The 140,660-nt window shown below is 34.8% G+C and overlaps 4 protein-coding genes and 1 long non-coding RNA gene across 11 annotated transcripts; 4 read left to right on the forward strand and 1 right to left on the reverse strand.

Moving 5' to 3' along the window:
• Positions 1-1,366: 1,366 nt before the first annotated feature.
• LOC128219057 (golgin subfamily A member 6-like protein 22) lies at positions 1,367-26,338 on the forward strand. Of its 2 annotated transcripts, XM_052926871.1 has the most exons (6): positions 1,367-1,454; positions 1,710-1,739; positions 8,015-8,207; positions 22,438-22,582; positions 23,601-23,716; positions 24,107-26,338. In XM_052926871.1, exons 3-6 carry the CDS (start codon positions 8,073-8,075, stop codon positions 25,418-25,420), a joined length of 1,710 nt encoding a protein of 569 aa, XP_052782831.1. In that variant the 5' UTR covers positions 1,367-1,454; positions 1,710-1,739; positions 8,015-8,072; the 3' UTR covers positions 25,421-26,338. The 2 variants fall into 2 exon arrangements, with proteins under 2 accessions (XP_052782831.1, XP_052782830.1); XM_052926870.1 differs by lacking the exon at positions 1,367-1,454 and having other exon boundaries at positions 1,598-1,739.
• Positions 26,339-29,312: 2,974 nt separating this feature from the next.
• LOC128220736 (uncharacterized) lies at positions 29,313-32,927 on the forward strand. Its single transcript, XM_052929240.1, has 4 exons — positions 29,313-29,600; positions 30,001-30,167; positions 31,404-31,519; positions 32,518-32,927. Exons 1-4 carry the CDS (start codon positions 29,385-29,387, stop codon positions 32,631-32,633), a joined length of 615 nt encoding a protein of 204 aa, XP_052785200.1. The 5' UTR covers positions 29,313-29,384; the 3' UTR covers positions 32,634-32,927.
• Positions 32,928-34,495: 1,568 nt separating this feature from the next.
• Positions 34,496-40,693, forward strand: LOC128220737 (uncharacterized). Of its 3 annotated transcripts, none has more exons than XR_008258841.1 (5): positions 34,496-34,553; positions 35,841-35,991; positions 36,742-36,870; positions 37,177-37,291; positions 38,580-40,693. It is a non-coding gene; the product is annotated as an uncharacterized LOC128220737 (long non-coding RNA). The 3 variants fall into 3 exon arrangements; XR_008258839.1 differs by having other exon boundaries at positions 38,597-40,693; XR_008258840.1 differs by lacking the exon at positions 34,496-34,553 and adding an exon at positions 35,080-35,173 and having other exon boundaries at positions 38,597-40,693.
• A 15,039-nt stretch (positions 40,694-55,732) lies between these two features.
• Positions 55,733-82,874, forward strand: LOC128219569 (uncharacterized). Of its 4 annotated transcripts, none has more exons than XR_008258583.1 (8): positions 55,734-57,371; positions 59,214-60,594; positions 64,560-65,003; positions 65,390-65,526; positions 71,886-71,994; positions 74,442-74,615; positions 75,652-75,768; positions 77,615-77,635. XR_008258583.1 is itself a non-coding variant. In XM_052927393.1 (8 exons), exons 1-8 carry the CDS (start codon positions 56,577-56,579, stop codon positions 80,178-80,180), a joined length of 3,492 nt encoding a protein of 1,163 aa, XP_052783353.1. In that variant the 5' UTR covers positions 55,737-56,576; the 3' UTR covers positions 80,181-82,874. The 4 variants fall into 4 exon arrangements, 3 of the variants coding, with proteins under 3 accessions (XP_052783354.1, XP_052783353.1, XP_052783352.1); XM_052927393.1 differs by lacking the exon at positions 74,442-74,615 and adding an exon at positions 79,966-82,874 and having other exon boundaries at positions 55,737-57,371; positions 59,214-60,588; positions 77,615-77,914; XM_052927392.1 differs by lacking the exon at positions 74,442-74,615 and adding an exon at positions 79,966-82,873 and having other exon boundaries at positions 55,738-57,371; positions 77,615-77,914.
• A 10,205-nt stretch (positions 82,875-93,079) lies between these two features.
• LOC128220148 (uncharacterized) lies at positions 93,080-97,767 on the reverse strand. Its single transcript, XM_052928425.1, has 5 exons — positions 97,623-97,767; positions 96,723-97,322; positions 95,917-95,959; positions 95,507-95,572; positions 93,080-95,027 (listed from the first exon to the last, which is right to left on the reverse strand). Exons 2-5 carry the CDS (start codon positions 96,927-96,929, stop codon positions 94,630-94,632), a joined length of 714 nt encoding a protein of 237 aa, XP_052784385.1. The 5' UTR covers positions 96,930-97,322; positions 97,623-97,767; the 3' UTR covers positions 93,080-94,629.
• Between the last annotated feature and the right edge of the window lie 42,893 nt (positions 97,768-140,660).

The raw sequence follows: 140,660 nt of genomic DNA on the forward strand, positions 1-140,660 counted from the left end.
CCTCTATAAAAATCCTGGATCCGCTCCTGAAACCCCCCTTCCAACACTTTACAATATTCGGTTCGAAAGAAGGGGCGCAAGTCAAAAGCTTACACTCCCAAAATACGCCCCCTTCTAACAAAAATCCTGGATCCGCCCCTGAATACCCCCCTCCCAAAACTTTACAATATTCGGTTCGAAAGAAGGGGCGCAAGTCAAAAGCTTACACTCCTAAAATACGCCCTCTCTAACAAAAATCCTGGATCCACCCCTGAATACCCCCCTCCCAAAACTTTACAATATTCGGTTCGAAAGAAGGGGCGCAAGTCAAAAGCTTACACTCCTAAAATACGCCCCTCTAACAAAAATCCTGGAACCGCCCCTGAATACCCCAAAACTTAACAATATTCGGTTCGAAAGAAGGGGCGCAATTCAAAATCATACATCCCTTAAATACGCCCCCTCTAACGTCAAAATCTGGATCCACCACTGTATTTGATTCGTGATATTAATTCAAATCAAACATATGTTAGACCGAGTCTTTGTCGAGACATTTCCGTTAACAAAATCTGCCAATTCAGTTTACTAATCCATTTAGAATTCTTCTGCTAAAAGCTCAGTAAAAACTACTTCTTTCGCGTATAACATGACTATTTTCTTAAACCATCCCTTTAAACTAATGTGCGGTTCTGATATGTATAAACAACCTTTTGAAGTCACTCAAAGATAATTGAGAATTGTAAACGTAAATATTTTTTCCATATATTTAGTCATACTAATGACGTTCTCAGCCATTCACAATATTTTGATTAGGCCAAACCAAATTTGTGTTGTTTTTTTTCCAATGACATTTCAAACAATAGGGTTAACATTAGACTTAACATATGTTGAAAAATGGTTTAATGTGATTATCATAAATATGATTCCTAAGTATAAGAACTCTTAACGAATGAATATAACGCAAATTATTGAAAAACAAAAATAGTGAGCTTAGCTTAATTCTGTTATAAGGGACTTAAGAAGTTTTGAGAAATTGGGGCCAGCTTGTTTCGGAAACAAACCGACCTATATCGCTATTGTAGAAAGTTTTAAATTTAAAATGCTCAACATTTAACCTGTTCACTCATAAATGAACAATTTCTTTAGGAAATTACGAAAACAAATCCACATTACGGCAAAAAAAATGGAAGCCGGGGGTTGGGAGGAAAACATAGGGTCGGTCGGGTTACTTGAAACAAACAATTATTTTTTAAAACCTTAGCCTTATAATGGGGCATTCGATTTCTTGCTCGGGAGTGAGCGATTCTTTTAAATCGAACCAAAGTTTTACGCCAGATCTATTAAAATATAAGGTTTCTGATATTCTGTTTTGACGTATTTGCTACTATAAACTTGTCAGTGCTTAAGAATGCCGATCAACGATTATTTCTCATAATGTTGTTAAACCTTAAGGCATTGAGTTCAAACGAAGACCGGTAAGTTTAGTTAATAATTGTTATCTGAAAATAGATTTAATACGCACGGTAAATATTCAATCGAACATTATAATTGGACAAACGTTAAAATTTAAGTCGATACTAAATTGTAGAGTAGCACATTAGAGCATATGTTACAGCTATCGATCATTTCGGTTTAGGAAACAATCATTAAATGGCTTAAGTTCTGATTGCATGTTATATTTAATTAAACGGATTAAATGGGAAATTTGAGATTTTACTTTGTTTTCGTAGTCTATACCCGGGAAGAATAATTTTTCAAAGGTAAGACGGATTTTGTATGTAAATTTCTATTTATCTGTGATTTTGCTTTGCTATTTTGTTAAATCAATTTTTTATTGCCTTTATTCATGTCTTCGCATATGTTTTAAAGATGCACTTTTACTCCCAAATAAGATTTACTACATTTAATAATATTGTTCTAATATTCAAAAGGGGATGAATAAACGTCGAAAACAATGGTTCTTTTGAACGATAGCGAGTTTAATTTGAAAGAAATGAGCATAAAACACCGTACTACTACCGTATTAGACTATAGTAGATCACAGTAAATCTTTTAGCATTCAGCAATCAGTTAATATCTTTGTACTCTCTGCTATTAAATACACGGTTACAATATTGTTATCAGTATTTAATATTTTTCATACATGTATTATTTAGTAAGTAGTTAAAGGTTTATCAGCCAAATTATTTTTTTAATGTTTGGTACCAAATTCGATGTTTGTTTAGAATAATGAAAAACAAGCTGTGGTTTCAAGAAAGTATTTTTACTAAGTGCAGCACGGGTCAGCTGTTTTTTAAAGGGACTCGTACAGGCTGTATAGGGTCGGGTATCGCCAAAAAAAATGAAATGTGAAATAAGAACAAATGCTTGTTGCAATAATAAAATTGTATTCTATTGTCAATAATTATTTAGAAATGTGATAGAAAATGATATTTTTTGCCGAAAAGCGATAGAAACACTATGGGCAATTGAAACAGTTTATTCATATTTTAGCTTACAAAATACTTCATATATAAAAGTGACACTCTTATTCAAAATCAATACATTCACATGTATAACAAACATACATTTTGAGTGATAAACCTTTAACTACTTACTAAATACTTCATTTATAAAAAATATTAATCACTTAAAACAAGATTGTAACCATGTATTATATCGCTGAAAACGCAAAACTATAAAATGATTGATGAATGCTAAAAGATTAACTGTGATTTACTAACATCTCGTAAGGTAGAAATATTATGTTTTCTTCACCTTTTTTGTCTCTTTTTTTCTTTCAAATTTAACTCGGTATCCTTCATAAGAACCATTGTTTTTGACATTTATTCATCCTTTTTGGTATATTAAAACAATTGTATTAATTTTGGTAAATCTTATTTCGGAGTAAGAGTGCATCTTTAAATAATATTGAGTACGTTTTTATTATGCATTTTTGTTTATAACGACACTAAACACTACTACCTTATATATAAGTAATTAACCCTCTGACAAAACAAAAGCAACTATTCAGATATTTCACAATACAGTAATTGAATATCTGTGTGATTACAACGTATACTAAGTGCAGAAGATACTAGTGTCTGGTGTAAAATGTTTTCATTTTAAAGTAAAAGCATGCTTACATTTTAACCAGTCTGTTAATTCAAAACATTAACACTCATCTCAACTCAAATGCAGGGACGGTATGCATAAAACATACTAAGTCATTTCCTAACTTATGTCATTTTCATATGTTAAGTACCTCATTTAGCATTCGATCTAATAACTTCATAATAATTCTTTATTATCAAAAATTTGATTCAATATATATGCGAAAACATGTATACTTTTCTTTAATTTTACTAAAAGACTATTTTATTAAAAATAAATAAATAGGAAATTGACTTAAGTTAAGAAATGACTTAAGGTGTTTTTTTTAATACCGGCCCTAGGATTGATCCGTATGTAATGGGTAAATTGACTATATTCTGAATGTTTTCAATGGGGTCTGGTGCCCTAATTTCTATACATAATATTGTGCCAGTTGGACTAAAAATAAGCAAAATATCAGGCTACCGGATTAATCCTGGGACGGTAATCATAAAGCATATTAAGTCGTTTCCTAACTTAAGTTCATTTCTTAAAATTTTCATAGTCGAATTACAAGAAATGCACAAGTGTTTTGCTTAATTACGTTTAATGCAAATAATGTATTTAGGAAAGTCTTTATGTTTTATTTCATATGACTAAGGAGATACTAAACTTAGGAAAGTGACATAAGTTAGGAAATGACTTTCATTTCCTATCTTAAGGCATTTCCTATCTTAAAGCATTTTCTATCTTAAGACATTTAATTTCCTATCTTAAGTCTTTTCCTATCTTAAGTCATAGCTTAAGTCGTTTTCTATCTTAAGTCATTTCCTATCTTAAGACATTACCTATCTTAAGTCATTTCCTATTTTAAGTCATTTCCTTTCTTAAGGCATTACCTATTTTAAGTTATTTTCTATCTTAAGTCATTTCCTATCTCGATGCATTACCTATTTTAAGTCATTTTCTATCTTAAGTCATTTCCTATCTTAAGGCATTACCTATCTTAAGGCATTACCTATCTTAAGTCATTTCCTATCTTAAGTCATTTCCTATCTCAAGGCATTACCTATCTTAAGTCATTTCCTATCTTAAGGCATTACCTATCTTAAGTCATTTCCTATCTTAAGGCATTACCTATCGTAAGTCATTTCCTATCTTAAGGCATTACCTATCTCAAGGCATTACCTATCTTAAGTCATTTTCTTTCTTAAGGCATTTGCTATCTTAATGCATTTCCTATCTTAAGGCATTACCTATCTTAAGGCATTTCCTATCTTAAGTCATTTTCTATCTTAAGGCATTTCCTATCTTAAGGCATTTCCTATCTTAAGTCATTTCCTATCTTAAGGCATTACCTATCTTCAGGTATTACCTATCGTAAGGCATTACCTATCTTAAGTCATTTTCTATCTTAAGGCATTTCCTATCTTAAGGCATTTCCTATCTTAAGTCATTTCCTATCTTAAGGCATTACCTATCTTAAGTCATTTCCTATCTTCAGGCATTTCCTATCTTAAGTCATTTCCTATCTTAAGGCATTACCTATCTTCAGGCATTTCCTATCTTCAGGCATTTCCTATCTTAAGGCATTACCTATCTTAAGTCATTTCCTATCTTCAGGCATTTCCTATCTTAAGTCATTTCCTATCTTAAGGCATTTCCTATCTTAAGTCATTTCCTATCTTAAGGCATTTCCTATCTTAAGTCATTTCCTATCTTAAGTCATTTCCTATCTTCAGGCATTTCCTATCTTAAGTCATTTCCTATCTTAAGGCATTACCTATCTTAAGTCATTTCCTATCTTAAGGCATTTCCTATCTTAAGTCATTTCCTATCTTAAGGCATTACCTTTCTTAAGGCATTACCTATCTTAAGTCATTTCCTATCTTAAGTCATTTCCTATCTTAAGGCATTACCTATCTTAAGTCATTTCCTATCTTAAGTCATTTCCTATCTTCAGGCATTTCCTATCTTAAGGCATTACCTATCTTAAGTCATTTCCTATCTTCAGGCATTTCCTATCTTAAGTCATTTCCTATCTTCAGGCATTTCTTATTTTAAGTCATTTCCTGTCTTAAGGCATTACCTATCTTAAGGCATTACCTATCTTAAGGCATTTCCTATCTTCAGGCATTTCCTATCTTAAGTCATTTCCAATCTTAAGGCATTACCTATCTTAAGGCATTTCCTATCTTAAGGCATTACCTATCTTCAGGCATTTCCTATCTTAAGGCATTTCCTATCTTCAGGCATTTCCTATCTTAAGGCATTTCCTATCTTAAGGCATTACCTATCTTAAGTCATTTCCTATCTTAAGGCATTACCTATCTTAAGTCATTTCCTATCTTAAGGCATTACCTATCTTAAGTCATTTCCTATCTTAAGGCATTACCTATCTTAAGTCATTTCCTATCTTCAGGCATTTCCTATCTTAAGGCATTACCTATCTTGAGGCATTTCCTATCTTCAGGCATTCTCTATCTTAAGTCATTTCCTATCTTAAGTCATTTCCTATCTTAAGGCATTACCTATCTTAAGTCATTTCCTATCTTAAGGCATTACCTATCTTAAGTCATTTCCTATCTTAAGGCATTACCTATCTTAAGTCATTTCCTATCTTCAGGCATTTCCTATCTTAAGGCATTTCCTATCTTAAGGCATTTCCTATCTTCAGGCATTCTCTATCTTAAGTCATTTCCTATCTTAAGTCATTTCCTATCTTAAGTCATTTCCTATCATAAGGCATTTCCTATCTTCAGCCATTTCCTATCCTAAGGCATTCTCTATCTTAAGTCATTTTCCTAAGTAAAACACTGATCATATGATGGAATAGTTTGATAATAACAGAAAAACTTAAGCATCAGTTAAGAATTGACTTAAAATGATTTATGAATTCCATCCATTATTTTATTGACTTACACCGGAATAGACTCACCTTGACCTCTCTAAGGGCCGTTTCGCTCCTGTGAGAGATTTTCTTAAGACGAGTGCAAAACTACTATTTAACATATCCCCCAGGCCAAAATATCACACAAATACTCAAGACAAATCTCACTCTCACTCTCAACTTAATTCACCACAAAGAGCGTAGTTTTATTCAAAATCATGCATGTTTTGATACGTTTTGAAAACTTATTTTCTCATAAGATGTGTTGTTAATATATGTGTCATTAGTTGAAAGAAAACAAATTCTAGACCAAATGATATACTCGAGTATTCCTTAAGAAATTGTACTCAAATACATTTTTTTCGCTGTGTAATATTTTACATTAGGAATCTTCACAAAAAGACGTTATTCAACTTATTCTTTGATATAATGCGCTTTTAAAACTTGTAAAACATATATATGATTTTAATAACTTTTCATTTTATGTGGTTAGATGAGATAAGCCTAAGATTAAGATTTGGTTTATATGCCTAGTTTAAACCTTCTATAAATTACCCCACACCCCGACCCACCCCCAATCTGTGTACAGTACACAACCTCTGTGTGTTGATCCTAATCTTATTGACCTCTTATCAGATCGCTGATCTGAGTATCCTGCTGTGCAGTTTTGGAGGTTTTATTATAGTAAAGGACCCTAAATGGCAAACGTTCCTTAAACTAGGCCTTTAAGTAGTTTCGTGATATTGGGTCAGGTATAAAATCGCTCATATTCTTCATGCAAAATGATTCGCTACATAACGCTAATGTAAACAGCATGGTTCATGCTTTTTACTGGAATTATTGGCAATTAATATCAGAAAATAATTCATTCTGTGTGATTTCTCTGATCCACGCACTTATTAAACTCAATTTGCACTGGAAATGTATCTAACAAATGGTTCAGATTGTTACTGAATATGTAATTCATTTATTATTGTTGCTGTATTGTTGTATTTTAAGGGAGGGGATCGTTTGTTATTTCAGAATAGATTTTCGTACTAAAGGTTGCCACTTAACATGAAACACTTTGGTATGGCCTGAAGCCTGTGTCTCAAGTCTCACAACTCATGATTCAATCTGATTGTTATGTCCCTTTGTGTACCGAACATGAGAGTTACCGTGCTCTTCTTATACTATCATGGTATTAAGAATGCTTTAACGTTAAATATAAACAGCTATCAAATCTCAAACCGAAATGAAAATAATTTACATGGCAATACCAGGGGAAGATCCAGGATTTAACGTGTGAGGGGCGTTACTTAGGGCCCAAAGCTTTTTACTTGCGCCCCCCACCTTTACAATCGAAATTTATCTGCTTTAAAATGTTGGCAGGGGGTGGGGGTAACCATTTATTGTCCAAAATGATTAATTTCGGGCGAATTTTATTCATATTCTTTTTCCTATATTGAAATAAAAAAGTAAATTGGGACGATTTTAAGGGTGGCACACGCTGGGTGCCCCCTCGCCCACTTTCTCTCCCCCACCCCTAGATCTGGTAGTGAATACTGTACCCACAAGAGAGTGCAAATTTCTCCACCATATGATTTTTCGTTTGCTCACAGCGTGAAAATTGCCTTAACATGTAAGGAAACACTTATCAATATAAAAGGTATGTTTTTTGAAGTATAGGTATAAAACGCTTGAAAATCACTTGAGAAATGAGTAGCTTATTTGACGTTCAAATAATATAGAAACCTTATCAGCAGATTTTGACTGAACCAAAGTTTTGACACTTAATGATAACTGGCGGGAGCTTCTATCAAAATACCTTTCATACTTGACAAATGTTTGTATATCTTTGTGTGAGATAAGTTGAGATATATTGGATATAAGTTTGCGAAACTTAAAGGGGAGAAGCAGTATGATTTACTATTAAACTTGTATTCACTTTTTTGTGCCTCATCAAAATGCCTAAAAAAGATAATATAAGTAAATAGTAATGGAAAAAAATATGTGGAAACATAACGTCGTATTTGTTCCTGCTAAATTATATACTTGAGTAAAGTGTATCTCTTTCCTTTGTTTATTTTCAAGACAAAAACACTATCAGCTAACTTGTACATAAACCGGAAGTTATCAAACCGGAAGTGAAATGAACGCGAGGCAGCGGGAGGTGCTTCAGCAGCACCGCGGATTTCTGTCGCGCAACCTGCCATGGACGGACGGTCTGGCGCGGCAGCTGGTCAAACATGGCGTCATCACGGACACCATTGTAAAGGACATACAGGTTAGAGTGGCTTTGTTTTGCTAATACCATTACAATCATCAGCAGTTTTAATTATTATTATTATTAGTTGTATTATTATTATTATTATTATTATTATTATTATTATTATTATTATTATTATTATTATTATTATCATTATTTTTATTTATTATTATTATTATTATTATTATTATTATTATTATTATTATTATTATTATTATTATTATGTTTATGTTTATTATTAATATTATTATTATTATCATTATTATTGTTTTTATTCATCATCATCATCATCATCATCATCATCATCATCATCATCATCATCATCATCATCATCATCATCATCATCAGTATCATCATTATAATCATCATCATCATCATTATAATCATCATCATCATCAACATCATCATCATTGAAGTAGTTGGTGCTCGTTTCATTTACAACATTCTCACATTGGTATGATAATATTGCAATTTCATTTTAGTAGATAATTGTTAGATAAGAGCGTTCAGAGATGGATATATGGTGAGCCTATAATTGCTTTTTAATATCCTTCTTCAAGGGACACTTTTGTAAAGATTTGTTTGTGAACAAACAGATTAGGCAATATAGTTTTAGAGCAGTTTTTCACAGGTATATTTTTATCATGACATATGTATATGAATCGGTGTTTAAAAAACAACGACACATAGTGATTTTCAACAGCCTCTTAGGTCTTGATCATTCTATGTCGCGTTTATATGACGAGTATTACCCCATTGGGTAAATTTACCCCAGGGGCTAGAACTCGCAAATAAACGCAAATACCAAAGGGGATCAACTTGCCCCCGGGTGCAAATTCACCCAACGGGAAAATGCATATTAGCGTATCGCAAGCTCTTGGCTTTTTATTAAAATACCAATGTTCTCAATATCCGTTTAAACGCGTTTAAAATACCACAGGGGCAAATTTCCTCGTTGGATAAATTTACCACAGGGGCAAATGTTGGTCATGTAAAAGATAATTTAAAGTGTTTTGGCTTTGAACAACATACAGAAAAGTAAAGTTCTAGATTCAAAAAAAGGTTGCAAAATTACCACAATGAATATTATGAAAAAGAGATCATTTTCATTTGATTAATTATGATTACAGACAAATGATTTAAAGACCTTGCTGTTTAAAATAACTAAACAAACTTAATGCAAGATTACGTCCTTAATAGGAGTAATCGCAACTTAACCGCTTAACCCATGGTCAAAAACTTAATACTATTAGGCGGGGTAGACGATCTGTCGGCTAAAAGATTATGATCAATTTATCTTTTTACATAAACTAATCTGATCACGCTAATGAAGTATGCTATGAATTTAAGTTCCTGTCGCTTTAAAACAAAACAAAACAAATTCACAGAATAATACACGTTTTTCTTCATTTCGTAATAATAAGTACATAATGCATTGTTGTCAAGTTATGCCGTGGTATCAAATGCTGTTTAATATGAAACCTTGCATGACCTCTTATTTACAGATATATTTGTGTTTTGCTATTGACGCCACCTCGGCTTAAGACATGTTTATGTTGTAAAAGGGCAACGATTATTCCAAGTCAATACAATACAGAACTATTCGATTCAATTCAATTCAATACTTTATTGCCTCTAATAATGAAGATAGGAAAAATAAAAATATATATTAGACAAAACACATACAAATGTATTTGGTGAAATAATATCCACATACAATAACATATGCATGCTATTGATTGAGATATAAGTCATATTTTCAGCGGTTAAGATACGCACATATAAGTAAATTAATTTAAATATCATTAAACTTTTAGTAAATGTGCGAGGATCTAGTGATTAAGGTGTCCGTGTCTCATCCAAGAGCCTCAGAGTCCAAGTCCAACCAAGGGTATGTTATCTTCGGCTCTTAACACCAAGGTCCCGTTTGAAGACAGGTCGTAATGCTTAAGATAGTAAATTTCCAGGCATGACCCTTTTTTGGGCGTAAATGGCGTTCCAATTAACAAATATCGTAGAGACATTAATACCATAGATTCTGCCCATAGTTTTATGGGTGTACCTGCGCACTCTTAAGCAGTTTGTTTACTACTAAGATATTTAATTGAAACATGGCCAAGTGCTGCACAGCGTTCAAGGGTATTTACGGCAGGTGTCATCTTGCAGTGTATACACTGTAATGGCAACATGGACACACGACAGAACAGCTAACCTGAGAGACGGTTAAAGGGACTAGCTCATGTTTTTGTAAAGGGTGTTAACGGCAGGCGTCACCTTGCAGTGTATACACTGCAATGACAACATGGACACACGACAGAACAGATAACCTGAGCGACCGTTAAAGGGACTAGCTCATGTTTTTGTAAAGGGTATTTACGGCAGGCGTCATCTTGCAGTGTATACACTGCAATGACAACATGGACACACGACAGAACAGATAACCTGAGCGACCGTTAAAGGGACTAGCTCATGTTTTTGTTAAGGGTATTTACGGCAGGCGTCATCTTGCAGTGTATACACTGCAATGGCAACATGGACACACGACAGAACAGATAACCTGAGCGACCGTTAAAGGGACTAGCTCGTGTTTTTGTAAAGGGTATTTACTGCAGGCGTCATCTTGCAGTGTATACACTGCAATGGCAACATGGACACACGACAGAACAGATAACCTGAGCGACCGTTAAAGGGACTAGCTCATGTTTTTGTAACGGGTGTTAACGGCAGGCGTCACCTTGCAGTGTATACACTGCAATGACAACATGGACACACGACAGAACAGATAACCTGAGCGACGATTAAAGGGACTAGCTCATGTTTTTGTAACGGGTGTTAACGGCAGGCGTCACCTTGCAGTGTATACACTGCAATGGCAACATGGACACACGACAGAACAGCTAACCTGAGCGACCGTTAAAGGGACTAGCTCATGTTTTTGTAACGGGTGTTAACGGCAGGCGTCACCTTGCAGTGTATACACTGCAATGGCAACATGGACACACGACAGAACAGCTAACCTGAGCGACCGTTAAAGGGACTAGCTCATGCTTTTGTAAAGGGTGTTAACGGCAGGCGACTAAACTCCAATAAATATAAATGAACATACAGGTTCATGTACTTGGTGATCATTGAATATGGTTTTATATAGAACTTAATGGCTATTTAAAGTAGCTCGCTCATGGTTTGTAAAATGCACTTTTTTAAATTACGAAATAAAGGGTAACAAATCATAAGGAGTGTTAAAACTAAGATACTGAAATCAGGAACCCCTCAGCAAATGTTGATATTTGCTCAAATGTCGTCTTTAAAGACCACAATTTTCATTAAATGCTAATAGTTCTTGATAACTGCTTTGTTGTTGTGTGATTGGTTGATTAATATTATCACGCGATGTTATCAATGATTTGTTAAAAGGTAAAAATATCCATCATTTTTGTCCTGTGGCCTTGTGGTGAAAGCGTTGGTTTTCTTTTTTTCTTGACTTAACCGGCATTGGTCGGTACCCGACTTCTACCCGAATACTTTAATACTATGATTTTTTGGTGATTTGTTTTGCAAGTTCGATATCATGAGTAAAATAATGATAAAATTAGCGTTTTCAGAAGCATTATTGGGAAAATTATATTTTGGTCCAAAATCATGAGCGATTCCCTTTAAAACTCAACTGAACTCCGGCTGGTTTCTACCCAGGATGGGACACGACAGTGATTCATAAAATTAATTAGTATAATATAACCCTAAGGAAGTCAGATTATTGTAAGCAGGATATATGAATAGTCGTTTGGGTATTTATTGTCGCGTGCTGGAGTGCAGTAAACAATCACATTGTGATATCAATATTGATATTATACCGGAACGATTCAGTCATTATTTGTCGCATTTAATGCTCTTCGATCGTGAAGACTTGAGCAATGGATATTAAATTTCCAATGAACCAAATATGCCTTCTGCAATGCTGGTCTTTAATCTGCTGATAAAATAACATTAGTTCTGTTATCTCTGTTGTGTTTTACTGCGAGAGAGGAATGCAAGTTATTACTGTCTAGTGAAAAAAGGAAGAAAACAAGATAAAATACTTAAAAGTTAACCGTTTATTCATTTTAGGGCGTGTTTTCACATTAGTGTAATCCGAGTGTTACCCGTTTATTTTAAGGTTATAGAACTCGAAAATAATTATTTGATGTATACAAATACGTCAATGTCTGGTCTCAAATTTCACCCTGGTTGGCCCTGAAAATCATCTACTGCTAAGTAGCTTGGGTTATTAATTTTATAAAAATATCTGTACTATAACAGAATAGGACATAACGGATGATTTATTCATGTATGGGTTAAAGTTTATTCAGTAAGTTCTTCGTGAATCAGAAACCTAAGGATCGGTGCGCAGCAAAGCAATCGTTGTTTCTTATTCACGAAGAAATTACTTTATCTATTCTAACCGACTTAGTGTTAGCCCCTCCCAAATTTGCATCAGCTTTGAAATTAAGCCGTGCGCCTGTCAAAAAGACCCGTTAGTCAATGCATGACCCCCCCCCCCCCCCCCACACCATATATTGTGACGTCATCTAAATCAGCGTTGACACTGAAATTGCGCTTTACATATGCAAACAGTAGGCGTGGCTACATATGAATGCGCAGTTATTGCATTTTACTCAATCATGAAGAATTGTCTTCATGAATAAGAAACGATTTTTCACAAAAAAGTACATTAAACACAAAACTAGCACACCAGATTGGCTGATAATGAAGGGCGAACACTACAACTTTTAACAATGTAAATCGTACTCACAGCCACATATATATGGTATGTAGAGACAGACGTAGTGAATGCACGAGAAATGCAAAATACAGTCGAACCCCGTTGGCTCGAACTCGCTTGGCTCGAATTCCTCGTTGACTCGAAGTAGATGTTAAGGACCAATTTCTTTATTCCTATGCACACAATCCCGCTTGGCTCGAATTTTTCGAGGTTCGATGTATTTTCTCCGGTCCCTGGGAGTTCGAGCCAACGGGGTTCGACTGTACAATAAACCAGTTATAACTATATGGACATATATTAGGTTGGGAATAACAAATATATCAGTATGATTTCAACCTGAATGTTTATATTCTGTACAGATTTAGACCAAAAAACTGTACAATAAACAAAACCCTATATATTTGCCTATTATTGCTACTTGAACCTTTCAACACGTCATTTTATATAAATATTAGTAATCTATTTCGCTGTGATCTTCCTAAATAAGCAGATAAGAAAACTATACCGCAACGCGAATATACACACTCTGCATTTGGAACACTTCGGTCATTTTCGATCGAAAACATCTTCGGATGTATATGGACGGTTTACAATGTCAGATTTTTTTACATTTCATTCCACTGCAAGTAGATCGCGTAGTAATTTTAATATAAGGGTTGAACTTAATGACTGAACTCTTCGGAATCTTAATTATGTATGCAATAAAACAATTCACTGACAATCAATTTAAACTTGGTAATACAAATTACACGTTTAAAGGCTTTTTTATGAACTTTTTCTACTGATGTACCGGCGTACATCCGAGGTTGTTTTCGATAGAAAATACGCTCTGTAGAGTATGAGGGCAAATTACACCAAACGAAAGTGACTACTCTGTGGGGTTTTCGTGATTTCAACTCATGACAACGAAACAAAGCATGGCCATACCACCTCAGAGTTCAATAACTTGCTGAACATGTAACTACTCTATCCATTCTTTGTTTATATACCGTATTGTGTGTACTTCTATGCCGGATTTGGTCCTTTAAATCGAATACATAGTGGTTACATTCAACCAATTTCAAAAGATACTTTTTTTAATGTTGCTTAATGTTAAATACACAAGTGGAACTTTCTTGTAATATGTGGTGTTGGAGTCGTGAAACTCTATAATGTGTGTCAGTTCGCGTACAATTCATAATGTTATAAACAAACTAATGATTTAGTGGTCTGTTACCAAGCAGGATGTACCATACTACCAAGCTATATGTTTTTTACCATTTTTGCATTACAACCGTTTAAGTGTGGTTTTATTAACTGGTTCAAGCGTTTAAATATGAATTTTGATTTTTTCACTAAAAGCTATGGAAGCGCATGTAGGCCATCATTGACTATAGTAACTTAGTTCATGAATTATATAAAACATTGTCTTTTAATGCCATTTGTATTAAATTTTAAACATAAAAAAGCTAAATTAAAATATGTATACAACTATAAATTCAGTTTTCTATCCTCAGAAACATTTTTATAAAGAGCCCGAAATCTTTTATCATTTGCTTCTAATTTAACTTCAAATCTTACTTTGTGTTTTTACAAATGTAATAATGAAGTTTTATAAAACGATAGATCAATTTTCATGAATTATTGTTATTGTCGTTAAAGGCCATTCATAGAGATGTATAGGTGTTTTATATCAAATAAAATCCTGATAAGGCAATTCCGTAGTTTGCCCTTAATGTCGTTACTGTACATTGTTAGGACGTGAACAGATGAATGGCACATTAGAGAGATGAGTTGCTTAACGGTGGTTCGTTATCCTACACTTTACAAATAATGTTATGCAGTGGTTTATTACCTGGGGTCACCGCCTCTTTCTAGCAGACAATCTCATTCAAATAAAAAAGCCTTTGGTAATATGCCTTTAATTAAAGGGACTAGGCACCAGATAATACCATTGTAAGAAACTGTATAAAATTGATATCGTTCTATACAAAGTATTAAATCTTAATTACCGATGTATCACATCGCTTACGACACATGTATCTTTCGCAGTTTTTGCGGGGTTTTTTTCCAAAATTTACGGGGTTTGTCTACCATGTAAATTCCATGTTAAAATAACGTCGTAATAAGTATAAGTACTAATCACGTGACTCTCACGTGTCAGAGTACACACTTTAACCTAGGAAACCATCATGCGCTATTTTTAAACCGGTTAACTTAGCTGAGACAGCGACAAAATATTATTTAAAATCATGTAAAATGATAAATTATCGGCCTCATACTCGTCCGTATTGATAATTCTAGACTTGATTTAAGGAAATACCTTATTTGCCGATTTTGAGACCATCTGGTGTCTAGTCCCTTTAAAGACAGACATTGCATGGAGTTTCCAAAGTGAACACTTTAAAGATATAGCTAAATCAATATCAAATTATTAAAGATTATAAGTATCTTCCATGGCTGAGAGTGTAAGATATGTTCATTCTAACACGAGCGTAGGGTGTTTTGCGGAAACGAGGTTTACCGAGTTTCTGCAAAACACCCTGCGCGAGGGTCGGGATGAACCAATCTTACACGAGCGGCTATGGAAGATGCTTTTTCTCCCACCTCAGTTAAACAAAATTAAGTAAAAATGTATTTTTTGCTGGAACTCTTTTGTGCTTAGTGAAAGTAATTGCGCATGGATATGCGATAATACGTGGTTGTCATGGATATGCGCGCAGTGATTCAGATGATGTTAATAGTCAGATCGGTCTTTAAATAGTTCTAAGGAGAATGAAGCAATATTTCTTGAAAGGTGCATGAAAACTGTTTTATGGTGACTTTTGAATCGAGAAACAATTAATTAGCGTTCTAAATATTGCCACAAGAAAAAGTTGCTACAGACAAGTCTTTAACAAGGGAGGTAATTACAATGTGGTGACCATTAAAAAGAAGTTCCATACGGGCTTTTTATCTTCGCACGTGGGCAAGATAAGAATTTCTAGCATGGTTAAATCATTGGATCTACTTATCTGAGGTGGGGAAAATAAATATATATATATATATATATATATATATATATGTGTAGATTTTTCCAACTAGCATTCCATTAGGACTTATATAGTTATCCTGATGTTGTAACACATAACACGTATTGTACGTGAGCACTTGTATTCAATCTTCGACAGATATGTTCTGGTTTAAATGTGATGCAAATTTATTCCTTTCATGTTATTTCTAACAAAGACACACCTTAAATTTTCTTCAGAATGATATGCACATAATACTTATATTAAAGCTTTGTAATTATCGTAAAAGCTCCTAACGAAATATCCGTCTCATTTATGCGTACACCGTGTTTTAATATTAATGAAAAATATGCGTAGCTTTGATTTGACTTGATTGCAATTTCATACGTACGCTATTTACAAATGAGCTTTGCATAAAATTATAGACCAAAATTATAGATCTAAAGTTTTAGATGTTTTTTTGACTTGTGAAATCACATTAAGGAGTCGTTTGATTTATTCTTTTTGTAAAACATAATTGCACTTGCTACTATATATGCTTCTTTGTAGTATATATTGAATCATATAAACTAAACATATGAAGTGAAAAACTAATCAAATATATTAGTGTTCGAAATTATATTTTGTCTAAAGGGATAACAGTTATTGTTTTTCTCCATTTTTTCCTAATGTGTATTGTATCAAATCAATTGAAGGCCGTAATTGACTTTTTATCAGGTGAATTGGTAGATACAAATATAGGCTGGTCCGGTAGAGAAAATATAACCTCAACCACTAAGCTTGTTAAAAGGTTATTAGTACGCATTTCCCAACATTAATGGTTACGCGACATGAGTCGAATCAAGCCATTTATTTTCATAAAGTCGTTTAACTAATCTTAAACCATAACATAAATACGAATTCACAATTAGGTGTTTTAATGATTTACTCGCCTCGGATAATTTTACTATATAAGTCACTACGCCTAACAACAAAGGCCGTTATTATTTGTATCCTATTAATTGAAAATACGAAGCGAAAAAGCTCTCAACTTATTAGCAAGTAGAAATGGGTGTTCAACGATTGAACTTGTGACCCCGGTGCCCGGACATTACATTGTATAGGGGAAATGTTAAACCATTTAACTATCTATTTGATAGTTCAACATTCAATTAATCTTTTAACATTGTTTGAATAAAATAAAATCCAATTATGGAATTTAAAGTAGACACATAAATGTTGGCAAATATTTGTTAGCGAATGTCTAAGAGCGAAAAATCACTCTTTTTTACACAAAAATGTGTGAAATATTGAAAGATACAAAGGCTTTATTGCTACATGTTAGAATTACTTTTGGGCCCCCGTCCCGCATTTGAATTCACGAAATGTTATTTTAGGCGTATATATACCACGTAGTTTCGCAGTTTATTAATTTTATTATATGCCTTCTGGTGGTTTTCAAAGATTAATCAGTGAAATAAAACTATATTCTACTCTTTAAAACAGTGAAAATATCAATTTGATATTTTTCACTGTTTTGAAATTTGAGCCCGTTCTCATGTCTAGATCAAACTTTCAAGCGCATAGGGCTGGGACACAATTCCAATGACATCATTTCCGAACTGACGTTAGGTTTGCATACAATTTGGCGCGCTTTTCTAAGAAACAGCAATTACGTGGCATTTAATAAAAAGTTGTTGGTTTCAGTGCAAGATCGCAACATATTTCATCTAGTGTAATACACATTTTTATGCTCACTCGGTGAAATATTTGGCGATCTTGCACTGAAACAATCAATTATCCTCTATAGCATCAATATAAAACATGCACGCACATTTCATGACATTAAGACGTACTAATATACGTTGGCAACACTACCGTGATATCTCCTATAATAGGTAAAACTTGACCGGCAGGACGGGCCTTCCCACCTCAATCTGGTTAGCTATGCATATAGGAACCAGCCAGTACCAAAAAAATGACCAGTAGGACGGGCCTTCCCACCTCATTTTGTCTAGCCATGAATATAACAGGAACGAGCCAGTACCTAAAATGGGAAAACTTGACCGGCAGGACGGGCCTTCCCACATCAATTTGTCTAGCCATGAATATAGGAACGAGTCAGTACCTAAAATAAGAAAACTTGACCGGCAGGACGGGCCTTCCCACCTGAATTTAACAAGCTATGAATATAGGAACGAGTCAGTACCTAAAATAAGAAAACTTGACCGGCAGGACGGGCCTTCCCACCTGAATTTGTCAAGCTATGAATATAGGAACGAATCAGTACCTAAAATAAGAAAACTTGACCGGCAGGACGGGCCTTCTCACCTGAATTTGTCAAGCTATGAATATAGGAACGAGCCATTACCTAAAATAGGAAAACTTGACCGGCAGGACGGGCCTTCTCACCTGAATTTGTCAAGCTATGAATATAGGAACGAGCCATTACCTAAAATCGGAAAACTTGACCGGCAGGACGGGCCTTCCCACCTGAATTTGTCTAGCTATGAATATAGGAACGAGCCAGTACCTAAAATAAGAAAACTTGACCGACAGGACGGGCCTTCCCACCTGAATTTGTCAAGCTATGAATATAGCAACCAGCCATTACCTAAAGTAGAAAAACTTGACCAGCAGGACGGGCCTTCCCACCTGAATTTGTCAAGCTATGAATATAGGAACGAGCCAGTACCATTCTGAATGGTCAATATCCTGCGTTATTTAAATCTAAATGAAAATCAAAGTTTCGGATAAAAGGCGGTGGAATTTTATGAGTGGGACATTAATGGGATAAAGACTTATGGGAATAATCAATTTTCATAGCAAATAGTACAAGGACAATCCTTTGTAATTTGAATCACTATTGGTGAAAAACCATCAAAGTGACACGTCCTGTTTTGAAATGATGAATTAAACTATTAGCGGTTTTTTTTAAACATTTTAAACATAAAAGCGAAATAAGGTTTCACTAAAGGCGTGAAAATTGTGATTCAAACATTGGTTGTTCTTATGCAAAGTAAACATAAACAAGAATTTGTAATTGCACTTTGTCTGATAAAGAAATCCTCGCAAATTATTTTCCACTTTAACGCTATGCTTAAACATGCAGGGAAAACTCCTGCAGCCGTGAATAAAACTGGATAAAATACCCAAATGTTATCTTTTAACTAGCTTGCACATACAATGTATTTTGTTATTTGATGATCAACAGTAAATTTAGGTTAGATATTAGGGATGCAAATGAATGGAAACATTTATATTCGGATATTCGGTTATTTCTTTCGACATAATATTCGATTACCGAAATGAATCGTTTAGAAATTGTAGTAAAGAAGTAATTGCTATATATTCGCTTTGTCGTAACTTGTACCCGCGACGGAACTTATTTCCCCCAAATTTGCAACTGAAAATCAAATCGCCATTTTTAGAATATAACGCAACAAAAATTAATACATTTTCAACAAACAAAAAACAATTCCAGTCATGCAGCGTTCGTATTTACAAACCATGCGAAACTAGGTCGGCGAAGTTCGTGATTTCCCGGTTAAATGACTTTTTGCGCCAACGGAGGGTCGTTCCGCGGGAGTTGCAGCCTCGCTCTGAGATTGATCTATTTATTAAATATTGACCAATCAATAAATAACTAAGCCAAATTTAAAAAAAACAACAACATAAGCTTCACCAGTTGTTGTTGTTTTGTGCTGCTGAGTATAAAGTAATGGCTAACGGTTATTAGTATGTATTTACCAAAATATATCGACCTGGAGCGTCGCAGATGCTAGGCCCATGCTTTGATAAACCCTGAACTAGTTAGTATTTGCGATTATATCTGTATACCGATTAAAGATACCAATTCGACATATTTAAATGAAAGAAAGCGTTGAAAACATGATGCCGTTCAACTGGACAATATTTAATTTCGAACACTAACTCACAGTAGCATATGAGGTCGTCAATATTTATTACATACGAACTTATTAAACCTGGTACTTGCTAAGCTGCTCAAGTCACTGTATCATATACCACCTTTTTGTAAAATATTGTTACGATCAAAGTCCATGCACCCCTAGTTCTATATTTTCTAACCTCGAGCCCAGACAACATCTTCTTGCTCACTGTAATATGATTGTTGCATGTGGCCTCTGCTCTGTGTAGTCAACATTGACCCTTTTAGAATATATAGAGTAAATTATTATATATCAAAAAGTGGCTGGGCGGGCAAAGGAGCGCAGCGAGCGTTAACTCTTCTAAACAAATACCAGTGTGTGTATACCACAGGATAAAAACGTCATATATGCTACGTATGAAGGCAACATTTTGCTGAAAATGAAGACTTAAAACAGAGACATTTTTTTCTTTTACTACACCATTTTAAATTAAACAAAGGACAATCTATGCCGCTAAAATAGCCCCGCCTGGGTTTTAATACCAGAATTTGATAAGGTGATTAGTTTCATCAAATACTTCGACAAACCTGTTTCCAAAATAATATTTTGACAGTGCAAAGTCAGACGGCCCTTTTGTGAAAAAGGTTTGACGAAGTGTTTTAAGAAATTAAACTCTCTATCAAACTCTAGTAAAAAGACCGAAGGCGGGGCTCCGTAAGCGGTGTAGACTGCGCTATGTTTCATTTAAAATGGTCAAGAAATAATAAAGTTATCTTTGTTTAAAGTCTTCACTCGAAGCAAAATGTTGCCTTCCGACGTAGCAATTATGACGCAATTTGTCAATGTGGTATACACACACTAAATACAGTTTTGGTAAATATCTGCTAACTGACTAAGAATGAAACCTTCATTTTAATTGGCCGTCGTATTTGGAGCACATCCTTGACCAAGCTGCGTTCATTAGAGGCGGATCCGTAGTTTAGTGGTAACATACCTGACTGTCATTTCAGGGGTCAAAGGTTCGATTCCCCGCCGGACCATTTAAATAAAATAATCGTCTTCCGTGAGCGACGCTTAATGGAGGTCCCGTGTGGCAGTGCTATACACTGGTGTACGTTAACGAACAAGGGTAGCTTTAACCAGGGTTACATTCTGTTTGTGCAATGCGCTCCAAATACATAAAATTACTAACAATCTTATCTGAGTTCAGCCGAATCGGCCTTGCCCGAATGAGAGTATAGTTAAACTCAAAACGACCCAAAAGTAAGTGTGTGATATTCGTATGTTGGCGCCTTTTTTTTAATAGGTTGCATTGTGTAGTAAACCGTACCCAATTCGATTGAAAGGACTTCTTCAAACGGGCGCCATAAAATTAATTGAATTATTTTATCTACAATTTGATTATCACAATTTGGGATTAAAATGTTTGATTATCGATTATGTATATGTATTTGATATTACAAGTCAGTGGTTGTTATTATTGTTTCTGTTTGTTGTTAAGCTGTTAAGTCATTTCTTGTATATAAATTGAAAACAAACGCAAGAAAATCATTTACTTTAAACATTACATAGTTCACAACGATTGTGAAGAAAGCTATGATAGCTTTCGTTAAGTCACTCTCGTTGGCACGATGTTGCGCGAACGTCAGTGTGGTCCTGTGTTGTGAGTGGGGAACCGGAGTACCCGGAGAAAACCCACTTGTCTGGCTTGGTGACCACTAGCCAGACTCACATGCACCTAGGTCGGGAATCGAACCCGGGTCACCTTGGTGAGAAGCGAGTGCGCTAACCGGACAACTAGAAAAATCATTTGAACAGGTATAACACGAAGCAAAATATTATTTAAAAAACAACAACAAAAAAAACCTATGATATTTTAAATAAAGGGGTTAAATGACCCCAGAAATATAAATCCATATACACAACAATGTACAATATGATTTGGAAGGTCAGATACTATAACGAACAGGAATAATACATTTCCTAATAGGGTAACGCTTAGGTCTAAAAACACTTGGTTCGGGTAACCTATCGTTTTTATAGTCAGTTTCTAAAAAAAATCACGTTCTTTAAAGCTGCACTCTGCAAATTGAAGTACAGTACAGCTTTAAAAGCGCTGTTTATTTTAAATAGTCATAAAGTCATACGCCAAGTCATATGCAATGATTACCAAGCACATGCACATATACGTTTTATGTACTTTTTATTGGAGCTTATCAATGTCTGACCGTGCCTATTGGCTGCATTGACCCCATAATTGACACGTGATAGAAGTGACTACAAATTCGCAATCAAATCAAGACATTGGAAGACTTGAAGAAACAGAGTGAGACACAAGAGATCCGGGTGCGATACCCTAGCCATTGCGAAGAGAACTCTTGGTTCTTTGTCGGTGTACCGATACACGGGATACAACTTTTTGTGTTGAACCAGTACTGGGTACACCATTTTCCCAGTACTACACTTGTAATACCGAGTGTAAGACAAGGGAGCTACTAGTACCACATTTTAACGTCTTTCAGTTTGACGCAGTTGAGTTTGAACCCCCGAGTCGAACGCTCTACCACTGAGCTATCGGGGCGGTCGTGAGAATATTTGATTAAGTAAAAGCATTTTATACCGGCTTTCAGAATGACCCGAAGCGGAATAGCGGTCACGTGGTTGAGCGTATGCTGGATGTTCTTGCTTTACGGGGGGCGGGCGTGTATGAGCGGTTCTGTGAAGTCCTATACACGAGCGGTCATGCTTTCATAGCGGACTTTCTCAAAGACGAAGGTAAGTGTGGTTTTTAAACATAAATGTTGTATGTATGGATGTATTTTTTTTAGAAAGGAAAGTGGTCAAAGATAACTCGTGAATTTACAATGAAGAGACAGTGGTGGGATACAAGGAAATCCGTGTGCGATACCCTAGCACTTTTCGAAGAGACACCTTGGTTTTTGTTACGTGTTCGGTGTTAAACAACGATACACGGGGATCAACTTTCCTGGGTTAAACCAGTACTGAGTACACCACTTTTCTAAGCACTAGTTTTTAAATGCTAAGCGCCAGACAAAGGAGCTTCTTTTGCCAACTTTTAACGTGTTTCGGTATGACGCAGCCAGGAATCGAACCAACGACCTCCCGCTCCGTAGGCTGACGCCTTATCCACTAGCTAAGGCACCGAGGCGGTTCGCTTAGCAGCAACTATGCATTGGGCTCTTGGTTTCTTAGAACCCCGTTTCTACTCGGGAAAAGCACTAGAGGAGTGAATTAATTAGCATTAAGCTGTCGTCATAGTTGAGCTAAAAATATAAATACAAAGGACAAAGGCTGGGCGATTTTGGTGATCTTCTAACAGTGGCTTTAATGGGCACACTATAGGCTAATTAAAAAAAAAATTAAATGCATTATTATGTTGAACTCATTTGACCATAATGATAAAAAATACTATTAGCCGTTTGAATTGTGTTGTTTTCTTCAATTGATGGCTACGTGGCCACGAATTCCCCCGTTGAAACGCGCCAAAATATCGCTTTTAGTTTTATCTGTATACAAATAATATGCGTTTTGGGTAAGCGGCATAGAATGCCCTTTGTTTCAATAAAAACGGTGAAGAAAAACAAAATTTATCTTTGTTTTAAGACTTCATTTAATGCAAAATATTGTCTTCCTGTGTAGCATTTATGACGTTATTTATCACGTGGTATACACGCACTGATATGTAAGTGTAACAAATCAGTACCGATATCTAGACAAAATGAAAATGATTCGCCAGAGGTAAATACATTTTTTGTATATTTGTTTTTAACAGAAAATGCTAGCGCTGACACAATCGACTGTAGGGACGTTCACAAACGAATCCCCGTCATCGAGAAGACGTTCAAAGAACAGGACAGGAAAACCCTGGAGCTGTATATCAACGAAAAGGTAAACACTGCGCTACTGAATTTCTATTGCGGTAACCCAATATTTATGTCTGGCAGTGACCTCCTGTTTTGCTGACCTTTTTAGTGCAGTAACCCCAATATTTAGCGTTTTAACGATATGTTGATGCAGCTGTAGACTGCATTTCGACATGTCCATGAATGTACAGATAGTCGCGTTGCTGTGATTGCCTCGGTGTTGTTATCGTCGTTTACTTCTTCATTGAAACCCTGAAAAGGTGGCCATAATTCTATAATAAAGGCAAATGGGATTTTTTTTTATTTCGAAGATAAGTCACCGAAACAATCTTAGTAGGCTGTCGTATGGTTGAACACTTGTGTTTTTCTATTTTTGTGGGAATTTTGTGAACACAGCTGCGTATAATCATTGCAGGTGAAGGAGGCGATGCTAAAAGGTATCTGGAGCAAGGAAGCCGTGGCTAGAGAAAAGGATAAGGCCATAGAAGCGAAACAAAGGCAGTTGGAGGACGCATTTGCCTACGAGGAGAAAGAGAAAGCGTTCAAGTTTCAGATAGCTGCATTGGAGAAGCAACTAGCGGAATCCAGGGGCGTAGTAATGGACCTAAAGTCACAGATAGGAGTTATGGGATCGAAATTGAGGGAAACAGAGGACAAATTCAAAGCAGACTTTTCTGTTCAACTGAAATACAACTCAGCAAATGAGAATGCCTTACAGCGGCTTGAAGATAAATTAAAACGTAGTGATTTAACCTTGAACAGTTTAGAAAACAGTATGAAGAAATTGGTAAGTATACCAAGGCGGAATTCTGAAAGAGATCAAATGGCATTGGCTGACTTTAAGTTTGCATTTATTCAGGAAGACTTTGAGTTGCTAGTTGAGAAATTTAACTCTTTTAAGGCTTTAGAAAAGCAGAACGAACAATTGATACACGAGCGCAATTATATCTTATCTCACCTTGGTCACCATTCGAATGACAATAAACCTACACTGTTGAATGCGTACAGAGACTTCGCCGTACGAACGGACGAAGACATGGTTACACTGAAGCAAAAGCTAGAACAACACCTGAACACCATTGAAGGACAACAAGAAAAGATACAGAACTTAAACAAAGAGGTGGAGACCCAGTCAGAGCAGAAGAAGATGAAACAGGCGGGAACGGTCTGGCAGAATGCGTTGTTGAACGTAATGCGAAAACAACTGAATGACGTGAAACAAGAAAACAGAAAGAAAGAAACGCAGATTAAGCATAGCGAAGCTGAAATAGCCAAACTGAAGGCGAGGGTAGGCGAACTAGAAACAGCAAGGAGACATGAGAGCCACACACATCAACACCATCTCTATTCTCCTAGCTCACCTAGTCGAATGGGAGACGCGGAGAGCGACGGCGCCGTGGCAAGAGCTGATAAATCAAGGAAGAATTCTCTTCTACCACCACTCGCTAACAACAACAACAAAGGGATGTATCAGGTGCAAACGCTGAAATCGCCGCAATCAAAATCGCCAAATAGACAGAAGTCGTCGTCGAAGCCGGTGGTGACGCAGCGGGGTATGTGGGAGCGGAACGTGGCGTTACCTGAAGGGCTGATAACGTCCCAGCTCCGCCTGGAGAACCGGGGAATGGAGTACCCGACCACCCACCTGGGCCAGCCACCAAGAAGTCTAGGGGAGGTGAAGATGAACCCCGGAGCAAAACATAACAAATACGCACATGTTCGAATATGAAAGGACGAGTATCAGGATAGCTTCAGAAGATTGCTGTCTGAAAGTACATGTATAACGTTAGAGTATTTGTTTCATAATAATTACACATACCGACAGGGGACAACTAAGGTGCGGGTATGTGATACAATGTACGTACAACTGGAATCACAGACTTTCGATGCATATGTGTGGCATCTATTTTGATTCATATTCTATTTATATACGGTGGTAAATTTTCTTACCACCGTAAAATCACTGTCGTATCAAGCGGTGAAAATTTTATTTGAGTGTGTTAGTTAGAAAAGCAAAGTGACAATTTATGAATGAGATATTTGCATAATTTTAGTCGTTAAACAAGAATTTTACAATATATCGAAATATAATACTAAGCATTTAAGACTTTAGGAAACCAAGAGTTTCAAATGTTTTAATTGACCGATTGAGTGAATGATAGATCGAGTAATTGATTAAACAATACCGAATTCCTTTCACTAACTTATTTAGTCATTCATATTCATTTATTTTTCAACGTCTTATTAAAATAAATTATGAAGCGATCAGCCAATTAATCAATCCATAAATCAATAAATCTAAAAAAGATATCAATCATTTAATCACACCCGTCCTTCCGTCCGTCCATCCATCCTTTCATACGCCCATCCATTTGGCCGTCCGTCCGTTCGTCCGTTCATCCTTTTAATCATTAATTCATCCAACCATCCATTAATATACTCATCTATACCATTATATCATATATGATTAACCATGCATTTATGAACTGTGATAGCGTACCAGCATTGTACAGGTATTTCTTAGAAATAAAGTATGTATTTTTTTCATTTCTACCTTCTAGATGTTTTTACAAATCGTCTAGCCTTTTTTATAAGTTGTATTATTTTACATAAATATGTTTTTAAATAAATATGTTTGAAAAAACAACTACATGATTATACGATTCACCTTTTAAAATACTTTTTGCCCCAGTTTAAGTACTCCAGAAACATGGCTACCGGTTATGTTTAGTCGTTGTTCCGCATTTTACACTGCCAGAATACTTTTTTTACTGACTTGGTTAGTCGAGGGAGCAGGACTTTTCAACCCTTAGACTTTTCAACACCTATTTTAAAGACTTTTCAACTCCTACCTGTTTGGACTTTTCAACCCCTAAATCAAAGACTTTACAACCCCTAGTTGAAATATTTTGATAGCCATATTGAAGACTTTTCAACCCCTATATCAAAGACTTTTCAACCCATATTATTTTTGTCAGCCAGGTGTTGTCTTTTTCATTGTTTTTGCAAAAAACTTAACCAATTATTATTGAAATACAATTAGAGATTTGTTTGGCTTATTTGTTTCACTTTTCTCCAAAGTATTGGATGAAATTTACAAAGGCTTTGCCTTGATTTACTAAGCACTTGATGGTTAGTTTTTTTCAAAATAATATTCCGAACATTAACAATGGTACGGTAAAGAAAGATTTTGGTGCATGGTTACTCCGAACATGCAATTGCTGTATTATTCTGAAGGATATTACATATCTCAGCGAATTCACATATATTATGTACAATGTTATTACCATAATTGTGTTCTTTAAATAATAAATTTGAATAATTGCAAAAGAAAATGAATGCAAAGAAGAATTTACGGAACATTCTCCTTTTTGCGCCTGTAGAATGCCAATAAAAGCCTGAACTTGAACATTTATAAAACTTTCATTGCTTTTAAAAAAAGGTCAACAGTGGAAACTTTTTTTGTAGTACCATATTGCTATTTCAGTGCAGTTTGATTTTAATTCTTGATGATGTATTATCTAAAAATTCAGAGTTTGCGGGTATAAATAAATAAAATATATTTTTTGTTTGGTTTTAAATCCCGAAAATCATACACAAAATGTATCAAGCTGCCCATAGTTTGGAATGATGGCCATGATATTAGAACCTTAATTAACTGTCACTTTCAAGTTACTATAACCTCAATTAAAGGTGTTATGAAGCCCCTTAATCCCTTAGGAATTTATGACCATGTCACACATGTTGCCCAATAATGAATGTGCGACCTTCATTCCATTCTTTAATTGCATATATATGAAAAGACAATACGATGCTTATAGCATTTTTTTTTACATATATACCACTTTATAATAGAATGTCCTTATTTTTTTAAACTGAGAAATAAAAAATGTTAATAAAATCTTATGTAACATTTATGTAATTTGAAAGCATTTGGAACTCAATCTATAATACATTTTTAACATCTTTGAACTCAATGTATACTTTTGTATTTCTTAAACATTGTCTGCTAAATCATGATATTTTGAAATATTATGAATTTTTTTTATTTTAAGTTCAACTTATTTTATTGTCTTTTTTATTGATGACAAAATGTTTTAAAAAAGTGTTTAAAAAAAACTAAAAGAAAAACAAATGCTGTTTCAATTAATTGATGGAGCAGTACCATGCACATAAAATGTTGTGCGAGGTTTTCCTCAGGGAGATAGGGAAGATTTATGGCTAAGTGACTAAATAGCTAAATGGACAGTCGAGCATTTTTTTTACTTATTTCAATGTAAATATTTAATGAAAAATTGTATTATCATGTGTTTCAAGTATGTATAGTTTGTATGTATTACATATATTTTGTTTGTTATATTTTCAGTCTTAATATATTCTTGATTTTTAAAAGAAATTTCAAAAAAAAATGTTTACTGTTGTAGTTATTTTCTTAAAAAGGTGAGAAATGAAGGGTTTGAAAACTCTTCGTTTATTAGGGGTTGAAAGGTCTTTGTTTAAGGTGGGGTTGAAAAGTCTTAGCACTTTTAGGGGTTGAAATGACAAAGGGGTTGAAAAGTCTTTGATTTCACAAATGCCAAAGGGGTTGAAAAGTCTTGTGGCAGAAAAGTCTGACAGCCGTTAGTCGATGCTCCGCATTTTCCACTCTTCGATATACGCAACCACCAACATGGTTACCGCTTAGGTAAAGTCGTTGTTCCGCATTTTACACACTTAGATATGGTTACCGCTTGTGTTGGTCGGTGTTCCGCAATACATTTGTCGATGTACTCATCAAACAAAATGGTTACCGCTTGGGTTATTCGTTGGTTCGCATTTTACGCACCCACCAAAATGGTTACCACTTGGGCGTAGTCGGTGTTCCTCATTTTACACTCACAATTAAAGGCATCTGTGTAATCAGTACAGCTATTGACCTTACTGTAGATCTAAGTTATTTTAAAAGAAAATGATTTTAGCGACATTTTCAACCTATTTCAAAGGCAATGTTTCAAGTATATTCCAAAATACTTTCAAATGCTGTTTATTGATCTAACATTTCCATAAGAATATAAATTCTATTATTTGAATCCAAATTCATAATCATTTTCATAATACAACAACTAATAAGTTATTTTTACCTGCGTTAAATCGTCTTTCGGTTGGCGAAGACAACTATTTCACTGACATATTGTCTTTATTCAATTGAACAATAAGTAAATATTTTCATGAACTTTTTCATTTTTATGAGTGTGTTTTAGTTATATGAATATTATGAGATCATCATTAATTGGAATAATTGATTATTTTGGAAGCTTTTATCTGTCTTTCGGTTGGCGAGTCGGCACGCGGAATTCGATCTCGAACACTGAAATTTCAACTGCCTATTACATCATTACTGTATATTTTAATATTTTTCTCTAAAATTTTGTTTGGTAATGTATTTGTATAATATTAATATAAAAACAATAAAATAAATGCATTAGAAGGCGTCTTTCGGTAACTTTCATGCGTCTTTCGGTAATTTTATCCGTCTTTCGGTAAATAATCGTATTTCGGTAAGTCTAGGGACCGCTTACGCCAGGAATTTAATTGACCAATCAGATAGCCGCGCTGATAAGCCCGCATCAGCTTTGTAACTATCCGCCATTCTGTCCGACAAACAAGTTATATCCGTCAATAGTCGTCAATGTTTTTTTTTTTCCGCTGTAAAAATGGTTAAAAGATGCAGTTATGGAACCTGCAACACTGACAGCAGATACACTGAAAGACTTGAGAACGATATAAAGTTCTATCCATTTCCAAAACCGGGGAGGAACCTGGAAAAGTGTATTAGATGGCTCCGATTATGTGGGCGTCCCAATGATCAGCTGAATTTGGAAAAATTGAAAAATCACGGGACAGCTAAGCATGTTTACGTGTGTTCAAAGGTATTTTATTCTATTAGTTTTTTTACTGTTCTGTAACCTTTTCAACTAAATTAGGGTACAATATTCGTTTTATGCAGTTGTCGTTCGTAACCGGAACACGGAAGTAAAACAAACATATCGACATTTGTAAAACTTTTCGCTCGTTTTGCGTAGATATCTGGGTTCGACACTCCAATAAGTATGCATTTCCTTTAATTAAATAAATTTTACAATGACAGCTAGCCAATATTCTAAAATAAGCTAATTTATTATACTGGTCACCCTTTTTCGACCGAAGCCAATGCCTGAGGTAACTGTTTTTAACTTTGACAGTTCATGATACTAGTAGGAATTATTTTTTCTGCGAACAATTTTGGTCTGCACTTGTTTCAACTTAGTTTGTATCTATATTTTTCTTAAGCACTTTGTTGATGGCCAACCTACAACGGGAAACCCTGATCCTCTACCAGCATTGCCATATGATCATGCTACACCTGCAAGGCGGCCGCCAAAGTTGCGAGCTGTCACAGAGCCTTCCAGAAAAAGATTGCGGCTTGACGGCATGTCCGACAACCATGAACACAAAAGGTATTTTTATGTAATAATTATTTTGTTTTGCATTAAAAAAATAAATCTATCAAGAAACAATATGTTTTCATTTATTTATTTGTTTCACCGCAATATGATAGTGTATGGTCTAAAAATAATAATAAATGTGGAGTATTATGAGTATCGGATGGAAATCACTATAGTCTGCTAAACAATATGTACTGGTTAGCGACCCCATTCCGCCCAGAAATGGAGGTTTTTCCTACGTTACTTTTGACACAAGATAGCTATTACGATAAAACTTTACACTCAGATAGGTTGGCTCTTCAAACAAAAACTGTGTAATTTGTTTTTGAAAATAGAGCTAGGGATTCTGAGTACACGCGCAAAGTTCCCCTATAATATCGCTAAAATAAACAGCCTACTGTACCAATTATTCGCCCACCCCATTAATTCGCTATTCTTAAGATTGTTTTCATATATTTTCTCTAAACTATACCTTCAAATATTTTTTATTTTATTTGACCAGTCTAGCGACCTTTTAAAACGAGAATTGATCAACAAATATAACATGTTTACTATTACATACTGTTAATGTATGTGTAAAATGATACAACACCTACTCAGTAATTCTTCTCTTAGCATAAAATTTAAGAAGCTGCTGGGATTCCTTCTTGAAACATGACCTACATAATGTATGCATATTTACATGTATCTTATAGACTTCGGAAGTCGGTACAAGAATGTAATGATTAATTCAAATTTGAGTTGCTTCCCTTAGATGAAACAATCCGCGATTACTTCACCGTTTTGAGGTTTTACCATTTGCCTTTGAAAATTGAACTTAAGAACAGCAATTTATGGTATTGGAATAATTTATCACCGGTTTTATACTTTATAATGACAAATCAATATTGTCGTCTGATAGTGTGGTATAAGGAATATTATATAATCCTTACAGGGCCTCATGCAAGTGAGCGCGTGCGTGATGACGTCATCCCCGCGTGCAACTAACAAGGTTAGAAGTGTAAACAATGTTTATTTGGGTCGAATTCCACATACTACTTACATTTGAACGCAGAAAACAGCTGATATCTGTACAAAAACATGCCGCAATGAAATGCAATACTAATTTGTGTAAAATATTTCGTTTTGAATGGTTTAAACTGGGTGGGCGAAAAAGCAGTACGGGCGAATAATAGGTCACTAACCAGTACATCAGAGACAAACATATTTTACACATTTCTTAAAATTAAACACTATGTATTTATTCAGGCAAGAACAGAAGTTTACAGCGTATCGACTTCTAGAAGATGAAAATGACAAAGACATTCCTAACCGGTTGCCAGCACCAGCAACAGAAAACATGCCATCCAGTGATAAAGCAGATGGTAAGTCCAGGGGTTTATTTGAAACTTTAATACTGGTATGTTTAATCATCTGCTGTGTTTTTAATATTTTCTTTGTTTGGCAAAGAGAGATATGGCTTGAAATGTTCAATATAAAAAAGTAGGAGCTTTTTCAGCATCATCATCATTACACCTTTATCAGGGACCACTCTTTCTATGTACAGGTCTTGCCTGGTATATACAACAAAGTCACAAAAAGCAGCCCCTGAAATCATGAGCTGACCTTGCACTTGAAAGTAATGCTGATGAGTTTTTTAAGCCTGATTGTATCTCCATCATCAATCAGGAAAAAGCCCTTCAAATCCCTGACTGCCTCAAAAATTGTCATGTCCCTAGCTGAATATGGACACTTAACCTCCAAAATTCCACTTTCACCATCTTTGCAAATGATGCCATCTGGGCTGGCACCCAGAAATGGGATGACTGGGTTAACTATAAGGCCAACATCGTGCAAGTGAGAATTTGTTTTGTTAATGTACAGTTTTTTGGCATTTTTCTCATTAACATGGCCATAGGAAGTAGGCTTGGTTTGCAGGTTTGGTGATTGAAAGTGTTTTTCATGAAAGACTCATTGACAGTCTTTTGTCTGGTCATTATTACACCAAAATTTGAAGCAGTTATTCTTTTATGCCTTTCTTCATGCCATCGTATTGAATCACTCTGTGTTCGGGTTGTGTTTTCAATCAGAACTACATCATCAAGTGAGACGGCAACATCTGTCCAGTTGTATGGCTTGCCCTGCAATGCATCTTGTATTTGGGTTTTTCCAAAAATGACTTCACTGTCTTTCAGTTCTTTTGGATAATTTATTTCACCGCATCTGAAACATTGCTCTCGTGGTGTGTTTACTGGCTCAAGGAGTGGCCCCTGTAATACATAACATTTACTTGACCTTTAACATTCATTTGAATATAACATTTACATTTAGAGCTAATTTTATTTTACAAAAATGAAACATAATAATTTGTTCTATTTTTCAGAAAACAGATTGCTGGACATGCTGGCATTAGCTGCAGAGAATGAGAGCCTGAAACAACACTTGGCCAAATTGATTCTAGAAAATGAAAAGTTGCAGCAGAGAAAGACCAATGACTAGCATTTATGACGTAATTTATCACGTGGTATACACACACTGTTGTCTATACATGGAAACATACAAACAATTGTTGCCACATATTATGGTCGCATCAAGTGGCTATATTTCCTATGCAATGTACACTATGTGCAAAGATAGAAGCCCATCTTTTCTCTGCCTTTCTTGGTCAATATCTTTATACTACTAGTTTTATATAAAGATGCACTTTTACTCCAAAATAAGACTTCCCACAAGTATTACAATTGTTTTGATGTACCAAAAAGGATGAATAAATGTCGAAAACAATGGTTCTTATGAAGGATACCGAGTTTATTAATTTCAAAGTAAGGTGCAGAAAACATTGAATTTCTACCCGATGAGACTATAGCTGATCACAGTAAATCTTTTAGCACTCACCAATCATTTAATATTTGTGCGTTTTCAGCTATTAATTACACGGTAACTATCTTGCTATCTGTAATTAATATTTTCCATAAATGCATTATTTAGTAAGTAGTTAAAGGTGTACCACTCAAAATTTATGTCTGTTGTACATGTGTTTGTACTGCCATTAAATAAAAGTGTAACTTTAATTTAAACCTGCTTATCTAGTGGAATGCATTTGGGTTGTGATGTTTGGAATTCTTTTTCTCCCTGAATATTGTCAGTCCTACCGTAGGATAGCAAGGACTTATATTTGATATTTTGTAACCATGTTTATAAGGGATAATTGATTGTATCAATGTAAGATCGCGATATATTTAACCGAGTGAGCGTAAAAAATATTTTTGCACGAGTGGCGTAACCACGAATGAAATACAAAGCTTAGGCGAATTATCACGAGGTGAAAAATATAGTGATCTTACACTGAAAAACATTTGGTTTTGTGTATACTGAGGTCTAAAGCCGTAGTTTTTCAAAAACGCACAACAAATTGTATGCGAACGTACCGTCATTTCAGAATAACGCCGTTGATATTTGTCCTTGTACGTGTTGGCGTTTGATTTTGAAGAAAGACCGGACTAAATTACAAAACAGTGAATAATATCAAATTGTAATTTTACTGTATGACACAGTGAAGGGTCACGTTATTTCACTGATAAATCTCTACAAACCTTTCAGCATTTATAATGGTGGGATCATTAAAACCATTCTATATGTATGAGAAATAGGTAGCATTGCAACATTTTAGTGTTGATGGTGAACAATGGTTGTCAGCCGTTAGTCCGTCTGAATTCACCCTGAATTTCTGTGAAATGTCACAGACACGAACTGAATGAACTGGTGACCGATTGTTGAACATATAGATAAAGAATGAAATTCTTACTAGTCAAATGAAAGTAGAATGAAGAGTTATTATTGAAAAATTATACATTTTTGAACGGGGGCCCTTCAGGGCCACGTTCATAGTAGGCACATCAGATCGTTACTACAAATATGATTACACGGTGATTCGGTCGAAATAATGCGCTCATTGAATGCTTGAATACACATGACATCTTTAAACTTCAACAAAACTGAATTGATGTATAGTAATGTACACTTGAACTCGTACATTTTGCATATCCCTGAAAATGCAGCTGAAAAAAATCACAAAATGAAGACAACATATTTATACGCAACCGCTCGAAAATGGCGAAAAACTAAGTGTATTGTTACAGGTGTGAGTCGGTTATAAGAAGTAGTTACTATAATTGATTAATCGATTCCAAACAATTCAAAAATTTCCTTAAAAATGAAATGATATGTAAACACTATTTCATTGATCAATAAACAAACAAACGAAGTCAATGCTTTTTGGAAACCGTATATCGATAAAGTATATTATACAGATTACGCCGCCACTATTTAGCATGATCATTTCACTTTTCGATCGTTGCCATTTTGTAAGCGCCCTGCCTAAGAGTGTGTCATGGACTTCAGGTGGATTAAATGTGTATTGTAAGTATTTTATAATCAGAATGTTACACATGAACGGCTCTACGTGTGCGTGGCATGACAGTTATTGAAATTGCTTCATTATTTGCACTGTATACATATTGTTCTTTGTGCAAATATCTGTGTTTTACCTGCGTTGTTTATGTGCGTGACCTACATTAATTGAGAGGCCTAAATCATGAACCTGCGTGTTAATTCTATTATTTAATTTGTTTAGATTACGATGTGAATTTGTGTAGTTCATCTAGCTTATTTTGATGACGTATATTATGCTTTTCGTTAATTTATGCATTCGTGCCGTTCGTGACTCACACAGCTTCGTGACCTTAGGTGACCTACTACGTAGTTACATACCATAAATGCACTCAGTAGCGATGCCAAGTCGATTGTAGTTATCTCCCCTCATGAATATAAATTTTTCACGGAAGGCGACTCAATGCTGGTACCGGTTTTATACACCCTTTAAAAGACGTATATCAACATTTGCGGAAACCATGTGGCTATTTATAGAATTAGATGATGAAATATTCTGGGATCCAGTCAGAGTTCACTGAAAACGAAAGTGAAAATTTGATTAAACGTTTTTTTTTTCATGTTTTAAGGCAAATACAAAGGATTATTTGGTTTGTATTTAAGTATGGGAGGGGTCTCTCATAGTTTTTATCACTTTTGATACGAAAACAACTGGACTATGAACGTTCTTAGACCATTTATAGACTTCGCCAAAATGTAAACAAAAATCCAAAATGGCTGCCGCGAAGTGAAACTACCTGGTACAGTTTTCACTTAGTCAGATGTTTGATGATTAATGCATGAAGCAGTTGCTGAGAGCTTCAAAATGCAAGTACACCTTGTGTAAATAGGTGTAAACATTAAGAATGAATACATTTTATGTCTGTTCTTTAAATATTTGTTAAAAAACCATGTTTTTTTCACCAAGTATGTATTCGTCCCCAGTTTCGTACCGTTTCGTTCACAAATATGTTTACAGTATGTAATAAAGAAGTCTTTATATAAAATAAAGCCCGAGAAAATTTTCAGATTTAGGTTACATCAGTAGTTTTCTAACTGAAATGTGATATTGGGTTCATCTTCAAGTGTTGGCTTCATCGCACCTGTCATGAGCAGCTTTTGGTCGTGGTGGATCACTTAAAAGTTGAACCCATCAATTTAAAGTGGTATGCCAGGGAAGTGTTAATTGAGTATGTTGTGTAGGCTATAAGGGCGTCAATGATTGTATGTTTGGGTGTTGTTGATTTATCTATTTTCCTTTCTTATTATTTTAAACAGACCCGGGAGGAACTGTAAAGAACCAGCCAGACAGCCCGCCCGCCGAGCTGCCCACCCGGCCGAGCTGTACTTTGTGTATGCCAACATGCCGACACGCTGTATTTTGTTAGTACTTCAAGATCATATAATGGAAAATTGAAGTATAATTTGAGTAAGTTTGGGTCATATAAGCCCATTGATACTGTTTGTTCCATTCCTAAATGAATTCATTTCATGTTGTTTCTCGATCATTTCTGGTGCGGCTTTGATAATAATATTATTTTCTAATGACACTGCTGACTCGTATAAGTCTTTGGTCTGTATTGTGCATCTATTCGCACATTTTGTTTGCTCTTTTAAGCAAACATTACATTAATTTAAAATTCTATAAGCAAATAAACAAAACTTACTGCACATTTGATGCAGAATGATGTTTTATTTAGTGTGCATATGATTTTGAGCTTATGGACAAAAAAATCTACTTCAACAATCACAACTACACAATGCGATCCCTATTTTAAAGAAATAATGCCACCTTTCATTAATTCATTAATTCATTCCATCAATCATTCATATATATTCATTTATTTATGCAGTTTATACATTGAAAAACTTGACATTTCTTAAGGCAAAAGAAATGAACAGTGAACCGCTTTCATAAAGATTAGAGCCTTTTCCCTCCATGCATTAAAAAAATCAACCTTAATACATTATAAATGTCTTAAAACCCTAATGTATTGTTTATTTCAATAGCCAGCCTGGTTGCTGTAGCCACAGGGGAATTTACATTTCTTAAGGCAAAAGAAATAAAAACTGAGCCACTTTCATAAAGCTTAGAGCCTTTTCCCTTCATGCATTAAAAACAACAACCTTAATACATTATAAATGTCTTAAAACCCTAATGTATTGTTTATTTCAATAGCGAGCCTGGTTGCTGTAGCCACAGGGGAATTTTCAAGGACAAGAACCAGTGCTGGTAAAAATGTGGTCTCATGTGGTTTTCCATACCGGCATTCAGCAAGGATTTCAGAGAAAGGAATACTGTCTCCATGTAAGAAGAAATTCTAAGCATGTCTGGTTTTAATGCTTTCAAAATGCATCTGGGTACTCAATAAGATGAGATTAACCTTTGAATTATTAAAATCTGATAGCAAAATGTCCAAAAGACTATATATTTCATAAAATTTGTCCTGAAAATCTTTCAATTCATGAGCTTTTCTGCATATTTATCACATTTAATATCACATAAAAGGTTGTGTATGCCTCAAATTAGTGTTTACATGCCTTTTTCAAGCTTTAGCAGTATTGGCAGAAAGTTTTATAAGTGTAAAACATTGCTTTTGTGTCTTGCTTGCAGATCATGATGTGCCAATAAGCTTCAGTAAGCTGTGCCTTTTTCCTCCCACCGGTAGTCCTTCAATCTGAATCCAGGAGATGCAGCTCTGAATACAATATTTCAGGAGAATGAATATGTAAGTCAACTCTGTAGTACTTGTTTGTGTGTAAATGATCTCAAGAGTGAGATTTATAGCAAATCAGGTGTAAATAAGCAACTTATAGACATTGGTAAAGTGCTGTACTCTGATTTTAATGCCACATCTAGCCTTCAAAACAGATACTTAAAGTAAAAAAAAAATTAAAAATGGGCATATTAATGCTATCTCTGCATTTTCTACATCATGTAGCCACCTCATACATGAAAACACTAGCAGTTGTCATGAATCTTTCAGTTTTGGTGTTTTTTTACAATTTCTTTTGTTGCGCCATTTGTCCCTGAAGCAAACAGTTTGGATATAGTGGTGTTTACACTGTCTATAAACACATTATCACTAAATTTCTTTTGTTAAACTGAACAGTTCTGTTACCTTTATATAAGTGGATAAGAAAAGCAAAATTTTGACAAGTTAAAGCATTTCAGTTTGGCTCTATGTCATTTTTAGCTCTACTGGCCAAAGGCCAGAACACCTTATGCGATGGTAATTTGTACGTAGTATGTGCGTCTGTAAACAATTCATGTTTACACAATACAGCCTTCAGTTTTGATGGTATCTTGATGAAACCTGAACAGTATTTACATATCCATTAGAGCTCGGTTTCTTTTGAAAACCAGCCAGATCCGACCATGCTTGATTAGATATGGGCCTTGATCGTATAAAAATCTTGTAAACAATTGCTCATTAACACGATACAGCCTTCAGTTTTGATTGTATCTCGATGAAACTTGTACAGTATCTACATATCCATAAGAGCTTGGTTCCTTTCGAAAACCAGCCAGATCCGCTCAGGCATGCCTAGATTATGGGCCTTGATAGTATAAAAAAATCAGTTTGTCAGTTAACAATTGTTCGTTAACATGATACAGCTTTCAGTTTTGATTGCATCTCGATGAAACTTGTACAGTATCTACATATCCATAAGAGCTCCTTTTGAAAACCAGCCAGATTCACTCAGCCAGTAGAGCATATGCCCTTTTGGGCCTCTTGTTTATATAAAACTCTAAACGCAAAAGAAGTGCGAAAACCTTATTTTGCTTAGAAAAAAACTTATAAGAGTAGGCAGGTTATTTTTGTGGTGTTGTTCTGTAGACACCATTGAAAGCAACAAGGAAAACTTTACTTGGTTAGATTATTCCAGTGCATAAGGAAATAATGGCTCTTCAAAGGTTTGCAGCTTCCCATTTGAGGGAAATGGCTGTTTCTGCTTTTTATGAAATTAGCACAGGTGCTAATACTTGTCTCAATCATTTATTGTTTAATATAGCATTTCCAAACTTTCAGTATGTGCTGCATATAGCCTGCAGATGAACTATATGAGTTTGAAGTCTGTTCCCCCCTCTATCATGCAATGAATATTAATGTCTATGTATGTGGTACATGTACTGTCAGAAAACTGAAGCCTTCATGAAGTCAATGCCACCATGGTATTGATTTATTCAGCTCTGATGTACTCAGCTGTGATATAACATGCCTTCAAGCCACTATCCGAAGATCATTCAGACGTTTTAAATGGACCATTGCCCTGTTGCCATGGAAATCATTATGAGGAGGAGCACACAAACTGTCACTTGTTTTGGATATCAGATGTACCACAAACTGACCATAAACTTTTCAGATGCTCTGTTTATTTCATCAGCCAATTTCGATGTAAATTTTACTGAATAATGACAAACAGTCTTACTCATAAGCATCTCTTACTCATTCGTATTCCACAACTAAACATGCTTGCAATTACACTGTGCCATCTATCATAATATAGCAATGCTGCAATGTCCACATTTTTTTTTGTACCAGTTTTTGCTTTATACTGAAACTTTTATTGAAAATGGTGCATAAACACTGACAACACATCAATGTTTCGTTCATACATTTGTACATGTTCTTTCAGTGTTGATAATGTTGACATATTTCATGTACATTTACACATGTGTTTATTGCCAACCTCATCAAAACATGCATCGTTTGCTCACATACATATTTCCAAAACAGACATTTACTGAATGTATTACTACTTTACGTTGATTTTGATATGTAAATAAAACATTGTACTACTTGTTTGTACAACACACTTTTCATTTGCTATGTTGTTTGTTTTCCATGTTCAGTCTGCATAGAGATGGTATTATCATATCAATTTTTAGCTCGACTATTCGTAGAATATGGAGAGCTATACTACTCACCCAAGTGTCGGCGTCACACCTTGGTTAAGGATTTGCGTGCAAGCACACATAGGTTAATATCGCAGTATCTCAGTTACTTCTTGAGGTATCGCATTGAGACTTGATACAATGGAACCATCCAACCTACTTAATTAACCAAGTTAGATAACTCTACTTTGCATTTAATGCAAATTATAGTCTTTTATTATTTGACATAGAAATTCTGGTTAAGGTTTTGCGTGCAAGCACACATAGGTAAATATCTCATTAAGTACTTGAGGTATTGCACTGAGACTTGATACAATGGTACTCAACAGTCCAATCTACTGAATTAACAAAGTTATATAACTGTAGTTTGCATTTAATCCAAATAATAGGACTTTATTATTCGACTTAGAAATTCAGGTTAAGGTTTTGTGTGCAAGCACACATAGGTTAATATCTCAGCAGCTACTTGATGTATTGCATTGAGACATGTTGCAAGGTACTTAACCATCCAACCTAATTAATTAACCAAGTAAGATAACTTGACTTTGCATTTAATGCAAATGATAGGCCTTTATTATTCGACATAGATATTTTGATTAAGGTTTTGTGTGCAAGCACACATTATATAAATACCAAAGCAACTACTTGATGTATTGCATTGAGACTCATACAATTGTACTCAACCATCAAACTTCCTCATGTAAGATAGCTCTAGTTTCATTAAATGCAAATAGTTGCCCTTTATTATTCGACATAGAAATTCTAGTTAAGGTTTTGTGTGTAAGCACACATAGGTAAATTTCTCAGCAACTACTCGATGTATTGCATTGAGACTTTATAGAATGGTATTCAACCACTAAATGTCATTGAATAACCAAGATATATAACTGTATTTTGCAAATAATTGCCCTTTATTATTAGACTTAAACATTCTGGTTGAAATTTTCCATGTAACCACATTTATGTTTATATCTCACCACATGATTTGCATTGAAATCTTATCTTATCCATGCATGTTTCGCCAAAACTTTTCAATCCTTACACTGAAAAGCGGCGGAATAGTCGAGCCCGCTGTCTCTGTGCCAGCTCTTGTTCAAAATTAACGTGATGTTCATTTCCATTGTGAAACTTATCCCTTGGGAACGTTCAAACATATTCTACATACATTATTTTTTATCTTATATACGTTCTATATGTATATATCACGCCTAATAAAATTGAAGCCTGTCAACTCGTACGTTGTTGTAAAACATATGAACCCCACCTTTCAACTTCCCTGTGTCAATTCGTTTCTGAAATTCCTGTCATCATTTGAATAAATTGCTTACTCTCTCGGGGCCACCGTTCCTCAGCGCTTTCAGCGCTTTGATTTATAAGAGCGTTTAGTTGCAAGCAACAAGCAAACTGGCTTACTACCTTTAAGGTCGACCATAATATTCCAAATGAATATTCTCAAGAACTCTGTTCCTGTTAGTCATATATATGGACGCCGAACAAAAAAAATCAAATAATACAGCACATGGCGTTTTGTTACTCTTTTATGGATGAAACATTTATGTATTAAAAATAACATGTGTTAAGTCAAACATGCAATACTCTGTAATACTGTGCATTGCTATGACATTGCTTTCAAAACTAAATGACGCCAACATTGATTAACAGAATATCCATCTCTGTTTCAGTTTCACATGTGATGTACGAGCATAGTCTATCGTTTCAAATTTACATAAGATATCCTGGCATCCAAATTCTTTAAATCCAAAATGTGTATAAGGAAAACATCGAGTGCATTGCATTTTGTAAAATATGAAGCAAATTGGGTAATATAACATGGCTGATAACTGATGATGTCAGGTGAGACATACCAGTAAAAATGAACGTTCATCGTACGTAAATGCAATTTGTCAGTAATTTGCCTTATTTTACATTATTTTATTTTACAGTGATCTTGACCTAGGGACCCCAAACGCAATCCAAAGGAAGTCCTTCATAAGCTCGTCCTACATACCAACTTTGGAAACAATATGTCAACCTTATCTAAAGTTCTTCAGTACCAAATAGTTATCTATTTTAGAAAAAGCAATCTTTACCCTAGGTGCCCAAAAAGCAATCCCATGAAAGTTGATCATAAACTCTTCCTTTATACTAAGTTTGGTTACAATATGAAAGCAACAGTGATCTTGTCCTTGTTCAGGACACTCCGGACTCCAAACAGATCTCTATAAACTTTTCCTATATACCAAGTTTGCTTGCAATATGTCCACCATTATTAAATACCAACAACGTTTCAATTTATAGTAGTTTAAGATCGATTGAATGAAGGGTATAGAAGTTATTAATAAAAAAACCCAACTTGCCCTAAAACTTTAACCTGACACAATGTGCCCTAAACCTTAATCTAAGTTCCTAAGTCAATTAGGGGCAATAATTTGAATTTAGGATAATATGGAGTAACGAAACCTCAATGTGTTATAGTTCTGAATAAATGTATGAATTGATAAAGGAATTAAATTAATAGATTTGGAATATGCAAAATTCCCCTTAAACTAACACCGGACGCCGACACCCGACGCCGGAGCGAGGATTAAGCCTCCATATTCTTATAGTAGTTGAGCTAAGTTGGTCAAAACTTTCCATGTTCTCTCAAAACATGCCCAATGGAAAGTAAGAAAACGAAAAAAAGTGTAGAGTCGGGAGGAAAAAATAGGACCGGTCAGGTAAGTAGAAACCAACAATTTTAGGCCTTAGTTGTAGACTGTGGGTTATTTTAAAAGTCATTGTAAAATATGACTGCATTATAACCTTCTATTGTTTATCTAGTAAATGAAGGCCAATATCAGTCTGTATAAGCAAAGAGATTTATTACAATCATAAATTTATAAGATTAAAGAAGGTATGAATCGGCAATGACTGTGATATTGACCTTTGACCTACTAATCATTAAGGATAATCGAGTAGTTAAGTCAAAGCTACTTAAGAAAGAATTGACCATGATATACCAGATGTCATCAGGGGCGGCTCCAGGAATTGACAGATAAGAGGGCGTAACTTCTGATATTGACATAAAAAGTAACCTAGGGCGATTTTAATGGGGTGGGGGCACATGCGCCCCTGAATCTGCTTGTGGTCATATGCTGATTTTGTACAAATTAGCACTAAAGCTACATGGTCCTCAAACTAGCACTGAAGTAACATGGTCCTCAAACAAATACTCTTTTGTTATTATGCATTTTTATAACACTGGTGGATGTGAACTTAACTAGTGACCCAATAACACTAAAGCAAACGAGGCCATATATCAATCACTAAATGGTAAATAGTCATTGTCTTAGGTCAAAGCCTCTTATAGTCCTTATGCAGAATAAATTTTAACCTTTGACGAACAAACCTCTAAAACAATATTGGCCATGTTCTGGTCAAACGTAATCTACCATTAATGTTTCATGGTCTGGGGTCAACCAAAGTTATTTAAAAAATAAAATGTTTACAAACATATGCATGTGCATTTATGCCCATTTTGAACTTTGGTGGCAAAATACACATGAAATAGCTTTAAGGTAATTTAATCTATAACACGAAACAGCCCCCAAGTGGTATTTTATATTACATATTATCTCTGCATGCCAAGCTTAGTTAATCCCAACACAGGAGCAAACTGGTCGATGTCTGGTCCAACCATACTATCTACAGCCTGTTCGAGAGATGTTTAAGGATAATCCTAGATATAAAAAAAATCTATACCCTTCATTCAATGCTCTTACAATAAGGAACATAACTCCATTTTAACCATAAATACAAATTATGGCCCTTGAATGATTTTTTTAATTTTTATTTTAATTTTTCTTTTAAAAGGCACATTTTTTTTCTTAACCGAATTTTCATAAAGGGAAAACAAGTTATTTGAATGACTTGCGTCATTGTTCGGGCGGGCTGGTGGGAGGGCAGCGTCAAAGTCACCTCATGTATCGAAAATTTTAGCTAGGTTTGATATAAAGAGATCAAGCTTGGTATAATCGAAGAGTTTATGGAGACCTTTTATGGGATTGCGTTTGAGGCCCCTAGGATCAAGGTCAAGGTTACTTTTAATAGAAAAAGGGTTGGCATTGAATTACTTAAGTAAGGGTCTACATATTGTGACCTAACTTGGTAAATAGGAGGAGTTTAGAAGAGAACAAATCTCTTCTGTCAATCATTAAAAACCTGGTTTTGTCACATCGCGATTCTTGTTCACTTGTTAATTTGATTGTGTTATTGCTTTTGACAGGCACATATTACATTGTTATTGTATTCACTTCTAAGTCAAAGCAGCGTAGTCGAGCTCTTGTTTATATATATTTTACATTATATTATGTTACATTAAATGTTGCCCATCTATAATTAAATATGATTGAACGGACTCATTCAACAGTAATTTGACACATCAAAGCAAATTAAATAGTTATAATAAAAGAGATTTGCTATGGGGAAGAAGATTGGAACGAGTACGTAGAAAGATTGTTTTATTGCAAATGATTATACTGATGTGGACATGGAAAAAGCGATTTTATTATCAGTGGTTGAGGCAAAAACATACAAACTGATGTTCAATTAGATTTCACCAGTCAAACCGAAAGACAAATATTTGAGGAATTAAAAGATCTTGTTCAGAAACATCATCATCCGAAACAACCGTGCTCGAAAAAGTGGAGAAACTGTATCAAACTGTGGCGGAATTACGTAACTTTAGGAGGATTGCGAATTTGGAGAGACACTAGAAGTGATGATTCGTGATCGACTCGTATGTGGCGTTGTGGAGATAATTTTCAGAACCAAACTTGGATTTTAAAAATGCTTTGGATATTGCAACAAGCTTGGAACTTGCGGAAAAAGGTGCTGCCACTTTACGTAATCATTCGATAAATGGAATTACTGTGAATAAAGATGGTCAACTAAGCCACAAGCCAACAAAGACTGGTCCCAACAGGCACCCTGGAAAGGCAGGTAGGAAGCCTTGTTATAGGTGCACAGATTAAAACTCATGGACCAAATCAATGTCCCTATAAGGACTGTATTTGCTACAACTGTTAAAAGCAGGACATGTGCAAAACGCTTGTAGAGTGGAAAAAAAGCAAAATCAGCTTCGGTCAAAACAGTTTAAAAGAGATCAGGAAAGCAAAACTTTGTAGAGGACGATGACGATGATGAAGTGTACTCCGTGTATAATAACATTGGTGATCAGACAAAGCCTGTTAAGGTTAAAATGAATCTTAACTCCACAAATGTTTCATTTGAGCTAGACACTGGTCCTTCAGCAACGCTAGTTAATCGGGAGACCTGGGAAAAGTTAAAAGAATCTTCATCTTTTGAGAACACTAAGGCAAAGTTGAAACATGCTCTGGAGAAATGCAACGTCTGACATTTTGAAATACGAGGACAAGAACGTCGTATTACCGATCACTGTGGTGAATAATAATGGAAAAACTGGCTTGAAGAAAAGCTTGACTGGGGAGAAATATTTTCTGTAAAAATCAGTGTGGCAACTGGAGTTAAACGGTTTCACCAATATTTGTATGGAAACAAATTTGTGCTGCTTTCACACCATAACCGCTACTTGGTTAATTGAAAGAAAATAAACAAATTCCGACAACGGCAGCCGCAAGGATACAGCGATGGGCATTGACGTTGGCAGGTTACGAGTATGTTTTGCAATATAAGGCGGGACCAAGCATTGGCAAAGTTGATGGTTTAAGTCGATTGCCGAGACATACAGAGGTTTCCGAACCGCCAATTCCAACGGAAATCGTAAATCGTGAAAAATTGGATGAAACGCCGGTTACATTGGAACAGGTCAGGCTATGGACGCAACGAGATCCGGTTATGCCAAAAGTTGATGTGTTTCTGCCAAAATGTTCAGATAAGGAATTAGACCTTATTTTGCTGTTAGAAATTATTTGAATATGCATGATGGATGCATTATTCGGGTTAATCGTGTAATTATATCCCCACGTGGACGTGAAACGATGTTGGACACGTTGCACGAAGGACATCCAGGCGCAAACAGGATGAAATCCTTAGCCAAAATGTATATATGGTGGCCTTTAATGGTCACTGAAATTGAAAACCATGAGAAACACTGTCAACCAGACAGAAATATTCCCGCAGAAGCGAAATTGCATCCATGGGAATGGCCACAATGACCTTGGAGGAATTGCATGTCGACTATGCAGATCCATTCATGGGGAAAATGTTCTTGGTCGTAATCGATGCTCATTCGAAGTGGATCGAAGCATTCGATACGAACAAAGCGACTTCAGCAGTGACAATTGAACTGTTATAAAGGACACACTAGTACAGAATTTGGCGTGAAAAATGAAAAAGAATGACATGAAGCACATTCGAGTTGCGAGTTACCACGCAGCGAGCAATGGTCTGTGAGAGCGGGCTGTAGGGATAATTTAAACTGGTTTAAAGAAGTAACATGTAAAAGACAATTTCACCAGCACAAGCACTCAATGCCAGCTTAAGATAGTCTTACAAATATCATGGCCACTCTTCAATGTCCCTATTGTGGTCTCTGTTTAACAACAATTCCCAGGTTAATATCGAGTGATATTCAACAACTCTCCATGATATAATTATTTAAAATGCCTTGAAATTCTCTCTTTTAGTATTTGTTGAACTTAAGTCACATAAGCACTTGCCCCATGCCAGTTTTAGATAGTCTTACAATGATCACCGGTATTCTTCAATGTTCCTAGTGTGGACTATGTTTAAAATCAATCCCCACTGGTAATGTTGAGTGATACTAGTTAAAATGCCTTGAAATTCCTTCTTTTAGGATATGTTGAAGTTGTAGAGACATAAGCACCACCTCACAATGCCAGCTTTAGATAATCTTACAATTATCACGGCCACACTTCAACGTCTCTATCTCTTTAGTATTTGTTGAACTTAAGATACATAAGCACTAGCTCACAGTGGCAGTTTTACATTGTCTTACAATTATCACGGCCACTCTGATGTCCCTAATATGGTTTATGTTTAAAACCAATTCCCAGGGTAATGTGGAATGATATTCAACAATTTTCCATGATATAACTAGTTAAAATGCCTTGAAATTCTCTCTTTTAGTATATTTTTTATGTTGAACTTGTTGAGACAAAAGCACTAGCTCGCAATGCCAGCTTTAGATTGATCACGGCGTCTCTGATGACCCTAATGTGGTCTCTGTTTAAAACCAAACCCCATTGGTAATGTTGAAAGATGTTCAAAATCATGAATAGACACAATAACTAGCTATCTATGCTGGTTTCATACAGTGTTACAATTTCCATGGCTCTTTGTGTCACTACTAATGCCGTTAACAAACACAGCATTTACAAATATCTTGAAACACTTGATAATTGGTTGCACATTTCTTCTCCATATGATGTTCTGTACACGGCTGTACCTGGCCTCATGAATGGTATAACTGTGGTAAAAGATGGTTCCAGTGATGCTATCATGAGAGAGTTCCATAGCAGTGCCATTGGTGGTCATAGTGGCTTCAACAAAATCAAATTGCGCTACTGTTGACCATGGATGACTGAAGACATTAGAAAATATGTTTGTTACAACACAAGAAGATAGAACAAATAGAAATATATTTTGTACTAGAAAAGTTAGGGTTGACTTCATCATTGGTCAAAAAGTTCTTATGATCTAAGTTCATTTGTTTAGAGCAAATCATCCCCTTTACTTAAAAAAAAATCAAAGATGTAGATCAATAGTGTTCATAAAGTTTTGCACAAAAAAGTTGTAATTTTAAATTTGTGGAAACTAAACTAAACAAGCTCTTTCATTTTGGCGCAATACTGTGCTTATGTGTTTAGGAAGATCTATTGGGAAAGCATTTTGGTTAATGGGACATTAAATATGATCATTGTGAGGTGGACAATCCACAAATGCAAGACCCAAATGTCAATTCATTTGCTTATGTCTCACTGGGATGTTTTGAAACCTGCTGATTGTAATACATTGTGTGTAAATAAATGAATGTGTGGACAAGTTCTATTACATGAAGGTGTAAGCTGCATTTAACGTTATATACTCCTCTTTGTATTAGTTATACAATTTTACAATTGAGCCATTATTGGTTTACCATCGATAATCATGTGTGTGCATTATTTTATAATGTTATTACTATAGATGACCATATTTTCATGTTCAATTTGACCAATAAGAAATTATCAGCAGGACGCATTATTTAGCTGCACTCTGATTGATCGTTTGAATATCTTTTTCCTATTTTTTGTCCGAAAATGATCCAATTTGTTCGAAAATGCATGTAAACCAGTCATTTAAGAGTACTGACAAAAATTAGATTGCAGATTTTTATATTGAAGTTCAAAAAGTGATGTTTTATGCATTTTTCTTAAACCTACAGTAACGGTTTAAGCCATAAAACATTTAAGGATTGATTCTTATGTTTTGTGCGTTCATGCAGTATGAACGCTCGGCCGCGATTTTGCATATGCATTAACCGCGGTAGCCTATTTTGGCAATTTTTTTCGACCTAATAGTGTTTAAGAATAAGCCTTTTATTACAACAAAGGGGAACAAAACGTGAAGAGCGAATGTAAATGGTATGAGCACTTGTCGCCCTTGGTGTTTAGCTGGGCGTCCTTTTAATACTCCGCATAATCAATAGTCCATAAGTAATTTGCAGAAAGAAATAAAGAATCAAAGATGTTTTTAATCATTTGATAGTTTCTTTTAAATATGTGGAGGTAATAATGATTTTTGTTGAAATATACATTTAACTCATGTTTTACATATGCATGACCCATGTGAGATGGCATAAAAAATGTGGTCATGGCGATTTAATGGATAACTTCCAGTTCAAGGTAATTATAGCGTCATAATTTTTTGTTGTCTTTTAACTTTCGCAAAGATATTGAAGTGTTGTGTCGTGCTAGTCTTCTCGAATTGTCAATATAAAAATGTTTGAACTCACGAAAAATACATGACACTCTCCAATAATTTCATGTATTTAAATGTAGACGAAGATATCGCCTAATTCTTTCGTAGAAAGATAATCATTGTCTGAATCCGATAGTGTATCATACATTTGTCTTAGAAAGAAATCGCCGAACTCAGAATCATCAGCCATGTTTGTTTTGACAGTTGTTGCAGACGAACAGTAGTGAAAACCGTGTCAATTTTAATTTGTTTTTATCATGTGTTCAATGTGTGTTCTTTTTGTTTTCAAATGCAAAATAAAGCATTTTCCAAATTATATTTCTAGAAAATAATGTCTTTCATTTAAATTCTTAGTAAAACATCAAAAGAAACATGTAAACAAGCCGGCATTCAACAGAACATGTGCCCTGCTATATTTAGCAATAAAGTAGATCATAGTAAGATCACTACGCGCAGTTATTCACCAGCGCCCAATCAGAGCGTTGCTTTGTTGCGAAACTCCGCCTACAAAGGTCAGGAAAGGCTCATGCAAAATGAACTCAATTTTTATCGTTCAGAAAATCAAGTACGGAAGTAAATATTAATTTTGGAACAAAAATATGAAGATCTACGATTTGATCTTTTGTCAGCAGTCTTCATCACTGGTTTACAGATATTTATGCAAAAATTTGCTCATTCAAAGACAAACAAATGAAAAAGTATTAAAAACGGTCAATCTGTGATAGTGCAGCATTAAGAATCTGGAAACTAGCAAAACAAGGCTGCTGACAAATAATAAGATCACATTCATATTTATGTTTAATAAAAAATCAAGCTAATCTCGATAAATAGAGCTCACAGCCCAAGAAAGCGGTTTGCAAATGTCCCGGTACACAACTATTCATACAAGCAAGAGAGTCCATCATACTAATACTACTGGATGCAAGGAGCGGGTACATACATGTGAATAAGCTCATCCATATAAATTTGTATAATTTGTTATAACTAGGCAGCCGAATAGGCCTGGCGCTAGGAACAGGGTACTGTTAATAACTTATATTGCTAACGTTTGTACCTAAGGGACTAGGGACAAAGCTGTGTCAAGAATTCCACAAAAACTATCAATCAAATAAAAGAAAGCCAAAATAAAATAGAAGGTCACAGTCCACATTTTTACATATCATTCTGGTGGTCTTGTTTGATTGTATCAAATTGTTGATTAAATTGCCCTATATTAATCATAATGTGCTTTTTTTCATTGATCCGGGGCTCGAATTTAAGCTCACATACTCGCTAAATGCAAGTCAGTTTGCCGATAGCGACCTGATAAAAAATCTACTTGCTAAAATTTGCGAGTCCCGTATTTCAAAACAAAATACTTGAGTACAAACGCTAATGAGTACGCAACGAATATCATGTCGCTTTAAATTTTGCACTTGGGCCACTTACAAGCGAACTATCTAAGCTATCCCTTTTAAACTTTGGAATACCTGTTCACTATCAAATGTACAATATGAAATTAATAAACCATAAAAGGATGAATTCATACGAGCGTTCAGCAGCCGCAGGCGGTGCTTTTTTTTAAACAAGACCTGCTATATAAAATGCCTCATGGCCCTGACACTCAAACTTGACAGTGTGGTTGGGGGTGACCAGTAGATGACTCCATGTGAATTTTAAGGGAATAAAGACAAAGTTCAATGTCACAACTCATATTGGTCATTAAATTCACGTTATATTTATTTAATCGCAGCTGTTTAATGTTTGACAAACATCTCTTGTTAACATTGCCAAACAACATCCTTAGTTTCTTCAAAACAATCAGACAAGTAATGTTGTATAGTCCACTTTCTTTCTAGGGCAGAACTTCATTTACACTACGAGATGTTGCATTACTGCTGCCAGCTTTAAGCAGTATCGTCCCTCAGCACTTTCAGTGCTTTGATTTATAGATGATGCACCATTTGATGCGCACAGGTAGTCTTAAGACCGCAAAATCCGTAGTAGACATTGCGGTCTGAGTATGAGTTCTTGCTTGTTCGGCTATTTCTGCGCTGTATTTCTGTATCTCGGCGTTTTATTTTTAGCAGAATATAACTAATTTTAGATCGCTATATTTATCAGATTAATATGGGTCAAAATAATGGAGGCTCTGATAGGAAGGTAACTTAATGATATTCACTCTGAGTTTAGCCCAAGATGTTCCAGAAAGTATTACCGACCGCAAGTGTCTCATCGCCTGCAGGGTTTGTTATTATAACCTGGCGTGACCCTGAAGCACGTTTATTTGTAATGGTGTATTTTTGATATTACTTTTATGAGATAAGAAACAAAAAGGATTGACTGCAAGTCGAAATAGTTGTATCTCAGGTTTCGCGTTGCCAGTGCCGTAGACACCGAGGCAGAACGGTCTTGCCCCCGGACCCCCCCCCCCCCGAAAAACGTTTTTGCAAGAAGCGATTTCCTGCATTCTGGAGTATCTTTGGTGGAATTAAATGCATAAAAATGTTACATAAAAATATAGCATTTCAACATTTTAGTGCTATAACTTTTGATACAGTTGAAGTTAATTCTACACGGTTTACATAAATTTAGACAAAACAAATGTGCATTTAGAAGAAATTTACTGTCACAATCATATGAGGCTTTGTTACCAATACCATTTACCTACTTGTAAACGTCTAACATACCGTCACTTTAATATTTGAATGCCAGTGCTATGCGATGGTGTCCTGTGGCGTCCCACAACTTAAGAATTTGTTTAGGGTTAACAGAAATGTTGTTCCTGTGGACGTAGGCAAGTGTCAAACCATTAAGTCTCGAGGCACCCATTGATGTCCGACTCCAGGTCTTAAGCCGCCTCAGTGAACTGAAACTCCTTTCACAAGTGCAAGAACCAACAGGCAGACACATAATTCATTTGAATATTCTTGAAATGTTGGGGAAAAAGACTTCATCACATGCAGCTGTACCTTCTTCCAGCGTCATGACTTTGGTACAGGTTTTGTTTAACAAGGCCCATCGCACTACTTCCTGTTCAAAATCTCCGGGGTTCGGCAAGTCATCTAGAAATGCCTCCTTTAGTCGATCTGTTAGAGCGGAGTCAAGAATTTGCATGTGTCCAAGAAGAAGAATGGTTCCCTTAAGTGCGCCTTCCAGTTCAACAGGGAATCGTGTCCTCATGTGTGAAATCATGTGGTCGAGGAATGGAAAGTGATTATTCAATCTGAAATGGTCTTGGATACTAGCTTAATTATCCGAAGATGAATTTGCACGGTGTCTCTGTCGGCAAACTGATCTTGGCTTTGACGGCACAACTTCAATAGATACAGCAATACTTACTGCGCGATTGTACAATTTGTCAAACAAATATCCTCATTTCTAATATGTAGTTCAATTTTATAGATATTTAGATTTTTTTCAGGTATTCTTATTTGTAACATTCTGTTTTAGTTCCGAGTTATTTGAAACAGCGAAAACAAAAAACAAAATTTTTAATTTTCAAACAGAAAAAATGTGTCACGAACCATCGCCTAAGAGGTTTGATTTATACAGGCGCGTGAAACGACTTTGATAAATTCCACCTAATATTATATTAGTTATGGTTATGGTGTATAATATTCATATTATTCATGACAAGTATCCATAAAGTGTGTACTTACAATCATGTTTGGCTTTGTCATCTTGGTTAAATCATTAGCATTGGGTCGCTGACGCATTTGAACTCGTTTATTTCTGGCACCGTTTGTGTTAACATGACAAGTATCCATATAGTGTGTACTTACAATCATGTTTGACTTTGTCATCTTGGTTAAATCATAAACATTGGGTCGCTGACGCATTTGAACTCGTTTATTTCTGGCACCGTTTGTGTTAACATTCGGCCCGGTGCGTGTATAAAATATTGAATCGTGATATCTTCCTAATCAAATGTTAAATAATCAATAAGTCAACATTAAACGGTATGGTACCGTAGCTTGTAGAAGTTATATTATATAATATCTAAATAATATTCAGTTCTTTTATCAAATATGTATACATTCCGCCTCGATGGTTTGTATACATTAAGGCAAATGAAGAAAGTCGAAAAGAGTTATTATTAGAGCTATAGAAATTGTTATATGCCCAAAATAACACCGAGGCAGCTGCCTCGCTGTGCCTCAGTGTAGCTACGGCAGTGTTTGCTTATGCTTCAAATACTATGATTTGCCTGTTATACAATAACAAAATACTATTCGTTCTATGACTTATAGGCGTATACTTTTCTAATAAGATGTTTTCATTTTTTGCATAAAAGCTTCGTTCCGGTGTATTCTTGGCATAATTTTAGACATTAGGCTTTCAATTTATATTAGCACACATGCCCTGATACGACAGTAAGTTGTGCATACGTTTGGTCAAGCAAGGAGTTCTGATTAGATCTGTAAAACATCAAAAGAGAACGAAGCATTCATAACAGCACTAGTACTATATTCTACAAGACATTTACATATAACATAAATAACATTAATTTATCAATAATACAACTTGAAAAAGCGCAATCATATTCTCATTCTTAGAACAGACAATTTCCGATAATCTAAAAATAGTTTCTACATACATTAACTGACCGATAATCTAAAAATAGTTTCTACATACATTAACTGTTTGTCCTCACCGCGGGAAAACGACTATCTGATAAGCTCTGCATTTTGAAAGGAATTGTTGCTAAAGATGTTCGTAAAATAAAACTGGTTTCCTTAAGCAATTAAAACGTGTATGTTCAGAAAACTTGCCCATCGTACAATATCTAATCAAAGCACCGACCGAAAAACCTTTAGAAACGATTGAAAGGGGCATGCGCTATGACCTTAAATACATATGGGGATGGGGGATACATCGACGGAAGTGATAAGCTGTGCATTTTGAAAGGAATCATTGCTGAAGTTGTTTGTAAAAAATGATTTTCATTAAACAAAACGTGTATGCTCATAAAAGGAAATGAAATATATGATGTATTATACTTTCCTATCGTATGATATCTAATCAACGCAACGAAAACCCTTCAGAAACGATTGAAATGGGCATGCATTGTAACCTTAAATACATGGGGATGTGGGATCTCGACGATTGCAGTGACTTTTACACAAACAAAATGACACCAGACGCCATAAAAAAGATATAGATATGTTTGTTTCCTCGCCCAATGTGGGCACAAGCGCTCTTGGCCCTCGGCACAGTTTTCACTATTATCTATGTGCCCTTTACCCATTTCCATTGTTCAAATAGAATTTGCAACTCTCGCACATATGAAATTTGCCATCTGAACTCAAAAAAGCTTAAGTTAAATCATTGTTTAAGAAAAACAACAGATCTGATGTTTCAAACTATCGACCTGTAAGCATACTGTGTATACATGCACTTTCAAAAATCTTAATTAGACAGAGTTGTATACAACCAACTTGAATCTGTTCTTGTTAAACAACGATTATTAAACGAACTTCAGAGTGGTTTTAGATGTAACTTTTCAACTGACTCCTGCCTAATCCATTGGACTGGCCAGATTAAACAACAAAATTCCAAAGATCTATATACAGAAATGAATATGTTGGATCTCCATTAGGCGTTCGATGCCGTAGATCACATAATTCTATGTCAAAAGTTGAAAGAATTTGGTGTGGATTCATTGAATGGTTTCAATTATATTTATCTGGATGTAAACAAGTTGTCAAGGTAAATAATACAACGTCTTAATTCATGAACATCTCATGTGGCGTTTACTCAATGAAGCATACTTGGACCGTTGCTGTTTTTATGCTATGTCAATGATTTGTGTAAGCATAAGTGAAAAATGTAAATTAATATTATATGCAGATGATAGTACTATACTTTTCTCATAAAAAGGATCCTTCTTTTGTTAGTAATGTACTTGGCAAGGAACTTGAAAAGTGTAGTAAGTGGTTAGTTGACAACAAACTGTCATAGCATCTTGGAAAAACAGAATGTATTTTATTTGGGTCTAAGAGGAGACTAACAAAAGTCGATAGCTTCAGTGTAAACTGCAATGGTCATATCATAAAATCTAAAAAATCTGTTAAATATCTTGAATGTATACTGAACAATGATCTAACTGCTGCATCTATTGTTAACATTATTGTCAGTAAAGTTAATTCTAGGTTGAATTTTTATATATACAAAACCGATTTTTAGATATGAATCTAAGAAGAATGCTATGTTATTTCTTAATACAATACCATTTTGACGATGCATAGAATACAGCTAGGTCACTCAGAACAAAATTGTCAGATTTATTTATGGCTATGATTGTACAACTTCCCTGAAAGCCTCGGCTTTCAGTGATCTTGGATAGCTTAATATAGAAAATAGGATAACGCAACTAAGACTTAACCATATAAATAAGATCTTTAATAGTAATTAAATGCCCATCATACTTACATGGAAATTTTACTCTAATATCATCCACACATTCCTACAACAGTAGCATATATATAGTGCTGGTAATTTTAAAGTGCCGCAGGCTGACAGTTTTATCTTAAATACTTTCTTTTATCAAGCAATCCAGGACTGGAACAGTCTTCCAATAAAGTTAAAAGTCATAGTATGCAATTTATTTGCATAAGAAAGCCTAACTTAACCAGCTAACTTCTGAGATCTTGGCAAATAATGACATGTTTGTGATAAGGCCAAAAAAAAATAATAAAATTGTTTGTTTAAGGTAACCTTCCCAAAATTTCTAGGAAGGGTAGGTAGGGATTTTTTTCTTCAAAATATGTCGTAAGTTCAGAGTGTTTTCTTGCACATGGCAGTTTTTCATACATTATTGTCATTGCCTGACTTTGTTTTATCATATAAACAATAATTCTGATTAAAATCTGCATTTATCCGCCTTTCGTAACTCTCTATTCGCTAACGAATATGTTTTTGCTCAGAAACGGAAAAAAATAGTTAGGGTCGGCGCATATTTATAGGTAGGTTCGGGTTACCCGAAACGGACATATATTTTTTTAGGCATAAGGACCCAATTGGAACTAAGTTGAATAACATTAATGGGTTATCCTGTGTTATATATTTGTCACTCTGAATTAAGTCTTTAGTAACGCACGTGTGTAATATAATTCCTAATTCTTTGTTCAACAGTCTGTGATACAACTTTATGTGATATCACGCTTAATGGCTTTTCTTTTTTCGATACCGGACTCCGGATTTTAGCGCGAGCGTGACGTGCATTCGGAAATCCTTGGTGGCGTAGGTTCTTTTACACCAATACGTCAATAGTGGGATCCCAGATTGGAAAGTCGGCAGTGGAAAGCCCGGTGGAAATTACAGAAAGCAGAGGGATCCCAAGAAATAATCAGGCGGGCAAGCAGGTGATGTCATGACATTGGCGGATGTGCGCAGTAGATTCCCCAATCAACCGCCAGTGAGTGTGCATAAATAGTTGAAATAGGATTGACTGAGGGAGTGTTAGTTGCATATATTTGGATTTTTCATTGTTTGCATCTGCGTCTCGCTTTAGTAAATTCTCAGAACACACTACTTAGGACTATTCTGATGCACATCTGCGACCAAATCCTACTCCCAGTTCATGTGTGTGCTATTCGTTTAAGTTAAGCCTTAAAATGGCTTTAAATATCATTGATTTAGGGGGGAAATACTGTTATATGGGCTCAATCTGTAGTACTGACATGTCATTGTATTTTATAAAGACGAGGCTGAGCACCCCGCATGGAACATTAGATGTCGCCATTTTAACACAAAGAGACGGTTTGAATTGACAGGCAAGAGTCGATGCTTAAATGATGGACAGATAAATCATTTATCCAGGTTTCTTGATAGAAAACAAATTCTGCTCACATCAAAACACTCGTAGTAAAGACAAGTTGAAGAATCATAATATCATGTGGAAACATATATTATCATATAATTGGATTTATCAACTTTTAATGTGTAACCAGGAGGTTATGTGCATAGGACACTCAAATAAAAATGATAACAGTTTCATCTATATCAGGAAAGGACCTGATGTAAAATGGCATTCTGAACATTAAGTATCATCTTAAGACATGTACATGCAATTTAGTATACATATCTAAAACTGAACTTCATTTTGTGAGTGTTTATGACAAGTTCATCTACTGAAGTAGATTCATATATATATATATATATATATATATATAATACATACATCAATAATCATGGGTATTGAATTGTACAGTAATATTAAAGACTTTCAGGAAGGAGAAAAAAGGGTAGGAAAGAAAGGAAGAACCTTTTATAAATGGAATGGGTCGTCTGGTATAAAGAGCGATCCAAAGTTCATTAAATCAAGGCAGAATGTTTCTGATGGCATTAACACAAGACCTACTAAACTGAAGAGAAAACCTGATCACTCATTGCCTACTCAACGTAAGCAGCTTTGCCTTGAATCTGTTGTTTCAAAATTATGGCCGTTTTTCAGGCGAAGTGACAAAGATAGTTGTGACTTTACAGAAGGAGAAAACACAAAAGAATTCAAGAGAAACCAGAACTATAATCTTTTTGATGCTCAACCTGGGATCAAAAAAGATTCAAACATAAAAGTCCCCAGAGTTGTGTCTTGGATTAAAGCAAGGCCAGGCAAAAGGAAGGATTATGAAAGTCATGAAGCTGAAAAGCATGAAATTGATGAATTAATTAAAGAAGTTAAACAAGATTATGAACATACTGATTCAAAAGAGTTGTCTGATAAAAGTTGGAGTGAAAAACTGCAGAAGAATCGGGCTAATAAAGTCATAAAAGCAACTCTTCAGGGCACACCAATGATGAATGACAGAAACGTACATAAAGAAAATGACAATTTTTCTCAAAGATCAAAAATGCTTGTAATTTTTCGTGAAAAAGGGCTAAAGAAGAAATTCAGGCATGAATTTGGACATCTTTCAATTAAAGATGTATCAGTGAATATGGCTGAAGTACACTGTATCCACTCACCTGTTGCATTAACAGAAAAGGTATATTTCAAGTATTAATTTGAACTTAATGAGTATTTCTAGTATTGATGAGTAATTAATAATTTAATTTTCTTGTGGATCTCTCTTAGTTAAAAACAAATGAACGTTCGATATGATAGAAATATTGATGGTGTTGCATGGTAATAAAAATATATAATATTGTCTAAAACAGGATTTAAAGGTTCAATTAAAATGAAACTTTTTATAATATACAGTTAAATTGTCAAATGGTTGTAGTTTTTATAAGAATTAATTCAGTTTTCATGATTCTCAGAGGGGCCAATTATTGCATTTAGGCTTTACATGTAGTTAAGTTAAAATTTTATTTGACAATGATTGTGACGAAAGTTATAGTTGTAACTATTTTAACTGTTGCTGTAAGTCACTCTTCTTGCAAAATGTTGTCTGAGATTACTTATTGCTGAAGATGACTCTTTATGATCAAGTAAATTGCTTTAACTGCGCATGCCCATATAGCCACGCCTACTGTTTGCATATGCGAAGGCGCAATCTCAGTGTCAACACTGATTTAAATGATCTCACAATATCAGGTCTTTTTGACAGGTGCACAGATTATTTTCAAACCTGATGCAAATTGGGAGGGGCTACACTAATGTCTCGCCTTGAGGTTACTTATTCATTAAAAAGTTACTTGATATTTAAGCTCTTACCTATAGATACGTCATACCTATACGCCTATTGTACAAAGCATTTTCATCTACATTTTTGCTTATATCACAAACAAAAATAAATGGCGAAATAATGTTATGTGTGATATGTAATCTGATAAATTATATTGTGCAGATTTCTTTATGTATTGAAATATTTATCAGTTAATTTAACTGCGCAAATCTGCTTTTATATTTAACAATATGCGTAAACTTGATCTTTTGGCAGTTATTCAAAAAGCTGATATCATGCGGATATTTTTAACACATACTCCATTGTAGTTCAATCATATAACTTGATTATGGCATTTATATTCTGATTAACCATTGACCAACAAAGAGTTCATCTCTATTTTCTGACCATTGTTTTTTTTATACTTGAAAACCAATCAAACTTGTCTCCGTGATAGCTCTTGTTACTAAGGTAAACTTGACTACAACAAGTGCTCTTTTGAACCTCATTTTAATGCTTCACTGCAAAGTCTTTCTATGGCTTTGAAATCAATATATCTATTTCATTAAATTTGAACAAGCTTCAAGTAAGATAAGAGGGCACGGTTATGTCATCACAAAATATAAATCATGATAAATAATAAAAAAGTCGTGGTATTGTATATAAGCCTTGGTGTTGATTTCATCAGCAGTATCTAGCCTACAAAAGCTTTGACCTTGGCCATTCTTAAAAAGATGTTCCTGGTTGTATGTTGCGAGACAATATGCAAAGGCCAAGGCCTAAAAAAAAAATTTTGTTTAGGGTAACTTCCCCAAGGTACATGTAGGGTAGGTATGGAATTGTTTTCCAAATTAACTTTGTCAAGATCTTTTTCTTGCAAATGTCACTCATATATATTGATGTTGTTATGGAGCTTTTTTCTCTGTCAAGAATTAATGACTTTTAAAAAAATTGTGTTTTTGCCGGGAGGTCCATAATGTTTTTTTTCTAATAAAAACAAATTAGTGTCTGCCTCTTTTATTAGGTAGGGGTCAGGTGACTGGAAACATTTTTTTTTTTGTTAGGCTAAAAATTATGGCTTTAATAACAGTCAAGTTTATGATGCACCTTTTTCAACTGCAAAAAAGATCACCATGGGAGTGTTGGTGTTAGTTCTTCAGCTGCTTTTGTTTTTTAGTTCACATAAAAATGCAGAAAAAACATCAATTTGTTAATTTTCAGGTGCCAGAGACCGATTTATTCATAATGCTTGAAAAACGATTAAATGTTACAAGAACACGAGATGGCAAGGAACTCCAGACCATGGCTGAAAGTCATGAAATTCGAGAGCCTGAACAAGGTTCACCTAATGGACTTCAAAGCATCAGTTTCAAACAAGAAGTAACCCTTAGCCCAAAGAGACTATACGATGAAAGTTATGTTGCGATTGACCGTAGTGAAAATTCATCTACGAATAGCATTGAGATAGAGCATAACAGTGGAAAAAATGAGAAACTAGCTTTAAGGCTCTCAGTTGTAGGTGTCCAGAGTGTTCTTGATCAAGGACATGTGGAGGATAGAGATTCGGAAAAGCAAAAGAAATTTGTTGGGAATAAAGAACATGAAGATACAGATCAATTCCATCATGTTGTTAAGCAGATTTCAAGCTCACAAACCGAACATATTAAATCTGAGACTAGCATACAAGTCTTAACATTGAACGATGTAATTGACAGGCTATCCAGAGGTGAACGAGTGAATCCGAAGGAGAGCATGAAATACGAAACACTGCGACTCTGCACTTTCCGTACATACCCGTCGCAAGGCAAGCCTTCAGCTATGAAATTTGCAGGGGCAGGATTCTATTATGCATCAAACGCTGATGAAGTAATATGCTATGTTTGCGCAAAACGCATAAGCAACTGGCGTGAAAATGATGATCCGATGGCTGCACATAAAAGAATCACGCCCGAATGTAAATTTCATACAAACAACAGTGAGGTTAATATTAAAACAGAAACTGGTCAGTCAGAGTTGTATGCAAGAATTTCTTCAGTTGTTGAAAACTTGAGCACTGCTGGAAGAACCAATACGGGAACAGGTGCGTCGAATGCCAGAGATGAAACACAAGATGTTGGCCCCTTGCCAACCCCAGCAAAGGAAGAACATGATAATATTACTGTTGTCAGTGACAACATGCGTAAAGAAAATGATGGATCAGTCAAACATGACGGCAAAAGTGCGAAAACAAGTAATGATCTTGAAAAGGACTGTGAATTAAGTGTAAATCAAAGAGGATCTGACCACCGCATGAATGGTGCTTTCGCATTTGTTGACACTCCAAAACAGCCATCTTCCCTTCCATGGAGTTCATCTGAAGTTAAAGAACCTGCAAAATTTGAGTCTTTGCCTCAGTGGACAAATGAGTCGAATCAAAGACCAGATGTTGGAAACAGAAACATTGCCAACATGAAGACACCTGCAGTAGCTGTTGTTGTTAAGAAAGTTGAAAACCAGACAGGAGTGATGGTTTCGTCACTGGTGGACATTCCCGAGGTGGACACCACCCCTTCCCAACCTACAGATGATGACCAGCCACAAGCAGAAAATATGCAGGGTGCGGGTGAGTTGATTCTACCTGCCAAAATACTTCCTCCCATTTTTAATCACTATTTGCTTAAATTTTATAACTCTTCTCAAACTCAATCATCCTAACTTTCTCAAAGCAAATCTTTTCAAAATTTGTTTGCTTCTAATATTAAAAAAAATGAGTATTTTATTTTATTTTGCAGATAATAGATTTTTTTCATTTGAAACATTCCTAATCCTGTTCTGTTATAATGATAATCTTTCATCCAGACTATCCCTTCATTTTCCCCCATCATCTGTGATGGCGAGGTGGTTCAAGGTGTTAATGTTCGTATGCAATCCCTCAAAGATCGAAGTACTGGTGACGCCCAGGAAATGGTAAACTTCTTGCGGCATTTATTTGTTGAAGCATTAATCATGTACTGTCACATAGCTCTAAGGCCAAAAAAATAATACCTGCATTTCCGGCTACATGCCTAATTCAGACCAGGAACGAGTATTTATTTTCTAGATCTCAAAAGACCTGAGACATTGAAAGAATGAAAATAATGAGGATGTATTTAATTTTTGAAAATTTACCCTTATGCCTGAAAAAAGATTATGGTCGGCAAGGTATAAATAGGGTCGGTTGGGTTACTGGAAACTCAGGTGTTTTTGTTTTGGCCTGAACAAACTACTGTTTGACACTTGATAAGGTTTATAAAAAAAACATAAATGTATTTGAATATGTCATGAAACAAGGATTATTTAACATTGTGGAAGGTTACGAAATACTAAATTTCACAATGACAACAGGTTTATTACCCTTGAAGAAACTAGGAAATGAAAGTCAACTTTATCACATTATCTTTCACCTAGTCATTGATGTTTTGGTATTATAGGGTCGGTTGGGTTACTGGAAACTCAGGTGTTTTTGTTTTGGCCTGAACAAACTACTGTTTGACACTTGATAAGGTTTATAAAAAAAAACATAAATGTATTTGAATATGTCATGAAACAAGGATTATTTAACATTGTGGAAGGTTACGAAATACTAAATTTCACAATGACAACAGGTTTATTACCCTTGAAGAAACTAGGAAATGAAAGTCAACTTTATCACATTATCTTTCACCTAGTCATTGATGTTTTGGTATTATCATATAAAACTTTCCATACATGTACAAATAGTGTAATATGTACTGACTTAAACATGATTCATGAGTTATGAAATCTTACTTTCATTGAGGTGAGAGTGTTCTAGACTAAGTGGTAGTCCTCTCACCGAAGAGGTAATGGTTCTATCCCCACTAGGGTGAGAGTGGCCTAGTGGTATAGGTGTACGCTTCTCACCCAAGAGGTTGTGGTTTGACCCCCACTAGGGTGAGAGTGGTCTAGTGGTATAGGTGTCTGTCTCTCACCCAAGAAGTTGTAGTTAGGTCCCTACTAAGGTTAGGGTGGTCTAGTGGTATAGGTGTCTGACTCTCACCCAAGAGGTCGTGGTTCGATCCCCACTAGGGTCAGAGTGGTCTAGTGGTATAGGTGTCCGCCTCTCACCAAAGAGGTCATGGTTCGATTCCCACTAGGGTGAGACTGGTCTAGTGGAATAGGTGCCTGACTCTCATCCAAGAGGTCGTGGTTTGATCCCCACTAGGTGAATGTGGTCTAATGGTATAGGTGTCCGACTCTCACCAAAGAGGTCATGGTTTGATTCCCACTAGGGTGAGACTGGTCTAGTGGTATAGGTGCCTGACTCTCATCCAAGAGGTCGTGGTTTGATCCCCACTAGGTGAGAGTGGTCTAGTGGTATAGGTATCCGCCTCTCAACCAAGAAGTCGTGGGTTCGATCCCCACTAGGGTGAGAGTGGCCTAGTGGTATAGGTGTCCGCCTCTCAACCAAGAAGTCATGGGTTCGATCCCCACTAGGTTAGGGTGGTCTAGTGGTATAGGTGTCAGCCTCTCACCCAAGAGGTTGTGGATTTGATCCCCACCAGGGGTACTTTCTCATGGCCTCTCAAAAAGGACACACTACTGGTTTCTGCCCAGGAAACGGACTCGATCGAGAGTGATTATCTATAAGCCATCAGCTTTCATCTGAATTAAGCTAAAATAGAAAAGTATATAGACGACATACTTAATCTAACTTAAATAACTGATTAGGTTAATATTATGCAGGGTTTAGGGTTACTTTAAGTATTCGTTTCCTTTAGAACTTAAGTCATTTCCTTATAAGAACCTTCATTCCAAATTATTTATCACACTCCAGTCAAAAGAATTCAAAATACACACATTCGTTTATGTTTTTTGCAAACTTTCACACTTCTTTTTAATTGGACAATTAAATGTTAAACAAACTGACATAAGGTTAAAGATATTACTTATTAAGGATGTTTTATGAATGCCTGAGCTTTGGTCAAAGGGTTTTCAACATATTCAATCAATGAGGTCAAGATGTCATGAATTTATATCCTTGTATGAGCTGTTCGTATCAGCCGTACTGGTATTACAATGGTTTAATGAAATAAGGAAGTAAAATTTCATTGGTTACTTTAAATGTGTTGTATTGGTATTTTACCACTTATTATGTTAAATGTTAAGGGAAAAATTACAAGAAATACATTAGTTTGTTTTTCCCAAACTAGGGAAAAAGCAAAGAAAAATAATTCTTATCATTCATTTGTCAACACAAATTGTTTAGTCATTGGAAATTCTGAGGGGTTTACATTTATTTACATGCACCTAATGATTTATATTGATATCTTTATAATCTCTTTCAAACTGTATTGAATTTCATACTGAGTACAAGATTACTCTTTGGTTTTTATTGTATCTTAATGGGATAGATTCCATTATGTTATGAAATAGTAAGATGATATATATGTATTAAAATCTTAATGATTAAGAATGGGCAGAGTAAGCATTGCGAAGAAGCCCCTTCTTAATCATTAAATTTTAATTCAGGTCATCTTACTGACTAAGAATACAACATCATTGGCCGATTGAATGATTGGCAGTAGGCAGACATTAAAAAACATCTGCGAAAGTTCTTAATGATTAAGCCTTATACTTTCATTGGCTGTAAAATTTTAATGGAGTAAGTATTCTAAAAATTAGTTTCACTGCCTCTTCTTTTTTAAGTCGGGAATTTTGGGAAAACACAATATCAATTATGTCAAAATACTTAAATATATAGCTATAATAAATAGAAAATATTTTTTTATTTCACAATGCATACGGTATATATATATTATGCTGTAAAAGAGCTAGTCTTGTCAAGGTTTTGTTTATTGATCAAGAATATCATATTATTATTTTTATTCATTAACAGTATCTGTATTTATCAAATAGGAAAAATATTATGAAATTGTAGGAAAAATTAACTCTGGTTTAAGCTAGGGAAAACAGCCATAAGAAAGCAGTTATAAAAATTGACCAAGAGAAATCTCTGCCAATATTGACAAAAAATAAACTCGTTTTCGTAACAAATATATATATATACAATATTATCCGCGGCAGAGGCTATGGGAATTTTAGTTTTTACTGGTAAATTAGTGCCAAATTTATACCGTATTTAAAAACACAATTGTGATCAATGGTGATTTTTAAGCACCATTATCTCTTTACATATTCATAATACTAAGTCACAATGATATCATGAATCTGTCTTAAATAACAGCTTAGAATTCATTTCATGAAACAATGCATTTGTTTGTTTTGTATTCATTCACTTTGTTAAGAACTTGGTGAAACACAATTGTCTGTATTATACTTTGATATATTGCAGCAATGATGTTTACAAAAGAAATATGTCATGTATGATGAGAAAAAAATATTATTCTTTAGAAGCCATTTTCCGCATTCCTCAATTGTTCCAAACCTTGTAAGACTTATCACACTGGACTTTTGTGTCACAATCTACTTACTGTTTCCCTTTGATGTTTTATAAAAGGAATGTATTGTTTTAATTTACATACCTTAAGGCTTACATCTTTTCACATTCTGGACTTGTTTATTTCACAGATCATGGCAGGGATCCCACAAACACACAGTCATCCAATGTTTCCCACGACAATCAATCCAGCGGCTCTAGTGAGTCAGTTAAGAATAATTCCAGCCAATACCACAATAGCAGTACTGCAGAAACAGAGCGTCAAACTTCTACCCCAAATTCGCGCCGCATTCGCAGAGGGCCTGGGGAGGATAGAAACAATGGAATGTTTGGGTCACAAAACCAGAGCTCTCTGGCAGCACAAACAAACTCTGCCACCTCAGAAACATCTCATGCTGTGCCCCTGGAGGTACGAAAGTTCCTTCCCAAATACGCCCGATATGCGACTGTGACAGCTCGGGAGAGCAGCTTTAACACGTGTCCAGAGATCCATGTGTCCCCTCATGTTCTAGCAGAGGCCGGCTTCTTCTATGCCGGGACAGCGGACTGCTCCCGCTGCTTTCACTGCGGGATAGGTATGTATATCTGTTTGTCTACTTTTTTTTAAAGTTATTTATTTTATTATACTATTGATAAATTGGATAAATATTAGCACTCAACTACAGAATAATTAAGTATCCAATGCTTAATAAATATTCCTAAAATTCTTCAAAGACGATAGCCAATTAACCCATCGCTTACTCACGTTGGCGGCCATGTTTGATTGTGTTCGCATGTATTTAAAAAAATCATGGGTGTTGTTGGTTTTGATTTCCATAGTTGTTGCCAGGAATGATACCTTATACATTATAAAGATAAAATTAATATTTTGTATATAGATTTGAAATTAAGCTTTTGTACTGGTTCTAATAATGGCCCAGATGATAGACATCCAAAATAAGCCTATGCACCCATATTTCAGGGCTTCGACACTGGTCACGAGAGGACGACCCGTGGACTGAGCATGCAAGGTTTTCACTGGAATGTCAGTATGTCATCGCCCACAAGGGCATGGAGTTTATCAACCTCGTTAAACTCGCTTTGGACCTCACAGAAGAGGTGAGTGTTTCGCTTGTGATCGGGTGGGGGAGGGGGATTAGTACTTGGAAGTTCAATCACTGGACAGTCAGTATAAAGGTTTACTAATAACCAAGTAAAGCTCGTCTTGGAACTAAGACAAGGAGAGCATGGGGATCTTAGTTAAAGCTTATGCACCAGTCAATTGTAACCACGGCCCCCCATGTCCGGGGGTATACCGGGTTAGACGGGGAAATGGACCATGTTTTTTCCTTTCAGGTGGCCCATCAGTGCCGGGTGAATGCTGTGATTTCGTCTTCGTGCTAAATATAGCGGGGAATTGGCCTTACCTAGGGTCCCAGGGGCGCAGGGGACATTTTGCAGGGATTTTACCATCAGTTTGTCACCGCAGGGCAGGGATTTTACCCGTGGGGTGGCTGAACCGAAAGTCCCCGCTATTCCCCGGACCTGGGTGGGCCGTGGTTACAATTGACTGGGACATTTAATATACCTTACGCCACATTGAGCTCTGTAGCTCTGTAGATTAACAGTTTTGAAGTCTGATAATAACATGTTATTATGAACCATTTATTATTCCTTTGTGAAAACCAGTACTTACCATTGACAAACACTTGATTAAGGATTGAACCTTGAACGTTCTGCTCCAGAGTATAATGTGCAAACTGGGCCACTCCAGAGTCAAATGTGCAAACTGGGCCACTCCAGAGTCTTATGTGCAAACTAGGCTACTCTAGAGTCTAATGTGCAAACTGAGCCACTCCAGAGTCTAATGTGCAAACTGAGCCACTCCAGAGTCAAATGTGCAAACTGGGCCACTCCAGAGTCTAATGTGCAAACTAGGCCACTCCAGAGTCTAATGTGCAAACTGGGCCACTCCAGAATCTAATGTGCAAACTGAGCCACTCCAGAGTCTTATGTGCAAACTAGGCCACTCCAGAGTCTAATGTGCAAACTGAGTCACTCCAGAGTCTAATGTGCAAACAGAGTCTAATGTGCAAACTGGACCACTCCAGAGTCTAATGTGCGAACTGGGCAATTCCAGAGTCTAATGTGCAAACTGGGCCACTCCAGAGTCTAATGTGCAAACTGGGCCACTCTAGAGTCTAATGTGCAAACTGGGCCACTCCAGAGTCTAATGTGCAAACTGGGCCACTCCAGAGTCTAATGTACGAACTGGGCCTTAACAACCTTTGAATGGAAGACCTTGGACCCCGTTCAATAGTATACTATGGTCTAGGCTGCTCTTCTTATCTAGATATTTTTCCAATAAGCATGCTGGTTTTGTCAGTGTATTGTCTAGCAATGTTTGTCAATGTCAGGGCCATGGTACAGGCTGTAAAGAATTATTTTTTTTTAAATTTCGTTTGCATATAGCCTGATATAGGCTTCAAGCTTTTAGAAGCCATGTCAATTTACTAAGTGAACTTGTGACCGGATTATTCTCAATTGGAACCCAAAGATTGATCTGGCGAAATATATACCAAAGAAAAATGTTTTTATAAGACCAGTCATGTAGTGGGTTTCCTGAAATGATCTCATACTTTCTTAACTCAGTGACTTTGGTTAAGAAAATCAATGACTGATCAAAACCTTAATAAATGTGATCAATTATGGTTAAATTGTTTGATAAGAAATGGATGGACTATTTATAACTATTTCTAAATAATCATATTATATGGATATTTGGAAATAATAATTTATATTGCACCCTTTCTTAGAATATAATGAAAGTGTTTACAATTGTTCTGAATACCATTCAGTGATTTTTTTCTGGTGCAATTTACTGCTATCTAAAGGCTGTTTCCCCTTGCGAAAAAATGTCCATTTTTCCCAAAATTTCATATTTTTTCCCTAATTTGATTAATGTAGATTACGTTAATGAATAAAAAGCAATTAATTTCTTGAAATATAAACAAAATCTTGACAAAACTTGCTCTTTCACAGCATAAGGTATGCATAAAAAGGCTAGAACATGTATAATTATTTAGCATTATATTAGCTATTTTGGCCTGATTTTTTATTTTTCCCAATGTCATTTTTTTCCCAATTTGCAAGGCACAGGCGGTAAATTAAAAAAAAAAAAATATCACTGCCATTATACAATGAAGTGTTTGTTTGACACAATTCCAAGGCCTAGCTGATATCATAATTGCACTTAAGTATTTATAGTGTTTGTTTGGAACATGGGATTCCAAGGCCTAGCTGATATCATAATTGCACTTAAGTATTTATAGTGTTAAATGTTTGGAACATGGGATTCCACGGCTTAGCTGTTATCATGCACTTTTGTATTGTTATTCATGTCGTCAATCACAAGTTCAGTTGTCCTTATTTAATATCACACGACGTGTCATATATATTGAACCGAAAAGAATAGAACATAATTCAGTATACGTTGCATATACAATATTAACAAATATATTAATAAAACAATTATACAATGTAGTCTGAGTCAGACATTAATGAAATATTCAAATTAACATTTGAAGGATGAACTGAAATAGTACCAAATTCAAAAAGAATATATTTCGATCTGGACCGGAAACGCATGATCTTAAGATATTGTTATTGTAAAACAAGTATAATCCAGGTATATTATTATGTCAGAATTATTTGCATCTTATGTTCCAGTTCTATAATAAGTATCATCTTCACAGCCCCCCCCCCCCCAAAAAAAATAAAATGGTTTAGTTTGGGATATTATTATATATTTTTTACCAACTGGCAATAAAAAAAGTAGAGTCGGCGCCTTTTTTGAACATAGGGTTGGATAGTCCGAACCTTATGGGTTTTTAGCTCACCTGTCACATAGTGACAAGGTGAGCTTTTGTGATCACAATTTGTCCGGCTTCCGTCGTCCGTCCGTCCGTCTGTAAACTTTTACTTAGCCAATTTCATCCAAACTTCACAGGAATGTTCCTTGGGTGGTCCCCTTTGAAAATTGTTCAAAGAATTGAATTCCATGCAGAACTCTGGTTGCCATGGCAATGGAAAGGAAAAACTTTAAAAATCTTCTTCTCCCAAACCACAAGGCTTAGGCCGTTGATATATGGTAGGTAGGATCACCAAATGGTCCACTACCAAGATTGTTTAAATTATGGCCCTTGGGTAAAAATTAGCCCCCCCCCGGGGGATCATGGGTTTCCTCTATATGTTTATAGTTAAAACTTCAAAAATCTTCTCCTCTGAACTTACTTGGACTAGAGCTTAGATATTTGGCATGATTTATCGTCTAGTGGACCTGTACAAAGATTGTTCAAATTATGGCCTTGGGGTCCAAATTGGCCCCGCCTTGGGGGGTCATGGGTATACTTGATATGTTTATAGTTAAAACTTCAAAAATCTTCTCCTCTGAACTTACTTGGACTAGAGCTTAGATATTTGGCAAGATTCATCGTCTAGTGGACCTCTACAAAGATTGTTCAAATTATGGCCTTGGGGTCAAAATTGGCCCCGCCCCGGGGGGTTAGGGTATTCTCTATATGTTTATAGTGAAAACTTCAAAAATCTTCTCCTTTGAATTTACTTGGACTAGAGCTTAGATATTTGGCATGATTCATCGTCAAGTAGACCTCTACAAAGATTGTTCAAATTATGGCCTTGGGGTCCAAATTGGCCCCGCCCCGGGGGGTCATGGGTATACTTGATATGTTTATAGTTAAAACTTCAAAAATCTTCTCCTCTTAACTTACTTGGACTAGAGCTTAGATATTTGGCATGATTCATCGTCTAGTGGACCTCTACAAAGATTGTTCAAATTATGGCCCTGGGGTCAAAATTGGCCCCGCCCCTGGGTGGTCATGGGTTTTCTCTATATGTTTATATTAAAAAAAATCAAAAATCTCCTCTGAACTTACGTTGCTTAGAGCTTAGATATTTGGCATGATTCATCGTCTAGTGGACCTCTACAAAGATTGTTCAAATTATGGCCTTGGGGTCAAAATTGGCCCCGTCCCCTTGGGGGGTCATGGGTTTTCTCTATTATGTTTATAGTTAAAACTTCAAAAATCTTCTCCTCTGAACTTACTTGGACTAGAGCTTAGATATTTGGCATGATTCATCGTCTAGTGGACCTCTACAAAGATTGTTCAAATAATGGCCTTGGGGTCAAAATTGGCCCCGCCCCCTTGGGGGGTCATGGGTTTTCTCTATATGTTTATAGTGAAAACTTCAAAAATCATCTCCTCTGAACTTACGTGGCTTAGAGCTTAGATATTTGGCATGATTCATCGTCTCGTGGACCTCTACAAAGTTTGTTCAAATTATGGCCCTGGGGTCAAAATTGGCCACACCCCGGGGCTGATGGGTTTTCTCTATATGTGTTATAGTCTTCTCTGAACTCACAAAGACAAGTAACGTCTTAATTTAAACTGGATAACATATTTAGTACACATACCAAATTTCAATATGGGCCACAATTACAACAATTAATAACAAATATACATATATAGATACACACGTAAAATCAATTAGTGACAAGAGCTTAGATATTTGGCATGATATATCATCTAGTTGACTTGAACCAATATTGTTCAATCTTTGGCCCTGGGGTCAAAAAATGGCCCCACCCGGGCGGTCATGGGTTTCCTTATATATGTATATGATGAAAACTTATAAAATCTTCTTCTCCGAAACCAAAAGGCGAAGGCCTTAGATATTTGGTATGAAGCATTGTTTATCGGACCACTATTAAGATTGTTCAAACTTTAGCCCTGGGGTCAAAATTGGCCACGCCCCGTGTTCATAGGCTTAGGTTTTCAATATTTTTATATAGTCTTATATAATAAAACTTTAAAAATCCTCTTCTCCAAAATATAAGACCTAGAGCTTTTATATTTGGTATATAGTGTTACCTAGTGGACCTACACCAAAGGTATTCAAATTATTGTCCCGGGGTCAAATTGGCCTTGCTCAGGGGTCATTTGTTTTTACATTGTCTTGTCACTTAAACATCTTTTCCTCTGAAAGTAAAGGTCAGAATGACTCCATACTTGATATGTAGCATCCTTACATGGTCCTCTCTCAACTTTGTTCAAATGGTTTTGTTTGGCCCCTTTTAGGGGTCACCAGAGCAAAAAATAGAAAAACCTTTAAACAACTTGATCTTATTAACTGCTTGATGGATCTTCAAGTCTGAAGCATCCTAGCATGGGCCTCTGTCAGGTCTTTTCAAATAATTTTGTTTGGCCCCTTTTTAGGGCCACCAGAGCTAAAATTAGTAAAAAAAACTTAACATTTTCTTCGCATGAACCCCTTGATAGATCTTCAGCAAATTTGGTTTGAAGTGTCCTTGCATGGACCTCTCTTAAATTTGTTCACATAATTTTGTTTGGCCCGGTTGCCATGGCAACCTAAAGGAAAATGTCAACAATTGGTTATAATCATCTTCTTCTCCTAAACCGCTTTGACAATTTTGATGAAACTTCATAGGAATGATCCTTGGTTGGTGCTTTTTCAAAATTGTTCAAAGAAATTAATTCCATGTAGAACTCTGGTTGACATGGCAACCTAAAGGAAAAGTGTCAACAATTGGTTACAATCATCTTCTTCTCCTAAACCGCTTGGACAATTTTGATGAAACTTCATAGGAATGATCCTTGGTTGGTGCTTTTTCAAAATTGTTCAAAAAAATTAATTCTATGCAGAACTCTGGTTGCCATGGCAACCTGAAGGAAAATATAGGCTGTCGTGTCCGCGCTGTGACTTTCTCTTATATGGACAGATTTTAAAATGACTTGCCATATGTTTTCGACATACCAAGACAACGTGTCGTGTGCAAGACCCATGTCCCTACCTCTAAGGTGAAAGATACACTAAGTGTTTATTCACAATGGAATGCTGAATATGAGAACATAAAGAGTGTTGGCTGTCATTTAGTATGATTGTTGTTTTTTTCTATGCTCAGAGGCAATTTAATATAACTTGCAATATGTATTTGACACATAAAGGCAAGATCAACTTTTTATGTACTTGTTCATAGATCAATGTCACATTGGGGGGCATTTGTCACATACTTTGACAGCTCTTGTTCAATATTCTTTGAGAAACAAGCTATATTAATAACAAAGGTTAAACTCTTTTACTCAGGTGAGCGATTTAGGGCCATCATGGCCCTCTTGTTTTAGCTACATGCGTAGAATCCAGTGATGCGAAGATTGCTTCCCTTTTTCATGCCAAAACGATATTATATAAGATTAATCTACTCAATTTATTCAAGAAAATAAAACTTGACAAGAGCAATACCACTTCTTTTATTGACGTGAGGAAAGTTTGCATGTAGTATAAATGTAGATCTATACCCCTATCTATTGCTTATTTTAAACTAAATCATGAGTATTTAAGACATGCTAAAGATTGTGTAAATTTTATACTATTAATAGAGCTCTGAAGACACCGACAGACAGATGCCTGGAAATCAGGATGAGACATCATCATCTACAGCAACAACAACAACAACAACAACAGAAGAAACAGCCCAAAACACGACAGGTATTGTGTCAATTGCTGTTTTATTTGCTCACCTACCCAGTTACCAGTACTTACCACTTTAGATATAGTCTGTCTTTCCAACCTTTTATAATGAACAAGGTTTTGCATTAAAAAACTATATAGTGTTATTCTAGATTTTAACTTTCTATACCTGATAACACCCACATTTATTATAGCATAATATATATATTATTATATATATATGTAGTTATAATATATAAAATACATAAATAATATTGCTAGAAAACAGAACACTTTGAACCGTGTAATTCAAGTTTAATGGAATTAGTCCAGGTGTACACATTAATTTCAAATTAGAAAAGTTGAGTGGAGTTTTTCACCAATTTTTCCATCTTTTGAATTAAATATATATATATATATGTAGATATTTCACCTAAATAATCATAAAATAAATGTTTTATTATCTGATCAAAATTTTATTTCAACAAAGTATTTGGAAAAGTTTCAAAATTGTTATGCCGTCTAAAATAAAATTTGGAAGTTTAAATGAAGACAAAGCACGAGAAAGAAACAGTTCATACTGTTGACAGATGATTACATGTAGTTCAATCCAAGACAAATTGAAAGCTTTCATGTAAAACAGCAAAATATATCAGATTTGTATCTTTAAATGATATATCAGGTTATATTATTACAAGGCTGGGTTAGCTCAACGGAAAAGTCAAGATTTCATATAATCAATATGACCGTGATAAAAAAGAAACAAAATTATTATGTTATTGGATGAGTTTCAGTGAATAGGCGCCTGCATTTATTTTAATTTGGCCATTTATCAAAAACATACAAAGACTCAGCCTTCTCTCTCAATGAAAGGTTGGAAAGCATGCTCGAAATGCAGAAAAACAGACATGTTCACAAAATGGCTGCCAGCATTTTTTTCATAACTGTTGATGCATTTCTTTATAATCTTTTTGCATGAAATGCTGTTTTTATATCAACGTTATTTTTTTTTTAAAAGAAGAGTAAATTATGATATAAGTCAGGATGTTTAAAAATTGATTCCATTGAAGGATACCAGCTATATTTGAAGCAAGACCGATACTTTAGCTGAATTTAGCATTGAGTAGAACATATCTTCTTTTCTGCAATTTTCAAGAGTTTCTTGTTGTTTATTAACTTTTGTTAAATGTTTGCAACTTGTTTGGTTTAATGTAACACAGAGAACTAGAAACCTTATATTAAAAACAACACTTTTATAGTCTCATTATTCTTCTAAAATATAGTTTATATATTTCACTTTAAAGCTGCAGTCTCACAGATTGACAATTTTTCCTTTTTTATTTTTTTTTTACTAAGAATCAGCTGGTTTGGGCATTTTCACCTTTAATTCAATTATTATTTGATAACCCACAATAGAACAGATCTCAATTGTTAAAAAAACAACCAAAACTTCCAATTTTCTCAATGCATTAGTAACGCTTTTAGCCATAAAACTTCAATTTACAACATAAACATGATAAACTGCGATCTAATCTTTAGTTAGCTGTCTAATATCAATTGTTTCATTCATTCACATCATTGGCTCATTCCAAGACAAAAAATGAAAAAAAAATGTCAAAACAGTCAATCTGTGAGAGTGCAGCTTTAACCTTAACCTCATTAAGGTTTCTAAGGTCATCGTTGAAAATACCCTTTCACCCTTGTTGCTCACCAAACCCCTTGCATGTGTGCCTGTGTTTAGTCTGAAATATCTAACCATATGGAAGCAGGGTTGAATGCATTGTCAGATACCCTTGATGTATCGTTGGCAATTTGGCTAGGGTTATCTCATATTCATACTATCATATAGGCTGTTTCAATGGTTTTAGAAATCTCTCCGGAAATCTGACTGACACGTACACTCAGACACTCATATTGATGTTTTCCTTATGTTTTTCGGTAGAAAAAGTAATCTGGCGAAGCTCGAATTGAACGCCTGATAAATACAAAATTAATTCAACCACTTAGACCACTCGCCTGCAAGGACATCAGACAGCACAGGATTTTGAAAAGTATTAAAGCGAAAAAAGCTGTCTCCACTACCTCATAAATATTCATAAAAAGAAGATGTGGTTAGTCAATTTTTCCACGGTATGAATGTTCAAAGTGTAACGGAAGATAGTACCGTGGTTGCTGACGATGGTTTTAATGCATAGAGGGGAAAAGCTTATTTTCAACTTGACCTTTGGTGTATATATGTACACGGTTTCTGTTCTAGAGCAATTTTATTTACTTTTTCTTGATTTAAGGAGGCTTCTGCTTGGCTGTGTGGATTGGCTGATTAAGTATTTTGGCACTTACAATTGGGCTTGAGAATACATAAACATTGCTATATACATTTAGCACATTAACACTTCAACAAGAACCAAAGCTGGAACCTGTCATCTTAGACTGCAACAACTGTAGTGCTGTGTTACTCACCTTATAGTTGTTGTTATTGTTTGTAGCTACAATTGATGGACAACAAATGCAATCAGACAGTGAAGAACGATTTTGGATTTGAGGCTTGAAGAACCGAGTAATAAAGAAGAGTGATACGTTTTGAGGGTCTATTCAACCATCTATTACTCAAAAAGGAGCGGACAGAACTGAGAAAACAGACAGGAGAACATGAACATGAGGTAGCTAACTATTCTTGCTGCCTCGATCTCACTTATGAAGGAACTGACAAAACATCAAACAAGCAACGAGTGCAAGAGAGGACATTATGCAACTTCACATGTATTTGGGTTGCCTACTAAGTGTATACATCATGAGCACAAAACAAGAAACAGACACAATCAATATTTATATGAAAATCTACAGAAACAAGCTCAGTAGCCAAATGTTAAAACATAAATCCCGTTTTATGGCACAGGGTAATTGCCAAAGACATAAAGAAAAAACAAAAAGAAATAAAATAAAAAAAACAACAACAAACAATAACAAGAACACAAACGAACCTGTAGAGACAAGCTAAACAGACAAAGAATTATCTATGAGCTGGTTTAAAGCCAAAATGATGAAGATTTTGGCATTTGGACAGGCAAGTGAAATCAAGGAAAATCCATTACACCACTACAGGCAAAGCAATACAAATACCTGATGTAGCACGCGGCACCTTGCCGGTACCCTGCCATGCCAGTGGTCCAAACAGCCATCACGCTCCGACTACTAAGCATGATTGAGGCTACACTGTTGCATACTTAAAAGCTGCCACCTGCTTTGCAGAATATGGAAAGAATCTTTGAAATTAACAAGTCCTGATATTTAGAGACTTGCTTGCTAGCTGGATCTAAATTCTTGTTCAAAATTTCTAGTCCGTATATTTGTAACAGGGATTTATTTATTCTAAAAAGCAGTTCTAAAGACATTGTAGAATCAATATTAAAAAAGGTTCTTGGATATACAATTTGACCTCATTTAAATGCATATTTTTATCATGCATGCATTTTGTTGTTGGATATTGTTGTACATGTATATCAGTTATGGTATAAGAAGATGCAAACGTTTGACTGATATATAACCTATTTTAAAATTGAGATATTCAAATGATGTTCTATCAAGAAACTTTTAAATTGAGGTGTTTTTTTGCATTGGAGAGATAACTACTAAGGCGCAAACTTGTTAATCAACTACTGACCATGGTTATAGCGTAAATGTCATTTTCTTTTCTAGTTGAACCGAACAGGTCCACTGATGTTCTCTCCACGGGAGCTGCCCAGAGTGTGCTTCAGATGGGTTACAGTGAAACTATGGTGCGGCAAGCCATCACACGCTGTGAGGGAAAATATGGTAAGAGCTTTACCAACTTAAATACACTGGCTTGCTATCAATTATAAAAAGCATATTTGAAGCAAGTTACATGGCCCTAGATTAAATAATAACTGAGTTATGCCCCTTTTCGCAAAAGACTAGCACTTGTGACGGCGAAGTTTTTTTAGCTTGTTTGTTTTAATTGTCAGTATCATAGCCTTGTAGTCGTTGTCAGCGTGGTTGTTGTTGCTCTACAAAATCTTAAACCTTGGGGCTTAAAAAAAAATAATTTGGTTCGGGTTATCAGGCCCTACCTACATAATAAGCACCGACCCTGCTTTATTTTTATTCAGTTGTTAATTTTTTTTTCTGGGTGTGTGTTTTAATACGGTATGTTGTTTGAAACATTTAAAGCTTTATACAGAACATAAATTTAACACCGTTTTCAATAATGGCAATAAAAGTCTTCCTACCCTTCCTGTTTTTGAAAAGAATGTAACCCTTCAATAGAAAGTTTGAATCTTATTGTTTAAAGATGCACTTTACTCCCCAATAATATTTACCACGATTAATAATATTGTTTTAATATATAGAAAAAGGATTAATAAATGTCGAAAACAATTGTTCATATGAATATATAAGTTTAATTTGAAAGGAATGAGCATAGAGCACGGTATGTCTTCCTTATGAGACTATTGTAGATCAAGTAAATCTACAGTCCAAATTCGCTATGTCGACGTCGGATATCTCGACTTTCGGGTTGTGTTGACTATTTTCTCCGGTTTCGAATTTATTCCTTCTTATTCTATATAAAATTAATCTGCTTGAGTCGATTTTTCTCTGTCGATTTTTTTGCTATGTCGACCTCCTATTTCAGCCCCTATGGTCGAATTGTACACATTTCCTTGTTTCTTATGACAACATGTAGATCGAGTTGTAGGTGCGAAACTATTAATGACGGTTTGCTGCGTGTCGCTAAATTACCGTGCGTGTCAAAATAACAAACTATCATAATCGGAGATTTAACTTGGTAAGTGTGAATAATTAAAGTCGTTTGTTTATGTTTTAGATGAAAGTACATTTTTTGCGGAATCTATTCATTGAAACGCACACGGACGCCGATGACATCCTCGGAAAATTCGACAACATTGAAAGTCACGTGACGATAAATTTCTTAACACTGCATCTAGAAAACAAACCGGCATAACATACTTGTTGTAACCAGTAAATTTGACACAAATAATTCATTTTTATTTGACTTTATTTTTCAATAATACAAGATTCAAAATTCAAAATATTTATTAAAGTAACTTAAAAATATACATGCTTCTCGTTACATGATATTGTGAGTTAAACAAACATGATCAACGTGAATATTTTTAGAATTACACGTGAAAAAGAAAGAAGAAAAAAATAATACATATTGTTTTCGCGACGGAACAAGACCGTTCAATGGCAGAAGTCAGTGTCGGAAATAAATCAAACTCAAATGGTTGGGACTGGTGAATTTTTTTTTGAAATTCGGATGTGTCGAATATTCGTTATCTCGACTTTTTTCCCTTGGTCCCGACAAAGTCGACATAACGAGTTACGACTGTATTAGCATTCACCAATTATTTGATATTTTTGAGCTTTTTCCTATTAAATACAAGTTTATAATCTTGTTATCAGTAATTAATATTTTCCATTAATGCATTATTTACTAAGTAGTTAAAAGTTTTCGGTCAAAATTGATGTTTGTAATTCATGTGTATGTATTGATTTTGATAAAGAGTGTCACTTTAATATCCTAATTGGACATGAATGTTATTAAAAATGAGTTTCCTGGCAATTAGCCTTATTATAAGGTCAGATTAATTCTCATTTTATTCTCATTTTATTCAAGGACTTGCTGGCCTTACTGGGGAAAATATCATGGAGGAAGTGTTTGCTATTGAAGAAGGGACAAGTGAATCAACAGAGATACCAATTGAAAGTGCAACAAACACATCATCAACCACAACAGATACGAGGTCTTCAAGCACGCCTGCCTCTGAAGACAGAAACTCCGTTTCTCCAATGACATCTCTGCCACCAAGCGCCCACATGGGCCACTCCGCACCTATTCAAGGCAATCTTCTCTCCTTGCCGGTCACACGACATGCTATTTCTGAGGAGGTACCAAGTACCAAAGAGGCAGAGTCAGGTTTGTTCCATAACTTATTATTAATTTGTAGGGATGTGTGATATAATTGATATGCCAATATATTGTTAATAAACCCATATAATTTTATGCATTGGTGGAAAAACACAATACATTGTGAAAGATACAGAGGTATCCTGAAACAAAATAGAAATGATGTTTACTGTTATGAAGGGCAATCCTTTGGAGTTTTTTCATTCTGTTATACATATGTTATAATAGCAATTTTGTTTTTTATATGACTCTATATAATGTGTTGTCCATTTAAAAAAAAAGTAATGTAAAACACTGAAAATAGTTACTGTAGAAGTTCTGAGTAGTTAAACTCATCATTGTAGCTTCATTGTTGACAATGTGTCGCACTTCAAAGATGCAACACAAGCAATGACAAGTAAATAAATAACTCTTAATACAGATAAATATTGTTATCATATGTACAGGGTAAATTAAACAGAAGAAGACAATGTAACAGGATATTCTGATGAAATATCAGTACAACAATTTTGCAACTAATTTTGCCAATAATACCAATCCATGTTAATTTAATAGCTCGATCATTAAATAATTGTTTGTCTTGTCTCGGTTTTTTTGTAGGAGTCTTTATTTTTAATAGTGTCGTCATTATTGTGGGCATCATCATTCAAAAACTTCAGCCTCGGCCATAAACCATTTAAGATATTTGCATGAAACTAAGTACACATGCTGCCCTAGAACAATACACACATGTGTAGCAAGGACAAAACTCTGCCTTAAATACCTTTTGAGTAATGTTTATTTTTGACTTAAAAAAATAGACAAGAGTTTCTTAACATGTTCAAATTTTTTTGAACCAGGTTTCCACAAAGTGAGATTTGGTTATTGGAATAATGTACTTGTTGGTCAGGTTGGCGGGCGAATGCCTTCAAACTTGCCTATGGTTCTGAATAACATTAGTGATGGTTGACTTATTGTCACCAAACTTGGTATATAGGAAGGTTTTATAGAGACCCTTCATAGGATTTCTTTGGAGATTGCATTTGGGGCCCCTTGGGTCTTGGTCAAGGTCACTGTTACCTTAAGTTGTAATCAAACTTAGTATGTTGGAAAGGTTTGTGGAGATTGCATTTGGGGCCTCTAGGGTCAAGGTCAAGATCACTGTTATTAAAAATAGAGTAATGGTTGGTACTGAATAACTTAAGTTAGGGTTGACATATTGTGACCAAACTTTTGTTTATAAGAAGAGTCTATGAGCCTTTTCATGGGATTGCATGTTGGGTCCCCAGGGTCAAGGTCACTGCTCTTAAAAAAAATTGAAAATGAATATTTTTAGTTACTATTGACATGTTGTAACCAAACTTTGTATATATATTGGAAGTGTTAATTCAGACCTTTCATGGGATTGCATTTAGGGTCCCTTGGGTCAAGGCCAAGGTCACTGTTACTGTTAATAGAAAACGAATATTTCAGTTTGGGTTGTCATATCGCAATCAAACTTAATATATAGGAAGAGATAATGGATACCTTTCAAAGGATTGCTTTTGGGGCTTTGAGTCAAATTCAAGGCAACTGTTTGCTTGAAACTGAACATCTGTCAGTTTGGGTTGTCATTTTTTTTTACCAAACCTGGTATTACAGGAAAAAATTATGGTGACATTTCATTGGATTATTTTGGTCAAGGTTAAAGTCACTGTTAATGAAAATAGAAACTGAATATCTTTATAATTTTAAGAGTTAATGGAGACATTCAAGGGATTGCATTTGGGGCCCTTTTAGTCAATGCCACTGTGTGCTTGATATTGAACATTTAGTTTTGTTTGACATAATTTGACCAGACTTGGTACACATGAAAAGATTATGGACACCTTTCATGGGATTAATTTTGGGGCTCCTAGGGCCAATGTCAAGGTCACTGTTACTAGAAAAAGAAATTCTGAAAAACTATCAACTCAGTTATAAGTTCTTCTGTCAATCATTGAAAGCCTGGTTTCGTCTCAAAGCGGCATTATTTTTACAGGGATCATAAGTTATTATTACAAATATACCACCTAACACTTGTATCATAATTGATTTTTCAGATGGCTCTCGTATTGACCATAGGCGCAGACTGGTTATGGAGAACAAGAACATGAAGAAGGACAACCTGTGCTCCAAGTGCAAGCAGCGGGATATCTGCATCGTATTTCTTCCGTGTGGCCACTTAATTACATGCGAGGCATGTGGTAACACGTTGAGGCAATGTTTTTCCTGTGGAGCCCGTGTGCGTGGCACCGTGCGCACGTATCGAGCATGAGCATATAATTTGACAACTATTGTCAGTTATTCTCACTATTATGTTGTCAAGAAGCTCAGCATATACTTAAGTTCACCGCCATATTTTTAATCTAGTTCAAAAGATCAGCACCAAATACAAATAACGTTTTGTTTGTCGGTATTTTTTAGCCAAATCTGCTAAAGCTGCGCTTTTTATAAAGCTACATTTTTATTTGTCACTGGTAGGAAAATATAGACTCCAGTAAAAAGTTACAAGTGTATTTTGAGCATTATTGAAAAAAAAAGATCTTCAAACATGTGAAAGGCAGTATTCCATCAAACATGAAACATGAAAATAGTATATCACAAGACAACCATTTCTGAGTTTAAAACATACTCATGACCTGGACATGGGGAAAAGCGTCATATCACTTGCAGACTGTTGCTTATTTTGATAGATCCTGGCCAAACTCCTTCTGCAAGCAACCGCAACTCCTTCGCGTTGAGAGGGAGGAGAGAACTTTGTTAAAGCACAAAGACTGTGTTATTGAGTGTGAAATTGACACTATGTACAACTCCGTCTTTGATGTTGAACATTTTTAAAATTTGCTACCTACAGCAATGGCTACCAAGGCAGGTCGGAAAGCAAAGTTTTAATGCATCTAGACGAAAAAGAGAAAATCAGAAGTGAAATATGTACATTGTGTGATGGATTATTTAATTAAACTTCACAATTCCAGTTCTTAAATGAGAGTTTGGGGATGTTCCTCATGCTGCATCCACTTTTTGACGTGTTGATTACAGTCAAATATATGCCGGTTATGCATATTCTTGATGCGCTTAATTGTATTAGTGTAGTTAAGTGTAAACTTATATGATGGAGACCTTCCAAAGTTTTATCGTACCTGTAAATATTTATGAACATAACAGGAGTTATTTTCAGAAAGGTGTTCAAGTTGGTAGTTATTGAAACTAAAATGATGCTTAATTTTGTACATTATTTTATCATCCAATCATCATCATGTGATTTTCGTAAATACATATATACTACTTTTACTATTAAAAGTATTTGGCTGATTATAAAGTTAGCAAGACTTGATATTGACATTCAACTGACATTCATAAATATTGACTAACGTTCAATTTTAAATAAATGATTTCCAGCTATGTGTTTATGTACCTTTCTGATTGTACTAAATGGACCATTAACATCATTGAGATAAAGGAGTAACATAATTAAGAATACTTGCTCTTCTTATGTCCTATATTGAATATTGTGCCATTTTGTATTATTGTTGTACTTTGTAATTGTTAACAATATGCTTTCATTTTTCTTGTAATTATTGGGAAGAACAACATTTAAAGAAACATTTTTTGAGGAGAAACTGGTATTTGATCGCATTGTGGCATTCATATATTAAAGGCTACCTTGAAATTAGAAACTAATCTTAAATATCCTTGGGATCAAATTTTTCATATATTTGTAGCATTTAACGGAATAAGTAATTATTTTAAAGTGCACATTATGGATAATTATTGGTCATAATAAGTATTAAAGGAAATATTTTGACATCTATAATATTAAAATAATATGCCAGGACATCTAAAGTCTGTAAAAGTTCATGTCATTTTCATAAATGAGAACATCTAAACATGTCTGATGGTCGAAGAAAACAATTTAAGATATTGTCATTGTCTATGTCCCCAGCCTCATGTGAAAACGTTTGACATCGGCCATAAATCCTAAACCATCTAAGATATTAAAACAAAATGCACATAGGGGCCAAGGGCCATAAATATGTTGGGTTAAGTGATGCCCCTTGTGAAAAAGCAGACAAGCGTTGGCATGTACTGCTCTGCACACTTACTATGCTGATATTATACATTCTGAAGAAAAACTTGTGATAAAGGATATATGGGGGAAAACTATCTTTACTGTGATATCTTTACAATTACAATGTTCACCTAATATGTTGAAAATATTCATACTAATCCGGCAAACTTTGAAATTTGTTATTACATGATGCTTGCTTAAATCTTATACATGCTTTGAATTTAATATCATACTATATATCTATATCTGAGGTTATGATTATGAACATTGTCAAGTCTTAGTTCATACTCAAGCGGCAAAACTGCAAGTACTCAGTTCTTTGTAACTTTCCTTCTTGTCGATGGTGAAATTTGCTGAATATTTTTACTATTCAAATTAAGCAATTATTCACATTCATATTTTTATAATAAATGGAATAGAGACCATTTTTTTCAATTTGATAAAGTGCATTTCTGAGCCTTTCACGTAGTTAAGACTTAGACTTTTCATAATCATGGCCCTGAAGTTAACCTTTTTTAATGCAGTGGATATTATTAAGTATCATCACTATAATACATGTGGTTAAAATTATATTCAATCATAGGTACCGTATTTTCTCGACTATAAGACGGGGAAATTGGGTCCCGATTTTTACCCCCAAAGTAGGGGACCCGTCTTATAAGCGAGTCGATAAAATATTAAAAAAAGATTCAAGTCAAAATCAGTAAAATTTTACATAGGGTATTCGTCTATCCAGTATATCGTCTGCTGATACAAGTATGGGGCAATTAAGTAAACAACAACACGAAATATCTTCACCGCGCGTGCTCTGACGTCACACAGTGTACCGTTATATCTGCATTTTTTCTCATGGCGCGTGTCAGTATAATTAGTTTGACAGATATATCAAATCAATAAATTGGAATCTTAATATGATGTAGGTACCTAACTGTCAATTTGATTAAGCAAACAAATGACAATGCGAATATGAATCCTTTATGTTCGTCGCCAATCAAGGGACAATATTGCCTGAAGCATTATTGCTAAACAAACACCTATTTATGCCGCGGCTTTTCGCAGTTATGTTATTAAAGCCATTTATTTTGCCGAAGAACTTCATTGGTGTCTTCAATAAAAAAAAAACTAAAACAAACATATGTTGTTATTGATTAATTATTACAATTCCGATAAGTAACGACCTGTCCTGCAAACTTATGTACTCATTTTTAACCTACCTCCAAATAGAGAGCTCACAGTTGACTGCCATTTTCTTTGAGGAAAACAAAAACAGTTACCGCGAAAGTCGATAATTGTCCGTTGAGCTTGAACATTTTTACACATTAGGAAGAATTTTAGCATTTTAGATTTGCTTAAAAATTGACCCCGTCTTATAAGCGAGTCGAAACAAAAAGCACCAGATTTCATGGGCAAAGTTAGGGGGCCGTCTTATAAGCGAATCGCCTTATAGTCTAGAAAATACGGTATGTGTTCCTTCATTATTATTTGATCACTGGCTGAATTTGTTTTAAAGCTTTTCATGTCAGTTTTCATGTTGTCGCTTAAAATTATTATTTGTGTAAAACTTAAACATATATTACATTTATTGAATATATTCAACAGTCAAAACGACAAATCTACCAACAGGGGAAATATTATTACGGTTTACATGCTAATGAAAAATAACTTTTGGTGCTCCCTGGTGTTAAAGATTATTATCTAACACTCAAGCAAACTGTTATCCTCTATATACATGCTCAATCTTATCTTACTTTTTATCTCATGATTATCTTCAGTATTATCACTAAAAATGATGTGTTTAATTACACATGTTCATGATTGTAGTTATGATCTCCCAATAGTATGTAACATTTTTAACATTTGTCTGTTTCTAAATTTGTATGCTTTAAGCAGTAAAATATTCATGTCACTTCACCGACAACATTACCCTATTTCAAATGTATCTTAGTCCATTGTGTTTGTTCCTTGTTGTAAATATTTGTCTCCATTCATTTTGTTTGTTCATTAATGTAAAAATTTGATAATGTTGTTGCTTTGTCATATACACATGCTTGTAAATATAATAAAAATATTACCAGTTATCAATAATTAGGTTACACATTATATAGATTAACATTTATTTAGTTTAGTTTAAACAGTATCTATTTCAAATTTACAGATACAAAGTATTTTAACAACAATACAGCGAACAAAGATTGGAAAACAAGTTACTAAAAACTTATGTAAATTTCTTTCCTATTTGTATTTGAAAAAGAGACGCATCTCCATTCATTTTTTTAGACATTTTTGTTCATAATATTTAAATTATAATGTGTTAATATTTTCTATTTAGCTCCATGGTTAATTTGTAATTTGTAATTGTTACTGCTCTTTGTATACATTGTATGTAACGTTTATTCTATAAATAACGGGGTTGTCATGATATTTTACAGCTTCAAAAAGGTGAAAAAAAGGCTTAATTAATGACAATTAAAAAAATGAAGTTGTTGTCATGGTATGACAACTGCAAAAAAATGAAAATAAACAAATGCTTCATAAATGATAATAAGAAAATAAAGGGGTGCTCATTTTATGATAGCTCCAAAAAAAATGACAGTAAAGAGGGTTTCATTAATGAAAAGACTATTTTTTAAGTGTTCATTACTCAATTTTCTTAATATTCCTTTCATCTGAATATGATGTTTTCGGCCATTATGCCTGGTTTTTATTGTATATATATTGTTGATTTTACCTGTATGGTTTGAGTTATAATTGCATTCACATTGTTCCTTGTTTTTTTTGTCTTTAACATTGTCTTTTTGTATTCTCTTGTTTATCCTCTTGTAGTATATAGGCATTTGGCGGTCAGAATTATTTGTGCACTCATGTTTGACTATTAAATTATTTACTTGCATATTTATATAATCTAACCAAATTGTCCATTATAGGTGCCAGAAGATCTTATCAGCTTATTGTTTTACGATGCACATGGGTTATTTTTGCCATTAACGGATAAAATGCTTATATTAAGTGTGGATGTCATTGGAGTCATATAAAACATTTTTGGTATTGCTGTGAAATGAGTTTTATTTTCATAATTTCTTCTATGAACATTTACCGAACATTATATATTTTCTAAACTTATAATCCTTAATCAGACAGCTATATTATTGTCAAGTATGTACATGTGTAAAAGTCTGTGATTGTTAATGCTCAGTATAGTCAAATATCCGAGATAGCAACTGTTTATTTTTATTTTAAACATACATATTTTGTGCAAGCTTATAACAAAACATAAAAATAATGATATACCATGCCATCGGTTTGTTTACAATTACCTGTTCAGCTTACTTCCATGTTTCTATTATAGTCATGTAGTATTATAGCAGCAGCAAATGTACTATGGTGTAATATTTTAAAGTCAGTCAATATAAATGTAGACTTCGTAAATTGCCTTAGTATCTGGATAAAAATGCACTTTAATCTGCACGGAAAATGCACATTGATCTGCAACAAAAATGCACATACAATTATTAGTCTCATTTATCTCATATACAATATATTGCCACTTATGTTATATACCATATTTAGCCTGAAAGTCATACTAATTATATGCAATAAGACAGTTTGGTTGTAAGTTTTGTCAATGTTCTCCATTATAATTTGAAAATAAATAATAAACAAAAAGTTTCACTGTCAGATATGATTTTTGCCCACTCCACGATCCTTGTTGAAGCCGGTGTATCAGGACACACATTCCTAATATGCTTTATGTCCATTCAAAGACCCTTCTCAATGTAGAATGTGTTTCATGACACACATTCTTGAGAATGTTCAATCCGAGATCCTTGTTGTAGCATGTGTCTCAGAACACACTGTACTGATACGATTCATGTCCATTCAAAGATCCTTCCTAATATAGCCTGTGTATCATGACACATTTTACTGATACGCATTATGTCTACTCCGAGATCATTGTTGTTGTGCCCTGTGTATCATGACACACGTGACTGTTACGCGTTATGTCTACTCCGAGATCATTATTGTGCCCTGTGTATCATGACACACTTGACTGATACATATTATGTCTACTCCGAGATCATTCTTGTGCCAAGTGTATCATGACACACTTGACTGATACGCATTATGTCTACTCCGAGATCATTCTTGTTGTAACCTGTGTATCATGACACACTTTACTGATACGATTTATGCCCACTTTAAGATCCTTCTTAATGTAGCCTAAGTATCATGACACACTTTACTGATACGCATTATTTCCAATCCGAGATCCTTGTTGTAGCATGTGTCTCAGGACACACTGTACTGATAAGCTTCATGTCCATTCAAAGATCCTTCCTAATATAGCCTGTGTATCATGCCACATTTTACTGACACGCATTATGAATACTCCGATATCATTCTTGTTGTGCCCTGTGTATCATGACACACTTGACTGTTACGCATTATGTCTACTCCGAGATCATTCTTGTGCCCTGTATATCATGACACACTTGACTGATACGCATTATGTATACTCCGAGATCATTCTTGTGCCCTGTATATCATGACACACTTGACTGATACACATTATGTCTACTCCGAGATCATTCTTGTGCCCTGTGTATCATGACACACGTGACTGTTACGCATTATTTCTACTCCGAGATCATTCTTGTGCTCTGTGTATCATGCCACACTTGACTGTTACGCATTATGTCTACTCCGAGATCATTGTTGTTGTGCCCTGTGTATCATGACACACTTGACTGATACGCATTATGTCTACTCCGAGATCATTCTTGTGCCCTGTGTATCATGACACACTTGACTGATACGCATTATGTCTACTCCGAGATCATTCTTGTTGTGCCCTGTGTATCATGACACACGTGACTGTTACGCGTAATGCCCACTCAAAGATCCTTGTCAATGTAGCCCGTGTATCATGACACATTTAACTGTTACGCGTTATGCCCACTCAAAGATCCTTGTCAATGTAGCCCGTGTAGCATGCCACGCATTACTGCTACACTTTATGGCCGTTCAAAGATCCTTTTTTGTAGCCTGTGTTAACGCAACACAATACTGATACGCTTATGCCCACTTAAAGATCCTTGTTAATGTAGCCTGTGTATCATGACACAAATTATTGATACTCTTTATGCCCACTCCAAAACCTTTTTTTCTCGTAGCCTGTGTATCACGTCACACTTAACTGATACGCTTTATGCCAATTCAAAGATCCTTGTCAATGTAGCTTGTGTATCATGACACACATTACGGATATACTTTATGTCCAATCGACAATCCTTCCTGTGTTTCATGACGCATATTACCGATACTCTTAATGTCACTCAACGATCCTTCTTGTTGTAGCCTGTGTATCATGCCACATATTATTGATACGCGTTATGTCACTCAACGATCCTTCTTGTTATAGCCTGTGTATCATGCCACATATTATTGATCCGCTTAATGTCACTCAATGATCCTTCTTGTGGTTGCCTGTGTATCATGACGCATATTACCGATACTCTTTATGTCACTCAACGATCCTTCTTGTAGCCTGTGTATCATGCCACATTTATTGATACGCTTTATGTCACTCAACGATCCTTCTTGTTGTAGCCTGTGTATCATGCCACATATTATTGATACGCTTTATGTCACTCAACGATCCTTCTTGTTGTAGCCTGTGTATCATGACGCATATTACCGATACTCTTTATGTCGCTCAACGATCCTTCTTGTTGTAGCCTGTGTATCATGCCACATATTACCGATACTCTTTATGTCACTCAACGATCCTTCTTGTTGTAGCCTGTGTATCATGCCACATATTATTGATACGCTTTATGTCACTCAACGATCCTTCTTGTTGTAGGCTGTGTATCATGCCACATATTACCGATACTCTTTATGTCACTCAACGATCCTTCTTGTTGTAGCCTGTGTATCATGCCACATATTATTGATACTCTTTATGTCACTCAACGATCCTTCTTGTTGTAGCCTGTGTACCATGCCACATATTATTGATACGCTTTATGTCGCTCAACGATCCTTCTTGTAGCCTGTGTATCATGCCACATATAATTGATACGCTTTAGGTCGCTCAACGATCCTTCTTGTTGTAGCCTGTGTATCATGCCACATTTAATTGATACGCTTTATGTCACTCAACGATCCTTCTTGTTGTAGCCTGTGTATCATGCCCCATATAATTGATACGCTTTATGTCGCTCAACGATCCTTCTTGTTGTAGCCTGTGTATCATGCCACATATTATTGATACGCTTTATGTCCACTCCAAGATCCAAACATGAACTTACACAGAAAATGAGACAGCATTGTGACGAGGATAGATCTATTTATTGAGCTCAGGTTTTCTCTGGATTTGCTAGTTCAAGTACCTTCAAGTGAGAATATTATATAATAAGATACACTAGATTTTAAGTCTTCTACTTGCTTGTGTACGCAAAACGTACTACTTGCTGTTTTTGATTGACCACATCGAACCTTTTAAGATTTTGGCACTGTAGCTTCAGCTTGACTCCTTTGTTTGCAGGTGATGTATGTATCCGATCGTTGAGTAGTTGAAATGTCATTATCAGTCTATATGTTCAGTGTGTGTATACCACGTGATAAATTGCGTCATAAATGCTACGTCGGAAGGTAATATTTTGCTTCGATTGAAGACTTAAAACAATGATAACTTTTCATTTTCTTTACCATTTTAAATGACACATAGCGCAGTCTATGCAGCTTACGGAGCCCCGCCTTCGGTCTTTTACCAAATTTTGATTGAGAGTTTAGTTTCTTATAACACTTCGACAAACCTTTTCACGATACGGCCGTCTGACGGAGCACTGTCAAAACATTGTTTTGGAAACAGGTTTGTCGAAGTGTTTGATGAAACTAATCACCTTATCAAACTCCGGTTATAAAACAAAGGTGGGGCTCTTTAAGCTGCATAGACTGGCCTTTGTTTCATTTATATTGGTTAATTAAGTAAGCGAAAAGTTATCTTTGATATAAGTCTTTATTTTAAGCAAAATATTGCCTTCCGACGTAGCATAAATGACGTAATTTATCACGTGGTATACACACACTGATGTTAGTTTTACTTTATTCTTTAAGTTGATGCTGGGTCAGATGAAACACATATTCTATACTTTATTGTTGATACATTTTGGGACAAGTGTGCGGTTATGTGCATATATTTACACCTCAACTTCCATTCCTTAAATGAACTGCCTTTCGGCAATTGCGTTTATCAATCGATGAACGCAACATCTTATATATGTTCGGATCGCATTTGCATAACAATATACATGAACACTTTTGATCCTGTTATTGTTTGTATTCTGTCAGCAGGTCTCGTAAAATATAAATAAACATTTTAGAAAGTGTAAAGTTATTTTATTTTAAACGTATTGTTGCCAAAAGTGTTTCAATTTTACGCTTAAAAGTGATTTCAAGTGGTTTATCTTTTCTCGCGTTTCCCTTCGGACTCCACACACTTTGACCATCCCAATTGCGTTCATACCCCGATAATGACATCAACCCCGCAATTCATTCCTTAAATACACTAGTTAAAAAACAGACCACTCTTATTCCAATGAAATTGTGTTTCGCCGACCGTTTCAAGGCGGTATATCCATTATCGATGCGATGGGTGTTGTCTTTTTTTGGCGTTTGTATGTTTGTGTCTTATGTTTCGGTGTCGCTTGGGCCTTTGCCTTCTGTTTGTTGTTTGTATTCGAGTATATCATGGTCTGTCCGAGCTTATTGGCTTGACCCCACCGTGACACCACAGAGACTTGAATTGTGTTCAAATGCCGTTACTGACATGAAAAGAAATGACTGCAATTCTCAATCAAGCCAAAATATTTGAAGACTTTAAGAAACGGAGTATAATGCGTGTGCGATCCGTGTGCGATATCCTAGCTCTTTGCGAAGAGACGTATTGGTTCTTTAACCAGCTCGGTGTAAAGCACCGATATACGGGATACAACAATTCCTGGATTTTAACAAACACTGAGTACACTTTTTCCAATTACTACCCTTGGAATGATGAGCGCTAGGCTTTAAGGAGCTACTGATACCATAGTTTAACGTCTTTCAGTTTTGAAGCGTTCGGGGTTTGATTCTTCGACCTCCCGGACCGAAGCGAGTGCTCTACCACTGAGTAATCGGGGCTCAGACGCTAAACAAGATTTATATTTGAATTTTAACTACTGTGCTTTAATGTCTGTAGTTTTCATTGTAAAATTATATAATTGTTTTTATGAAAATATTATTCAATTCGCTTCGCTCCCTTTATTAAAACAAGGACAATTTCATTGTTGCATTTTAGGCTATGGTTTTGCACTATTTTATTATCACCTGTCAAGCCCACCTGGGTGAATTGAGTGAGTAGCTTGGGTGACTTGACATTCTTACTCTATTTAACCCCCCACACATGACTATAATAGTCATATTCGACGGAAGAAAGAAGAAGAAGAAGAAGAAGAAGAAGAAGAAGAAGAAGAAGAAGAAGAAGAAGAAAAAGGAGGTGGAGGAGGATGAGGAGAAGAAGAAGAAGAAGAAGAAGAAGAAGAAGAAGAAGAACGATGCCACAAATGAAATCTTGCAATTATCTGTTATATGTACCCATAACATGATAAAGTGTATGAACCTCTCACATATAAGAAGATTTCAGTTTTCAATATATTATGTTCAGTAATATTAGGTTTTCAATATGGCAACATATCATTTATCATTTGATGAAAAGTATTTGCTAATAAGTTTATAACATTCGTCCTCAAATCGTTTACAGGTACTAATATGCAACAGTTTAAGGCAGTTTATTAGAGAGGGATAACATATTTACAACAAAAATGCAATTTAACGCATCTTGGACACGAATGCGTAGCCTGACACCGGCATCTTATTCTTTTGGGACAGATAAAAACTCTGGAGAAATATTTGTCTTAAAACCACAACCACTATCGAAATTGCATATTTGCGTGATAATGCCCCAAGATTTTCTTTGATTCAGCTTTATTTGAAATCTACCTGTAAGCTTGATAAAATCATGAAACTGTTCTTCATTGTTTCTTTAACAATCGCACCGAACATCAAAGCAAACATGTTTTAGGTTTACTGTTTCAAAAACGGTTTGATTTAACAGACCTGATACTTCATTTTGTTACCCGATTCACACATACATTTATGAGAATTCTGAACATTTGAAAAGGGTTTTGGGTGCTTTATGTATAACGTATTTTCGCTCCGTGGTAGTGACCAGCTAGCAACTATATATGAATAACACCAAAATTGTATGTGATCAAAGTTGTACATACATAATGATAGCTGTCAAAGAACTAGCTATTAAAGAGTCAGTTCCATTTATGACTTCATTCGGAACACTTCGGCCATTTTCCTTGGATGTGTGCCGAAAAAGTTTGTAAAATGCTAAATAATAGTTTTATCAATTTCAGTGTTTTACTGTGTATTTTGTATGATTATGGGTTGATTAATTGCCATTGAAGTGTTTTATTGCATAAATAATTAATAGTCACATGATTCATTCCGTTTAACTGCTAAATTGAAATTACTACGCGATCTACTTGCAGCGTAGTTAAATGGAAAACAAACTGACATTGTAAAGCGTCCATATACCTCCGAGGTTGTTTTCGATAAAAAATGACCGAAGAGTTTCGATTGCTATGACTTTATAAAATAGGGCCAAGGAAGCAGCTTGAAAATAATAAGTTACAATGGTGAATATAATGCCCCAACTAGCGGGTTTAGAGGGGGCGCACTCGGCGTGCGCCCCCTCTAAAATCATCCAAGTTTACTTTTTTATGTCAATGTAGGAGATAGAACATAATAAAATACGCCCATTATTTTCGACTACAAATTGTTAAAATTTTCTTGATTCAATTACCCCTTACAGTTTATGCGCCTCTAAGTTACGCCTGCTCTAACGTCAATTCCTGGAGCCGCCACTGGGTCCATCAATGTTAATTGAAAAATAGATGCCCTTTTGATAAAAAATCCTTTAACTGTATTTTATGTATGAAACCCGCTGTATTTCTTTGATTTTAACTGTGTTTGCAATGACAGCAATAAACTTGGAACATTGCAAGAAAGCATAGAACAAGGGCCGTGTTTTATTGCTTATATCTGAATGCGTGAACGTTTGTACACATATATACACATAGATACATAAAATAAATAATATAAATATAAAAAAGAAAACAAACATGAATAACCATTTAACTTCAACAGCCTTTAAGCAAAATCATTGTTCTTGTCAATCCAACAAAGGAAACCGTAATGAATAATAATTTATTTATCCAAAAACAGTTGTATATTATAAATAAGCACCACTGAAGCAATGAACACATAGTTTATGAAAGGGTAAAACATTTTTTTACAATGTCATGGCCTTTGTTAATACAAACATTTCTTACAATGTCATGGCCTATCTTAAAACAAAGATTTCTTACAATGTCATGGCCTTTGTTAATACAAACATTTCTTACAATGTCATGGCCTTTGTTAATACAAAGATTTCTCACAATGTCATGGCCTTTGTTAATACAAACATTTCTTACAATGTCATGGCCTTTGTTAAAACAAAGATTTCTTACAATGTCATGGCCTTTGTTAATACAAACATTTCTCACAATGTCATTGCCTTTGTTAATACAAACATTTCTTACAATGTCATGGCCTTTGTTAATACAAACATTTCTTACAATGTCATGGCCTTTGTTAATACAAAGATTTCTTACAATGTCATGGCCTTTGTTAATACATAGAGAATCTGACACTCGTTGTCATTTAATACCAATTTTTACTAAACTCGTCCAGGAAAACTGTTAGTTAGCGAGCCTTTGGCGAGCTTACTAACAGTTTTCCTGGACGAGTTTAGTAAAAATTGGTATTAAATGACAACGAGTGTCAGATTCTTTTTATCACATGCTTTTTCCGGTATAAAATGGCAAAAAAACCCTACCTGTTTCACCTGCGAGGCTGATGAGCCGAATATCACCAAGTGTTGTCATTTCCCGCGCTACATGCATTGCAGGAATGTAGTACCAGGATTTATTTAAAACAGCATATATACCCGATCGTTTTAATTCCGTTTATTTAAGAATGCATTCTCAGATGATATCCAGTAAAAATCACACTGTAAACACTTTAATTTTAACGAAATCTTTCTTTCTGTTATACCGGAAGTGAACATAAACATCATGACGTCATCTAGTAGATGTGACGTCATAATGTTTATGTTCATTTTCGGTTAAAATAAACTAAATTTTGGACGCTTCTAAATTTGCTTTTTCAAGATATCAAGACGACATACTTTGTTATCCTCTTAATATTTAGAAAGAAATTCAACTACTCTAACAAAACAAATATTTATTATAGAAATAAAATAAGAATTGAAGGTTTGGTATACAGGAATATTACCAATTAGCAGTTCCTTTTTGCCAATTAACTTTTTATATAAATGCGGAGCGATATATTTTCTGACCAATAGATGAAGAGCAATGTTATATTACACATGTGTAATATAAAAAAATACGTGATGGTTATATTAAACCGGAAACAAGGTGTAGCATGTGATAAAAAGATTTCTCACAATGTCATGGCCTTTGTTATTACAAAGATTTCTTACAATGTCATGGCCTTTGTTAATACAAACATTTCTTACAATGTCATGGCCTTTGTTAAAACAAACATTTCTTACAATGTCATGGCCTTTGTTAATACAAACATTTCTTACAATGTCATGGCCTTTGTTAATACAATCATTTCTTACAATGTCATGGCCTTTGTTAAAACAAACATTTCTCATGGCCTTTGTTAAAACAAAGATTTCTTACAATGTCACGGCCTTTGTTAATACAAACATTTCTTACAATGTCATGGCCTTTGTTAATACAATCATTTCTTACAATGTCATGGCCTTTGTTAATACAATCATTTCTTACAATGTCATGGCCTTATTTAAAACGAAGATTTCTTACAATGCCGTAAAAAATAAAGCTAACATGTTTTTTTTTATATATTCATGTATGTAATAAGGAAAGTTTTCTTAAATAAGACAAAAAAATAACAACAACAGTTATCGAGTATATAAATTATTGTTCAACTATAATGATCAAGGTATAGAAATAAAACAGATTTATACAAAAAATAAAAAGTAAATTTTACAAAAAATCAAATATAAAAACATGAGGTAGATCTGCTTAGAATAGATACCGATAAATGCAATATAGTGAATCCCAATAAATAAAGGGAGCAATATTTGTATAAAGTAAATGCTCCAAAAAGTTGAGGATCGAGTATTTACCCAGGAAAGGTGTTTCGTGTTAAATGTATATAAATAAGCGTGTGTATAATGTGTGTTTTTCACTTGCGATTGCTCAGCCTACTTTAACACCAAACTCGTAGTTTATTTTACTTTAAAAGAATACACTAACGGTGTCATCAAATTGTGCTGAGATGGACCCGTGAAATATTGAACACTGTTTCAAAACGTGACTGAACATAGCAGTAACATAGTGCGGAACTTCCGCCGCCTTTTGCCCACCTTCCATGCGAAGGCGTCACGTAGCAACACAACCAGTTCTTTTCCTGTGCTAAAAGGCTCGGTACCAACGAAAACCTCTTTTCAACCTTCTTTCACTACCATAAGTACGTTGTCTACCTGTGACTTGTACACAAGACCCACCGGGCTGACCAATATGCAAATGCGGTCGTCGGTGGCGACTTTCGCGGACGTTATGAGGTTACTGGGGTCCATTGTCTGATGGCGCTTCGAAAGTTTGGGGTCTCTGAAAGGAACGCTGATTAACTTTTTCTGCACCATGTACTCGTCATCACCCGTTCGCACTAGGACGCTGTGCGCAACCTCGGACCGGTGTGTCCGCCCGTCAAATGCGAAAGTGATCTGTGAGTATACCCTGTAGAGTCCGGCTTCCGGCGCTACCACACAGGATTCGTTCGGGCTCGGCAGCACGCGGGAGCCTACTGTCTGCTCCGATCCCTTCCATCGTAGGAAACCACTGTCTTAAAACAGAGAAAAATCGTATTAGATAATGGTTTTTAAAAACCATATTAGCTTGTAAACTTTGTTTAGCGAAAATTCTTGAAGAAACACTCTTACTCCCAAATAAAGGTTCACCAGTCAAAATTGACGTTTTTTAAACATTTGTATGTATTGATTTTGAATAAGGGTGTCACTTTAATTAATATTAATTAATTAATAAAAAACACATTTATATTGTCCTTTTTAAAATTAATTTCCTATAACAGTTGAAGAAAGTCTTAGCTTCATTCTTTTAGAAATAACTTATTATGATTCAAGAAATTGGAGCTTGCAGGTTTAACACACGCTTTGAGTAAACAATGTGAACTCCGATATGGTTCCGTCCGTAGCAAAGTAGTTAAATTCTAACGTAAGCTATGTATGTCAGTATAGTAGTATAAATATTATGACTATTTTACAATCTATTTTTATCGATATAATAGCTCTGACATGTGCATACCCATCAATGTCTGCTGATCGAGGACAAATCTTCCGATTGGTTTGCTATGATCTGCATTGTCCGTATCTAGAAATTGAAATTCAAGGTTTTTATTGCAAACCTGGTGGGGTGTTTTCTATTTATATAATTATGGGGCATGTCATACCTGAAAGTTGTGGATTTTTGTATTCGATCGTAACTTGAAACGCGAATACCCCGCCGCGGTTATGATTAATACATACAGTACGTGTCTAAGTTGTTTTAAACGGGGTTTATGTTTAAAATTTAGACTACTGTGCTTGTTTCTGTAGTCTTTCATATATTAAAATATTGGGATCATTATCAATAATGATTTTATTTAACTACTCAGATCAAACCAATGTTTTTTACTTATTTTATTAATTTCATTTAAAAGTAATATATTGACTTACATGGTTCATACCAGGGCTTCTGCAAAGCTGTCATTTCATTGACCTATAAATAGAAACGAAAGTACGCGTCGGAATCCCAAACTCAGTATGATGTCAATCGTGAAACCGGGGACATTATATCAAATTAGTCCATAGATACATGCACTATCCTCTGTTGAAATCAATTATATTGAAAAAAAAAAACAACAGGAAAAAAAATAATTTTCACTTTATTTTAAAATAATGTTTCTTTGATAATGTCCGCAGTTTATCCCATTTACGGAATGAAGCCAGTCTAGGGGTGGTTTTGAGTCTATTTATACTTATACTCAGGCAAAGCTCATTCGACGAGGTATATAAGGTTATTTTTAGCCAATATATTTGAGTTTATTTATGCACCAGTCAATTGTAACCCCCCCCCCCGGTCCGGGGAATAGCGGGGACTTTGACTTTTGATCCAGCCAACCCCGGGTAAAATCCCCGGGACGAACTGATGGTTAAATCCCCGCCAAATGCTCCTGCACCCCAGGGACTCTAGATAAGGATAAGTCTCCGCTAAATTTTGCGCGAAGATAAAACCACCGCAGTCACCCGGCACTGCGGGGCCACATGGAAAGTAAAAACACGACCCATTTCCCCGGCTATCTCCGGTATACCCCCGGACCGGGGGGGGCCAGGGTTACAATTGACTGGTGCATTATTTATTTAAGGCATTGGTGTGTGTATTCAAAACGGAACGCTATAACCTTAGACTGGTTTCTTGCGCCAGAGCAGCTGTTAGTTCTTTCATTGATAAACATAAATTACAATTAATACACCTAACATACCGACGAATTTAAGATAGGCTCGGCAGAAGCGGACGATCTGCTCATGTAGAAAACTGGTATAAGAACGGTCCATGACAGCAGACATCCTATAACGGCGCTCACTGCTATAACCAAACACGCACGTCTACATGTCCATTCCTCACGGTTTTCGGCGACCGTTTGTCTCGAGGAAGTTACGGAAGCCGAAGTGTACCCATCATTTTCCATGTTTATTCCAACAAAAGGATTTGTGTTATTCGCAAGCAAGTTTTTATGCTCCACCTTTTACCTTTCTGCGTTCGCACTGTTTTCTCTGAAGTAATCGCAAGTCGACGCCTTAGGCCGGTCGGACGCGCCTTCTCCCACTTCATATACCCCTAATGCATCCATTTTCTTTTTTGTCAGTCTCTTTACTTCTGTCCCGTATTTCAATTCCTTTATACCTTCCACTTCTTTCGACGTTTCTCCAAAGTAGGTATCGACTTATTTTAACCTAATTCGTCCTTTATAGTGCAATTGTAAGTTTGGTTTTTCCAATAGTACTTGTTCCTATTTTTAGGTCAATCCAATGACAGATTCCCAGGATCACTGGCAAGCGAAGTCAATAGTATATTTTTTAAACTGAAAATATTAAAATAAATACATAATCATTGGCTCTATCTGAGTACTTTTAACATTTTTAAATAAAATAATTATTGACCATAATTACATCTTTGACCGGTATAATCATACCTGCGGTTGGTATACGCGTTTTAAGTTACCATCGGATACAGGCATACTGAAGTTTCAGGTACACGCTTATGATTTTGTACTAATTCAATTAGGGTAACTTGGATTAAACATTTTTGTGATATCATTTATTGTTATATTTGTAGTCTTTATGAGTTATTGAACTGCGTTTTGTATTTGATTTGTACTCACTGTTCAATATTTGACGAATGGACTGTCCAATAATCTAATAATATACAGTCATGTTTAAATGATGAACAGTCAGTGGAACTAGTAGTATGGTGTGATTAACATAATGTAGAATCAAGATGTGTGTTTATCGAATCACAGTCTTCATTTAAATGATTATCCTTGACAGCGCTGTATATATGGACATAATTCAACTGGATCCGAGTCAATTCCACAAGCCTTATATAAAATGTAGATGTATATTTAGAAAAAAAAACAGTTTTCCCAGTGTAGTGACGTATGGGGTGGAAGGTGGGGTCGTGTCACAAATAGGGAAACCAATAATGAAGCAAACTAAATTCTTTCTTCTTTCATGTCCCAAATTTGGTTTCCTAATAAAAACAACCATGTATAGTTGTATAACAGCCTTAAAATAAAATAAAAATAAAATAAAAACAGTAGACAAAACGCGAATAGTTAAGACTACTGACGCATTGTTAACTAAATCAAATTATGACCGAATAAGCATTAAATGTACTTATTTCAAATACTACTTATATTAAACCTAAGCGTCATTCTGTCCTAACAACCCTGTAGAAATCGATAAAAATGTACACCACTATTAAAACAGGCCCCAAACTGGTAACTCCATAATGCAACCTTTAAGATGTAGTGGTTTACATGACATTTTGTTTACCTCATACCCATGCCATTATAGGTTGCAAATTGTGGATTCAAACCCTCCCATGTCTTCCCCTATCAAAATGGACAACATTTATGATTCATACCTGGCAGTCGAACTCATTATACCAGGACATACGTGTAGTTGTCCTGATTAAACAAGTCAGTTAAACAAAGAGGCGCTATTAAGACTCATGATCAACACCATTATGTGTGAGTTCCAAGTCGAGATTGTATAACATTTACACTGGTTGATGGTCTCCTTCCCTTCTACATGGGAGATCTCATACCGACATTCCAGGGAGAACTTTTTATGGACTCCCTATTTCTGAAACACTTCAGAAGTGGTATTAGCTGGAACTATGTTTGGTCTGAAGAGGACAGCTGCTGCAATTATTGTCGTGGGAAACAGCAGACTGTGTGTTTGTATTTTCAGTTGACGGCGGGATTCCTGCCATGATTTGTGTATAAACACACAACCCGTCTAGCATGTGATATATATAATAATATACAATACATCAACCTTTTTCTGAATTTATTGAACTGATGAAGTGTGATTTTTGTGGTATTAATTATAACATGTGCTTCATTTAGAGATAAATCTACATCTCACGAACCAGAGTACCCAGGCCGACAGTTTTACCTGTGTTTAAAAACGACGTAGGCGCAATTTTACAAAATGATATCATTTGGTTTGTTTTATCAATATTTAACCATATGAATAAATTTTGTTATAAACAAAAGTGATGTAACTTAAAACAATATATTATACGTCAAGGAGAAGTCAAAGAGGAAAATCAAGAAACTCCAAAATCAAAATGTAAACATACATAATTTCGCGAATAGCTTAATAATTCTAAACCCTTCTCCACGTAAACCATTTCAGGAAAAACAAGCACAGAATCATCATAGGGTGTCTTGATTTGAGCCATTCGGAACTTCTCGGCCATTTTTATCGAAAACAATCTCGGATGTATTTGGACGGTTTACATAGTCAAAAAGTGGTACGTTTAAGTCCGCCGCAAGTAGATCGCGTAGTAATTTTATTTAGCAGTTAAACTTTATGTCTTAACTCTTGGGAATCTTAATTATGTTTGCAATAATATACTTCAATCAATTTAAACTTAGATCAATAAATACAACTCTAAAACACTACATTTAATTAATGATATAATTAAAAAAATTACGAACTACTTCAACTGATGTACCGGCATACATCCGAGGTTGTTTTCGATAAAAATGGCCGAGGAGTTCCGAATGGATTTGAGTTTGTGCGCAACCCTTTTTACCGTGTTTAAGGACACAGAAAAAAAAGCCAACTGGAAGTAATATACGGTTGCCTCAAATATCCTTATCGGGAAGAGGGTCAGGGGAGGGCTGGGGGCGAGGTAAATTATTTAATATTAATGCCAACGAAATGGTTCAACCATATGGGAATGTTTTGATGTTATTTTGTAAGATAAGACTCACTCATAGTTGAACAAAGACAACCCACAAACAATTTACTAAATCACTTAAGTTTAATATTGTCACAATATAGGTTGAGCGTATCATTATACACTAGTACGATATTCATCTAAACCATAAATGCATGTGGATTATCTTTCAAAATAAAATGTGTTTATATATAACTTATGATTGGGAATCCTTTTGTTAAAAGAAAACTAGTTTTTTCTTGCAATTTTTCCATATAAAACTTATATTACATGGTAATTTTCCGAAACTCAAAATCAAATTGCACTATCATAAAAATTATGTAAATAACGAATCCGATTCTTGCCATTCATATAATATGGAATTACAATGACTAAAATACTTACAATGCACTGTATAACAATTACCATTGATATTTAACTGCCTTATTTTGAATAACCCTTTTGACAGTTTCAAATTAAAACCACAGCTCGCTATAAAAACAGCTCACATCCTGGTTTACCAGCTTAAATGATAAACGAGATCTAGTGCATAACATGCGACATTTTCTTTTATGCTTTTCGGTGAAATATGGAGTTTAATCAATGAAGTAACAGCAGTGAAAATATCATTTTCTTTGCAAATGAAGGAGTGAAAATATCAATTTTATACTACTTTCAATAAAATGCATTTACTTCCCGATGAGGAAAACCGAGTACCCCAGTTGGAACCAGTAAATTATATCAAAATAATTATTTGATCTAGAATAATGATTGTTTATGTTTGATTTAAGATTTTTGGAAAAATTCAAGATTTCGTGTTTTAGGAAAATTGCAATCCCCTATTTTAACCGTTTTTGAAGCTGAATGTTCGAATATTTGCTTTCGTACAAAACACTAGACTCAAACAAATGGTTGAACATATTAAATTCGATGCTATATCATCAATTTTATATAAATTTCAAACTGTCTGTCTTTATAATGCAAACTCCCTTATAACATTCACACAGCCATTAACACCCCATCACCAATATAAATTACCAAACCACTCATCAATTGTCCACAACGAAGCGAGGTCTTACCCATCTTGTAAACGACCAGTCTACAAACGAATAGTAATGCACCAGTCAATTGTAACGCCCCCCCCCCCCCCCCCCAAGGCCCGGGGTATACCGGGGATAGCCGGAAAAAATGGCCGTGTTTTCAAAACCACATAAATCCCAAGTAATTTAAAAATAGAGTCGGTACTTTACTGAACTGTATCGCGTTACTTTCGCATGCTAAATATACACACACTATAAGCTGGGAAATCATAATGCGCTATTTTTATACAAGTAAACTCAGCTGAGACAGCGTTTAATCATGCAAACTGTTGTATTATTATCCTCATACAAGCACAGGGTTTTTCGGTGGAAATAATGTATTTGCCTATTTAGGAACCAGCTGGTGTCTAGCCCCTGTAATATATATGTATAATGAAACCATGTATCATAAAACGAACTCTCCAATCCAATGCTTATCCATATTTGTTACGTTTACACTTTGCACTTTTCAAGCATTAAATCAGTAAATGGCGGCTCGTGTTAGTCGGTCAATGTATATATTCAATGCTGAATTAAAAAAAAAACTTCGTACATTAACTGTTATTGTAAGGAAACTTTAGTGATTGCTTGTGGTCAACGTTATATTTAGTCTTATGAGACGGTTCTTTCTCTCAAATTTATTGTACATTTATTTCAGTATTTCAGCTGTCAGCCGCTATTGATTTTAATAAGTTGAAGCGGTATATATGAACACTGGCTGGTAAAGTAGTCGGAAGTTACAGACTGCCACTCATCAAACCTTTTTTAGTACATACTAACAATCAGTCGGGTTAGCGCAGTGGTTAGCACACTCGCTTTTCACCAAGGCCACCCGGATTCGATTCCCGGCCTGGGCGCATGTGTCGTTGGTTGGTGGTCACCAAGTCGGACAAGTGGGTTTTCTCCGGGTACTCCGGTTTCCCCACAACACAAGACCACACCCTCGCGCAACATCGTGCCAGCGAAAGTGATTAATATAAGTTGCAATAGCTTGTTCCACAATCGTTGTAAAAAATATATAAGATTAAACTAACAATCTGAAACCAATACTTAGTATGAATTTACAATTTCACCGCAAGCCGGCGAAGGAACGAAGGAACGACAGTCTATGTCATCGGTTATCCAAAATACGCGTCAGCGGCATCCCACCGAACTCCGAGTAGCAAACGGGTATTTCAAAAGAGATGTATTTTGAAATAAATCAATTAAAATACCAATAAATCTCCAATTTAAGCATAAAAACAACAGAAATGTGTGTATAAGGGTAAGATCGTAATCTTTTCATTCGTGATCAAAGGAAATCTACATTTATTTTTTCTCTCGTGGTTTTGCCACTCGTTAAATAATGTTTTCTATGACATGAAATGTAATACGATCTTTAACGCTGAAAGAAACAAATATGCTATATCTAGTTATTTTTATCTCTTTGATTTATTTTTCTCTTTGTTACAAATAATTTATTATTTTTGTCGTTTGTTTTCGGTAATTGTGTTTTGATTGCGCTTAGGACGCTGATGCATATGTGGACTATTGATTCTATTTTAACACACACTCAAAAAATGTGTTTGTATCTTCTTTTTACAACCAATATAGTTAGGATTGTACTTAAACTATTTATACCGTCCTTTACTTCTCGTTATAAACAAGGAAAGACGATGATATTTTCGGCTATTATTTCGTTCAAGAATAAATACGTTATATTTCCGTGAGATAAGGAATTGTAAAAAATAATATAAATTGAAATTATATTATATGAAAAAGCAATCGGTTTTGAATACGTAGACGTTGACGTGCATGTTGAAATTCCCTCGTTGATGACGTGGTCAACGGTCATCTTTATATTGACTAAATGATTATACCTGCTCGACGCACACCTTCAGCTCAGACAAGTACCGAAAAAAATGGTTACATGGAGTAAAATCAAATGATTAAGAATGGTTCGTTCAATACGCTTACTTCGCCGATTCTGTGACCTAAAGCAAAATCTAAATGATTCAGAAGGGCTCGTTTAATGGGCACGTCCCAACCATCCTTAATCAGGAAGATATTACTTCAGAAAATCTTACTGACTATATACTTATTGGCTGACACAATGTAAACGCAAAATGTGACGCAGGGAGTATCCGATAAGTGGAAGTAGGCGGACCTTAAAACACCCACGGCAGCTGAATTTCTAAATGATTAAACCTGGTACCTAATGACCTGTAATTTCATTTGCTTAACAAGTAGATCGCGCTTTTTGGTGAATTGAACAAAAGTGCGTAATCTACGTCATTTTTCCCCACAAATTGATAATTTTAGATATGCAAGAAAAAAATTGAACCGGATCGTAAAATCCGACCTTCGGGCACGCTGCGTGGCCGGTAACTCGGCAAGCCTCGTTACCGGCTTACGCGCATGCCCTCGGGTCGGATTTTTCTCTCCGTACCGGAAACACATGACTACCCGGAGAAAACCCACTTGTCCGGCTTGGTGACCACTAACCAATCTCATATGCGCCCAGGCCAGGATTCAAACCTTGACCGCCTTGGTGAGAAGCGAGTGCGCTAACCACTGCGTAAGCCGTACGACCTAATTTAGTACAACTTATGCTTTTATTTAAATACTTTAATCATATGATGGTATATATTTACGAAAAGGTCGTATCTGTAAAATTTCATGAACTTTAAAAGACGACACCTCACCTGATATGAACAGTTTAACCGTTTAACTTTCACAGGCTTTGAACAAAAGCATTAATTAAATCTATAAAAAAAACAAAAACAAAAAAAAACACACACACACAAAAACAACAACAAACAAACAAACATACGAAACAATAAAATGATAATTTATTGAGCAACCAACAGCTTCACATCATAAATAAGTAACGTGTCAACAATGAACACATGGTATACGAAAGGTTAATATAAATAATTCTTGTTAAAACAAACACGTCTAACAATGTCGTAGATTAATCAAAACAAATATTGCTTATATTTATGCATGACAACATGGACAGTTATCTTTAATAACTTAAAATCAACAAAAGAACAACAACATCAGTCGGGCTTAAATATAGTAATACACGTGCAACTACAATGATCGTCGTAAAAATTGAAAACTGAATCACACTCAAATGTTAAAATGTATATTTGATTTACAAACTACAAACCGGAGGTAGATATATTATGCAATACGTGTTATGGAGTTAAGAAAAACTCATCGTCGGCAACCACGGTACTAAATTTCGTTACACCTCATAAATACACAACGAAGCATATCGTAGATGTGTATCGTGGGTAACCGACGATAAGTAAACCCTAATAGTGATATGCCCCAGCATGTGTACGGTTATGTTAGGAAAATATGCACTTTCCTTAATTCTTTGTATAATATGTATTGTTGTTGTTATCGGTCAATGGAAAATCACACAAGAAACTAGCAACTTCCCGACATTCCAGGCGCGCTAGCCTTGTTGGAATTTTGCAACTGCCGACTGAGCAATCATTCCACAGGAATAAAGTTATTACAAATGCCAAAATGGACGAAACGCCCGAGGGTACTCGTAGCGATATCTCTTAATGGCAGTCACGGGGGGAACACTAAAATACTTGGTCACCCTAAAAGGGACAGTTGATAGCGTAGACGGACTACAATAGCAATAATAAATGTGAGCATTATGTGTCTGGACTAAATGCTCTAAAAGTTTGAGGGACGTGTATTTGTCCAGGAATATAGTTTTGTTTTTAATAGGTTACAAGTAAATATAAAAAATAGCATATATGTCTTTCAAACTACATTTACATCAAAGTTAATTCCAACCTCATAGGTGCAATGACGGTGTCATCAAATTATGCTGAACATTACCTGTAAATATTTTGACACTGCTTAACGTGGAGAAGCATAGCAGTAAACGTGGGGAAGTTTCGCCCCGTTTTGTTCATATTCCGTGCGTAGGCGTTACGTAATATCGCGACCAGGTTTAAGCCTATGGTTATGTAATGTGTTTCAACAAAACCTCCTTTTCACTCTTTTTCCACTGACATTTGTAAGTTGTCTACATTTGACTTGTACACAAGACCAACCGGGATGACCACTATAGATATGCGGTCGTCGGCCGCAGCTTTCGCGGACGCTATGAGAGAACTTGGCTCCATGGTCTGTTGGCGCTCCGACAGTGCGGGGTCTCTGTACGCGACGCTGATCTGCTTTTTCTGTACCATGTTCTCGTCATTGCCTCCTCGCACAAATACGCTGTGCGCCACCTCGTACCGGTATGTCCGCCTGTCGAATGTGAAAGTGATATGTGAGTATACCCTGTATAGTCCGGCGGCACCACACAGAACTTGCTCGCGCTCGGTTGCACGCGGAAGCCAGCTGTCTATTTCGACTCCCTCGATCGTTATAAACGGTTGCCTGTAAGATAGAGAAAATCACACAAGTAAACGTATTATATCGAAACACGGCAAGGGAACGTTACGGGTCAATCGTAATTACTCGGCTGTCGCCGGCAAAATAGGAAGGTAGCCTTTCAATCTACTACGTGTTTTATCCCGAAGCATGTCGGAAATGAAACCAGTTGTTACGATTGCCTATTTATGTTTTCTTTCATTATATTCAGCAAAACGTAAATTATGTATGTGTTAACCTAATAAAACATAAAACAATGACTGTATAGGAGTAGTCTATACCTGGCAAGTATATTTATTTAATTTTGTAACACACACTACAAATAATAAACATCACTCTCTCAATGGTTTCATGACCACGTCGTGTGGCAATATGTGTCCATGCACTTAAACATAGCATTAGCAAAATAAAAAAATAACTTTGCACAAAGCGACTGCTGTAAAAGTTCATGAAACCGCCTCATTTTCTCTGTACAACATTGTCATCCTCTCCCAACTTTCAAAATGACACAAAATCGTTTATCTGAAAAAAATATAAAACGTTATGAATATGTTCAAAATTCAACAATATCTAGACATTAGATGATTCATATACACCCATACACAATCTAAAAGGGTGGGTGGGTGGGAAAAACTACCAGTTTTCTCTTGTCTACTGCCCGGTATAACCTCGAATGACGAATGCACGTGTATAAACGGCTTTTATACTAGCCGTTTACTTATGTAAGTTAACTGACCATTACCATATATGGTAATAGTAGAAACAACCTTGACCATGACCACCATATATGTTAATAGTCGAAACAACCTTGACCATGGCCACCATATATGGTAATAATCGTAAATACGTTTTATTTCGAACCCAAATAAATACATTTATTTGGATTACAGCTTACCGTGTTCCAATTGCGTTACGGGGGTGTACCGCGAGTTTACGTCGGGGTTGTATCGCGAGTTTAATGCAAAACCGCAAGTCCTACTGATACTCAATTTTATATTTGAGGGCGACAATCCGAAAACTGTCCATTATGTCAGAGAAAGAATAGTGCGAGGCACTCAGTGCCGAGGTTGTTTTTTTCGCTGACATAATGGACAGTTTGAGGCGTTTCACTTACTTTAAAACATGTATACAACGAGGTTTAAATAATAAATTTCATGGCGCTATTGTCAATTATTGGACACTTAATCACCGTTTGAAAAGATACTAATCATGCAAATATTTTAGGCACAGCAAAATAAATTTACACTCATTTGTGTGAACATATAAATTGTAAATATCTTTTTGGCTATTATTTAAAATATTTTTTTAGAATACAACCTATATTTTCAGCCAATGAAATTACATATAGGCAATCATTGAGTACTAGGCTTTATCATTACGAATTTCAACTTTCGCGGGAGTTTAAAAATCCGCCCACTGCCGCTCATCCGAAACACAATGCTTGCAACAGATTTTGCGTTGACAATGTGTCAGCCAATGATGTTGTATTCTAAGTCAGATAGATTACCTGAATTAAAACCTTATGATTAAGAAGGGCGCGTTCGCTACGCTACAGCCTAAAAATCGGATTTTTATTAAAATCAACATTTTATAATTATTATTTGAACATAAGAAATAAAAGGGTTTTGAAGTATTTTTTCTTCAAATAAGTGCATAGTTAACACAGTACAAGAAACACAAGTTTGTCAACACGCGTCTTGATTCTACCATACTACTTTTTCTACTGACTGTCCATTATTTGAACAATGATTGTCCATTATTTGAACAATGACTGTCCATTATTTGAAAAAAAAGACTGTCCATTATTTGAACAATGACTGTCCATTATTTGAACAATGACTGTCCATTATTAGAACAATGACTGTCCATTATAAGAACAATGACTGTCCATTATTTGAATAATGGCTGTCCATTATTAAACCATTGGACAGTCCATTCTTAAGATATTAGACAGTCAAAGGAAATAAAGTACAGAACGCAGTAACCCATATAGAGTACAAAAAAAATGGATGACGTCATAAACATGTTTCAATGCGTATTACACAATGATTGTCATTATGACTATAGCACCATGGTATTTCAAAAGTTCCCTTTTATAATTCGACATTTTTAATTCTATCTGGAGTGGAAATATGTTTTGTTTTATCTCCTAAATGAAAATGTATGACATGTTTAGGTAATCAGTTATTTATTCTATAATATTATGTTTCAATAAAAATCAAATGTAGTGATCATTGACCAGTAATCCAACTAAGACATTCTATAGGTTTCAATACAATCATTCCATGGTGGAGGAATAAGTCAGAAATGGTGAAAAACAATTAGACATATTTTATTTATATCAGAAAAAAATCCCCGTCTCTGATTCACACTGCCAAATAGTCCTTCCAATTAGTAAATGTACTTTCCTCGTCAAAATCAAACGGAAAAAAGCCACGTTTTGAGTAATTTGTTCCAAATTTAATCCCAATAAGGTAGCTTAGTTCATTAAGCCAGATTTCTCATTGTGTCTATTTTACTAAATAACAGTCATTTCATTGTTAGTGAAATTAACGTTTTTACTGTAAAACTGGTGTGTTTTTTCTATTTATATATAAAGCTACTATTCTATTCTAGGTAATCCATAACAAAATATTCCTTTAAGGAAAACCAAGAATAGAAATTGTAGCCCTATAATTATATAAATAGAAAACAGGTTTGCAATAAAAACCTTGAATTTCAATTTCGTTTTCTAGATACGGACAATGCAGATCATAGAAAACCAATCGGAACATTTGTCCTCGATCAGCAGTTATTGATGGCTAAGTACATGTCATAGCTATTATATCGATAAAAATAGATTGTTAATGAGTAAACAATTCTATACTGTCATAATGACATAGATATATTGCGATTAAGTTTAACCACACTAACACGGACAGAAAAGAAGTTTACTTTTTGCTGATATAATTATGCTAAAGCAGGCCTCAACTTCTCGAAATAAGTCCCTTATTAATGACCGGATGAAGCTAAGCTTACTATGTTTTGATTTGGATTAGTTTGTTTAATCTTTTCATTATCAAGAGATTTTTTTACTTTCAAAGATAACCTTTATAATAATAACAATGAAAGGACTTTTATTTAGTAAAAATAGACATATTGAAAAATTGGCTTAACGAAATATCTAAGCTACTTAAACCTTTTTTGGAGTAAATTTTGAACACAATACTCAAATCGTTTTTTTTTTTGTTCCATGGCATGTTGACGACGAAAGTTCACTTTCTATTAAATTGGACTATGTGGCATAAGTAATAAGAGATGTGAATATTTTTTTCTAATAGAACTGTATCCAATTTCTCTAATCATCTCTGACTAATATCTCGACCAATAATTGACCGATTGTATTGAAACTTATAGAATGTCTTAGTTGGATTACTAGGCATCATGACATCAATGATCTCTAGATTTGCTTTATATTGAAACGTATTCCTTTCTTAACAGCAACAAATAAATTATTACCTAAACATGTCATATATTTTCATGTGCAAGATAATCCAACAGATTGGATAAAAATTGTCGAATAATAAAGGACACCTTGTGAAAGTCTTGATTCTGCTGTTTATAATAACAATCATTGCGTAATACGCGGTATAAAATAGAGTATCAGTACGACTAGCGGTTGTACCGCCTTACACTCGCGATTTATCCCCGCAATGCAGTTGGAACACGATAGGTTATTATCCAAGGAAATAAGCAATTGTAACAACTCAATCATCTCCGACAAGCTTCGGAATATATTGTAGTAAATATAATGGTCAGCTTCCTTTCTTGCCGGAGACGGACGTATCGTTCCATTGCCCTGCTCCTATAACTTGTACAACGTTTCTCTGTCCTACAGGCAATGGTTTGTTACGATAGAAGGAATCGGAGCAGAAAGCTGGCGCCAGCGTGCAGCCGAGCCAGAACGAGTCCTGTGAGGTGGCCCCGGAAGCCTGGACCCTACATGGTATACTTACATATCACTTTCGCATTCGACGGGCAGACTGACCAGTCCGAGGTAGCACACAGCGTTCTCGTGCGGAGGGGCGATGACGAAAACAAGGTACGGAAAAGCTGATCTGCGTCCTTTTCATAGACCCCAACTTTAGGACCGCATATGTGTAGAGATACTTCCGGTGGGTCTTTGTACAAGTCAAAGATAGACAACATACTAATGGTGATGAAAGAAGATTAAAAGTAGGGTTTCATTGAAATGCACATATGCTATTTTAATAGTTTTTTGTAACCTTTTACAAAAAACTGTACTCCTGGAAGAATACACATACGTCAATCATTTAGAGCATTCAGTTTAGACAAAAAAATGCTCCCTTTTATTATTGATTTTGGGTTTATACTCATCGTCGAATATCTCCGATACACTATTACTACCATGCTATAAATCGTGGTCGCCATTTTATTTGATTATTAAGTTAATTCTAATATGGTTATATTCTGTATTATATACTCTGAATAAATTAAATAGTTTTTTTTATCACTTTAACTCATTTAATATTGTTTTTTTTTGATGATTAACATTTTGCTTAAGTTGTACCGTTTTAAGTATGGCTTCTTTCTTTTAAATAAGTAAGGTATGCGGTTGGATAGCGATTTAGTTTCAAAGATTAGTTATGTTTAATGCTGTCTTTAAATGACATGCATTGTCACTCAAATTGACTTTCTGTGTAATTTAATGTCTGCAAATACATTTATCAATATAACACATCTAAGTCGGATTTTAGCGGCTTTATCGCTTCTAAGGGCAATTGATCTGAACAAGAAGCGCAGGGCAAGAGACCCCACAATGCAATAGTGATCGATATATTGGTCGCATTATCTGTGACCGACGGTGATTGGCTGTTGATTGGTATCAGCGAACGAACTGTTGGCCGAACTGCTCTCAACAAACAAAGCGAGTTTCCCCAACGCAAGCAAATTTCCCCAAAGCAAAGCGAGCTTCTTTAAATTAAGCGAGTTTCCCCAAGCAGTCGAATTTCCCAAAAGCGTGCGAATAACCAAGTGAACTTAAGCTAAGCTAATACAAAGTTATAGCGACAAACATTAAGCAGTGTTTATACTTAAATCAGCGGTTTGGCAGTTGGTGGGAAACCGAACTTATTAAACGAGAGAATGTCAACAACATCCTAAATGTTGTTGCGATCGAAAGGCAGCTTGGACGGCGGTAGTATTCCTACATCGTTTACCGACTCTGTGTTTGTGTCTGTCAGCATTACTGCAACGACGAACACGATGGCCACAACAACGGCTACGACTCCAACAGCAGTAATATTGACTCCAAGCCTTTTTGGAGCTGTACATGAGCAAGATGACGGACCAACTCTCACAAACCAATGACCCCCGTTGCCCGCCCGTTTGGTATCCAATATAGGACCTAGGCTAACTTCAACCTATCAAGGACCCCCGGCAGCCAATCAAGCCCCTATGGTTTGTATTCCATGCCACTGTTCTCTTCATACACCACTTTATACATTGATGGAACTGTTGAGAGGAAGTCACTCTTTTGGCCTTAAATTACCATTTCTCATGCCGTTTATCTTGCTTTTCTCCCCTTCACTTCTAAAGAACATTTCCCCGAACACCACGTTCACAGCACCACTTATTGTAGCAATTACACCATTCAACATATTTACTCATACATACTCAACACTTATCGCCCAAAAAGCAGCAGAGAAACTATTTAAATCTTGACAAAGTTGTAGCGGCGGCAAACAAAGACCGCGAAATGTACACGAGCATGGCCCATCCAATTCGAACATCTACCATTTACACGTCTGATTCGATTTGTATTAGCTCGAAGCTTTAAAGATCCCCGCGTTGCAAACAATTTAGCCGCATACCATTTATTCCTGAACGAAAAAAAAAGATCTGCGTAATAAACTATTAACTGTGATCTTTGTTGGATTTTTAAATGGAAGGATTCGTTTAGCAACCTTGTATCTTTTGTAACATGAATAATGTTGTACTCTGTAACTTTTCTTCATCAATTATCTGATAAAAATCAAAGATATACGTGTAAAAATCTGCAATGGTGAAATGTAGTATGTTCACGTTCTTATGGTGTTATTTATTTATCCACTCGTAAATACTTTACGAGTTCTGTAGACTTTTAAGGTATGATAAATTGCGTTTCGAAGATACTTTCTGTCACACTTATTCATGCTATTGATAAATAGGCATTTGTTTTAATTATATATCAACTATTTTGACAATACTTTTCTGCCTTGTGATGTTTGAATTGTTTTCATCATGTCATTGTTTTACTTAAAATTAAAATGTTCGTTTCAATTAATATTACCTTTACCGCATAGTTACATGTTTATGTATTTTATATTTATATACATGTGTTTACTCGCAATTTATTCTTTGCAGACTTACCATTCATTCCTGAACGAAATTACATTTTCGTAATATACTATTAACTATGATCTTTGTTGGATATTTTTATATAGGCTAAAGACGGACTGTTAGCCGAAATGCACATACCTCCACAAAGCAAAGCGACATTTTTTTTTAAATCAAGCGAGTTTCTCAAAGCAAGTGAATTTCCCAAAAGCGAGCAAATACTTAGTAACCAAGCGAACTAAAGCTAGGCTTATACAAAGTTATAGCGTCAAACACTAAAAAGTTTTCATAAGAAAATCAGCGGTTCAGCACTACTACTCTATGTAGCGAAAGTGCCATGCTGCGGGAAATAAGCTTTACTAAACTCCATAAAATGAATTGCATTTATTTAAAATCAGCCTTTTACTAGATCTACCTCATTTTTGTTGTAACTTGTTGATCAAATATAAATCTTTACATTTATTTTCACGACGATAATTATAGTTGTACATGTATTATTATGTCTAAGCTTGATTTATGTTTATTTTGTCTGTTACTTGAAAACTGTCGTACATGGATATTATAAAAAATCTTTTTAACTATGGCACTGTAAGAAGTGTTTGTTTTGATTAATCTGCATCACTGTTAGAAATATTTGTTTTAAATAATCTGCAACATTGTTAAAAATGTTTGATTAAATCAATATATATCACTGTTAAAAAGTTTGTTTTAACAAATGTATGGCATTGTAAAAACTGTTTAAACAAGGCATTTCATTGTATGAATTATTTGTGTTAACCTTTCGTATACCACGTGATCAGTGTTGGCACATTACTTATATGAAGTAAAGCTGTTGTTGGCTCAATAAATTATCATTTTATTTTTCTTATTTTTTTATTCATATTTGATAGAGTAAACAACTGCTTTTGTTTAAAGCCTGTAAAAATTAAACGGTTAAAATGTTCATTTCAGGTGAGTAGGTTTTCGTTTAAATTGTATGGTATTTTTCAGATACGACCTTTACGTAAATATATACCACTATGTATTTAACGTATTGAATTACAAGAGAAAATGTTGTATTGCTATTACTATTATTTGAGCGGAGTAAGCGCATTGAACGTTCTTTATTTATAAGATTTTACCATACGCAAACTTACGTAACTTTTTCCGTCCTTGTCGAAAATGTATGTTGAGCAGGTATAAACATTTAGTCAATATAAAGATGATCATCGACCACGTCATTATCGAGGGAATTTCAACATGCACAGAAATGAGGCTGCAATAGAAGACGGCTGCAGAAAATGCGACACCTGGATTTAATAGTATCAGTTCATCCAAAATAACTCTAAAGTGTTTATCAACTATAGCGTCTCCGAAATATAAAGTTAAAAGTGGCAATTGGTGTGAAATGAGGGCACAATTCAAAAGATACATACACAAAACAGAAGATGACATGTTTGTTGTCGTTGCTATCGTTTCGGAATTGGTTTTAAACATGCTTTTATTGCAATTAAAATAACATCTTCGGAATCATACCAAGTTTTAGATAGCTAAAATGGTGTATTAGTTGCAGAGGAGTAAGGAAATGTTGTTGCAGTAGTAGTAGAAGAGCCACTGAATGTTGCGAAGCAGGGAACGCCGGCTCCGCCGATGGAATATCCTCCCACGCTTTCACCGATTGACCATGAATAACAGATGACGGTGGCAAGTGCGAAATGTGTCATGCATGGAAGCTTTGAAAATAACCAGCACAAATGTACAATATGGGTCCATACTCTTTGTACAGGAACTAAACTATTAAATGATGGTGGAGAATGGTTTCTATCCAATAGCTTATGTTAGAATTGATGTATAGAAATGAAAGTTCGTGTGCGGTCAACTTATGTGAAAGGCTAGCCTGAGATTACATCGGAGTAAGACAACCGCCTGCTAAACTTCTGATATCAAACTTATTTAACACATCAAGTTGCTTCAAGTTTAGTTTTCTATTCCTTGGTTAAATAAATTATAATGTTATATTTCTAAGTCCAAAAACCATGTTCATTATATATATATTGTCCGATGACCTCGCATTATCCGATACACAAACACATAAAATCTGATACCGGTGATTTCAAATCTGAGAGGTTTAGGCTAATCACATATTTTGGTTCGTGTATGATTTGTGTGAAATTCTTAAAATTAAAGGAAATAAAGATTATATTAAACAGGGTAAAATGTTTCAGTACGTAGTTTGGATAGATGGAAAAATACTTCAACAATTGATACGTTTAAGGTTTTTTTTCGGAAAATTTGGACTGAATATACGATTCTTTAAATTAGATATAATGTTACAAAAGCTTTTTGGGGGTAGATATTTGTGTTATTAGGTCAAGGATCATGATTTCCCTTTATATCTTGGTTGTTTATTGCCTTCCAAGAGCAATTTATAGTTTTCATATCTTTTAAGCTTCTCAGGAAAACAAAAAGCTAGTATTTTCATGAAAATATTAAAATATTTAAACACGAAAAGTAAATATTTCTTTGCCAATAATTATCATCTCTTTGCATACGGTTTTACTTGACAGAGCATCGAGCTAATATAAAGTGATTGATCTGACAGTGATCAAAAGTCAGGAACAGAATTCTGAAATGAATGTGCTATTGACATGCAACATCGTGCGAAACAATATTTGGATTATAAATGTCATGAACTTACCTACTTTATTTACAGTAGCAAAGAGCGCTATGGTTAAAGCAATTAATGTATTCCTTACACGCTATAATTGTTTTTGTCTCAATTTTATTTGAGATAAAAAGATAAAACGGAATCACCGTTGTCATAGTTTGATATATGGTTCTCTGACAGACTAAACCATTATGCAATGCAAATGACACGAAAAGACTCAAAGGCTTTAACGTAACTATATTCTTACAAACACAAGGGATTCTGACCTATTATTTGTTAATAACACTCGCTATGTAAAATCGTTTACGTAATCTGGTTTCGACTAATGGTCTGTTGCTCAATTTACCTGAACTGAAAAATATATACCAAAAGTAATTGCTCATAAACGTAGAATGTGTAAGAAAGAGCTGTAATAAAGCAGTATAATTATATGTTTTTCGAAATGTTCATCTACATTAGAAACAAAGATATTTTCTTAAACCTACGTTTACATGTAGGTTACCCTCATATAACTTAACATTCCACATCTCATTGAAATTTCCGAAGGCTTTCCGCTCAGGATTCCGCTGTCAAACATTTTATTTTTAGCTCACCTTAGCGGTAGGCTGAGGTTGATCCATTAGGATCGATGAATGTCCGTCGTCCGTCGTCGTCCGTTTGTTATCACTTTAGTGATCATATTTTTGCATCAATTGTCACTAAACTTGGTCAGGATGTTTGGCCCAGTAATTGCTCGGGCTCCAATTTCTCGAAACTTCTTAAGCTTAATAGGCTTAAGTCGCTTATTTCTATTAGCCCAAATACATAATGAAAATGGGTTTTGTTAAATGAAAAATGGTTTATTCTGATTATCATACAGATTAATTCTGCACAATTTCTAATAACTCTTAAAGCAGTTAATATAATGCATACTATAGAACAGCAAAAATATTGAGCTTAGCTTAATCCTGTGATAAGGGACTTAAGAAGTTTCGAGACTATCATCTTGGGTCAAAAACTAGATCACAGAGCCCAAATTCGGAAACAACTTTTTAACACTCTAGAGATAACATTTTCAGCCCAAATATCCTGGAAATTTGTCAAAAAGGTTGATTCGATGATTTCTAGCTTAAGTTCGAATATGTGTCATCTGCAGTCAAAAACTAGATCACAGAGCCCAGATAGAGAAAAACCTTGTTAACGCTCTAGAGGTAACATTTTCAGCCCAAATATTCTGGAAATTTGAAAAAGGTTGATTTCATAATTCCTATGTCAGGTTTGATTATGGGTCATTTGGGGTCAAATACTAGGTCACAGGGCCCTAGTATTGAAAAGCATTGTTGTTTACATTTTCAACTGTTCATTTTCTTAAAAAATATGTTCACTATGATACATGTATTGCTTTATTCGTTTATCCATTTAAATAATTCAAAGTCTACTGACATATGTCAAAAACTACTACTTATACACTGGCAGGCTACTGACAAGTCTTGGAAGGGGTTTACAGGTCTGCTTAAAGTAGACTACTATAAAGTGTTGTTTTTTTCAAATCATGACCCTTGTGTCAAATTTATCCCTGCCCAACAGTTAACCGTTTCAAAAGGGTTAAAAAGTGTTGACTGTGCGGGGCTTGCCTGCTGAATATCCCGGACATTTTGCGCCCTGAACTCGCCTGTTTGGCTCGCTTCGTGAGAAATAAAGAGGCCGTGAGGAGCGAAAAAGCGTCTGAGCTTTGACTATTTTCATTTACCGAGATATGCAGAGGGACGGAGGTCCGCATCGAGCCATTTGTATATAGACAATTCTATTTGAGACTACACTCAGTCAGTACGAATTATTCCCCTGTCAAATATTCTCCAATTCACTCGTTTGCCATTACGGAAGTAAAAAACAATACTCTGTCAAAATCACTTGACTCGATAAAATATTGTACAATTCCGACTTATAAACGAGGTGATGGAAGGCAGTGTTATACTTGCTTTACGACTGGGAAAACCCCCCTGCCAGCTTCAAAATGATGAATATTGCAAGAATTGTCCATGTCATGTACCATTTAAATCGCCTCCAGTGGTTGAAGTCCATCAACAAGAATTGATTTGACCCTTTTACCAAAAAGTGGTGATTTGCGCTAAATTTATAACAAATTCTGTATGTACTGTGTCTTATTTGTATATTATACCACTACTACCCTACACTCTAGCATATCAATGGTAAACAGCCACCCTAAAAATGGGAGAGAGCCGTACCTATTGTCGGCAATATTAAATTAAGCAATGATGTTAACCAATTTTTATTTAAATATGGTGTAAATAAGTTCCTATTGTACAGTAAAGTGTTTAAAATGAGAGACTAAGAATCGCCGTTTTAATTTGGTATGGAATAACATATCTTTTAAAAATATAACACGGAATAGCAAGGCTGTTTGAAACTCATTTAATGTGTAACACATTTTATATTAGAAATGACGCGTCTTTTAACAATCACTTCCAGCACTCATTGCATTTATTTACTTTAATTAACAACACATCATTTAAACGAGAGCCTTGCTTTTGAGAGGCATGCTTATACTAGTATTTGTACGTAAATATTTCAGGGCTCATTTTAATAATTGAATGAGCCAGTAAGAAGTCGGCGTTTGCCTGAGGAACTCTTCGAACTAAGATAAAAGCTTTTCTTCTATTCTGCGTATATTTCAATCTTGTGCTGGTTTCAATAGATACTTTGTTATGTTTCTGCTACTATATGGTGGATGCTTTTTATTTTATTTCTTTACAATGGCTAGGGAATTTGACCCTGTGTGATAAATTGGTCGACAAGATGTACAAATTTGTGATTTCGGACTGGTTATTTACTGTGAAATGTGGTAAGACTTATCAATTTGGCGATACGAATAACACAATTCCTGTATACAAATGCATATCTAACAAACTCTGTCTATCTCGTGCGTTTGGTCACATGTGCAATTTAATACAGTTAACCCGTCTTGTCTCGCTTTTCGTATTAAAAAAGGTTCGGACATTACTGCTATTGATTCCTGTTTGGATGTAAGCTTTAGGAAATTGCTTAGTCGTGCTGGTATTTCTTTGCATGATAATTTTTCTTTGCATTCTTTTCATAGAGGGAGGCTACATTTATTTTAATGTTGGGGTCCCTGGAGAAATCAAGCTTTTTGAAGCTTGAACTCTGATTGATACTTGAGATTCTTACGGATTTCTAATTCTTCCTTGGTGCAAGCAGCTTCTAGTGTTTCAGATGCTTGAATAAGATTTCATTTAGCTGTTTGGGGGGCATTTTGCTGCGAGGTTTTAATGTGCCTGTCTAATGACTTACTTCTATCATGATTAGATATGCGGCGCCGCGGCCATTTCGCAAAATCATTATTCATTTATCAAACGTTATACAATGTCTTGTCTATGTCTCTTGGAGAAACGATTAGTTTACCACATTTAGCCTAAAATGCTGTAATTATGGGAACTACTTTTATGCGCAATCACCAATAATCGTGTATGTGTCAATCAGATCTAGACATCATGTTCATTTTAATTTTGTCCCGTCCAGACGTCCAGTATTGACTTGAGACCCCGTCCCACCCTCCCGTATTATTATTATTATTATTATTATTATTATTATTATTATTATTATTATTATTGTCATTTTTGTGATTTTTTGCAACTTATATGTGTTATGAAATCTTTGTTAAATGTATTACGGGAATTTGGCGGCGGCGTTTTATTACTTATATCTAATGATTTACTTGTATCATGATTAGATTACTGGTGTTGCGGCCATTTTCGGCAAATTATTATTTATTTCTTAAATGTTATACACTGTCTTTGTCATTGTCTTTTGGAGTAACGAATAATTATCTGAAGACATCATTATAGTTTTACCATCTTATAAGCATTTGAATTAAAAGTCGTCACAGTTGTAGTATGAATATACCCATTTTCCGAGTTATTGAAATCAAACATCTGTGCATGTCGTTAAGGCAACTGTTAAATAACATGTTTTCAAGAGCGTTCACCAACTACCGTGCGTATAAGACAATGTTGTTATTGCACGGTAAGAGCTCTTTAAACTGGTTACCAAATTGACACAGAAAAACAACAACTCGAAAATGGAACACATAAATTATACTTAAACCAATATTGTATAACAATTAAACAGCGTTTTCAGATAATACGAAGAAAAACTTTATCCTTACATTTTCTGTAAGTCAACTTGTTTTCAGTGGTAAGATAATACCAAAAAAACATGCACACGGTATATTACAGTTAAATCAATAATACAATGAAAACTGAAGGCATAAGTCCAGTAGTCGAATTTTCAAATATAAATCCTACTTATAAACACAAACCTATCAACACCACAAACCCAAAATCAAAATCCACATATTGACAGTCTCGCAAGAACACATGCGAAGTATATATAGGGCAAAACATGGCACTTAATATTATTACGTCAACACATATTGTATCTTGGCCTTGGACTTAATTAAGTTTATCAAGGTCATGAATATAACTAAAAGCTTCTATGATTCGTTCTCGGCTCCGTTTTCTGGATTAAACCGGTTTCGGTGTCATGTTTCGCGGTGTTATAAATGATTCACCTGGCCCCAACATTGCGAAAATACTTAAGTCTAATCTCAATCTCAACGCATTATAATACCAAAAGTTATTAAAACTCGAATATGTTTAAAGACCTTTTAAGAGCGCATTATATCATAGAATAAGTAGATTAAAGTTGGTCAAGACTCCAATGGAAAATATTATACAGACAAAATTGTGTTTGAGTATTATCCATTATTTCGTTAACAATTACTCAAGTATTTCAAGTAATTTTTTCAAGGTATAATACAATAAGATGTCAATAACATTGCTATTTCAAGTACATACAACGCGGCAATTTATTTACACTGTAAGTAAAATAGAAAAAGGAATGTATGCAATGATATGCAATGATAAGATGATAAGATCTGTTTGATAATGTTTGAGTAAAAGGCAGGAATCCAGACACTGACTGTATTTTGGAAATAATAGACTTAAGTTGCTTGGCAACGGACTATGAAACACATGTATATGGTAATACCGGCTTCATTAATAGATTGCAAACAAAAAATGTCCTTATTCTATCAAAATATACAGTTGCAAAGATTAGAATCTGAACATAAATTTCATTTGTTTTCTTTCGCTTGAAAATATTTGATAATATGTTGAATGTCAGGAAACTGTGTGAATTAAGGGATTTTTTTAATAAATACCTTTAACCCTAATGATCAATGATTCATTTGGTTATACTGTAATACTTGTGTATCAAAAACCAATTTGAAGAAACCACAAATTAAGATGAAACTCTCCGTTTATTAGGTCGTTGTCTTAAATGGTAAGTGCAACCCTGTCAAAGACCCCTAGCATCTAAATGGTGTTTTTATGTCGACAACCACTCACCCTCTGTGATGCTCCCTAAGGACCAATACAGGTTGTTCCGATTTAAAATGTCGATCCTACTTATTTTGAACAAAAAATCCCCATCTTGTAATGATGTTAAGTGTTTCATACTCTTGCCTGAATAGTCTTTGAATGGAAAGTCTAATTGCCTCGTTTCATTTAAGAGACCACTGAAATTGATTTGATGTTATGCTTGCCTCGTAAAATATTTTACTGTTAAACAAATTTGATGCCCATCACGTAAACATGCCGTTCTGATACTAGTTGATATTTTTTGAGACATATTTTTGTATTGTTTTATGTAAATAACATTTCCGTCTCAATTTTTGCTTGTAGTATCCATCTTGCCAACTTTTTGTAGTGGGCTGAACTATTTTAAATTGTGTCTTACTGTTCTTCTATACGATGAAATTAATGCCCATAGATCCGATCAGGCACCTTGCTAAGAACTTCACATAGCAACTTGGATTTTGGTGCAAAATCGGACTATTAACATATATGTGATATGTTCTTGATCCCGCCAAGTTTCATTTTCCATGGTTACTATGGTTGAAATGTCGTGTAAAGGGTCGTAAGTCTTCTGTTTTTCAACGAAAACAATGTTGAGTGATTGAGATATCATTCGTTGCCTTGTCATCATGCAACTCTGACTTCGGTTATCAATGAAAGATACAAAACATTGTATCGCACATGGACGATTGGTAGAATAACCTTAACGTAACATGTTACCAGTGACAATTCGCAGGCGTGAATCAGACTCTGGCTTTAATAAGTCTAGTAATATTCCTTTTATGAGTGGATAAATCAACAACAACAGACAAACAGAGCGGTGAATTACCCTTTCGGGGCTCTACGTATAAAACGTGCTACCTTTGTTGACAAATTTGATGCTTAACATATTTTATGCCATTGTAAGTCCTTTACTTAATTACTCCTCTGAAGTTTGGGATTTCCATAAAGCCCAGGCTATGTAAAGAGTACAACTAAAATGATTAAAACACAATAAATGCGAATTTGCAAGATTCTAAAGAAAACACGAACAATTTAGTACTGGTTTATTGTCAAAGGATTTTCTTCGTCTCTTATTTATTGGGTATTTCATATAAAATATGTTTATGGCGAATAAATAAACTTTTTTTAAATTCTATACAGTTGTTGAGCTTGGATTTGCATATTTATTTGCATGTAAAAAAGTAACCAAATTACAGACAAAAACTTTTGTTCGAAAGACTTTATAGTAATAAGTTACGACAATGTTATAACAATACAGTGTTAATTTCAAGATTTGCCAATGAAGACTATTGATTTTGTAACAACAGCAATAGGTAAAAGATATTAATAACATAAATATATATATAAATATGCGTCAAGTATATTTGAGGTTAAAACATTTTTCTTACGATCTCTTGCGATACGGATTCTTCAACAAGCAATTCGAAGTGATACAACACCACGGATCAACAGACTAACCTACTATTTACGATGAACAACCGATTTAATAATTATTTCATGCTTGTAATTTACTCATTTATGTTATCATTAAATGACATCTTGTATATTATTATTATATTTTTTTTGCAATGTTCTAGTTGAAATTACTCAGAGAACTTGACAAGAATATAACTGACATGATTTTGTTAAATGGTTTAGTTCCAATTTTAAAAACACAGAAAGAAATGACAGTTTCAATTTGATTAAATGTTAATCCCATTTACAAATGAGAAAACGAGGCCAATTTTCTGAAAATCCAAACTGGCACACATAACAATTATTTATTTAAATTGACAACCCAGTATTCAAACGTAATTCTTCTTTCTAAAATTGTGTTGTTAATATAATATTTAAAAAGAAAAGATGCGCCATAATGCCCTTTACATGTTTGTTTTCCACATTTTAGACGAAAGACAGCTGTACAGGAGGAACACTATATGTTTTAGAAAACTTCCTTCTTTAACCTATGTCCATAGATTATCATTACTGGAAAACTCGGATCCACCATATAAACGTCGATTACTTTTCTTTTTTATAGAAAACATCGCAATTTACTGTACTATCAAACGACCTATTTGATGCATAAATGGTATCCATACACAATGGACTTTCACATTACACTTATTTTACTTCTAATTTGCATTCTTACACGGATGATATTTACAGATTCCACAACATTTATCAAGCAAGTGATTGACCTTAAATAATGCAAATATATGAAATTAATCATATTTATTAATATGGTAGTGATTTGAAGAAAAAACATATCATGAGAATGAATTCCTGTAAAGTAGTACATTTCTTATCCAACCGTTACCCGTATTTCAAACGAATTGAATGATCCAACAAATTTCTCAGGCATACCTATTACAAGTTTGTTCTTGAACATACTGTTTTCATTTTTACTACATATTTCAATTAAAGTAGGTCGATCATGTTATGCATTTTAAGGCTTTTTTAATTTTCTGATAAATCTCACTGACTAGTTTCAGGACGGTGACTTTGTGTCAAAGCAATGTTTCTGAGCACAGCTCTGATATCTCAGTTTACGTTTGGTTGGGTTGTTATGAAGGTCAACTTCATGACTTGGTGTTTAAAAATAATAAAATAAATGCCTTCTTTTATGTTATGGCCACTGTTGAGGCCTCGTTTGTAAAACGTAATGCATGATAAATGCTTATACTTATCGCCGACTTCACATGAGAATTCACAATGTTGCAATAATACCTATCACAACATCGTAATAAGATACAGCAACAGAACATAATCTGTAAATTTCTGATGTTGATTATAAAAGAATAATAACAAAATATGATACCTTCGTGTCTAAAATAATATTCTACCAGGGTTCGTGCTTTCGGACAATATCAATTTCTCTTTGTAACAAACACAATCTAAAAGTCTATGTTTGGTTGACATAGATAACATATGTTTTCGTTTTTACCTAATTATGCTCACCAGATCCCTTGTCTAATTTGAAACCATTTTCTGTCATTTCCTTTAAGCATTAAATCAGTTTAACTGAAGCTAATGAGGGTATAAACAGAATTACATGTCAACTTAATTAATTTTGAAACCGTAATTTAACTAATCTTAAGATTGCAAAACAATAGTGTTCGTTACATTTTGTTCAGGAAATGTTTTTTCTATGTCTGTTCATTACTAGGGATCAAACACATATTGGCTTTGTATTGCAGGCCATTTTCTGATGACAACTACTAAAACTAAATTTTTAATTCATTAACATCGATAGTGAAATGATAAATTCTGTCTAGATTATTTTCCAAAATGGGCATTGATCAAAGCACTGAAATATTTTTTTTTCATTTTTCATTCTTATGTAAGATTGTTGGCAACGTATCATGAAAAACAGTAACATGGTAACAAAGGCTGAATGAACAAATTACGAACAAAACATCTTATTCATTAGCAAAATCATTCTTTTACTGTTATTGAAATAAACCCATGCAAAGGTTAAGTTCTGCTATTTTTGTTGTTGGATTGAAAGGGTTTGATTGAGTGTTAAACGTTAGGAAATATGTATGGATTCAGTGAAATGTTTAACAAATGCATATAAACATTGTAATTTATTGTCATTATAATGACAATAATGATGTTTTTGTTCTCAACTAGAATTTGAACTTTATTTGTTTAAATAATTCCTTGTAATTCAATATTGAATAATAGCACTGATAACAAATCGATTTCGAATACAGCAATTCGGAGGCTGATGCTTTTATCAAGGCGTCCTCTGATTATGTATGCTGTTATTCTTGTTTATCGAAAACAATTTAAAAGATAACACAAGCTAACATGATAATATAGATTGATTACGGCTGTGAAGGTACGTGCGCCACTGTTAACGACCTCTTGCATCAGAATGGTGTTAAATGTTGAGAACAGCTCAGTCGCATTCAATGATCCCCTAGGTCCGATAATGGTGTCATGAACTATACTGTCGAACCTACCTTACATACACAAACTGGAGTTTCGTGATTCTATCTCGTGTGTGAATATTTATTAATGGTCCTGGTGCCAGTCAACGAGACCACTGTAATTTTTTGCTGTTATACTTGTCACGTAACCGTGTCTCGTAACGAGTATCATTGTTACAACTCAAATGCTAATGACGTGAATGTGCCTATCTTGTCAGAGTTGAAATTGTCGAGGACATACTTTTTTCTGTTGTGTCTGATCAAGGGGACATTTGTGCTGATGTTTTATTGTATTCTTTCTAATAATCGCGTCGTAAAAGTCATAAACGGGAACAATGCGCTAACAAGGCCTGAAAATGTGGTGCATGTGATGGGGCGCTAGTTTCTGGCGAGCAATAAATATAAAGTTGTGTTAATGTGTTGACATTGGCGTCAAATCAGTTGGCGTCGCCTCTCACTCACTATGTTTGAAATAAAAACAAAACGTTTCAACCTATTTGTAAACAAACGTCCACATGCTTAAACGTGACCCAGTACAATAGGCACATGTTTAGAAAGATTTTGCCTAAATGGTGTTCGAGTTGTGTCTCCAAAGGCGAGCATTTTGGCATATGCTTGTTGTTCTCGTATATTAATTACCGCTATTATAGTGGATACATTGTATAGCATACTTATAAATAGTTTGGTTATCATCCATTGTTCTATTCAATTTAAGAAGACACTAAGTTATAAGACAGAAAAACTATAACTAAATGTAAAATCCATTTACATATGAGAAAAGACGTCACTTATCCAAAGCATTTAAATTTAAAATAATTTGGCATTAGTTTAATATGTTAATCATGCTTTTTACTTGACAACCCATTCTTTAAACGAGATTTATGGTTGCCTGATTGTCTAGTTTGGCTAAGACAATTGAAACAGTAAACAGATGGTACCGATTACGTTTAAAAAGTGCATGTGTACTATCTTGTGACGTTTTTGTTTCGCTCATAATGGAAAACAGCGAATAAACGCTGTCTTCAACTATTCCGTTCTACCTACAATTCGCATACCACGTCGTTAATGCTCAAGTGTTTAAGACTCATACGAAATGTTGATAAAGATATGAAATAATACGTCCTTCCCGTAGAGCGAATACTATAACTATATTTGGAAATTATTATCCCAATTACACGTTTGAGGCAGAAAGCGTGGGTAACATTAGCGACTATAGGCTTGGATTAACAGAAAAAATAATCCTTTAAGGCATAATGATCGGGCGCATTTTATCCTTTGATCTGTCATAAAGACGTATTGCATTGTTTTTGACCATCTAGTTTCTGCACTAGAAACTATGGGTAATTCGTTGCTACATTTGCCTTGTAAAGTTATCGTTTAGTAATACAATTACCAAATTTAAGATAATTCCAATTACGAACTCATACAAATGATCTATATACTAATGTGTTGTATTTTACTTTAGGTACAAGCTATAACGCACACGGAACAGATGTGACACAAAATTGTTGTTCAAGAGTACAATATCTAGTACATGTAACTGGAATTTTAGACTCCAAGTTAGACTATCACTTATAAAGTTTATCTTGTGGAATCAATACCATACTGACCTAACAGGAAAAAAAGTTTACAATAATTATGAAGGAATACGGTGTTTTATAACATAATAAAAACTATATCTGATCCATATGAGGTTGATAGCATGTTATGTTAATCTGAGAAAGTTAATGTCAACTGAAGCTTTAGCCAATCTTACCATACAAGTTTCGAGTGTTAACATTATATGCTCTCCGTGGGATCTGATATAGTTCTTATTATGTTATAAGACACCATATTCTTTTATAAATATTGTGACCTTTTTTCCTGTAAGTTAAGTGGGATCTGATATTTTACTTTTTATACCGAACACATATTGTTTACACCGGCTACATCTGCAATTATTGTGTTTGATTTTAAAAGGTGGCAAAACTATCGTGATTATTTTTCTCGAGCCATTATGACGTCACATTATGGACTTATGTCCGGTTTATCTAAATACGAGTACATATAATTACATTTTCTCGTACACTTACAATTATGTTTTCCCATTCGGAATTAACCTCGAATGTATATGGGCTGTTTACAATGTTAGTCTTTTAACGTTCTGACAGAAGATTGCGTTGTAATTTCAATTTTGGAGTTAAACCTAAGAACTTTTTTGTCTTAGGAATATTAACTATTTTTGCATAATACAAATCTTTGTAAACCAATATATTAACTATTTTTGCATAATACAAATCTTTGTAAACCATTTTGTATTTTACCCTCTGACATTATGGAAAGGGAGTTTCTATTGGTATATTTTAAAAGTGGCTTTGCGGCCAGGCGCTTTAGAAAGCAATACATCTATTTTAAGACTGCACGCAAGGTTTTTATTAAGCATTATTACATAAGACAACGGGAAAACTAATGATGACTTTTATAAATGTTATATATAAGGCATATCACGTAGTAAAAAAAATTGAACCTGATTACAGATCTGTTTTTTTTTGTTCATCATGAAAGCTATCAATTTTGCTTAGATTAAACTTTTTCTCAGTCAACATTATGAATTGTTTCCCTCTCGCGCGCTTGGACATCATCGGAGTTTACAAAAGTTATCTACATGAGGACGCCATTTTGTCTGTATCCAAAATTACCATAAAACCCCGTATATTATTACATTCATTTGTCTTATGCTGTTATCTCCGCCCTATCAAGATTCCTCAATCCAGCTGAACCAGTCCATAGCTCTCACATACTGGTTTAACCCCACTTTATTTCTTACGGAGTATTCACTGACCGTGTATAGACGGTTACTCCACCTTAAATTACATTGACGTTTGTTTGTTTTTAACCGTTGAAGGTTTTGTCTGGTTGTGTATTTCAATGTTTGCTGGACCTTGATCAGTGTGCCTTTAAACACAAATATTAAATGTTTAAGCTACAATGTTTATCCAGGCTGCTTCCTTTGTTTTTATACCATAGCATATTGAGTTGGCAAATGATTGTAAAGATGTTCGAAATTAATTAATACGTTTGTGTTCTACTGAATTAAGAATTTCACAGGAACGTGACAAATGTTCCCGAAAGGCCTCGTACGACACATTTATTATGAAACATATTCTCATACTGACCTTTAAAAGCAGTTTGTTTATATGTAGGGCATTATTAAACATGAATGTTTGAGTTTTGTTGCGATGGAATGGAATCGATACCCGTTGACGTTAACGTCACTAATTAATTGTCATTATTGTAACGAATCAAGCAATGTAGAGTAGAGTTGATGCGTTCAAAACGGAGAGGAAAGTTTTGAGTGTCGCGTGCTCACTAATGGTAGCCCAAAAATGTTTTTCATTTGACAAGCCTGACGCCGTTTGTTTTGACAGCGATAATTTTGCCTTTTTTATCATACGTAACTATTTTCAACTTGGATAAAAATAAAAACACGTTTAAATAGAAACCAAACATGAACATTAAAGAATTCGGACTCATAATTTTTGTACCGACATGAAATCATGTATAACAATAACTGAAAGAAGACTTATATATTTATCTGAGAAACGCGAGATAACATAGCTGTGTTTATGCGCAAAACAGTTCAACCTTTAATTGCTTTTGTTCTTCTATTATCACTGAAATGATGCACACATAACTATGTACATTAACAGAGTTAAGATATATTTTTGTTATACTCTTGTTTAACTGTTGGCATCATAAATTTCATGTTCAAAACATCTTCAAAATGAGGTATTTTGTTCATTTGAACTAACATAACAAACCAAATCAAAAGTATGCATACTTATTCATTCCGATTCTTGTACAATCATTTAGTTTTTTCCTCCTTGCAATTTGAAAAACAAAATAAATGTAAGTTGAATAATAGTGTTTTACATACAATCTAAACATTTCTTTTTCCGATAAAAGACATACGTAAATCACGGCATGATAGAACCACGCTTGGGGTTGGAAAATAAGCAAATAAATAATTTCAATATCGACTTTTATTAAGATAAAATAAAGTTTAAATACTTAAGTAATTTCATGATATAGCTACGGCCTTCTGAATGGGACACAAAATGCAAATATATTCTTAATATAAAAAAAAAATATTTCAATTAAAACTGCAGGCACAATCCCAGTAGTCCAGAATTACGAAGGCCTTACTTTAAGTAGCAAGTTTCAAGACCAAACATACACTTCAATGAGGTGCCCACAATATACAAAACGACAGCATCGAGGTAGCGTCGGGAAGGTATGGACAAATTTGACAGGATGATTTAACATGCCTCAAACTATATGTATTAACAAAAATCGGGTTTATCCTTTTGGAACGGTCAGCTAAACAGGAGTTTAAACAAATTTGTGCACGTGCAATCTCATGCAATGTATTAAAGTATATGCCTCATCAGCTTGAAGACAATGAAAAATAAAGTTACAAACAACATAACCTAAAACATTACTTGGCTCGCGGACTGGTAATAAAGCATGTGTGGCAGAACTTACATGTAGTCTATTGTCCTAAAACTGCTTGCTGTGGCTAATAGAAAGGAAGGGTGTTGGTGATTAATGTGTCACATCTTCTAACTATTCGGGCAAAGTACGCAGAACCTGTTCGTACAGATTGGAAAGACTTAGGAAACACCAAAAAGGTATTTCGTTTCGAGGATTAGCCTAAGGAAACAAAGCTGAAAAAATGTTTGTACGTCCGCATCTATATGTACCCTGCAAACCAGGTATCTGTTATTGGCAGTACCGTTTTTAAACTTCAACCAACTATAAAAGTCATACATAGTGATTCACATTTACAAATTTAATAAATTTATTTTGTAAAGGGAAGTAACCGATGCGTGGGGTTTATTTAATATAAAACCGGATTTGGATTGATGTTAATATTTCCTACATAATGGCGGCATCAAATTAAAGAAGAGGTATAAATTTTATTATGAAAAAAGTAACATTCCCAACTAAACGGAACCCGGATATCCACGATTTATTTTCAAAAGATTATAATTATTTCAAAACAATATCGCTTCAATGTAGATGTTGGTCAATATGAAACAAATGCAAGTTGCCGCTTTATAGAGTTGTTTTGCAAAAAAAGCTATAATATGAGTAAAATCATAATACAATAATAATTATTTGACCTGATGTCATCAATTATGTAGTGGATAGCCTTAACCTTACAGGGATATGTTTCAGGATGTGATCTTAAATGATGTTTGAAAGTCATTTTTGACCAAATACTGACAAAAACAGCACATATTGGATAAATGTCTGGTCACAGTCAACGATTAGTTTAGAAAAGAATATGGAAAAAAGCAAATACTGAAATTAACGTTAAATCATAAAAAATGGTCATCACAAAAGTTTTCAAATTCTATAACAAAATAGACTCCCTATTGTAGACTATCTTTACAAATATGTATGTATTGGGGACATCTGGTTTCTTTCTCTTTCCAATAAGTTTTCTTCTCTTTTCCTTATTCTCTTCATGATACAAAAAATACGCGGTGTGGCATAAGAGACTCTGTATACAAAATATAACAACCAGAGTTAATTTTAGAAAAAAAATATAACACACACAAACGCTCCATTACAATTAAAACATAAATCTTTTTTTTTTTTAATTTATAAGATATTATGTATGGTAGAATCTGAGAATGCAGAAATAAAAGCTCCATTCGTTATTATTCGGATCCATGTCAAAGTCATATTACTTCGGCCTGGGTAAAGGTCGTGACCAAGACCAAACACAAAGGCTTTGGGTATTGCCTTTCATGTCCAACTCATATCGTGTACACTATTTGAATGATGTTTTTCAGATACCCATTACCTTTCATTGTTTTTTTTCACTGGGATACATATTTCTTGCTGAATTCTTTGTTTAAATAATCAACAATATATAATGATACATAAAACATATCTTTTAAATACAAAATATCCACTTAAAAATCATCGTAGGTTGTGATAATTTCTCTAAGGGAAAACAAACACAAATTGGTTATTGTTTTGTGAAAATTCTTACAAACGTTACCGTCATTCTTTATTCACATGTATTAAAGATGTGAAGACTGTATTTGAAAATTAAGAAATTGTCTTTAAAACTCATGGTTGTTTCTTGTTATACTGGATGTTGTTATTCTGTTTCTGATGGACACATTTCTCGTGTAGAGCTCCGTCATACGGTACATTACATTTGATACACCTGCCTTCTGTTGCTGCCACATAAACAAAAGAGAGCTATTGCGACACGGAACTCCTTTCTATATTTATCTGCGAAACAAATATTGTTTTTGTTTTTTTTATATTTCTTTTTCTTTTGCTTTTCTGTTACTTAACAGGTAATTTATTGGCTTGCGGCGGGAGCAATTTACAGCATATTTGTTTTATTGCAGTATTTAAATAATAGATTAGAACATATAATTCAATGATTGGAGGGTAATACAGACAAATAGATGATAAAGAAAGCTGCCAAGCTCACATAAAAAAGAAAAATATTGACAAATGGTAAGTCTAGGCTAGTCAATCATATACGTTATTCAGAATAATAAATCAAAGATATTTATATCACAAGTTAAAATGGAGCGGCAAGTTCAGAATATGATGAAAGGGAATACTTGCGAGTGCATTGATAAAGATTCACTCTTACTTCCAAATTAGATGTCCAACACAATTAATACAATTGTTGTAATTTACCAAAAAGGATGCACACATATCGGAAACAACGGTTCTCATGAAAGATACCGACTTAATTTTGAAAGAAAGGTGCAGAAAACACGGTATTTCTACCTTTGAGACGATAGTTGATCACTGTAAATCTTTAATGATTCACCATTTATTTAATATTTGTGCATTTTGAGCTATTAAATACATGGTTACAATCTTGTTATCCGTAATCAATTGTATTGTAATTTCCATAAATACATTGTTTAGTTATTAGTTAAAGCTTTATCACTCAAAATATATGCTTGTTACACATGTGTATATATTGATTGTAAATACGACTGTCACTTTAAGTGAATACTTTCACAAAAGGGAAGTTAACAATTCGAAGGAATATAAGGCATAGCAATGGCAGAATCTTACCATTTATGGTTGTTTTATTGGAATGTAAATAACACTCCATGTTCTGTGGTCTATATAAATATTCAAGCGAATGGGTAATCTGTGTTATCTGTTTCCTGTGTAATTTTCATTCATATCAACCTACACGAAATTTAGTCTGAACTAAACTGACAGTCAATAAGAAAAAGAATACAAAAGAAACATACGTCATTTTATAGAACTTTCATTTTGACTGAATATATGTGACAGATTGTGCATGTTGTAAACATTAGTGGTCGTTATTTGTTCATATTAATGTTAAAGGGACTAGAAACCAGATGATATAATTGGGAGAAAAAAAAGACATTTGTCAAGAGCTGACATAAATTGACATCGTTGGGTACAATGCATTGAATATTCCGTACTGATGTATTCCATTGCCTACAACATATGCATCTTTTGCAGTATTTTTCTCCAATTCGATATTTACTGGGGTTGTCGTCCACGTAATCCCTGTCAGTTAAAAAAAGGGAGACGCAGATGAGACAGCAACATGATTGTTGCCTCTATTTTTAATTATGTAAAATGATGTTTTATTGGCCTCCTACAAGCTGCCACTGACACTTACAGGCTTGTTTTGAGGAAATACTGTATTTGCCGATTGTTGGACCATTTGATCACCAGGCGCATGACGTGACGTCATTAACAACTCATAATAATTTTGAACTTGTCGCCTCGCGTATGCATTATTCTGTAGCGAATCATTTTCAAAGATTGTGTCAGTATTTTCTTGCATAATTTAATTAACAATTTACACCTCAATCACTGTACTTAGATTGACGTGAATTGAACGTCATCAAAAGAGAAGCGTAGTGCCGAAAGCGTCCTCTTCTAGAGACAAAAACTTGCGTAAATATTTGATCATACGCAAACAAAATGGTCTCATCATTTCTGAACAGTTCCAAAATATTTTGTGACAGAGTAGTAAATTTAAAAACATTCAAAGCACGAATTGGGGAAATTTACTGTCATATTTCAACAAATGATAATATTCTTTTGACTTTCATACTAAAAAAATAACAACTTTTGATTAAGATCGTTTATGAATAATTGGAGTTTGATACATTTGGTTAGATGCACATCGACGATCAGTCCATATGAACGGTAAAGACATTTATAAAATCTCAATGAAAGCGTTGTATACAGGAGTCGAAGAGCCTTCCGGTACATGTTCAAAAGGTATGTCGCAGACAACTTTTCAGATCAAATGCTAGAACAAGGAGCTGTACCTCAAGTACTAGAGCAAGCAGTGATTTGCAACCTGTCAAAACATATCACACCTCATAGTGTGTATGTAAAACTAATGCCGGTCGGTATCGACAGGTGAATTTAATGAATAATCCACGTTTACTACCGATAACGCCGGGTTTTTGCTCGTTAACGGACCGAAAACACACATTTTATGCATTTTTCAATTTGAAAAAGAATTAATATTACCCAAAACATAATTATGCATACGGAGATCTGCAGCAAAAGGTATCCATTTCTTCCAGAGCAGAATATCTATGTGGGTGCAAACGCAGGCCATCAGACCAAGTGGCAAAAATAGAGGAACACCATAAGGCAGATCTTGACGATTGGTATGTATTTAGCGTCCATAAAAGCCGGCTAACACATTGTTATGTAAAGTAGATAACCAGCCGACTATTTATGCATGTTTGTAATCCTTGCAGCCCATCTAAGTATACTGTGGCTTCCTGCTAGAATATTTATCATTTAGATGAAGTTTTTGTGGTTTCAAGCTCATAAGGGACACATTATCTTTGAGATAAAATGAAAAGGATTCCAAAGCTGTTTTACGTTTATGTGTTGAGTATAACTAAATAAATATGATTTATATATTTAAATAAGAAATAAAATTTTGTGTTGCTTTATTGCATATAAAGTAGTTGATGATAAACATTTTTACCTGAAGACTGTTTCCGGGTGATATGGTATCACATTTGTTGCCATGAGCTCGGGCAAGGCCACGCACATGGAAACTGCTCAAAAAGCTGCAATGATGATGCAGGTTCTTTTGGCGTTGCTATGGAAACATCGCTGTATTGATATAGCACAATGGGTTAGGATGGAGAATGGTCTGAAATAAAACACAACGTTGATATTAAGTACATGTATCAAACTCAACGAATTAGGGCCGTTTTGCATTGATCTATAAACTTATGAAAAATAGTGTAGTCAGTATAGACGAACAAATATTCCTCTCGTTAGTTAACGTTCTGTCAATATAAGTGCGACAATATCTCTTGATTCCACAAATGATTAATACATTGAACTGGCGATTGAATGCAAATATCCTTGGCAGCGCTCATGGTTTAAATGTACCTTCATTATTTATACGGTTTCTAACGATACTTCAATATTTCATCCCACAACACAGTTGTTCTTGTCATTAGTTTGACTTCTGCTGCATATTGTACAAAGATTTATCAGACAATTCGAAATTGAATCCCCATGGTAGAAGTATGTTAGGAAAAAAATGATCTTCATATTAATATTAAGTTTGAAATGTGGGTTTATTTTATTTTATTTGCTTAGGCAGACTGAGTGGGATTTTAATAGTTTCAAACAAAAACTTCACCATATCTTAAAAAAGTATTTGCATTTGGTACTCTGAATAGTATTCCGTCGTCTAGAGATAGAGATGTGATCCCTCATACAAGTGATAAGACTTACCATTTACGTTTTTACTTTATTCGGGAGTGTTGGGATAAGAGAGAGCTTGTCCACACAAATTAATTTAACCTCCCAGTAAATTTACATTTTACTAACCGTTTCAAGGCGGTACCTAACACTCCTAGATAAACACACCTAGTTTTTTATATAGTATATATGCACGGTGTTGTTTTGGGGGTTTTGTGCGGTTGTTCTATGTTTCTTGTTTGTGATTTTTTTGTTTTCGTGTTCTATGTCTTTGGCATTTACCCTGTGCCATTAAACGGGGTTGATGTTTAAACATTTGGCTACTGAGTTTGGTTCTGTAGTATTTATATAAATATTAAGTGTACGTAAAGTTGATATTATTATTTAGAAGCATTGATACTCTTACTAATTCTGTAATGATAGTATGCAAATGTGACATTGGTTTAAACAATATTTATTTCGATATAATATTTATAATTAGTTTAGTTCTACAAATTTGAGCATAATCCAAATTAAAAAAAAGACCAAATACGTAATGCATTGAAACAGAAAAACATGTAAATTATGCACAAAACAATAGTGTACACAGAATTGAGAAGAAAGCCTTGAGGCTTACACTATATGACATTCAAACCCATTGAGTACTACGGTACATATGCAATTTCAATATTTTCTGCCGTTCTGTACATCGACAACGAAGTATGACAGTACTTATTATAAAAGGCTTTATGAGGTTTTGCCAGTCATTACCCAAGTTTAGAAGCGAGCCAAAGGTTTGCTGTGTACAGCAGGTTCCAATTGATTTTATTCTTCAACTTTTTCGCATTTTTGTAACGTAAGAGTAAGAATTTGCATATGGCGATGCTTTTTAATTTTGTCAGTCATTATGAACACACTGCGTTGAGGACTGATAATGAGAAAGCAAATTAAGCATTCTCAAAATTGTCTTCAAAGGAATTTAAGCAATAAAAGTCATGGACCAATTGACATTATATATCAAATGTTTAGTCAAAGCTCGTATGTTAATTATATTCAACAGGTCAATGTTGTATAAACATATGATGCCCTCTAACCACAAAGATTTTGCTATTTTCTGTGAATGGCAAGTTTTTCAAAATAAGCTCTACACCAACGTTCATTGTAAAATTTTACTGGGCGCTACTTTTATGTATTCATTTCATATCTAAAACAGGCCGGTCCGTCAACAGAAAGCGGGCATATATCAGTGTTTTTCCCACAGGTCATTCTCGAAAACTTTACTAATCAGTATTGTCATTATTCTGACCTTTTTTAAAGGCTAATATAATGTACCTATTATGACACCTTCTTAAAATGATGGTAAAGGCGTTTTTTTCTTTTACATACAAAGTAGTAATTACGGCAATCTTATCATTCCATTTATTACATGATTAAAATGATTTTAAGGTATTAACTTCAAACTCCATATACCTATAGATTTCTTTCGGTCCAAGCCTAATTTTAGGAAAATGGAAAGTTTGCATATTCGTGAAACGCTAGAAGTGGCATTCTTTTAATCTGATGTTCTTGTTTACATACAAATATATTGGGAAATGAAATGGAAGTGTATACCTATAACCCTGCTTTCTCTTTTAGCGGAGCGTTTTCATTTAAGGAACAGAAACCAGAATAGCTTTTAAGTGCGATGATATCTTAACCTTTCTCCAGCAGACCGTTTAATTACAAACAATAAATCCCAGAAACGCCACTAAGATTCATGGTAATACACTCTTTGCAAATTGAACAGAAATTAAGGTGGAACATACAGTATCATTTCATAGCATACTGAACAAAACATAAGAAAAGTTGCTTTTAGAAAATTATCATGTTTCACATACTTTAATACCAGAAACATATCTAGGTCACCAATGGACAATGTGCACATTTTGGATTTCTGGCTCTGGTCAAACAAACTCTCTTTTTCAATGATTACTCAAGTCTTTTTTGCTCTAGAATAGTTTAATCGGGGTTGTAAAAAAATGTTTGATTTAAACCTGTCGTGTGTCAATCGGTAATGCTCGAAAGTTTTAGGCTGCTCAACGATAATTAACAAGTTAGTGATGAGACACCTGTTTTTGATACGAGTAAAACATAAAAAAATTATAATATTTTAGCAAATATATATTGTATTTTTATTTTTAATATTTTTTTTTTCTTTTTTTCAGGGTTAGTACAATGATGCTCTTCATTATGAAATTCGATGATCGCAGTTTTAAACCTTTTATGTCCTTGTCGAATGCTGAGAATAGAAAGAGACAGTTACGTCTTTTTTAGTGTTCATTGAATAATTATGAAAGAATGTTTTGCTTTTGTAAAGGATGTTTAATTAAACATATTCAAAAATGTATATATGTTGGGGTATTTTCCAACCTGTTATAGGCAGGCATACGATCTCTTTCTTCTATACGGCAATAATAGACTGAACAACATTGCCAACTGACATACATACTATTTCAGACGTATGATGGATAAAGCAAAAGATTCAAAGTATGACTATTATTTCCTTATAATACTCATTTTTTTGATAAATTTTAAAAGTGTTGTAGGTTTAGAAATAGTACCAGATCACATTCAATTTCCATATGTCCGAGTACATTTTCTTGTTAATCTAATTTAATATTCGTTGTCGTACTAATTATTAAAAGTATGTTATTTAGTAGTAAGTATGGGTAAGTAATGATTACCAGACACGTTCATTTTCAAAATTCAAAATTTAAAAGCAATTCATAAATGATCATAAATAGTCATTTGCATATACAATTTTTAGTTAATAATTAAATATATACATGAAAATTTGCAAAGATTGGATCTTGAACTGATCTTCCCTCTGATAAGCATTTACCAATCGGTAAATATTTTTGCGCTTTATGCTATGAAATACACGGTTACACTCTTGTTATCAGTAATTATTATTTTCCTTAGATGCATTATTTAGTAAGTAGTTAAAGGTTTATCAGTCAAAATTGATGTTAAACTTTGCTATACATGTGTATGTATTGATTTTGAATAAGAGTGTCACTTTAAATGACAAACAGTAACTGACAAACATTATATAATTGTACAATGCTGGACACTGGAACGCCATATAAAGCTTATGATTGCATTATCTAGGGGAAAACCATATATTTTGCAAATGTATTGCCAAAGAAATAACGCTCAAACAGCACTATCACCAGTCTTATGTTATTTAAATAAAATAATAAGAAGATAACCTCGATTTTCCGAGAAATACAACTGTCCGAGAACTATTCGCCTACTGCTGATTCTGACATTTGCCCTTCTGAGGATGTGCCATCGTTGTCGCATCATTTAATAGATTTGATATTTCTTGCTTCATGGTCTGATTCAATGGGTTTAAATCCTCTTGATATTTTAACAGTTACGTTCTGTGTGAGCCTTGTATCCTTGTTTCTCTGATTTGGTGTCCGTTTGGCCTTGATCATTTAAACATGTTCTTGGCTACAATCACAGCTACTTGGCTTGCCCATGTGATTTTAATTTTTAACGTATAATCCCATCAAACCGTTCAGAGCCTTTACTAAAAATAGTAGGAATTATACAGATGGGATGTAAATATTGCGAAAAAACTACAGAAACAAGCTCAGTAGCAAGATTGTGACTATTATTCAATTGTAAAGTAAAACATTATGTTATGAAACGGTGATAATGAATGAACTTCGTAAACATTAAGCTATTGCACTGCACTCATTTTGCATGGCTTAGTTTATATCTTAATATGTCTAGCCCTTTAAGGTTGACAGCAGGAATAATATTACCTCACTAGCTGTGTAGCAGGGATCCGTATAGTTACAATTCAAATCGATATAAACATTTGCAATCAATTACCGAAGTAATACGTTGATTAATTGACATCTCTGGTCTTACAGGAGTCTAATTCCATGTAATACGGTTGCAATCTATTAGGCTGCACAGGAAACAAACTATTCAAAGCAGAAGAAAATCAATGTAATCTAGATAGAAGGTGAAAATGGCATCTTGTTTCATATTTAGATGACATTCTTATCGTCCTATAAAATATGGGTGAAAGGTTTGTTTCTATTTATTGTCATATCAGGATGGAATTCTTCGTCTGTCTATTGCTTCTGTCTGTTACATGTGTCACCATAGTATGTGAAGGAAACATAACTCGAATGTTTCATTTTATAGGCCGATTTCGGTCTCTAATTGGAGATATATATCATTATATTTCAAGGATGGCATTGCAAAAACATATGGACTCTTTCGGGCATTATTCACGGAAGTTAGCTTAAACTTTGTACGGATATAAAACACATATTTTTTTAACAATTGGGGAAACCTTGATTTAGTCATGATAAGCCAAGTGTGCTAGGAAATTTACCATCCAGTGAAAAATCTTTACAAACCAGTGCTCTATGCACACAATTTGTTATCGTGTAGTTACTTTGCGACAATTGATAAGTAACTCAATACTACTATATAATACAACTACTCCATTGTATTTCTTAGACAAATAGAAAGTCAAAATGTTGATATAGTGCTTCTTCCAATACACCATCCGTCTATGGAGATCGACGTATGGGCCGTCACACAGCCACCAAATTACCTACCGAGAACCAATGTTGCATACATTTCCATGAGCTTGTGCAATCGCAACTAGTAACTCCATGTATCAAATAAAATTTATACCGATAAAGGTAGTCCATGTTAATATACAAGAATGGCACACAAAAGTATCACATTAGCCCATTTATTTTTATCAAGTCCTAAAGAATATATTAGGTCTCAAGAGAATTATCTGTCAAAATAATTATTCTCGGCCAGTTTGCTTGAGAAAGCATGTCAGAGCAACGCATGGATAATATTTATATTTTGCCTTTATAAACCTGATTTAAGTTTAGTATATGTCAACTTATTACTTTTTATTGCTGTCACTGAAAAGCCCTCATTAAACTGAAACATTAATCTTCACATTTGGCGTTGTCAAGCAAGACATCCCTGCAGATTAATACTGATCAGCATTTGTACAATCATTTCGGGTTTGCAGTGCAAGGAAACATACTTTCTCATAATAATTCGTACGTACCCTCATTGTTTGCCCTCAATTATTTATCAAGCTATTTAGAAGCATGCGTTGACTGTCTGTGATGTGTGAACGTTTGGATTATCTCATTAAGTGTATTTTGCGCCCTTAACTTAACGTCTAACCATGGCTTACACTTACATTCTTGACGACTGAGATTGGACAAGGGCATTTTTTATTCATTTTTAAAAAAGTATATTACACACAAAATATTTCATTGACACATTTTCCTCCTAGATTTTAAGAAATTACGCCGACATATTCATTTTCATAAAGTCGAAATTATGTCAGAAAGTGTGTGAAAGTGTGGTCAAAATAGCATACGGAATGTATTTTTTGTCATGATATATACAAAAAAAATTCGTAACAAAAACAACAACAACATTACCATTTGCGTTCATCTCTTTAATACATAACACACAGTGCTTCATAATATCATAAACAATTCACTGCGCCTCTCAAAATCTTCAGACAGTTGAATTAATATGTGGATTATTATTTGAATATCTTTTAAGAATAAGTATGTGAAAGTCACGTAGTGTAATAATTTTCGAGCATCAACTATTGACACTGATATGGTATCTGTAAATACATTTGGTTGCATTCTAGTTGTAGCTCTTTGTCCGGATAAATATTTCCGAAAACAACAACGTTTATTTGCATACTTACATATTAAAAGAGTTCATACTATTGTAGTCCATTCCCCTACGATTTCTGCTTGTATCCGTTTATTTTCTCAAGCCACCGTATAACCCACTTTAGTGTTTCTACTCTGGATCAATAGTTTTAAAAGCTCTTATAATTTGGGATTCATATCATGCTGGTCACAATTAACCTGTTATAGATTCGCCGTGTGTGAGATTCGAACCAACCAACCGTCGGTTTAGTAGCTAGTTACATTACAAAATTAGACAACGACCAAAGTGCAAAAGTGGGTGGGGACGGTCAAAAATAAAAAAAAAAATGTTTCAAAAGTTCTTGTTTTGTTTAGTTTTGAGAAACCATCTTTTTTAGGAGTAAAACGTTTATTCTTGGTGACATGTTTTGGGGAAGTAAGGAGTTGAAAAAAATACAATTGAATATTTTATTAGATTTTGAAGCAAAAAGCATTCAAATTTTTCTGATAAAGTCTTTGGACATTATTTCTTTATTGTAGTGTCAAAATGCCCCCGACGACATACTCAACAATGTCTTGAGAGGTATTGATGAATTATTTTCAAAAAAGAAAGTTATTAAAAAATAATAAAAAAGAAATATTGCAAGTAATTCTTTTCCTGGCTACAAAAATACAAATATCATTTCTAACATTAGCAGTAATCACTACAAAGCCTCGAGACTTTTTTGATTTGGCAGTTCCGATAAAGTGAAAAATAGCAGTTCGAAGTTCTTAAAAAAATTCATCGGGATCAAAACAAACATAATCAACTGAGTGTGTGCTTTTTGATTTTAAAACAACTTTACGACAACCTACAATACTAGCAATTTCTCTTAATTTCATTACCTTTACTGACTACCAGCAACGTTCAAATAGGACAATTCGTCACTTGACGGGAACAAGTTGCGGTTAAACAATTTGACAAAACATATTGAATCAATGTCATCTGTTCATAATTCGTTATAAATATATAAATAAGATCATTCAGCATGAAATTGCTTTTTACCTGTTTGATATTATGCGTTGATCAGTGGTAGGCGCTTGACAATAACGTTCTTATATCGGTTTTCGTTTGATCGATACTGCTCATTGACAGCAATGGAGTGTGCAACCAAGTTAAAATGTATACACGCTTAACAATTTTACGACGATGATAGGCAGACGTCCAAACACGTCACGCAAAAATACAATTGCAGCACAAATATATTTGTAAAAGTGTCCAAAGAATATTTCTCAGGAGATTTATTTTGTCGAAGAAATAATGCAAGGTCATTATATTTGAGAGCTGTCAGATTTTTTTCCAGATCCTTCATAGCACATATACTTTGACTTATTTGCTAGGGAACATGCCTGTAATCATTTAAACAACACAATTGTCACATCGAACGGCCTTTGGTCTCCTTGAATAAAATATAAATTCCTACAAACCATTTTTTTGCGAATTCTTTCTAGTTTGCACACGTAGTTGAACTGTCGGGATAAATTCATCTAAAACATTATGTAGGTAAGACTCATGGTTACTCCTCTCTCTTATATTATCAGGATATATTTAATATTTGCTGACCGAAAAGACACAGAATGTGTTAATTTGAGCATCACCTGTCTCTACAAAATG

Source organism: Mya arenaria, chromosome 15 (assembly GCF_026914265.1).
Source record: "Mya arenaria isolate MELC-2E11 chromosome 15, ASM2691426v1".
NCBI lineage: Eukaryota > Metazoa > Mollusca > Bivalvia > Myida > Myidae > Mya > Mya arenaria.

Excerpts from the sequence above, each read along its gene's own strand:
- LOC128219057 (XM_052926871.1), top strand. The coding sequence starts at position 8,073 with ATGAACGCGAGGCAGCGGGAGGTGCTTCAGCAGCACCGCGGATTTCTG. Across the intron at positions 8,208-22,437 it reads CCATTGTAAAGGACATACAG|AATGACCCGAAGCGGAATAG; the intron begins GTTAGAGTGGCT and ends ACCGGCTTTCAG. Across the intron at positions 22,583-23,600 it reads GGACTTTCTCAAAGACGAAG|AAAATGCTAGCGCTGACACA; the intron begins GTAAGTGTGGTT and ends TGTTTTTAACAG.
- LOC128220736 (XM_052929240.1), top strand. The coding sequence starts at position 29,385 with ATGGTTAAAAGATGCAGTTATGGAACCTGCAACACTGACAGCAGATAC. Across the intron at positions 29,601-30,000 it reads ATGTTTACGTGTGTTCAAAG|CACTTTGTTGATGGCCAACC; the intron begins GTATTTTATTCT and ends ATTTTTCTTAAG. Across the intron at positions 31,520-32,517 it reads ATCCAGTGATAAAGCAGATG|AAAACAGATTGCTGGACATG; the intron begins GTAAGTCCAGGG and ends TCTATTTTTCAG.
- LOC128219569 (XM_052927392.1), top strand. The coding sequence starts at position 56,577 with ATGGGTATTGAATTGTACAGTAATATTAAAGACTTTCAGGAAGGAGAA. Across the intron at positions 57,372-59,213 it reads CTGTTGCATTAACAGAAAAG|GTGCCAGAGACCGATTTATT; the intron begins GTATATTTCAAG and ends GTTAATTTTCAG. Across the intron at positions 75,769-77,614 it reads ACGCTGTGAGGGAAAATATG|GACTTGCTGGCCTTACTGGG; the intron begins GTAAGAGCTTTA and ends ATTTTATTCAAG.
- LOC128220148 (XM_052928425.1), bottom strand. The coding sequence starts at position 96,929 with ATGGAAAATGATGGGTACACTTCGGCTTCCGTAACTTCCTCGAGACAA. Across the intron at positions 95,960-96,722 it reads AGCCTATCTTAAATTCGTCG|GTCAATGAAATGACAGCTTT; the intron begins GTATGTTAGGTG and ends TTCTATTTATAG. Across the intron at positions 95,573-95,916 it reads GAAGCCCTGGTATGAACCAT|ATACGGACAATGCAGATCAT; the intron begins GTAAGTCAATAT and ends TTCAATTTCTAG.